The sequence below is a fragment of the Helicoverpa armigera genome, chromosome 11 (assembly GCF_030705265.1).
Source record: "Helicoverpa armigera isolate CAAS_96S chromosome 11, ASM3070526v1, whole genome shotgun sequence".
Classification (NCBI taxonomy): Eukaryota; Metazoa; Arthropoda; class Insecta; order Lepidoptera; family Noctuidae; genus Helicoverpa; species Helicoverpa armigera.
This window is the reverse complement of record NC_087130.1, coordinates 123424-267602: the sequence shown is the minus strand read 5'-3', so window position 1 is coordinate 267602 and position 144179 is coordinate 123424. Positions and strand designations below refer to the sequence as shown.

At 43.0% G+C, this 144179-nt stretch overlaps 6 protein-coding genes and 2 long non-coding RNA genes across 14 annotated transcripts; 3 read left to right on the top strand and 5 right to left on the bottom strand.

Annotated features, from left to right (window-relative positions):
- Positions 1-28408: 28408 nt before the first annotated feature.
- On the bottom strand, positions 28409-29423 carry LOC110375981 (uncharacterized). The gene is made up of 3 exons (XR_010276984.1): positions 29064-29423; positions 28812-28912; positions 28409-28681 (listed from the first exon to the last, which is right to left on the bottom strand). It is a non-coding gene; the product is annotated as an uncharacterized LOC110375981 (long non-coding RNA).
- A 39503-nt stretch (positions 29424-68926) lies between these two features.
- On the bottom strand, positions 68927-70881 carry LOC126056738 (uncharacterized). Its single transcript, XR_007512229.2, has 3 exons — positions 70779-70881; positions 69750-69800; positions 68927-69096 (listed from the first exon to the last, which is right to left on the bottom strand). It is a non-coding gene; the product is annotated as an uncharacterized LOC126056738 (long non-coding RNA).
- A 3732-nt stretch (positions 70882-74613) lies between these two features.
- LOC110375963 (cohesin subunit SA-1) lies at positions 74614-88037 on the bottom strand. Its single transcript, XM_049850602.2, has 14 exons — positions 87294-88037; positions 85423-85593; positions 84901-85105; positions 84165-84390; positions 83635-83758; positions 83367-83545; positions 82736-83228; positions 81998-82534; positions 81531-81870; positions 79159-79289; positions 78744-78914; positions 77952-78111; positions 77469-77657; positions 74614-75739 (listed from the first exon to the last, which is right to left on the bottom strand). Exons 1-14 carry the CDS (start codon positions 87777-87779, stop codon positions 75675-75677), a joined length of 3477 nt encoding a protein of 1158 aa, XP_049706559.2. The 5' UTR covers positions 87780-88037; the 3' UTR covers positions 74614-75674.
- Positions 88038-89371: 1334 nt separating this feature from the next.
- LOC110375988 (ras-related protein Rab-10) lies at positions 89372-93856 on the top strand. Of its 7 annotated transcripts, none has more exons than XR_007512226.2 (5): positions 89372-89603; positions 89793-89992; positions 91655-91744; positions 92486-92731; positions 92783-93856. XR_007512226.2 is itself a non-coding variant. In XM_049850616.2 (5 exons), exons 1-4 carry the CDS (start codon positions 89477-89479, stop codon positions 92678-92680), a joined length of 612 nt encoding a protein of 203 aa, XP_049706573.1. In that variant the 5' UTR covers positions 89372-89476; the 3' UTR covers positions 92681-92699; positions 92748-93856. The 7 variants fall into 7 exon arrangements, 5 of the variants coding, with proteins under 5 accessions (XP_049706573.1, XP_063893063.1, XP_063893062.1 ...); XR_010276968.1 differs by having other exon boundaries at positions 92764-93856; XM_049850616.2 differs by having other exon boundaries at positions 92486-92699; positions 92748-93856.
- Positions 93857-96903: 3047 nt separating this feature from the next.
- LOC110375989 (uncharacterized) lies at positions 96904-100362 on the top strand. The gene is made up of 3 exons (XM_021334305.3): positions 96904-97055; positions 98952-99226; positions 99349-100362. Exons 1-3 carry the CDS (start codon positions 96995-96997, stop codon positions 100228-100230), a joined length of 1218 nt encoding a protein of 405 aa, XP_021189980.3. The 5' UTR covers positions 96904-96994; the 3' UTR covers positions 100231-100362.
- Positions 100331-102595, bottom strand: LOC110375964 (proteasome subunit alpha type-6). Its single transcript, XM_021334275.3, has 5 exons — positions 102413-102595; positions 101888-102064; positions 100941-101096; positions 100591-100864; positions 100331-100452 (listed from the first exon to the last, which is right to left on the bottom strand). Exons 1-5 carry the CDS (start codon positions 102486-102488, stop codon positions 100395-100397), a joined length of 741 nt encoding a protein of 246 aa, XP_021189950.1. The 5' UTR covers positions 102489-102595; the 3' UTR covers positions 100331-100394.
- Positions 102596-104911: 2316 nt separating this feature from the next.
- LOC126056736 (uncharacterized) lies at positions 104912-124986 on the top strand. The gene is made up of 4 exons (XM_049850612.2): positions 104912-105268; positions 106548-106792; positions 121444-121540; positions 122105-124986. The coding sequence occupies exons 1-4, from the start codon at positions 105115-105117 to the stop codon at positions 122281-122283; spliced, it is 675 nt and encodes a 224-aa protein (XP_049706569.2). The 5' UTR covers positions 104912-105114; the 3' UTR covers positions 122284-124986.
- Positions 124987-126024: 1038 nt separating this feature from the next.
- Dachs (dachs) lies at positions 126025-143353 on the bottom strand. The gene is given in 13 exon segments (XM_049850603.2): positions 126025-126486; positions 126489-126663; positions 126730-126802; positions 126804-127210; positions 127505-127706; positions 127782-128648; positions 129191-129390; positions 129460-129632; positions 129796-129961; positions 130138-130283; positions 130508-130649; positions 130651-130754; positions 143158-143353. Coding segments are annotated over 13 exon segments (3066 nt in total). The 5' UTR covers positions 143249-143353; the 3' UTR covers positions 126025-126166.
- Between the last annotated feature and the right edge of the window lie 826 nt (positions 143354-144179).

Below are 144179 nucleotides of genomic sequence, written 5' to 3'. Positions count from 1 at the left end.
TGCCGGAGGCTCTATATGGGGGTCGTGCGGGCGATGGCGCTCTACGCCGCGCCAGTGTGGGCGAACACCCTGACGGCCCGCAATCTTGCAGTGCTGCGAAGACCTCAGCGAGCGATGGCCATCAGGGTCATAAGGGGATACCGTACGATCTCCTTTGAAGCGGCATGCCTCCTAGCCGGATCCCCACCATGGGACCTAGACGGGAAAGTCCTCGCGTCACTCTATACATGGCGCGAGGAAGCAGTGCAGCGGGGTGAGTGCCTCGTGCCTCGACAAGTTGAGGCGCGCAGGGCAGAGCTCCGCCAGGTGTTGATGGTGGAATGGGAGCAGCGACTTGCGCGACCCACGGCAGGGCACGCCGTTGTCGCGGCAATCAGGCCCGTTATGAAGGAGTGGCTGGAGAGAAGCCACGGCGCCCTCAGCTTCCGCCTGACACAGGTTCTTACCGGATATGGGTGTTTCGGAAAGTTCCTGTGTCGCATAGGCCGGGAGCCGACGCCCGAATGCCACCACTGTGGGATCTGCAGCGAGGACTCGGCGCTGCACACGTTGGTGGAATGCCCAGCATGGGTAACGCAGCGCCGTAACCTAGCGGCAGCGGTAGATGCTGCGGGAAGTCTTTCGCTGCCGGCTGTCGTGTCCTGCATGGTCGGCAGCGAAGAAGGGTGGAACGCCGTCGCCTCCTTTTGTGAGGATGTGATGGTTTTAAAGGAGGCGGCGGAAAGGGAGAGAGAAACTGCTTCCTCTCTCCCCGCCCGCAGCAGACGTGGTGGGCGTCGCAGGGTGGCTGATCTCCGGCCACCATAGGGCGCGGCCTGCGGGCGACAGACTAGGGGCGTCTGTCGTCCGATCAGAAACAGGCCTCGAGACGGTGGCGTTGTGTTGCGCGCGCCTCTCTTAGTAGAGTTTGCTGTGGCCGCTGGGTGACGGCTACAGAGGTTGACGGGGCCCGCCTTTGAACATCTGGCGGGCCAAATACCTGTCGGGGGTGCGGAAGAATGCTTTGGCGATACCCGTGCCCTCGACAATAGGTAATAGAAGGCAACACTGGGTGGGTTTTTAGCCGGTAAGAGTCCGGCACACCCCCTCCACCGACCCCACCTGGGGTCGGTGGAGGGAAGTCCATGAGGATTTTCCCCGAAAAAAAACTAGGTACCTGCGTACCTATAGTTTTTTACTAACTGTCGCTTTATAAAAAACTGTTAGTCATTTGGTGTGACCTCAAGGTTTTTGTGCAAAGTTCATGACCAATACGTAATGATTACGTGGCTTTACCTGAGGATTATACAATCTTGTGTAATTTCATTAACTTTCCTGAATTTCTAAACGCAATTTTCTTGCAGTTTACAAGACGGTTGTTAAGTGAAGTATGTTCAAAAACGTGAGGTTTATTAATTTTCTTGTTTTCATTGAAATATAGGAAATCTGATACAGGTAAAAAACTAGCAGTAATCAAACAATGTTCAGCAATAGAAAATTGTTGGGTTTCCCGTACACGCAGGTAACAGTTGTCTGCAATATTTTGTAACGTGGTGTAAGAAATGCGTGGATCAGTTTCCCGGCGGTATCACCGTGGGTCAGTGCGGCGACGCGGGAGGGGGGGGCAGGTCAGGGGCGCGGGTCACGCCGCGGCCTTCACAAGGGCAAGGCCGGCCGACGCGTCGTCGCTCACACCCACACACACGCACACCAGCAAGCGTTGCATCACCGTACTGTATGTATGGTGACAACGCGCTACGGTACAATAACTACGTTATCTAACACAACACCATATAGCTTGAAGCTTTAGAGGAAAACGATACAATTATAGCATGTCATGTTCTTCCTGATAGCAATAATGCAGCCGGTAAAGTTCGCCAACGCTTGGGGATCAACTTGAGAATTTCCCAAATTGATATTTTATGTTAACGAGTTATGTAACTGGTTAGGGTTAGGGGGAAACTCGCCTCTGGGCCGCGGCCCAGATTACACGGTATAATAACAGTCGGGAAAACTGGTCCGAATGTGCGGGCCAGATTACTATGTGAAAAAAGTGACGGAGGTAAGTCGACCCATTGGGACTTAATTTCATAAAATCCGATAGTTGTGAAATTTTTCACAGCTCAAAATCGTCAGGAGGCAAAAAGACTTAGATCTTTTTCATAATTTTCATCATAAAATATAATACTTTGTCTAGAATACTGGACTCCTAGTAGCTAACATAAACTTCGTTAAATAATGAAGTTCCTATAGATATTTGATACATAGTTTTTATTTTTCCTTTTTTTTTTAATATCTAGATTAGGTGGGATAAAGTTTTTGTTGCATATTTAGTTCCTATACCTATAATATATTTAATAATCGCAAAATTATCGAAAATATTGATGTCAATATATCCAATGTCAACATAAATGAGTGTTACAAAAATACTCTTGCTGCCGAAAGGGGGTTTGTTTTTTCTTGTAACACTCGAACAAAATTTTGATAAAAAGAAACAATGTTTCTATATTTACGTTTTACTTATAAATTGAGATCATTAATTAAGTATCTATAGAAGCTCCATTATTTAACGAAGTTTATATTACGTACTAGGAGTCCAGTATCTAGACAAAGTATTATATTTATGATGAAAATTATGAAAAAGATCCAAGTCTTTTTGCCTTCTGACGATTTTGAGCTGTGAAAAATTTCACAACTATCGGATTTTATGAAATTAAGTCCCAATGGGTCGACTTACCTCCGTCACTTTTTTCACATAGTAATCTGGCCCGCACATTCGGACCAGTTTTCCCGACTGTTATTATACCGTGTAATCTGGGCCGCGGCCCAGAGGCGAGTTTCCCCCTAACCCTTTTATTTTTCGACGGGTCTCAAAAGTTTTGGCTGAATAGCCACATTAGCTTAAGCTTCATATATAGTGAACCGATTTGAAAACAAGACGTCAAACATGGATACTCCTCAATGTTATACATTAAAAAGACTAAAACACTGAGAAAACTGTAAACAGAGAAAGATAAAAAATACTGTCAGGTACATCGATCCAAAACTCGCTTGTCAATCTCACCTGATGGTAAGTGACGATGCATTATGATTTATTCTAAAGATTCGCTTCAAATGAGAGTGAGGACAAAAAGCCTTCAGAAACTCGGAGGAATTCGTAATGAATGACACAGCATTGCTTTAACGTATCACCATGGCTACTATCTACTTAGCCACGAGCTCCTTTTATCAAATAAACTATATGGCAGGTGCTAAACAGTCATGGGGGTCCCCCCACAGCGTTGACTTCCACGTAGTGACCCCTGGGCAACGCCGCGCCTGACCACCGTAACGGAGTGGCAGGCCGGCGGCTAACGAACGCTGTGCGTCGAAACGATAAAGTCGGTAAAGGTTTCGAAACTGTCGGTGGCAATGCCACGTCTCCCGAGGGCCGCCTCCGGGCGCTGTCTCCCCAAAGGCCCTTCTCAGGGCCAACCCAAAGGCCCTTCTCAGGGCCAACCCAAAGGCCCTTCTCAGGGCCAACCCAAAGGCCCTTCTCAGGGCCAATCTCGAGATGCTTCGGCATCAGAGAGCAGCCGCGCACCATCCGCGGCTAGTCTCATGAGAGATAATGATCTCGTGTCGACCGACCTGTCCGACACGGAGTCAGAAATGAGTCGAACGAGCGGTGTCGCAACCCGCCAGTCGAGGAAGAGGGCCTTCCTCAAGCGGGGCTCCGGAGGCTCCTCGGACGCAGCCGAGAAGCCCGCCAAGCGGGCGGTATTAGAAGCCGACGACCAGCCAAGCAGAACCAGCACCAACCACGGCGCCTCCAGTGTCCTCTACGCGGACCACTCCGTGGAGGAAATGGAGCGCATGGCTCTGGAGGATCAGATGGAGATCCTAGAGGTGGCCTCCAAGTCCTCAAATCTAAAGGGGACCTTCCAAAAGGCCCTGAAATGCCGGGCAGCGAACTTGCTCGGCATTATAAAGGAGTTGGCGCAGCGCACCACCTCCGATGAAACGCGGCGACTGCAGGCGAAAGTCGATCGCCTGCAGAAAGAGGTGACCGCGCTGCACGTGCGCGCTGCCGAGCCCACGACTCGGCCTGAGGGGACGTCGGAAGGTTCAGCAACGAGGTCCCCCTCCTCTAACCTTGAGGATATCATCCGCAAGGCGGTCATGGAGGAGAGGGCCTTCATCAGGGCCTGTTTTGCCGGCATAGAAGACCGGCTCCTGCCGGAGACGCGGCTACGCCCTCCACTCGCGGCGGATAAGGCGCCCGGACGAATGCCCATTGCACCGGGGCCCTCAACGGCTCCAGCCCAGTCGGAGCCCCAGGTGCTAAAGACCACCAAGGGCAAAGGAAAGGGCAAGAAGACCTCACCAGCTCCGACTACCCAGACGGTCCCTCCCGAACCAGTGAGGGAAGACCCTCTGCTGCCCTCCACCACCCCTTCCAACCAGCCTTGGATTAAGGTGGTAGCGAGGAAGCGGAAGGGGAAAAAGTCGGCCCCTGAGCCCCCTGCGGCCAAGCCTGCAGCCTCAGAGGACAAGAGGAGGAAGCTCGCTCCTCCTCCAAGAACCGAAGCCGTGGTAGTCACGTTGACTCCAGAGGCAGCGCAACGAGGGGAGACGTACGAGTCCGTACTGCGGCGGGCTCGTACAAACGTCGACCCTACGGAACTTGGGGCTGGCCGAGTCACGTGCCGGAAGACCCAAACGGGGGCTCGTATCTTCGAGTTCTCGGGGGCCCAACGCGGCACCAAGGCGGACCTCTTCGCGACAAAGCTCCGAGAGGCTGTCGCGGACACGGCCAAGGTTGTGAGGGCCGTCAAGTGTGTGGCTCTAGAGGTGACCGACCTTGACGACTCGGTCACGCAAGAGGAGGTGGTGGCAGCGGTTGCGGCGGCGGGGGGCTGCGCCATCGCATCTGTCAAGAGCCGAAGCATTAGACCTGGCCGCAGGGGAATGGGCACCGTGAGATTAGAGTGCCCGGTCGTAGCTGCGAAGGTGGTTCTGGCTAAGGGTCGCCTCCCGGTTGGGCTCAGCTCGGGTGGGGTCCGGGTACTTGAGGATGCGCCGATGCGCTGTTTCAAGTGCCTCGGCATCGGGCACACCCGGCCTCTCTGCCCGTCCACTGCCGAGCGATGCGAACTTTGCTTCCGCTGCGGAAAAGGGGGGCACAGGTTAGCCACCTGCGAGGCTGCCACCATGCATTGCGCAGTATGCGCTGCCAGTGGTCGTCCAGCCAACCACGTGATGACGGGCAGGGAATGCCGACCGCCACCAAAGAAGGGCAAATCGCAGGCGCCGGTGCGACCTGCCGCTGCCTCCGCCACTGAAGCTCCAGTTCCAGTGCCGGCCACCGAGGGAAGCGCGATGAACACCGACTAATGGCTGGGCATCGTAGACGTGTTCTTCAAGCGAACATCAACCACTGCAGAGCAGCCCAGAGCCTGCTGGTCCAAACCTTTGCGGAGTGGTTGGTGGACGTGGCGGTTGTCGCCGAGCCGTACTCTATCCCTGGCAACTGGCTGGGAGACGACAACGGCTCGGTTGCATTGGTGGCGCGATCTTCCACGGACTCCCCTCCCCTATCGCTCTTAGAGAGAGGACCGGGGTACGTCGCCGCCTCGTGGGGGGATATAGCCCTTATAGGTGTGTATTTCTCTCCAAACCGCCCTCTCACGGACTTCGAGAACTTTCTCGAGGTCCTCGCCAGGGTGGCACGCGGAGTGGTGCAGCACCGGGTGTTGGTCATGGGCGACTTCAACGCAAAATCTGTGTTATGGGGTAACCCAGCCACCAATGCCCGAGGACGAGAGGTGGAAACCTGGTCCATGTCGTCCGGTCTGTCCCTCCTGAATAGGGGAACAGTTCACACATGCGTGCGGCGGCAGGGGGGCTCCATCGTGGACCTCGCTTTTGCCTCCCCTTCTTTGGCGGCCTGTGTAGTGGACTGGCGGGTGGAGCTGGTGGAGACGCTGTCCGACCACCGATACGTGAGGTTCGATATTTCCACCCCGGGCTCCCAGGGGACCCAGGAGGGTCGGTCGCACTTCCCACGGTGGGCGCTCTCCCGCCTAGACCGGGAAGCCGCCGTGGAGGCGGCGTTCGTCCAGGACTGGCTGTCGCCTCCTGTAGCAGTCCGGGATGTGGACGCCACAGCGGTCCAGTTAAGAGTCTCCCTGACCGAGGTGTGCAACTCTAGCATGCCTCGGTCTCATCGTCCGCCTCCTAGGCGTGCCGTTTATTGGTGGTCGGAGGAGTTGGGGGATTTACGGGCCGCCTGTGTGGCAGCCAGACGGGCCTACACAAGAAGCCGGCGGCGGCACATTCGCGACCTCAACAACGAGGACCGCCTCTATGCAGTCTACATAGAGGCCAAGTCGACGCTGACGGCGCGAATGGGCACAGCCCAGGATCGCGCGAGGGCGGAAATGTTTGAGGGTCTGGACATTGATCCCTTTGGGAGGCCGTACAAGGCGGCATGCAACAAACTGCGCCCGTACGGTCCTCCAGTTGCCGAGACCCTCGAGCCGTCGTTGCTGGATGGGGTGGTCCAGTCCCTGTTTCCACGCAGGGACAACTTCACTCCACCAGATATGAGCGCCCCGCGGGGTGCAGCTCCGTCAGCCGAGGAAATCCCGCCGGTTACTGAGGACGAGGTGGAGAAGGCAGCTTTCTGCCTCAGGGGGAAAAAGACGGCCCCAGGTCCGGATGGCGTCCCCGCAAAGGTGGTGGCCATCGCCACATCGCAGATGGGAGAAAGGTTTCGGGACCTCTTCAGTGCGTGCCTGACGTGCGAGAGGTTCCCGAAGCTATGGAAGGAGGGCCAATTGTGTCTTCTTCGGAAGGAAGGGCGGCCGGTGGACTCCCCATCGGCATACCGACCCATCGTTTTACTGGATGAGGTCGGCAAAATGTTCGAGAGGATCCTCGCCGCCCGAATCAACAGACATCTGAGCACAATCGGCCCGGATCTAGCGGACGCTCAGTTTGGTTTTCGAGCTGAGCGTTCGACAGTTGACGCCCTGTCCCGACTAAAAGACCAGGTGAGGGAGGCGATGGATGCGGAGACGGACTGTTGGCTGTGTCATTCGACATAGCCAACGCCTTCAACTCCATTCCCCACTCCACCATATTGGAGGCCCTCCGCTTCCACGGGGTGCCTCCGTATTTGCGGGGACTTTTGACGGACTACCTGAGGGACCGCACAGTCCTCCTTGTGGACAAGACGGGCCAGCTCCGAAGTTACGGCGTCGAGTCCGGTGTCCCACAGGGTTCTGTTCTAGGGCCGCTCCTGTGGAACATTGGATTCGACTGGCTTTGCGGGCAACCTCCCCGTGGCACATCTGTCATTTGCTATGCAGACGACACCCTTCTGATTGCCCGGGGGAGAAATTTTGGAGAGGCGGCCAGCTTGGCCTCGGCGGGCGGTTCACTAGTGGTGGACAGAATCTCCCGCCTAGGGCTGACGGTGGCGCTGCAAAAGACCGAAGCCGTGTTCTTCCATGGGCCTCGGCAGCACCAACCGCCCGATGCTCATATACATGTGGAGGGTGTCCGCATTGGGGTACAGCCCCAGATGAAATATCTGGGCATAGTCCTCGATAGCAAGTGGCGTTTCAACGCACACTTCAGTGGCTTGTCGACGCGCTTGCTGAGGACCGCGGGCGCCCTCTCATGGCTCCTCCCGAACATCGGGAGGCCCGGCGACCATTGCCGGCGTCTATACGCCGGCATACTCAAGAGTATGGCCCTGTACGGGGCCCCAATCTGGGCAGACTCACTGTGTGGTCGGAGGAACGCCGCTGCCATCCGAAGGCCACAAAGGGCCATTGCACAGCGGGTGGCGAGGGCATACCGCACAGTGAGCTTCGCGGCGGCGTGCGTTCTGGCGGGTGCCCCTCCTTGGGAACTCGAAGCTTGGGTGCTCGCCAGAGTGTACGACTGGACGGCGGCGCAAAGGGCGCTAGACCGGCGCCCGGACCCGATCGAACGGGAAGAAGTGCGTGAGGAGGCGAGGGAAGCAATCACTCGACACTGGGCCGAGGACCTTGCCTCATCAACGTTCGGCCGCCGGACGCTGGATGCCATCGGGCCTGTCCTGGATGGATGGCTCGGTCGGCGGCATGGTTGCCTCTCGATGCATCTGGCGCAGGTGCTGTCCGGGCATGGCTGCTTTGGAGCGTACCTGCACCGAATTGGGAGGGAGGAGACCCCAAAGTGCCACCATTGTGAAGCCGAGGTAGATACGGCAGAGCACACACTGGAGGTGTGCCCATCGTGGGCTGAACCCCGCCGCACCCTGATGGCAGTGGTCGGGGATGACCTCTCGCTCCCCAGTGTGATTGGTGCCATGCTGGGAAGTGAGGAGGCATGGGACGCGGTAGCCTCCTTCTGTGAGGACGTCATGTCACAGAAGGAGGCGGCAGAGCGCTTGCGGGAGAACGACCCTCTCGCAGCACCGTTCCGCAGACGAAGAAGGGGTGGAAGACGGCGAACACAACGTCCGTCCCCATCCGCCCCGGGGGGTGATCAGCGGGCGACAGGCGCGGGGGTGCCACCGCCTGTATTACAAGGATCGCCCCTTGTGCTCCGGCCATCATAGGGACCCCTCCCCACTAGGGGGAGGAATGAGGGGCCTGCCGTAAGGCGGGCAATCGCCGGTGGGGGACTGGATGTCATAGATTCCCAGACCCCCTCCTCTCAGGCGAGGTCGGAGTGCCGCTGGGCCTTTTTAGTGGGTATACCGGGAACGTCGTTACCGGGGAGTCCCACATACCCCTCTCCCGTCCCCCGACGGGAAGGGCATGCGTAATAGCATTTTTTACCCAGCGACAACAAAAAAAAGGTGCTAAACAGTCATAATGTCTGTCAGTATGTTGGCGAGTGTCTGCGCCGTGTGTAATGTTGAAACAGATCACAATTCACAAAGCACACAAAACATACAGCATTGTGCTCTAAATATTATCGGCAATAAACATTGCTACACTAATATTTTATTGCTAATTCATTTCGCATACCGATACAAAGTCCTTACATAATGCGCAACTTCAATGGAATTTGCCCCTGAAACTTTCATGAATAAAGTGCTGAAAGCACTGAAGGAAACCTCTGTAGAACGCAGATAGAGTCAGTAGTAAAAGCTGAACCAAGAGAAACATACGGTCCTTATTTTTTTTTGGATTCGTACGTGATTATTATTTAAATAGGGTGAAATGTTGATCCAAATGAGACTCTACAATTTTTTTAAGATTTTGGGTTTAAACAACAAGTGGGTTTAAGTCGTTTTATTTCTAGTTCAGTGTGAGGTTTTTCTAAAACTTGAGGAGGTAGGTACAAAGTTCATTGCTAACGTACGCAGTTTTTTTATACCTCTCCTTTTTTGTGGGAACAGATTTTCCGTACTCATTTCCATATGACTTTTCCATCTTGATTTCATATCTATTAGACGGGAAGATTTGTGTGCGCTCGTATCTCAGTGACAGTCTGAGCTAGGTGGGCACACCGCGGGCCCCTGACAACAGCCCAGCGAGCGGTTCACACCGGGGCGCGCGTACTTTCCGATAATTTTCCGGTTGATCAGTGGTCTATTGTAAAAACTGTTGTTCTGTCGAGGTAATTAATTCAGAGACAATCGCCGATTTCAGGGGGTTTTCTCGCGTGGTGAGGCGCAGCGGGCCGTGTCTGACCCTTTGTTAGCGTCCACGGTTAAACCAACCTGGTTAACGACCATAGTACGCCCGATTACCGTGACTTTGTCTTTGTTGCTGAGCGTCCTCAATGTTTATATTTTTTCCATCGTCGTTACGATAATCAATTCTGCGAAGTTGGTGTCAATTTTCAGGTATAGTTACGCATTTTCTTGTAATTATAGTAAACGGGCGTAGTACGCAGTCATTTGTTTATTTGTAAGCTTTTCGCACAGATTTCCTACAGTATCTTCACCTGAACAAACATATCCTTGGTCACTAGTGGTAGTCACATGTAGTGGTGATAAGGCGATTATTTCAAGATTGCAAATTCATTCCAAAAATGTTCGCGAGTCCTTCATAATACATCTAACAGTTGGTTGTATAACTGAATATAATGGCGTGAAAAAGGTCTTTGTAAAGCCGAGACATACGATAATCACGTCTCACAATATTTTGGTAGTAACATGATTTGTAAATCTAGTTTATATTGACTAAAGACCACAACGTTGTGAGAAGTGTCGGTAGTACTTACTTGTGTAATGGGTGCGACACGACTCGGGAGGCACCGGGCGCTCGGTATGCATGTGTGTGTATGTTGTTATGTGTACATTATTATCGAGTGTTAAACACCATATAGGAAGATTTGCGGGTAATTCTCACAGCTTTGTTACTAATTTCGACGGACTCTTACAGTCTACAACGCTGTGTGTATAGCGATTAGCGATCAAATGATACTTTATTTGAATAGATATGTTTTCCTACTTATTATCGAATATTTCTAATATTAGACGTAAAAATAAAACAAAAAACCAATGGACATTAAAAAAACCATATGTAAATTAAATTGCGAGATTGTTCTGGAGCAAATCGCCTTGATTATAGTGTTGGTGAATACATGTTGCTGAATATCACAGTTTTCATGCCGCATCAGGGACCGGGAATTACTCATTTATCGACTATTTGATTGATATACACAAACTACACAGATTAATATAAGACCTTAAATACCCGATAAAGACCATATATAATGATTTACCAAATTTTTCCAATCAGAGATACCTCAACCCACAAAAAAGTCCCTGTTCAAACAGAATTGCCGAAAATTGATAAGTTATGCGTCCGCCGCCGCAAGGGGTTATAAATTAAAAGTTGAAAGCCGAGACACCCAATTTAAACAATGCCCAAAGAAATAATAAGTACCTAACGTTTTCCTTAAATTGCTATGCGGCAGTTCGTAGTATCCGTGGCGCGGGGTGCGTCTGCGCACGCTGAGGGTCTTCGAACCTTTTCTCGGAAGTTTTTCAGGGAGATTTAATGGCCTTCTGTCGGACGGCTTTTGGTGTCGCCGCCCTATTGTTGCTGAACTTTTTAAAGAATTTTGTGGACCTTCTACATCTTGCCTTGAAACGGAATAAAATACGACTCATATTTTTTCGTTGGTATGTAAAACGGATCTTTCGAATTACCTACATAGATAAACTTATAAATTCTTTAAATGTCCTGAAAGAAATTCGATAACAAGTGACCGGTTATCCAGGTACTTTTTAGTAAATGAAGCGAGTACGTTATACGTACTTAATGTTTATGAATGTCTAAGTATTTATTAGCTTTCCTGATAACTTATATCCGTAATATTTAGATAAGTGCAAATCGTCTGTCGTCAATATATTATCTCGGATTAGTAAAGCTTCAGTAAATTAATCACGCTGCTTAATATCACATTTGTTGTGATCGAACAAATGATGTAACATCGCAGTAATATTCCTCTACGTACTATTTAAAATCGACGTTACCATCCAACTGATATCGACTGATTAACTTTACTTTCTAGTTTGATAACTTTTATTATATTGTAAAGTCATTAAAACCTATGAGTAAGAACGAACCAGTATCTGTTTTGTTTATTGCCACTGTGAACAATAAGCATCACCTTTTACAATACTTCCAAACTGTCAGATAACTTTTATGGGCACATCCGCTATATTCTATCGTGTTCTGAAGCGTGTGGTCAGTGACTCGGTCTCCCACAGGCATGCGCGTGCACATTTCCCAGAAGGCGTGTCTAACGCACGCACAGTTAATGCACCCATTTTTTTGAAGCCATTTCCGATACGGAGAAATGTCCGGATTTAATGATTTTCCCCAAATGGTTATCTAGAAAGGCTTCGGACATAATTATCTGAAGGGTTGATTTATTTATCAGTTTCGCTGGAATTCAGTGCGTGAGTGATTGATGGCGGGATATTGAACTGAATTCCATCTACACTTCATCTCGTCTCGCAGGTCTGTCTGAAGCCTTAGTCACCTTTACACAACCTATCTGGGTGGTGCGTGATTCAGTGCTTATAGTGCCTAAGAAATGATATTAACCTATATTAATTAAGTAGATTAGTTTAAATCTCAGGTAGAAGGTCTAAACTAATGTCAAAAAAACTACCCAATACTCTACACGTCATTACAGTTGTAAAGGGCAAAATAAAGCGAAAATCCAAAGTCCACACACATGGCCAGAACTGCTCTCCATATTTGTATAAATAATAAAAGAAAATAAGAGTTCCTAGGTATTGCCTGCTATGAGTAATAATGTCGGACGTGCGAGACACATGTGCTGTGCTGAATTTCCCAAACAGTCATCCAATTGGGTAACCAGACGACCTTTCTTTGGTGAAAGTACCTAACTGCAGGTTTATACTTATAACTCATTCGTAACTAAGAAGATAGTCATACTTCTCGTGACATGTCGACATGGACCCGTCGCCCAGCAGCCAATGCAATCTCCCTATGTTAAGTATAAGCCCAGGTGCGCCAAACACGCACTAATTTGTGACTTTGCTGGGGAGTTTGTTCCACCACTTCTTCTTCCCAGCAACTAGACATAGGAAGTAGTGAAGGGCGGGCGTTTTGGGGCTGTCTTTTGTAAATTTGACCTTCAAAAAGTGCTGATTTTCAACCTATTTTGAATAAATGACTTTTTACCTTTTTATTTCTGTGGACTTAGGTCAATACAAAAAAATAACGTAGGTATGCTCCAGTAAAAACTTGACTTCATTGACTTTGCACCTGCTTCTGATCACGAGTGCTTGCTAATATATTCAGTAACATCTGAGCCTTCTGAAGGTCTAGAATGAACAAACTATGGACATTCCACATTAGGTACGAGGAGTTCTTTGGGATTCTCCCGAGTGTGGGAGATGACGCGTGTTGACAGACCAAATATTAGCTGCGGCACACAGGACACCTAACTTCCTTACCTAGAATTGACTGCAGTTTGTAGCTTGTCACGTGTTTAACTATAACTGTTAAAGAGATTTAGTACCAGTGTTCGCAGAAGAGATCATCATCCCAGCGTATTACGAGTTGTTACGATGATATTGGACAAACCAAATTGGCATGACAAAGTTTAAATAATAGTTTCGCATAAATTCATCAGTATTGTTCCCAAATACCAATTTGCAGTGATGTATGAGTACTGAAAACTCTTCTTATTGACACACAGGAACAAAGTATCTAAGTATAACTGTAAAAAACAATTAAAATTAAAGCAGTCACGATGACTGTTAAGTTCATTACATAGGTTTGTTTACTCGACACATCTGGTGCGATCCATAGTCACCTAGTCATGATGTACCTAGTGTCTACATGAGAGTTAGCTCATTCATCACTTTACATACCTTTACAGAAACGGAACAAACATTACATAGTAATTTTGATATAAAATTTCCTTTGAAATAGGGTACAAATAAATAATGTTAAATAAATAAAAGTTTGGCCCCATCTAACATATAGATATTATATTATTTTAACAAATGCAAACAGTTTTCATTGAAATTTTCCATTTTAGGTGTAACAAGAGGTGAATGAAATCACAAAACCCGCCACACACCTGTGATGTTTATTTTTCTTCTTAATTATTTTATTTCAAAGCATTAATATGAGAGCAAAGTGTACAATTTACAATATCTCATTCACAAAATCTGAACACCTGCGTGATTCGTGTTTTCCGAAACTTTTCGTTTTATCTTTTTCGTCTTTGCGTCATATTATATTTACTTATTTCGTGTACTTTGACCTGAATACCTAAATATTGTGGGTCGTGTACCTATATTTTTTTGCCAACATTCATTTTGTCTAGTGCATGCTGGTGAAACGTTATGCCTTTTTTTAACGCAGTCGTATTTTAAATAATAAATAAAATAAATTAGTTAATATAAGTTATTCGATGAGCAATTAATCATGAACATTTGCTTATGATTGATTTAACGTTTCGTGAAAGTGAATTCCATCGGGGACTCCGTCGCATCAGTCTTGCCGAATATAGTGAGTCAGCCCGTGACGTCACCGCTCGCTCCACTCGGGTTACATATCCTACACCGTTATACAGACCGAGAGACTGTGGTGGCCATTTCTCGGACAGTCTGCCTTTCATCGAGTTTACGCTTTATTAAAGAAACAAAATACATTCATTGTAATGCAAAAAATTAGGGCAACTACAAAAAAAAAAAACAACCTTTTTGGCAAAAAAATACGCAAACGCACGGGGTCCTTTTCCTGATGAAATGAGCCTTTCATTTTAACGCCACGACCCCATGCGAAATAGATCACAGCGCTGATTTTCAGCAACCGCCAACGTTGACGCTTTGACGTGTATGTACCGATCATGCTAATAGAAATAATAGATATATAATATACTTAAAACAAATTATAAATATTTAATGAAGCACAATTACAAAAGACTGCTACTTTTGCAATTATCAAAATATAATAAAATGTCGGTAATTAACCCGGCCAATGTTCCAATCAATCTGATCCCTACGACCAATTACTAAGAACCTGGATTTCCGGACTTTAGATAACGTGATAAAGGCGTTGTACTACAAGTGATTACTGCGAACTGGCCATATACAAGTCAGGAACATTATCTTGATTGATTAATATATGTGGGCACGTACGTCACTGTGTGCAATTGTTTTTCCCCTAGAACAACTGATACCGAAACGATTTTAGGAATTGCGTTACATTGATATTTGTATATAACCACGATCCTATAGTAATAGTGGTCATGGGCACCCTATTTTAAAGCTATAAGCGGGAATGCAATCTCGGGACGTACTTCCCCATGAGTCACAGGAGGCAATCCTGTCAGAGGCACGTATTTAGTGAATGAATAGGACGAAATTACTAGTGTATTCGGTGAAGTGGTCTCCGGTATACTCTAGTAATTTCGTGTTTAAAGTGGTTAGTGGGTGTGCGAGCGTGCATCCCGGTGACTCATAAAAGATTGGGAGAACATATGCCTCCTTTGATCGTCGAGTGCTCTATCTAAATGGCTTAGGTACTTTGCATAGTGTTGTATCATCTTTTCGCCGTATATGAGACTAGTCATACATTACATAGCGCTGCCTTTGTAATACCTAAAACAATATTACAACATAAAATAAAAGAGTTTTTTCATGAGTTAATTACAGTTATTTCCCAACGATTTCATCTTTATATTGCCAAGGTACTTTTTAAAACGTGGAATACTTAAGATCACTCTTGAGAAGATGAACAGATAATAACAGCGACTAAAATTGCCGAGATGTACAAGACCCAGTACAGATAGGTACAAAGCGAACAGCAGCCGTAGCCGACAACAGTACATAATTGCTCTAATTCAACTGTGAGAATATCGTTTAACCTCTCAATAATAAATTAAACAATTTCCCAGCTGGGTTTTCACCATCCAATTGTCAAATTTATCGCTCCAACCGCGTCGAATGCAGAATAACGGGTATGTGTGCCGTCTAGGCAAAGACAACACCGTTCATACAGCCGCTGTGTCTGCTAAGGTTCAATGCTTGATCACTTCACGCCACTTTGTCACTTAGGCTCGGAACTAGTTACATGGGATACTTTACTGAGAAAATAAATAGTTAGTTAATATTTAACTGCAGATAAAAATTACGAGAAATTAAAAAAAACCGGCCATATTCAGAAAATGAGCAAAACAATCACGTTTGTTGTATGGGAGCCCGCCAAAATATTTATTTCATTCTAGTTTTCAGTATTTGCTGTTATAGCAGCAACAGAAATACATCATCTGTGAAAATGTCAACTTTCTAACTATCACGGTTCATGAGATACAGCCTGGTGACAGACGGACAGATGGACAGAGGAGCGAAAACAATAGGGTCCCGTTTTACCCTAAAAATTAAATGAATTTTCTCTACAAAACAATGATGAAATTTTCTAAAGAGAAATGGTAGTGCGTGCCGCGTTGCGCGTGCGCTCTGCATCTTATTGTAAAGCCGGTCGTACATCATGGCCCTGCAGTACCTCACCACACCATGGTCACGGGCCCTATAGCACGTACTACGTGTTTGGAGGCTTAAGCCGAGGTTACTGTTACAAAATAATTTAAATTCCTTTATAGGAACGGCTACAGTTTGACTGAAGTCTGCGTTTTCAAAAATAAGAAAAAGACTAGTATATTCTTTATTTAGGTATTTATGTAGATGAAGCAAAAAATATGACCTGAAGAAATGAAATATATAATATAAGCGTTCATATGTCATATACACTTTACAATGTTATACAAGAGTAACACAATGGATAAGAACAGAAATTCACGACCGAAACTTAAACGTAACTTATAGGCAACGTAGTGTTCGCTGTCGTCAAAAAGCTGGTTTTCACAGCTTTAACGATAGGTTACTTAGGTCTAAGCTGAAGCATGTAAGCTAAATCTAGCGCTGAGATGAGACTCCCCCCTTAAGGGGCGATATAAGCTGCATTAATCGAATTCTTGAGTGATCATTACGTGCTGTGAACCGCATTGAACTGGTTGGGAGTAAAAAGGTGAAGAAATGTGTCGCCTGCGCAAGGGCACCGTGCGGCACGTCACGTAGGGCCACTGCGCATGCGTAGGGCCCGGAACAGATTATAGTAATGTGCCGCATAACTTACAGAGCTTAGAGATTAGAGAACTTTTAGAAATGCTTGATCAAGCTTATCGTGGACTTTGAGTGAAGCTATGTGGTTTGTGAGTGAAAAAGTCCAGATTCTAGAACAAATGAAGATATTTGTATCCGTAGCCTGATTGTATTATGTAAGATTGAGTCCTAAGTGTGCATATAAGATTCTAGAGGTCGGGTTTGCTAAGTGAACAGATAAAACAGGCCTGCGAATACTTATAATATAATACCTAAAATGTGAATGGACGAAGCTGGTATTAAATAACATCCACCTATCATCATATAAGCACGTGATATACCTAATCATACCTTCGCATAATAACGCACTTCAGATTAAATAATACTAATCAAATAAATACATAAGACTTCGCCTATTATGCCAGTAGGTATTCATTTTGATTAACTTATTAATAGTCGCCATTGCCATTGGTGGGAGCGCATTATTTAATCGCCGCGTTGACGTCACTAGCAATCATGCGAAATAGCCGAATAATTGACATAATCGGCTATTAACACCACAATGTCATTATTAACTAATTCGTAAATCACATGTTTGTTATTGTCTTTGGATGGCAATTTTTTAAGAATGAACTTTTTTCTGTTTCATTTAATTGGAAGTAACCTATGGCACTGCAATAAGATCATAACAGGTAAAATCAAGGACAATTAATGAGGTTGATTCAAATTACCCGCAGGTGGTCCATTGAGCAAGCGATGTGTACTTACCTGATGTGTCTCCTTGACAACCGTCTCTGTGCGCAGCCGCCGCACATACGTACCTAGCGCAGTGTTTACAAACACCGGCGTCGCTAGAGGTGGAGGACCTACAACCTGTTCTAGCACTAGCCGCACGACATTTTCTTTTTGTAGCGCGTGCACCGCCGCCGGTATGCGCAGGCCTTCCGGTGCGTCACGCTCCCACGACCTACACACACAACCTTCCACTGCACCATACATCGATGCATTCCAGTCCGTTACATAACACCTCTCGTGAGCACACCCCGCGGTGGACCTGCAACAACAGACAAATGCATTTGTGGCATGTCCGGACATGCAACCAGAGCCAAGTTGAACTCCGCACAAGATTATTGCGGAATGGGGTAACTTGCACTGCGTCCGTATATTAGCGATACATTGCTGACTTGAGAAGGGCTTCCACAAATGTGGGTAAATGGACAGAGCAATGGACATGACATGTCTACACTGTGTAGAAGTTGTTGTTGCTAAGTGAAGACGCGGTACAGGTGCGACCCACATCTGCAGAGGACTGTCATGTAAATGTGACCGCAGCGAGTGGGCGCGACTCGATAACCTCACGGTAATGCGAACTAACTGATTTTGTGGAAACAGTTGCGATGCTCGCGTGTGCCATACTAATCAGCAGTAAGGAGAAATTGTCCAAATTGTTTCCGCCAACGACATCTCTGATGTCATAAACGGTTACGGTTGTGATTCCTAAAAGTGCTTGATAAGTTGAGGAAGAACCAACATCAAAACGCGGGTTAGCAAAATATTCATAAAATGAAGCCTTTTTACCTCACCAAGACAAGTAAATGTAAAATTTTCAGTTTGCGAAATCGGAAAAGTTATCTACCAAAACGCATTCAGTCTAGACTTCGAAACACTAGTTCTTATAACACAATCGTTTTCGGTCTCCATTAGCACTGATTATAAAACCTCGTGTCGATTCCCCGTAGGACACACCTCTTTGTTACACCATTACGTTTGTGATAAACGCTGATAGCGTCCGTCTAGCGGCTGTCTGCGGCCTATCACGCCATTACTTCCGATAACACATTAACAGGAGTTTATAGCGCGGTGACGTCGCCATTATGTAACCACGAGCGCTCAATGTCACATTATTATGTATGTGTGCTGCTAGGTCAGGGACACTCATTATAAGCGACACACCCTCTTTAAGTGCCTTTATTACCTGTGTTACGAGTACACCAGCTGTCAAAATAAATAGCTGTAGTCGTAACGTAGAGATAGTCACCGCGTCTAGTGATGTTACTCAGACACGCGACGGTATGTCACCGTCTCGCACGCATAGTATACATCGATACGATGACGAATGCAGACTACATTGAATGAAAATAAGCTCGGACATGACAAATTAGATCAACTTGAACTTGATATTCAGAAATTATGTAGATGTGTGTAAATTGGCATCGGCACATCGTAAAGGAACAATGGGGTGTGTCACTCGGCGGCGGCTTTGCCTAGATCATGGTCGCAGATTTCGCAAAAACGCCGATGCGTCAAGCGCGGTGGGCGGCGCGTACGCAGGGCCGTCACGCACTTTTGACGTCGGAATGCGATGATTCGGCATTTTTTCTCAAGTGTATGTCATTTATGACGATTTGAGACTAAAGTACAGAGAGCAAGAACGGACTTTACTTTATTTAGACATCATTTTTTGCGGTCGCTGTGTCACCACGTACTATTTACGCAAATTGAATTTACCGTTTTCTCAAAAGCAAGTATTGACTTGATTAAACTTTTGATTTGCCTTTAAAAGACTATTGGAGGACTATTGTACTATGCTGTAAATAATACTATTCATGTCCAAGTTCACCGACAACGTCAGCGAACGACAAGAACGTCAGATTTCTTAAATCAACTGTTTACTTCTACTATTTACGTTTGCGTTTACGTATTCGGTAACTTAGGCCTTAAACTGTCAATTAATCTAGTGAGTATACATACCTATTAATCAAAAAATATTTTCAGTTAAATTCCCCATCAAGGTTTGCTGGAAACGTTATGAACAAAATAAAATTGAGCGCTTAGCGCTAGCCCTACAGTCGCGCATTGATGAAATATTCTCAGTCGCGTTACGTTACGGGAATGGAAATAGTCCAGGTGCAGACAGATCCGCGTTGACTCATAGTTCACCACCCGCGAGAGAGCTCGTGACACCCGGAGACTGCCCAGATACCGAGCACATACCGGGCACGTACTGGGCACTGGGCACGCCGGGCACTTCCGAATCCCCGACACTTGAGTCATGGGGGTCAAATGTGATACCGTGCGGTGACATGATTGGGTCACGTATCGAACACGTTGATGGAGTGACATCACGCCTCGGCTTCCACGAATGGTAGGCAGAGACAGAAGTGTTCTGGCGAAAATCATTACCTAAATCAAGGCCCATACAAAGGAGAATATATCGCAATTAGCCATTTAACTTTTCAGGATTGCAAACGTAGAATTTCAGAATGATGTTAGACCATCTCATAATCATACGTATGGCGTTTTGCAGCGACTCTCGACCTTTAGATGGACGAGCGCGAGCCAATCAACTGAAACGTTATAAACATACGTATCGGATATATGCATATTAAGATAATGGATTGTTTACCTAAGTTCTTGTCCAATTAACTATATTTCTATTTATGAATGAAAACTTTTTAGATAGCTTTTTTTGGTAAATACGCATTTGAATGAAAAAATATCAAAATTCCAGAAATGGTGACTTGTGTTTTCGTTATGGTGATTTGCACGTTCGTAGTCCTTTACGACATAATTGTTACCGATATTATGAAATTCATAAAAAAGCCTCAAATATTACAGGAATTGAAAAGAACAAACCTAATTATGATTCTACTCAGGTACAAATTAAATCAGCAACCAAACTCAGTCTGTAGGTTTTGTGAAAACCTCAGAAGTTTTCGCGTAACGGTACAAAGAGGAATCTTCAAGAGATCTCCTTTTATGGTAATGTAAACTGGCGATTATTCACTGAACATTTCTCGTAGCTGTGACGCGCGCCTCACGTCAGCTTCACCAGGATTTCCATCGCGGGGAATACTCGTACTACCGACATTCCTATGTGCATATACTCCGGAGCTACACCATCAGTTCACTGGAAGGTGATGCCCAGAGCTATCCCCACGTCATAAGGTCGGATGATGCCACTGGATGTAACCGCGGCGCGAACACGGATGCTTATTTACCTAGTCATCGTGAATCAAGCGCGACTCCATACATCGTGAGAACGACGCGCTAATCTTACAGTCTTGTGTTCAAAGCTCATTGAGTTATTTTTCAAATAATGAGTGATGAGCGCGTCGCCCTTGAAGTTTATTCCTGTTTACATGAGCTAATTAATCATTTGAACGCATTAGGTTGCGGCACAACTGATATTTCTGTGGACTGTTGTAAAATTATTGAAAATCTGGTTGTGTACCCAATGGAAACCCCTGAAATATATGAAAAAATATTAAATCTATAATTTTAACGTTACAGATCGTTTAAGACATCCTGAAAATATATTTATATTGTAATGTATGTGTTATGAAACGAGCTAGTCAAAGTAAACACTCTGCCATATGTCTGCGCAATACTGAATGATGATTGACTTTGTCATCATTCAAATATTTACAGTAGTTGTGTCAAAATAATTAAGCTGTTTAAGTATACATATACATGGACATATTTGACTTTTTATGATAGAAAATCGATTGCCTTCGTTTCAAAAAATTGTAGGAATTAATGCAAAGAGCGCGATGTGTCTCCGTCCTATATAATGGTCATGAAACATGTACCTAACCTTCATCGCTTCCTGAAAAATACTGACCTAAAGACATTTTACTATCTTTATTTAAAAGGACTGTTATGACGAAATCTGAATTATTAAAACATTTATGAAAAACGTGCACCATTTTTTTGCAAACATTTCTAATGCAAAAAGCTCAATTTTCTCATGATCACGAAAATGTTCGGATAATGTGCCTTTCATGGCAATTTCACAGTCACACAATATGTAAATGTCCTGTAGGGATATATCAGCAAGCTATTAGACTGCGGGTCATTGACTGTCACACAAAAAACTAATCGCTCACGTTAATAGCACGCAACTGATACTGCACCGTCATGTCGCAGGCAAACTCACACTTACACAACTAGACAAACTTACTAAGCCGCGGTGCAACCAGTTCGATACTGATATTGTGCGTTACGGTAACTATGGGACTTGTTTTAAAAGGTAAAAATATCAGTAATATATGTATTTAGGTAATAGTGATAAGCGATGTGAATTGCGAGTTCATGAACAGTTTAGTTGCGAAGTACATTGTGTTGTGTTGAACAATTAGGCAGGTTAGCGCCGGCGTCGCAGCCGTGCTGCGCGTGACTCCGCGTGGTGTGCAGCACTTCCCCATTCCTATGTCCAGTGCCCAACAGGGATGGAAGGCAGAGGATGAATGTACAGATATAATTAGATAAATAACATTGCATTGTATAACTTTCTCAGGAATAGCTAGAAACTATTGTAAATGGTTGTTCTCCACGAGACAGACTTTTTGCATACCGTGCAACTAGTTTGACGTTTTGAAATAGCTTTCCTATACAAATAATTTATCAAATAAATGTATCTTTATCTTTATGCCTATTAGAAAAAAAAAATACTTTGACTTTGATATTTCTGATTCTTTTGAACTTTTGCTGAAAAATGAGGCCCATATTGGCTGTTCTTAAAAACGACTAGGCGCCCTAAAATTTTGTCAACACAAAATTCTAAAACTACATATTCTGTACTGGTATTCGCATAGCTCGAGACACATTCTAAACACGTGGATACCATGTGAGTCACTCACTGCAATAAGTATTGCACCAATTACTCTTGTCATCAAAACATTAGATATTTTGGTAATTTTGAGCATACTGTTATTATTGGGCACCCGGCTCTCGGACTACATTACTGCTGAGTCATGTGATGCTAATTATTGCAAGTCATAGCAACTAAGCCGGTTACATTGTTTATTGTTTTAATCTCTTGTTTACCCTAAAATATGAAATTTAAATAAAATAAAGTTAATAATGAACGTTATAATAGTTCACCAATTTGGTTGTGTAGCGTAACACGCAGGTCTTGTTCTAAAAGCAAAATATAAATGTTTTGCAGCAGAGGAAATCCTTCATGATGTTGAAATTCAAGTTGTTGATAATATATGACATTTCGATACAAGTGTGGTTAGTGATTTATTGTGGTGAAGTTCCCTGTATAGCCTCATGACCAAAACCTATCGAGGCTGCGGGATTGTACCAAAGTGCTGTTACACAGAGGGTTCCAAAAGGAACAGGTGGAGGTAGTAAGTCTGACACTACCTACCTTCCAGAGCTCCGTCAATAAGCGCAATCCTAGAGAAGCCTTCTATCTAATAACCGGTAACGACTCCCAAATAAGCACCACAATAAACAGCCAAAAGCTACAATTGTCCGAATGCAGTTCTCGCTCCCTAATTTCGATGATCGAGGAGACTGGATGCGGCTACACTCATGAGGTCCTCAATGACAACTACACCTAAAATAGTACAACATTAAACATAAACTTAGCATTAAATAAACAACATCATCAGTGTATGTAATGGCCCATAATAATAGGCCTACAAACGAGTTAGTGCCGTCATCAGTCAACACGAAGCAGTGCCGTCACAGCACCGGCGTGACGGCACGGCTGCTGCCCGCCTGCGCCGTGACGTCGACAAAACGACGGCCAATTCGTTTCTCTAAATAACTCGTAAACAACGATCTATGACGACTCACTCAGCGGATGCTTAATGATGTTTTTTGCAATCCGGTAAAAATTAACTTCTTTGTGCGTTATTTTTAGCCGAGGGGGTTTCCAGAGTTTAATATTCAGCCCACGCAAGGAAACCGGACGAAAAAACTTAGGTGAAGGTCCCATAGTCGTAGACGTCAATCAGTCTCTTCAAAATACTATTTTTTACATCTCAAGCGTCAAGTTGATCTTGCGCATGACGCTCGACTAATCCCGTGGGAGGATAGGCATAGGTTAGTTCTCTAAGTGTTTACTACTAAGTGTAACTAAGAAATAAAAGGAAATCCAAAATTATAAATAAACTCAATTTGATTGACCTTGTCCCAACTATGTTTGGGTCGGCTTCTAGTCTAACCAGACACAGCTGATTTCCAGTGTTTTATAAGGAACCTAGGTAAGACCTAGGTAAGAGGTGGTTGTCAGACTGACTGATTGTTCAAAAATAACAGCCGGGACCTACAGTTTATAGTGCGAACGTCGACACGCTCATCGGTATCATACAAACTTAGAAATGTTTCAATGGCACTGTAGACTAGTTAGAAACTCTTTAGTTGTAAGTAAGGTTTTATTCATTACATTTTGTTATTGGCCGGACAATTTTAATGTGTTCCATGAAAAAGAATAGGATTAGTTTTTTTTTTTATATTGAAGTCGTCGTAAATTCGAAATTAAGTTTTTACATTTGAGCAAGCGAGTATCTCCCGGTCTGCTCCCACAGTACTTGCATGGACTGGTATCGAACTAACAGTCATACTTGAGACGTTGGTTCTTTATCCACTAGGCCATCACAGACTAAGACACGAATATAAACGCATTATAATTGACCATAAAATTAAAAGTAACGACGAACAAACATATGCCATCAAATTATTAATGGACGCATTTATAAGTGTAAGCACCAGTCAGCAACTAAGCTAATCAATCATATTAATTGTCTCAATCAACAAATTGTTGTGTCGTCAGGACGTCTTACCGATATGACGTCGTTGTCATACTTCTTATCGTCATGACGGCATCAAACAGGATAATATTGCTGACAGATTTTACCCACACGTCTTCGCCACCTTTTCATTGATGTTCTATAAATAGTTTCTCAACAACAATTTATCATTGTCATGCCAACATTAAAGTTATGTTTATTTTGCGCTATGATTGTATAGTTTATGGGAAATTGAGATGAGGACAAAGTATGGAAAAACTAATAATGAACTCAAAAGCCACACTACAAAACACAGTTGACAAAAGTATTGCGGTGTTGTTAAATTATTATTACTTACGTATTTACAATGATTTAGGTACTCCTTTTTTTCTTCTATGCCTACCTATTATACATCTTACCATCCGTTTATTCAAATACATAACTTGAACTAAAGAAACCAAGCGTCAAATGTCTAAAAATAATAACTAAAGTGAAGCGTATAAAAAAACCATAGCAAAAACTAAATAACCAAAAATGCGGCAACTCAAATTATGTAATTTAGAAGCCAAAGTAAATACCCTTACCCTGAGAACAAGTTAGTGACGCCACAAGTCATCAACATCGTCAAACAACATAATGTTGTGGCGTCATGACTTCTTGCTGTTATGACGTTGTTATCAAACTTTTTACTGTCCGTCGTGAACACGTTGACGCTGACAGTTTTTGCCTCCGACGTACTCAAAACCAGATAATCTTGTAATTTATTTCTATTTATAACTTGTAAATAACTGTCTATGACGCTTCAGAATATTAAAGCAATAATATATGTTAAATACGTCATAAAGTTACATTACATGTTTTTCATCGATTATGTTAAATAACTCAATGTCGAGGTTAAAGGTTGAACTGGACAAGTGTTATATCATGAGGAACTGGTTTAAAGAGATAACACTATACCACGGTTCCATAGTTTCTGTGAGACAATTATTGTACATCGCAATTATCTTGTTTTTGAATGTACGAAGGTCGAAGAGCACAGTTGGTGATTACAAAGTTTAAAAATAAATTTAATTGTATACAAAACACAAATTACATAATGAGCGGAGGTCCGACTGGGCTTTGCGTTTTAAATCTGTGATGGGCATTCGCACAAAGTGTGGATTTTTACAACTAAAGCAGCGAGTCTTCTTTCTAGTCAAGTCTGATTTGAACATGGAGAAACTTCTACCTTAACGACTGTACTTCTACTTTATTAACTGTACAGCCTACAACAGGGTATATATAGGTTCACAGTAAGCAGTGTTTTAATACTTACACCTCCTTTGTTGCTAATAGCTGAAAAGTTCATATATGAAATAGTCCGTCACAGGCACAAATATATTAAATAATTTGGACCCCTTGAATTTTATGGATCTTGTTTTTTTTTTTTAAAGTGTAACTGTGTTGTTTTTATGTTATTAAATTTTTCGGGTGTAGTTAGTCTTCGCTACTTACCAGTTTACTAATCATTATTTGTGAAACACAAATAATAAACTATTAATTGCAACAATAAAACGCTAAAGTCTTACCGTCAATAACACACGTGTCTCTTTCTATGTAAATTAATACTGCACTCCAACTGTAGACTAAATTACCACTGACGATTTTATATTTTCTCCGTTTATAAATACTAAATCTTAGGGAATCTAGGAAAAAATCTTGCTCGCAGCATCATGATGAATATTTGGCGAGCATTAATCATAGCGCGTGAGAAAAAACAATCGCAAGCGGCCATGACACTGAGTTCCGTCGACGTAATGGCGGGCACCATGTCATCACCAATGATAACATCGTCGATCGATCAGAGCAGTTCACAGTTCGGTGTCATCATGCTGATACCGATGTTCACCTGATTGAACGATTGAACCCGTTCATTGATTGTTATTGTTATTGATTCGGGTGTTATTGCCCGGCGCGTTGTAAATAATAACATTTGCTGAGTCGCCTGATGTAACTACTGTGAATGATGCCAGACATATTTACACTTGCACAGTGTTCTTACATTCAGCTAGCAGCTCTGTGAATTGGACAGATGGCCTTTATTGCCACCGAATGAACCTAAGTGCGAGTGCAATGACTGTCTATAAAATGCTATTATGCCTACTAACTGTTCACTTATAAAGTAAAACACCGTATGTAAAATAGGAATTCTTAGAAATAAATAAAATATAATCTCCATTGCTTCACTCAAATTAGGGACTCTTGTTAGGTAGATATCGACTCACACAATGTAATTCAAGCTTGACAAGAAATGAGCAGCACTCCACAGTCGGTTAACAACAAGCTTGTATGTATACAAACAATAAACATACAAACCGCAATTATAATACCGTGCCATAGTATAAATCAGCATTATGATATCCATATTTAGATTAGATTCTATAAATAAATAGAGGAACCGCAAGCAAGTGAGAGTGTATGTTTAGTAAACAAATGACGTGTCTATGTTTTTGTCGGGAAGTAACGCCCCACAGTTCCGATGTCGGTACAAAGTCCGATATTATGCATATCGACCGTGGTCGACTAAAGTCTAATCTATCTATTAGGCGAAATGTAGAATTTTGACCCACTTTTGCATTTTGGAAATTGACTGCGATCATCTTTTGCTTATTTTTTATTCTGTTGCTACGTGGAACGACGGCAATAAATTAAATATTCTAGAAGAATAGATAAGGAGTATTAAGATAACAAAAGGCAATTCTTTATGTTTAAATCCTAACAAGTAAAAATATATCCAAGATTTAAAGCTCAAATGAGGAAATACCTATACAGGCTATCTGATGTGCGTTTATTAAGGTGTTAGCTTTTCACAAGTTGACAGTTACGACTCTATCGTTCCCAGATTTACTATGCGGATCTATCTAACACAGCACAGGGTAGCAGGTGCCTGCTGAGTAATGCACATAAATGCTTGCACACCGACTCACGCGCATAATGTGACGTTTACGAACAAACCGACGACGTGCTGTCAATAGTGCTGTAATGTTTACCAATAGTAAATTTAAATGTGCTTTGCCATTGAAATACTAAGCTTGCCCTATAATCAGGTCGTGCTGACTGAGGGGATGTGTCACCTTTGAATCTATGCACAATGTCAGTCACAGCGCAGTCGCAGTTTTCATTTCCTCAGAAAACCACATCACTGATACCAGACTTATTGAGCATTCCTTAATTATAAACGACTAAACTACAGGAAGATGTTTGATATAGGAGTCATGGCTCATCAATATTTGTGTATTCCGGCTAAAGTAACCGTGATATCAGAGATCTGACGCGGAAACTGTAACCGCAACCCTGAGCAGACCGCGGCTCCGCCCACTCAACTATTATATCATTGCAAACCACATCCATCATGGCGCTAAGCAAACAATCATTCAGGTAAAGTCTAGTTGTCCTTCACAAAGTCGGTTTACATAATCCTATTTATAGTAAGTTTCATAAAAACCTACCTATGCATATTTATACTTTTTTATTGAAGTAGTAGACTTCGAGCTAAGCCACTCAAGGTGTCTAGTGCTGTATCGAAAATTAGAAGACTCGGTTTTTTCTTCAATCATCTCAGTATACTGAATTGATATCTGCTCATTAATGATCTAATAATGAGCCTATACTCTCGTGATTTAACGCTATGGATAACAATGATGTCCTATGAACCCGGGTTCGTCCTACGAACAAGTCATAATCCGCGTTAGTGACAAGCCGTCAGGGACCTTGAGAAGTTCGATGAACGGGCTTAAACCTGAAAACCGCGTGATTAACATTTGCACACATCACGATGGTATGCACAATATATAAGAACTTTTGGGATTACAGTCCTTCAGTACACTTTAGACGTCGAAGATGCCAGGGAGGATCGCAGCGGAAACAGCGTGTCTTCGGAAGTTTCTGACGCAATGGTTGCAGGTAAGTGATTTGCAACATAGTGCTGTTATGTTTCACTGTGTACCTACTTAAGGCAGTGGCGCCACGATCAGGCCACCTGTAGGGCGAGCTGGCCGGTCACGCGACACGAGCCGGCTGACTGCGCCCGACTGACGCAAAGATCGCAACACTTACATTACTCACATGATACGTTCATTAATGAATTGTTATAACATTCTGCCTATTTGCAATCAATCACTTTCATGAGTTCATGTATTGGTTCATGGAGTATAACTGTGGAGACAAAATGCTATACATACCTAAATAGAAACCCGATTTCTTCTCATGACTGATAATGATCACCAAAATTAAAAATTTTACGTTCGTACCTACTCTATTCTAATTAAGCCATGTCACCCCGTTCGCAATGCAACACAACATTCTAAAAATGGAAGCTAGAAGACGTCTACACCTGGCTGGTCTATTATTTGGAGTTGTAACTACTCAAAAACCGCGGTACCTGTATGAGAAACTGACTTGGAGGCAAGATTCCTCTAAAACCCACATCCGAACTGGAACAAATCCACTCTCCATTCCTCAACACAGAACTGCGGCCTTTAGAGGGAGTTTCAGGTATGCTGCGACTCACTGTTGGAATAACCTGCCACCACCAATGCGAGGCCTGAAAACAAAAAGAAATTTTTCAGTACACATGAAAAAATATCTATTAAATATGCAGAACAATACCACCTAAATATTTCTTACTGTGTTGTTATAACTTATAAATAAGTATAAATTAATAGTTTATAAACCTTTATGGTCGCGGCCTTCAAGCAAAGGTTGCAGGCATTCAGCAGATATTGTCCATCGTGGCATCTTTCCCCTCGTGCTTGGCCATACACATCGTAATATGCTGAAAATAAAATGCACAGTTACCTTCTACACACAACTCTTACTACACTCACAGATCACACACATTATAATTCTTTAAACTCAATCAACATAAACACAACAGACACACCACAATTAAAGTATTACATAGCCAATAATCAAGATACACTTACAGAGTTTCAGTAAATTTTTTCAGCAAAATGGTGGGACGGACGCCATCATGTCGCTAAAGGATGTGCTGAAAATCAGCGCTGTGGCACCAATTTCATGTGGTTGAGGTCGCAGCATATGCTGAGCACGTTCTTTTTTTTGCGCACGCACCATAACATTTGTTTTATATGATAGGAATTTGTGAAATTGTATTAATTAAAAATTTTTTTTTTTTTCTTCTTAATGTTTATCGTTATCAATGTGATAGTGACTTTTACAGGTATGGTCCACAGATAATAAAAATCTATGAGATAGGATAGAGAGCGACGCTGTGGACCATAGATTAAAACTGTTATTTAGTATTAAGTTTTTTAATGTTATTTCTGTTTATCTTGTAATAATTTTCCTTGTCTTGTTTTTGTGTGTATACGTGTGCGTCTGTGCAAAAATTAAATTATTTTTCTCTCTTTCTTTCTTATTCTTGAGAAGGAAAATCTTGTGGAGGAAAAATACATAGTTTATTTCTGTAAAATTGTGTTTATTACATATCCAAAAATAACCATTTAACAACTTTTTGTGATGTGGTCCATGGTCATTATTAGTTAATCTCAAAACTGGTTTGAAGCCTTTTTATTATTAATAGATACATAATTACTCGGATGATCAAAAATATTTTTTTTTTAAATCACACAATACATATTAATTTAAGGGCCAAGTCCAGGAAATAACTCGACCTTTTGATCAAAACTAAATAAAATATTCTTCAAGCGAACTTTTTTTCCTAATTCTTTTTTTGCGGTGTTTGTTTACATCGTTGAAAAACACATTATAATCAATTATAGTGCTGCTATTTTTAAACAACAACATATACACTCAGCGGCACGGAATCTGGCCCAAGCACATTTGAGCCGTATAACCATTATTTGAATGAAAAATCTGAATTTTTATTTTAAAATTGTTTAATTTACTCATTTTCCAAAAGAAAATGACTAACAAACAACAGAATTGTGTGGATTTTCATTAAGTTTCATTGAGTTAGAAAACAAAGTCCTTTACCGCAATAATCACCATAAACTTATTAAATTCAACATTTTTAACAAAACAGAAAGTTATCGAATTTTAATAATGGGTGTTTCTTCCTCTTGATCTGATGACTGCCTGCATACGATCTGGCATGCTCTGGATGATGTTTTTATCTCCACCTGAGAGATCTCCTCTCAGGCAGCTACCAGCGCTGTTTTCAGTTCACTGAGAGTCTGTGGTGGGTTACGACTTGCTTGGACCTGTTTTTAGGGTTCCGTAGCCAAAATGGCAAAAACGGAACCCTTATAGTTTCGTCATGTCCGTCTGTCCGTCTGTCCGTCTGTCCGTCTGTCACAGCCGATTTACTCGGAAACTATAAGTACTACAGTGATGAAATTTGATGGGAATATGTGTTGTATGAACCGCTACAAAAATATGACACTAAATAGTAAAAAAAAGAATTGGGGGTGGGGCCCCCCATACATGTAACTGAGGGATGAAATTTTTTTTTTCGATGTACATACCCGTGTGGGGTATCAATGGAAAGGTCTTTTAAAATGATATAAAGTTTTCTAAAAAACATTTTTCTTAAAGTGAACGGTTTTTGAGATATCAGCTCTCAAAGTCGTAAAAAGTATGTCCCCCCCCCTCTATTTTTATAACTACGGGGTATAAAATTCTAAAAAAAATAGAGGTGATGCATGCTAATTAACTCTTTCAACGATTTTTGGTTTGATCAAAGTATCTCTTATAGTTTTTGAGATAGGTTGATTTAACTGTAATTTACGGAACCCTTCGTGCACGAGTCCGACTCGCACTTGGCCGGTTTTTTTAAGCATGTTCCAGACATGTTTTACAGGATTCATGGCTGGGTTTCTTGCAGGCCAGTCCAATTTTTGAATACCGACCTCGAACAAGTAATCGGTTACGCAAAGAGCTGCGTGAGGTCGAGCATTGTCCTGCATTATACGAAATTCTTCACTTCCTATGAATCCCTGACAGGATAAAACATGATTTTGAAGGATCTCTTCAATATACCGCACTGTTGTCAGACGACTTTCGACAACCAATAATTCAGTACGGGCTTCTGAACTTATGCCTCGCCAAACCAAGATGGACCCACCATGAAAACCGACTGTTTGCTTGGTAGTGGTGGGAAGAAACCATTCTCCGCGCTTTCTCCATTCACATTCATGGCCGTCTGGAGCTCTTAAGACGACTCCGCATTCATCGGTCCATAAAATTTTACTCCATTGGTCATGCGTCTAATTTGCATGTTCTCTAGCAAACCTAAGTCTGGCTATGCGATAGTGCGGGAGAAGTTCCGGGCCTCGAGTTGGTCTTCGAGCACGCAGATCCCGTTCCTCCATCCTTCTTCTTAATGTGCGCTTACGGACGTTGACTTCTCTTGCTGTTTGCAAAGGCTGGCGTATCTCTAACGCAGTGAGAAACCGATTTTTCATTATTGCACGTACGAAAAATCGGCCGTCGTGCGCCGACGATCACCTTACACGCCCACTTTCTGGTCTTCTTGTGTAAAGGTCAGTCTGGTCATACATTTTCTATGCATATCTTTAACTTGTACGCTTTGCACTTAAAGTTTCAACCATCTTCCGCCGTGTACGCCCTTGACGTCTTAGCAACACTACTTGAGCAACTTGAGCTGCAGTAAGGGTAATTTTCAGATCAAATTGTGAAAAAAAGAGAAACATAAACGATCACAATCATAATTTTTTTTTTGGAACGTGCTTAGTACTTCGGCAATTTCTATCTGAATTTAAACTTAACTTTCTGCTTTGTGTTCCAACAATGGAATCTGTTTGTAGTGTTACAAAAGTTAAACAGAAACACATTTTTCTGTATTTTAATTAACAATTACGAAAGGACTGACAATATGTCATATGAAATTAGAATTTACAACAGCTATCTGGGCTGATATCTACTTGTATTTGTTTGGGCCAAATTCCGTGCCGCTGAGTGTATATACAAGAAATAAACCAGTTTATTGCAACAAACGTTAGGTCGCAAAAAATGGCCTCTGATGCGCTTCTGTTAGAATTATGCAATGCATGGCAAAAAATACTGCATCGCAAAAAAATACCTAGGTATGAAGCTAAGAGGTACCTACGTCGTGTATCGTGTCATATCGCTCATTCATTCGCAGCACTCCACGTAGGCAGTGGGCATGTTCCTAGGCGCTATTTGATAATCTTACTTTGTTTACAAACTATATTGGACCTGTAAGAACTCTCAGATAACACTGTACCCGCCCAGTCTACTATCATCTACGCACGTAATTATTAATTAATGTAAATAAAATGCTGTGACTTTGTAACAGTACTGCTCCATTTATTTTTGCATTGTGTGCTACTCAATTATGAGCCTTTTTGTACCAAGAGAAGACTTCTAAGGGTTTGTTCAAACATCTTGGCACGCTGTTATTTTCCATCAGTTTGAGAAACTGAACAGTACACTCTTCATTCAAAGATTGCCCTTTTCTTTCACAATTTTGGAAACTTCCCATAAATATTGATTTTCCTCGTCAGATGAGTTGACGAAGTAAAACCATGGCAGTGGAGAGCACAACACAGCGTGACTCACTGCTGTGACAGTGTGACACGTGTGCTGCTACAGTTAGTGGCCAGCGCTTATGTCCAGTTAAGATAATGACGCCGTGATATCATCGACAAAATAATGTCGTCGAGCTACATTGTACCAGCGAGCGAAGTTCGCTCACTCGCAGATGACGAGCTCCTCCGACCATTAACAACTGTTTCACTTGCTCTCATTACTGCACTTGCGACATTGCAATAGAATGCAGTAAGATTCCTTTCCTGTGAATACTATTATCTTAACAACATTGCAGTAATTTCGTGTATTTTCTGGAAAACAATCTCTCTCAGCTGACGTTGAAGGGTGTGTTTATAGAATGAGTTTAGCGCCCCATTGTTTGTTAACGATTGTAAATTCCATAAAAGTAACAAAGTATTTGCGTTAACGACTATCTTCCTTTTGTTTGTGTATTACACCGTGCGACTGTGCGTCACTTACCCACAAATAGATTGATTGTTTTAAAGTTATTTTTGTGTTTCCTAAAATCATCTAATAACCAGTGTGTTCAGTGAGTCACTAGTTACACAACAGAACTGGTACTCATTAACTAATAAGCGAGTGAGCCGTACAGCTGCGTGGACCGCGTGTCAGGTGTTGTGTCACATCGCGGGACGCCACACAAAGTCTACGTTTTTGCTCCACAATCTCGCAATGTTGGATGATGTGTGCGTTTCACGTTATCTCGAGTAATCGATACTGAGCTCATCGCGATCTTTTTATCTCCCATCATTATTGTAGCTTAATAAAAACTTACCTTCCAATTTAACATTTCTGAGTCACAATTTAAGACATCTTGTGGTGATTTTACAATTATCATTTTATGTTATGAGGTTCACATTATTATATGGCATGACCAATATTCATTGTACCGCTCTTATGCGCAATGGTGTAATACCATTAAGACGACAGTATTATGTTTACTTCCTCTTAATAATTCTCTCACTAAATCTCTCTTTGTAATTGATTTGCCCTAATCCTAACCTAAGGCCAGAAAAAGTTCACTGTTAATATTTATAAGTGTAACTGATGTGACTGAAGATGTTCACTACAAACCTTGTTGGCATCGTACCACCGGGTAGCGCAGACGCAGCCGGTGGCGCATGCGCTTGAGCGTCGGCGCGGCGCGGGCGCCAGGCAGTCTGCGCGCGCCGCCACGCGCCTGCAATTAGTCTGCGCTCACGCACGCGACACTCGGTGACAAGTGCAGTACTCGGGCTGCAAGCACGTCACCACTCACGTCATGGTGACATTGATTGTGGACCAAATATCTACTTATGTAAGAGTAGTTTATGTGTCAGATCAAAGTAGAAACAATACAATCAAGTATATGAAAATGTGTGAATACATAATTATTAAATAGGCATATTTAGGCACCTAACAACCCCTGAATTACTATTAAGAGAAGATGACGAAGATATCATTCCGATAATATAGGAACTATACTTTATTACCTTTAAATAAAATAAGGACAAGGCTAAAAGCATAATGCATTTAATGTGCATTTAATTCTAGGTTTAATGTAATTGAACAAAATATCCGAGAAATACCGCAATAGAATATAAACTATTTGTTTACAAAGTAATGTGCAAGTCCTTCCTCGAGCGCTTCCATTCATGACACTTGAGGAAAATCAACTCAAGTGAAACAATATGAGGTAAGTGATGTATATTATGTTAGTAGTATTACGGTAACGGTAACTACGCCGCGTCATCTATGTCAATGTTTCGCGGCTCAGGTTGCACAATATTTATCAACTAGTTATTTCTTTTTCATAACCTCTCAAGTGATGATTAATGCTCTATTTGTACTGAAAATATTGTATCCGTATTGTTTTAATATCTAATTAGAACAACCCACATAGTGTTGTACGGCCCACAGGTGAGTTGTTAAATATTGTGCAACTGAATGAAACCTGCGCTAGATGACTGAAGTTTATCGATTCATTAAAATAGGTATCTATGTAATCTGGGTATTGTGTTACATTATCACAATGTAGATATTTCCACTTAGGTCAGACATTGAAATAATCAAGCAACAGAGATACCATTTTAGTTTTTATGTACTAATCATGGTTATCTGATAAAATGCTCATTATTGCCTACTTATTTATTATTCATTGAGCTCGGTACACTAATTAACGTATGACGCCACACTTCTTTCACGGTCTATTGACAATTAGAGATCCGCGAATTGGTTGAAGGTGATCAAATGGAAAGGGGATGTGAAAACAATTCAATCTTGTTGAAACGTGCCCATGATTGATCCATGCTAGCTCTTCTTGGTCTTAATATACAAGAGAGGTGAACTTGACATATATTAACCAGTACATCAACGTATTTAATTTAATGTGATTAGGTACGACACACCCGATATGTACTTATGTAGTCTAGTCACCTTATGTTCTTCTACGATAAGCACATTCGTTGCAGATCTCGTTCGGACTACAGGATGCTAGAGTGATTTTCGGCAGTGTTGGTGTAAAGATCTAGGATAGCTGTGGAGTGTGGGTGACCCAAAATTGTCCTTATTCAATTAATTGAAGTTAGAGTTAGAGAATATTAATATCAGTCAAGATTTGTTATTTTCAGGGCTCCATACAAGAATCCCAAAGGATCCTAAGACTGTTTTTTTTCTGTACTCCCATGCAATGAAGTTGATTTTTTTTGCTCGTTTCATAAATATTGGTACGTTCATACACCAGTACGACTCGCAATTGGTCAATTTTTTAACGAACATATTATTTTTATTGTTCTCCTGCACCCATATATTCATACGAATACTACACTGGTAGACTGGTAAAACCCACGTGACTGTAGTTTTTTCGAGTAATAACTAGCCAAGGAATTGAGTCAGTGTGTTGCGCCTTGAATCGTAAGTAAAACCTGATCTACTTGTCAACACGCACTACGTCAAAATGTATCGGAGTAGGAAGGAACGTGCCGCCGTCATCCGGAGAAATACCCGCATTATTCACCGTTCGAAGAAAACTGCTTATGTCAAATAATATTGTATGATGCAAATGTGAGATAGCAGTGCGACCTCAGCTCGTGCAGTGTGAGACCGTCACCTGTTTATATTCACTTTCACTTTCTTTGACACACTTCTACTGAATCCTCTGGCAATGGCCTCCTATCATTTGCATTCTAAAACTGCGCATGGTCTCTCAAAAATATAAACGGATTTGGTCGTGAATTATTATTCCTAAAAATTAACTAATTAATTATTATTTAAAACAATGTAAAGTAATTAAGTATGTATTTTCGCCAGTTTTTGATATTTTTGTGTTTGGACAACATCAGTTGATTGACCAAGTAGCATCGGGCAGCGTGTAACTCGTGTAAGTATAGTTGCGACGAGCTCTACTTCAATTCTCAAGTGTATCGAACATTGACCTCTAACCGATTGTTGCGATTCGATTCCCACATTTCGATTCATTCATACAAGTAACTCGATATCCAGTTATGCTAATAAGACGATTATTTATGAAATTATCCTATGGCGAACGTGATAGATATTGTGTGAGCAGGTGAACAACGCAAATAAGTTTCTCGGAATTGTTTGATATGTTTAAGGTCGCGGTGATCTTTAAATTGGGAAAAGCAGACGACGCAGCGTTGACTCAAAACTGTAGTCATCTGTTTAAACCGTTAGCTGTTATGCAAATAACGTGAGACCACCCTCGTTGTACTTAGGTTCATAGTCATAGGTTTTTGCTGTTACTCATATTATATATAATAACCAAAAAATAAGTGACTGCAAACATGTTTATAAAAAAAACCATCGTATCCAAAAGTAGTTCCGTAGGTTTTCTGTGCAACCACGTTCCAAGAGTCCTTCGTATTTCGAAATCACGTTAAATTGGTGGTAACATCTCTGGAAGTAGTTACGGGTAGTCAAAAGTCAGAAAGTCCGCCAAAAGAAGGTTACCAAAGTTAAAAAGGTAACTTCTATGGGTAGAGGAGGTCAGATAGGCAGTCGCTCCTTGTAAAACTAGTACTCCTCTGCATCCGGTTAGACTGGAAGCCGTCCGTGAACTAATGAGATTCTAGTGGACAGGGGGAGCTTTTTAAAATAATTTAGTAAAAAATACAATAATTTTTCTTTTAATATCAAGAACGTTCCTATCAATTAGTTTGTTGGTTTTTGGACAACTCTATCAAGATTTCCGTTCATGGGAACGTAGGAAGGAAAAAAGGAGGCATGTAGCATTATTTAAGTTTTATTTTACCTATTACGTGTTTATCACGTCACAGTCATTATATGATGTATCATATTAAACAGTAACAGCATACCGTCGATATGATTCACTAAAAAATCTTTGGATCATAATAATTTTCCTTCACTGTTCATCGTCTTTTTTTTAATGTGACCGTTTGAGAAACCCTGCCAGTCAAGTTTTTTCTAAGATCAATTCTGAGTATCATAATGTAAAAATGTTTAATGACCTCGCTTTTTCATTTTTCCTTCCTATTATGTGAGCGGCTTAGGCCTGAGTTCAACCACAACATAAACGTCCACTTTTCTTAAAACAACTATTTAATTTACTTGAACGTAAAAAAGTCATTGAAATATTTGTTTGAAGAAAATTGAAATATACGTAGTATGTGTACGCTAGAGCTTCTGCTGGTGTTTGACGCGTTCAGTGCTTAACGCGACACCGCCGACTATTACCTGACTTCAAAGCTTTCTCGATGTGAACTAAGAAGATAATTTGATACTTCGTATTCGACACAAACAAAACATGGCCACCAGTCATAATTTGAATAAGTAAGCCAATACGAACTATTACACTTAACTAGTCTCAGGTTATTCCTGTATAACGATGTAGGTAATTGATGAAGATTACAAAGATATTTGAGTTAAGTGTAACTAGTCAAATTCTTGTTATTAATGATCTCACGCCATTTACTTACAGTTAATTAAAATCCCCTGGTAGTACTATAATGCAGTTCGTAAGAATACTCTGTCATCTGTTAGCGAGTATAAAACATATAATGATGCATCGCTCGGTGTTTACTAATGCAATCGGTAAGGCGTCACTCTGCATACAATACATTACCTAAGCAGCTTAACTAAATGTAGTCATGTTTTATAAAAATTGGTCGTAGTGGCATTGTCATGCGGCGCGCGTGGAGGCTCGGCTTCCTGATGAAATACCGCGTGATGTCAGTACGCCACGCTACATACATCGCAAAAGGCCCTCTGCGTACACCCGGCTGTATCCACCTCCAGCAGACGGAGAAATAAGAACACATGCGCCTCGATGCGCGTAAATGTAGGCCACTATCATTGTACGCGAGATCCGCTCCATTCAACTCATCACAAGTGTCTCTGAGTAACATTACCTAATGGGTCTTCTGCGTGGTGTCCGGCGTGGGCGGTGCGTACGTGCGCTGGCCGGCGCAGGCGCAGCGCCCAAATTGACATTACCCATAGCAGAGCAATAACCCACGCGCATGGGACAGCTTAGATTAATGGGACACGATTGTCGCGTGTCATGAATGTTTGACGATTGTCATCACCAACTTGTAGTGACGTTAATGATTCCATCCGGTCCCATTTTGTTTGTGAACTACGCATTGAAGTTTCGACATTCCTTGATCGAAAGGCGGCGCGCGGTTCGGAAGCTTCGTGCAGTACCTATGAGATGCTCCCCGATCCGAGTGCGTATCACCATATCACATGTATTTTTTTGAGCCCATCAATACTTACACAGACTAACAAGCTACAGACGAATCTGAGCGTGGGAATAGACTCAATGATTTTCCTTCTGCATTGCTGAGGGAGAGCCCCGGCGCGGGCGCGGCCGACACGCAGCCCGCGGCCGCCGTGACGTCAAACAGCATCGCCACACGTCATCAACACACCGCTGACGGACTCCACCACTACTTATTTATTTATCTGAAGACGAGAAATACATTAACTGGATCACAGTCGCCGCGTGTCTTCAACACTGTTTATATTAACGCACGTTGCATATTAATACAACATGTACCTACAACAATAATACACCAGTTCTGACTACGTCTTGTTTACACCACTTACGATAATTATATTCATACAGTCTCGTCACAGCATCCGACTGCAATCAACTGATCTATAAATAAAACATAATTAAGCATTCACACGTCACTTGTTACTGTACAACATGTTGCAGACTATCTTCGATCCAGTAGTCCTACGTGTGAAAAACCCCCGAAGGTCAAGGTTTCTTATGTCGTCTCAATGCAGACAATAATACATCCGAAGAGTGTATGAACCACTGTATTACACTGCAGTTAAACTTAACAGTTGCTTAATTTAATGAGTTCAACAATGTTGACATTTGCTAAAACTAACCCAGAAGGTTTTTTAAAATGTCATTGACATTAATAACTCAGATATTTTAATAGACATTAAGATTAGAATTTTAGATCAAAACTCAAAAATGAGTCAAAATCCAGTAATTTGCAAAATCCGTTTAACAGTAAACTAACCAGTCTAACTAGCCCGCCTACATTCTAACTAGATACGCCGACCTACCTAGCAGCGGTATCGCTTTCCTTTCCACATGTACGTCAAGCAACTCCTGAGGAATTTGGATAAGTAACAACATCCCGTGCGTCAATGAGACAACGTGTCCTTATTAGACAAACCACAAATTATAGAATAGTTATCTCGTACGTAAGTGTGCAGGCTCGGCAATCACAGATTGAAGCGGCTCGCGTCACTGCACAGTTATCCTGTTAATCTGATGCAAATGTCCGGCGACACGCCGTCACGTGACGGACGCTCACTTGAGCCTCGGCAGTTGAAGAGCACTTGACCCACAGCCGACACCGACCTCACGTTACTCGTTACTCCTCAGAGACAAATGAATATGCCTCGCAGTAACAACAATAACACGCATTAGATATGCGAAACAGGGATTAATTGCCTATCAGGACATCTAACCTTGGCAAGATACAAAATGTACAAGGTGTCTTAGTGATTAGATATTAACAAGTACGATGATACTTAATGTTTACCATTGAGAATATTTTATCAATACAAGGCAGTTGATTGATATTCACATACTAAGTTATGGCTCTAAGCGTTGTACTGATTTACGCTATCATTGTACCCAAGAAAGAGAAAAGGTTAGAGACTTTTTTAGAAACACATCAGTGATATATACATAGGTAGTAAAATATGCCACAACAACAAAAACTTTGTTATCCACTTTTCTTATTATAGCTCATTGAGTGCTAATCAAGGCAATGCAAATATCTAACATTATAACACCTCGGTAACTAGACAAACGTTAATTATCGTGTTTAGCGCACGCAGTGGCTGATCAATCAGTTCGGTCGATCGTTTTGATCCAAGTCGTCAGGACGAGTTCGGCATTCAAATAATGTCTGCACATCGTGTGATCGTGCTCGCTTGTGGTTATCATTGGTAATATATGTTCGTCTAAAATCAGCACTTATCAACCGCAGCGTGCATTCATGGCACATTAATCAAGCATGCAGGCTGCGCCCGCACTTCACGCAACGAATTCAAAGTCAAGAACACACTGACTACGTGACACGGGACGATTACTCACCAAGTCCAAAACCCACAAAAAATAGCTTCCCTTATTGAATACCTCATTAACCATTTTGGGAATTATTTCACAACATTCCGGGATGTTGCCCTTCCATCCCTAATCTTCCACAAAAAACTTAATGAAGCGGTACAGCAAAGCTTTCTCCGCCCATTGAGTCGCGATGCACACTCCGCTCTGTTTTTTTGTTGCACCTTTTGTTTCCCAGAAGTATTCCTGAGCCGTGAGTAATGTGCAGGCGCAGGTCGGCACACGTCGCCCGCTGCCGGTCGATGCCCCCTCGGACCATAGGGTTTGTAAATTAATTCCTGAACTAAATGCGAGATTCCTGTCCTCGAGCTAGTAACATGAACCACATTTAATTGATTGTAATGTGTAGGCATCAGATCAGTGAGTCAACTCGATGTTTCGCAGAATATTAATGACATTCACATGGCACGCGCCAGCCTCTTAGAGCACCCGCACACTACAAACTTTTAGTCGGCCGATAGTTTGTATAAATGGTACTTATATTACAAAGATCAAGTATTTCGCCGATTTCATAGCGACTGAAAACTTTGCCTAGAATCAAAATTTTCTTTTAAAAAATTACCAACCATCAGGTCAACTGTCGGTCGACTGTTTAGTCTGTAGTATGAGGTAAGTCTTATGGTAATGAGCACTAGACTTGACTAGACGCCAGGAGGCAAGGTTTGCGTCAATCGTGACGCTCAGATGCTGCAACCGGTTACTTGGTATTCATCTTAATACAAAAGGATCTCAAGGAGCTGCAAAAGAAACTTAATAGCCTCAAAACCTTTAAAACCTTATCGCGAACAAACCGTAATGAATTCATATGAGTCACGTGCTACCGAGAAGCGAGATGAATGAACAAAAGTTGAATGGTTTTATGATGGCAGGCAGTTTAGCACCTCGTTGTTTGTGTCCATTCACAGCAGGACGCGCCGGCTCGTAAACCCCACACCAACGCTAATGCTCGCGAACAATGCTTCCTCACTTACTGCCTTATCTATTGTTTATACCTTATTATCGTTTATCAGGATTTGTTTAACCACTTTGCAAAATGTTGCGACATACTAAAATCGATGCGATTATGTGACTCCTCAACATGTTGCTTATCATCGGATAACACTCGATACTATCTCCGCCGAGGCTTATGCGATAAGCTCTCAATGTTTTATTACATTCATCATTTTTTTTTCACTTCCTATGTCGCAACATTTTATTGTTAACCTTGTGTGAAATGATGTTGGTTTCCAAAGCTTCAGTGTTCAGTGTGTTGCCAGACACGCAGCTACTTGTTGGTTATTGTTCTTTTACGGTTACTGCGGTATTTATTATCTGTGCTTTCATTCACTGAGATACAAAGCAAGCCGAGACCTTTCCCGAAAACTTTTTTTGCAGAGGTGCCGGATATTGGTCCGTAAAGTGTATTATTTGTTGAGACGGATGTCTACCGCAGCTTCTCAGTAGCGCTGTGCAGCGGCTCTCCACCAGTGTGAAGCACTAGGCGCCGGCGCTTGCCGACAACGACTCTGCTTTTTTTATTTTACTGTTTTTGATGTGCGCTCACCGATTCCCGTAACTGGCAGGTCTGCGTCAAACCGACCGACCACCGCACAAATATCTTAACATAGTTCCTTGGAGTCTTCTTCTGTTTGTTCCGCTCATCAATGAGATTGTTTGCAGCTATTTATTTTTCTTTTATGTGTCCGTCAGTTTTTCAATCGGCTATGTAAGTGTGAACAGAATGGAATGCCGCTTTCAAGATAACTTGTCCCTTGTCACGTCAGTTGCCATGACTATAAGATATTCCATTATTAGTAACTGTTAATGAATAGCGATGTATTATTAAAAACGCAAAATTCTCGTACCATTCTGTGTGTTTACTGTTGCTATTTGATCCGTAGTAGCGCGTTAGGTGGAACAGTCAATATTGACAAACGTTTGGCCAGAAACTATCCTTTATTTATAAAAGCTGAATGTGCACAACATTATGATATGTAATTAACGAGGTAATTACGTAGATCGCCTTGTGCCGCTGGGGCCGGCCAATGTTTGCGCAGGAGTTATCGCGGCCGAGCGACACCGCACCGTCTGACTAGCACGCCACTGCTAACTAGCTACGAAAATTACCAATTTGTGAACTTGCAAATATACTAGCTAAAAAACAATACAGTAAAAGAACACTTTTAACTTTAAAGCTTCATCTAAAGCGTAAGGTCCAATTTGAAACTCATAATATATTATCTTTAAAATTCGTATCTAAAGTAAACTCGAATTATAATATAAACGGCAAGGCGAAAAAAAACTAATTTATCAGCGTGATTAAAATAATATTAACAACTTTTATAATATTTAGTTTCACATAACAGTTTGAGCACACTTCAAGTTCCGCAACTTCACTCACTATTAGCACTATTCCTATATTTTCACGTAGAAGTATACAATTTCCGTGAGCAAGCACTGAACACACACGTTACTCCGTCGCTTAGATTAGTCGCGGAATCTAGGTTTTTCAGTCGAGCGTACACGCGTCCACAGGCGGTGAATAAGGAATACAATGACTTAGTTCGATTAAGCTTTAATCAAGACGTAATTAGATTGATAGGCTGTATTGATAAAGCTATGAAGGTGTGACGCTTTCAACATAAGTCGCTTTCTGGTGCAATGAGTGCCATGTGGGGAGATACCGCGTCGGGACACTTGCAGCCGCGCGCGCTTGTGTGCGTGCGGTATCGGACACGCGCGTGTGTGTTATCGTGCACTTTGGACCGCTTTATCAGCAGGAGCTATCAGTGACTCACATCGCCTAGATCGCTAATCAGATGGTTATCTGCTTCCTATGTTTATCCGGTACTTATGTGTGACTGTACTTGTAAATATTTCTTTTATAATATCTTTATTGTGATAACACATTGATTATAATCAATTGTGTCCGCTTGACGGATTATTATTTAATGAAATTGCTGAGCCATATAATTCGAGGATAATTACACCGGATATGACTTGAATAAAGTTGTTTAATGCCTACTTACTTATTTACTGACGAATACTGACGATGCAAACAATATTGTGAAGCTTGCTGACGTAGATTTCAATAAATAGCGACGGGAACTGGGTTATTTATATTTTCAGTTTACTGAATGCATCACACGTGTGAGAAGGATGCGGATTTGCTACAGTAACAGTTTGTTTGCACCAAATAATGATGTTTACATAAGAGCGGCGCGGGCGCATGTGGAGGCGGCCCAGTGCGACGTGACGTCGCCGGGACGTCACCGCGCACGCGCTTTGCGTCACGCGGGCGGCGGCGGGCGCGCTCTCATCGCGCCGCCCTGCAGCATCGCTTGCGTCAATCCCGGCGCTGCGGCTCCGGCGCTGCGGCCGCCGTGATGCCGGCGCGGCTCTTCAAACGCACGTCGCGCGTCACGTGCGTGCCAGCATGTTGTAGTTTACACGAGGGGCTCCGCAACGTGTGAGAACCTTACACTACCGTGTATTCTTCAATAAGGATTTGCGTCGGTGAAGAACCGCCCAAGTTTAGGTTCCACGATCATTTAGCTCATCTACGTCCATACTGAATATGTGTTACAGTTGGGATAATAAACAACCGGACTCAGTAGCAATTTCTTATGGTAATGTTTGTCGCAAGCACTTAGAGCTCCGGTAGCGACAGACGAGGAGAGTACCGTTAGCGCGCTGTGACCGGCGCTTGCGCAACCCGCACGCGTCACACGCACGGGTCACTTGTGACGCCAAGCATTTCATAACTCCTTAACACTGCAATTGCTTTCGGTACTATCGGATCCGTCTTACTGGGATGGAGGAAAAGGTGACATTCATTTAAGAGCAATTAAAAAAAAATTAAGAATTTCATCACTTGAAATTGAGTTGCCTGCCGCACAAATCAAGTGTGTTATAAAAACCTCACTTTACTGATCATTCATCGAATGTTTCATCATCTCGCTTTGACTTAATAAGTTGCTGTGAAGTGAAGGTACAGTTATTTTGCCTTTGCATTTCATAATTTCTCAGAAAATTTCATGTTTCAATTTAGACCCATCGCAGGTATTTTAATATTGCACCAAATGCGGTGCGTACTTTCCAGAGGGTCGTAACCTTGTATTGGGTACTACTACACTCAGAAGTAAACACCACACCATAAACACAAACTCTGAGGATCCAATTAATTGAATGATAAGGAACATAATCTGATGCATTAAGTAACTGGCAAGGTCCGCAAGTCCGCGCGGATGTGTGACAGCGGGTCAAGGCCGCGGAGAAAGAGGCCGCCAGTGAAAGTGCTTCCGTGACGCATGCGCAGTGCGGGCCGGCGCGCGCGCTGCTCATCCGCCATCGCTGTTACATGATCTTTCTCCGGCTCCTGGACTTGAGAGGTCGCCTGTCAACTGGAACAATCGCGTCTAATTACTTCACATCGCCAGAGTTCCGCGAGACACTATTTTTGCCTCAATTGGTGCTGAGAAGTTTTTAATCACCTTTGAGATTTTTCTTTTGCGGTTTTGCATATTTTTTTCCTGTTTAATCAACACAGTTTATAACCAGCCAGTCAGTTTACATTTGACATCCTAATTAGCTTAATCCTTATTTATACTATAAACCCAAAAGTTTATTCTTGATTGTATACTTATTTATACATAACGATGTCATGGCAACTAAACGATTTAGTTTAGATGACATTACAATGTTTTTTTATCGGAGGGAATCACAGGTACATTAATGAATATTTTCTCTATGAATCGTTTAGTCTATCCTAGTGCTACATGAGCTCACATCACATTTCATAATATAAGGTACACTCAATAACGGTATGTTAATGTTTTCGTGAGCAGGCTCCTCGCGAGTCGCCGGCTTGTTAATCTCATAAACAGATAATTATCCAAAGCACCGTTTCGAAGCTGACACGTGTAAGTAAGATTAGTGGTTTCATAAATAAATGCGACTTTCTCTGGGACAATAGTAACCGCAAGCTATGAAGCGGGTCGACGTATAAATACTGAGCAGTTCTAACATATTCCAATCATAACGGACTTGTGGTCGATTCATTATATGTTTATAAAACTTTATAAACACCCAAACTACCTACGAGACAGTAGGTACGTTCTGCGGCATCAATATTCGTCTAAGAGGACCCGCACACTGCAGTCTAAACAAACAGTCAACCGACAGTGGACACGATGATTGTTTATTTTTTAAGAAAATCTCGATTACATACAGATTTAAGTCATTCTGATACCGGTTAGATACCTGATCTTTGTACCTAATACCTATGTATATTGTAATATACATAAGTATAAACAAACTATCGGCCGACAAAAAGTTTGTAGTGTACGGGTTTTCTACAATTTCCAATAGTCACATCAAGAATCCAAAATATTCGCCAGTTTTCCCGGAAACCTAAATAAAGGCTTGTATGTTGAGGTCCAGTCATATTAAGGGTACCGTTATATGAGGTCACACATCTCGACGCCAGATGACTTTTCCTTATGACACATCTCTCGGATCAGGAGGTATCACCCACATAATATTTCGAGAATGACTTAATCATTACTAGAATCCGTAGTTCGGTAACAGATACAAGCCTGGCACGTGACGTCAATGGAAACGATATCCTACAACTGTCGGTACGTCTGTGTGTGTGACTGCTTTCCTTGTGATTAAGTATCTTAGCCAGCTCCGCAAGTCGGTCTCAGCTGTGTCCCGTAGGAACTACTTCGCTTTACCCTACAACCTTCGTTATAAAATTGAAAGAATTTTCAAACAGTCGTTTCCAAAAAAAATCTTCATAATCATAATATTATAGGTACCCAATGATATTATATATATAATGTACCTATCTATAATTACTTCTAGCAACAGTATAAAGATGTGAAACTCCTTGATTGCTACTATAAAGTAGTTTACTATGAGTGTTCCGGAGAGGGAGCTGCATGACTACTAGGCACATCAACATACAACGTGTAATACAATTCCTTCCAATTGATAACAGATTGAATTTAGAAGCGAAGTGATCAATGATGATGAAGGATCATGATTACATTTCTTAAAAAGTAGCTTTTGCTCAGATGTAGGGCAATTAATAGACTGACGATTTTTTAAAATCTGACCTAATCTCACACTATATTAGGTATGCCAGATAGTTAATCATACCACCCAGTCACTTATTTCCGTTATATTCATATTTTCCACATCCGGGAAGATATATATTTTTCAATGATAGTACGAGTAATTATAGGAAGTTATTAATTGATTAGCTGGTGGTCTAGACGTGTGGCCTGCGCACGCGCCGCGCTGCGGTCGCGCTATCACTCTAACCGCAAAATGTTAATTATCGCTTACTTTCGTTAAATACGGCCGGGTCGGGGTCGCGGGACACACGGGAAAGAGAAATTGTTTCTACAAATATTTTTTCGAATATTAGTTTCTTGATTGATATAAGTAAAGATTGAGGCGAGGCCCCGCTTTTGCTATAGGTACCTAATGCCAGTCTTTTTTCTATTTCTTTTGACTAAATTGCAGGTAGAAAGTATTTGCATGAAAAACTTATGAATAATTATAATATCCGGCTTATTTACTGCGCCATACAACGGAACATGTTCATACATGAGAGAGGGAGGGTACGCTGCAACTTGTTTTTGGTGAATTTTTCATCATCATCAGTCAGTTGCTTCCTAAATAACCTTCGCAAGTCATATCTATCTGTAAACTTCGCTAGAATCTGAGACCCTATCAGTAAACTTGTGCTCGAGTATACAAATCGTAAAGAGAAAATAAAATGTTTAATTAGGATCTAGATCCGGTATTAGTCTTAAGTATTCGAAAAAGTGGTTATTGTGTCGAATAGACAATTAGAGACAGAAAGCCACAAGCAGGTGCGGGAAGAAGCGAGGCGCGCTCGTCAGCTTAGCACAGTTTCCCACTTCATTTCATTAACAAGTCAGCCGCAAACCACAACTTGACATCAACGGCAGTTTGTTGTTCAGCTTAAATTGTAAGCTTTAAGGCTTAAAGCAACTGTTTGTCGCGGGACAAGTTGACCTGCAGCTCGGTCACACTGCCGAAAAACATATGTTGCAGTTGGTGAAAATCGCTTTAGGGTAGGTTTATTAATATTTTTATAGTAGTAGTGAGCCTTAAGTCGCTTACCTCTTCTTTACATCGCATGAGTGTAGTGAGTGACCTAGGTAGGTGTATAGGGGCTTCAAAAGGTTTTAGAACAACATGACAGAAAGGCACTAAAAGCTCTGAAGAAGATCATCAACTTACACATTAGAATATAAATAACATAAATGCATGTTATAACAGTCAACAGCAATGACTGCCAGAATAAATTATAAGTTTCTAAACTCGATAAACGACATTTTCATCGATGTAGAACAAATTGTTTTATTCAGTTTTCGCATATATGTAGTAGTTTTGAAGTGCGGCGGGTTATCCCCACATATTCCTCTCGCGAGTGAAGAGGCGGCGGTGTCTGCCGTGCCACCCGCGCCGTGGCACCGCTACGTACGTCACCACTCCGTGGCGTCACGACTAACAATCGCTCACCATCATTACAATCAAACACTACTTTCAAAGACGTCGAAAGCAGCGCGTAACCTTAAAAAAACCACAAGTTTTTGCTCGAAGTCTAATGATGAGAGATTTACTTGATATCCTCAATAATTAGAGGTAAATCCCGACGATTAGAGGCACTCGTGCAGCGGCCGGCGCGCACGCAGCATGTCAGCGTGTTTCCCGGCGGCGCGAGCGGGAGCGACGCGTGGCCGGCGCTGCAGGTCAATGTTACGCGTAAGTATTAAGGCATGTGTGCGATTACCACCATTCACTCACCAACTTTAATTTGATTCCTAAAACGTTTAAAATGCAAACAAATGTAATATTTATAAATCTTTGAAAGATTTGCATCGTCGAAATTCATGTAGGTAGAAAACATATTTGATAAACCGACTTAGCAGTAGCCTTGTTATCTTGCATTGACTGTAACATATCGCAGGAGCTCGGGGATTCACTCGCACTGTTTGTCTCATAACATTTATTTAGTAAATAATCAAGGAGCTGTATTTGAAAGAACTGACCTACGAACTTAGTTTTAATAAATACACAATTACCTACACTATTTATCTAAAAATGCAAACAACATTGTGCTAATATTATAATAAGCATCTGTTATAATAATAAATGAAATATATTTAAAGTTCGCTGCAACAAACCGGTTAGCTATTTAAATGTAAATATTATTCAAACAATTACGCAAATGGTTGGCACGGCTAGTGGTCGCGTATAGAGCCAGCTCGTAAAACAATATGCAATACAGTGGCGCGCGACATATCTGCGGGCACGGCATGCGCCGGCGCCGGCGCGGGGAACCCCGGCCGCACCGCGCCGCACCGCACCGCGCCGCGTCGCGCTCGCGTATGTCACGGCCGCGGCAAGGTCGTGGATGTTGCGACCTCCTTACGTGACGCTAATGTATTCACGCTATATACAAACTAAGCTCTTTTACTTAGGTATGTCAAAAATCTATTGCCCACTACTTTAACAAAAAACAGTTTTTTCATAAAAACAACTACAAAAACCTTACTGTTTTCAGCATCAAAATGCAAACACATTCTTATGTGTTATACTTAGACGCTCAATGTGCATTAAGTAGGTATTTAAAACAATAAATATATAATTCAAGTACTGTTCACTTTTCTAAAATACTGATGAATATTGTTTACAGGCCTGAAAAACTTTATTTACTGTAAAAAAGTTGGCAACCCTATGTCCAATCACGGCGGAGCGGCGTTAGTAGCTAGCCAATAGATAAAAAAGCGTAGCATTTTCGTAGCACGCGTAGCATTCCCAAATTACTCCGAGTTCACTATCACTTGCTACGCGTTACATTTCCTTTAGTAAGTAGCAATTGTTACAGTATCGTTATAGCAGTCATATGGTTAATGCATATCGTAGCAATTTATGACGTTAAATCACGTTACCAACTATTATTCAATTTCCTTAACTGAAGAATGCCGATGTGTTATCATTGGAAAAATATTCGTCAAAAAACTGGGTTATAAATACTCTTTAGATTCACATGGTATGACGAATCGGCTAATCAACAAAAAATTAATGATTGCAACACATTTCTTCGCTTTGGAGTGGAAGCATGTGGGGTGAGTCAGCGCGAGTTGTGTAACTCGCGGAGGCACGCGCCTGCCCCCCCTCCCCCAGGGCGTCGCCACGAGCGCGGCTGTGACGTGGCAGTGTTTACTCGCGACGTCACCACGACACGCGGGACCACCACCTACTGCAACTGTCACCTCCTACACTTACAATATTGCTGGCAAGCAGATACGCTTACAAATTCGTACACTATTTGTGCACCTGATACGTTCAATGAGAAATGGCAAATTTTGTATGCATCATTATTTGCATGAATGGAAGTTCTGGGCAAACAAGAAGTTCTGAGAATGTATTCGCATTACTGAGCTGTAGGTAGGTTGCGGGTTTTTACTGAAAGCGTGCGGAGGCTGTGTTACTAATACGCCTGGCACGCGTCTGAATCACCGCGTAACGGTCCAGTGCGGCCCTCAAGGCTGCGCAGGCGCACTCACGCGGTGCAGCGATTTCATTAATCAATCGATCTCCATAAGTACGTTATTTTCAACAAATATCTGTTAGCTAATGTATCTTAATACCTAAATAGTGGGTGTTAGATAGTTGATAGGAATGATAGGCGATACGTATATCAGCGGTTACTTACCTACCGCCAATATAGACTCTGCATTGTTTATTGCATTGTTTAGCCGTGTAGCGACGGCTTAAGAATACACATGTCGCTACCCCTTCTTCCAGTGGGTGTCGTAGAAGTCGACTAATGGAGTAAAAAATGCACCGAACACCGTGCGAGAGAAGGAAAACTCGAAAAAAAAAACCCTCTATCAACCCGTCTGGCCAGCGTGATAGCAGTAGGCTAAATTCCTCTATGTGCAGAACCATAAAGCCACGGCCCCTAGTTCCCGGCAGTCCCGTTATTCCCGGTCACGGTGGCGACCGTGGTTACGGCGGGACAGGGGGTGCGAAGAATCTCCGGGTTACGGGAGGCCACCAAACTAAACTGACTCTGGCGACGTACAACGGCCGCACGCTACGGCTTGACTCGCATCTGGCGCAACTCGAGGTGGAACTTGGGAAGATTAGGTGGCACATATTAGGGTTATGTGAAGTTCGAAGAGAGGGGGAGGACACCATAACCCTCGAATCAGGTCACCTAATGTACTTCCGAGAGGGAGACCAACAATCCCAAGGTGGCGTTGGGTTTCTGGTTAATAAGTCCCTAGCTGATAACGTGGTGGAGGTGTCTAGTGTGTCGAACAGGGTAGCGTACCTTATCATAAAGCTCACCGACAGGTATAGCCTCAAGGTAGTGCAAGTGTACGCACCGACCTCGACACATTCAGACGATGAAGTGGAGGATATGTTTGATGATATATCAAGGGCCCTCCACTTCACTACAAAGACCCATTACACCGTTGTCATGGGGGACTTTAACGCTAAAGTGGGAGTACAGATTTGCGGCGAATCGGCAGTAGGATCCCATGGATTTGGAAGCAGGAATCATAGGGGGCAAATGCTCGTCAACTTCCTAGAACGCGAGGGGCTCTTTTTGATGAACTCCTTTTTCAAAAAGCAGCCCCAAAGGAAGTGGACGTGGCAAAGCCCCGATACTATGACTAAAAATGAGATTGACTTCATCATGACGAACAAGAAGCACATATTCAGAGACGTCTCCGTGATCAATAGGTTTAATACCGGGAGTGATCACCGACTTGTCCGAGGCTCTCTGAATATCAACTTCAAGGCTGAACGTTTCCGTCTGATGAAGGCCAGGCTCCGACCAACACTGCTCCAAACCATGACAGGATCTGAAACGTTCCAGTCAAATTTGGAGAACCGATTTGCCGCCGTGGAAACCACAACAGACGTTAACCAGAACCACGAATATGTGGTTCGGATCCTCAGGAGGAAGGTTCGAGATTCTGTAACATGCAGCGTAAGGGCAAGAAATCAAAGCTTTCGGAAGAGACATTAGGGCTTATGAAGAAACGACGTGAAAACCCGCCTGTCACTTCGTCAGCTCAGCGGGCTCTAAACCAAGAGATCAACAAGCACGTACGACGCGACCTCCGGTGCTCCAATACTCTGGACATTGAAAGAGCAATTGAGCTGAATCGGGGTCAAAGGTGTTCGTACAATCTCTTGGAAGAAGCCACTTGACGAAGCTGACCACAACAAGTGGAGAAGTCGTTTCTTCGGTGCCGGCAGTCCTTTCGGAAGTGGAAAATTTCTATGGCCGGTTATACGCATCGCATGCATCTCGACCTGATCCCGGAAATGAGGATTCTAGAGCCACATTAACACGCCATTTCACCGAAGACCTGGCAGAAGTCAGCAGTGGCGAAATCGAGATCGCTCTGAGACAGCTCAAAATGGAAAAGCCCTGGCGAGGATGGCATTACAACAGAGCTTTTAAAAGCAGGAGGCAAGCCCGTACTGGGGAGCTCCAGAAGCTTTTAATGCCGTCCTCTTTGAAGGGAGAACTCCAGAGGCGTGGAGTAGGAGTGTTGTCGTCCTGTTCTTCAAAAGGGAGACAAAACCCAGTTGAAGAACTATCGACCCATTTCCTCCTAAGCCACGTATATAAGCTGTTCTCAAGAGTGATCACGAACCGACTTGCGCGAAGACTCGACGAATTCCAACCACCGGAGCAGGCTGGGTTTCGGAGCGGATACGGCACCATAGACCACATCCACACAGTGCGGCAGATTATACAGAAGACCGAAGAGTATAATCAGCCCCTGTGTCTAGCATTTGTGGACTATGAGAAGGCCTTTGACTCGGTTGAAATCTGGTCTGTTCTGGAGTCCCTGCAGCGTTGTCAAGTAGATTGGCGATACATCCAAGTGATGAGATGTCTCTACGAAGCCGCTACAATGTCCGTCCAAGTACAGAATCAGCAAACAAGGCCCATACCGTTGCATCGAGGAGTGAGACAAGGGGATGTTATTTCCCGAAACTGTTCACTAATGCAATGGAGGATATGTTCAAGACGCTGAACTGGAAAGGACGCGGCATCAACATCAATGGCGAACACATCTCTCACTTGAGATTTGCTGACGATATCGTCATCATGGCGGAAACGCTGCAGGACCTACAACAGATGCTGAACGACTTGGCTGAATCTTCTCTACGCATCGGCCTACGGATGAACTTGGACAAAACCAAGGTCATGTTCAATGAACATGTTCTACCGGAACCGATTGCGATACACGGCGCCGTTCTCGAAGTTGTTCGGAAATATGTATACCTCGGGCAGACATTGCAGTTAGGTAGAAACAACTTTGAGGACGAGGTGAATAGGAGAATTCAGTTGGGTTGGGCTGCATTTGGGAAGCTACGTCGAGTCCTAACATCGTCGATCCCACAGTGCCTAAAGACAAAAGTCTTCAATCAGTGCGTCCTACCTGTCATGACCTACGGAGCCGAAACGTGGACACTGACGGTACGGCTGGTCCACAAGTTTAAAGTCGCTCAGCGGGCTATGGAAAGAGCTATGCTCGGCGTTTCTCTGAGGGATCGCATCAGAAATGAGGTAATCCGTCAGAGAACCAAGGTCATCGACATAGCCTACCGAATCAGCAAGCTGAAGTGGCAGTGGGCTGGCCATATTAGCCGAAGAACCGATAACCGTTGGGGTAAACGAGTTCTAGAGTGGAGACCACGCCTCGGCAAACGTAGTGTAGGACGTCCTCAGGCACGGTGGAGTGATGACTTGCGCAAGACGGCTGGCAGGAGCTGGATGCGAGAAGCCGAAAATAGATCTCAGTGGCGTGCACTTGGAGAGGCCTATGTCCAGCAGTGGACTGCGATAGGCTGATGATGATGATGATGATGATGATTGTTTAACACGTGATCTTAGTTATGTTTGTGTAGTTACCTACAGAGCCTCGCTAGCGTGCTCCTTGGCACTACGGCTACATTCAAGTCGATTCAATCGAATAGTTCTTCTTCTTTCAGCTGATCATAAGTGTCAAAAGATGTTAGAGTGGCGAGGAACTCGTTTTGGTTGTAGGTGACAGTGAAGACTTGTTGAACAAAAAACCTTTTTTGATATTTCATTACCTTAATTGATAGATTCATTAATATATTTTGATATTCAATACTTTTTGCACTTTTTATACCTACTTGAATTATCTTTTTCCCTCGTGAATTTCCCCAAGATAAGCGCGATTCAACGAACAAACAAGCAAACGAACTGTTCAACTTTAAAAGCATTTGATAAATGTCGATAAGACGATACAGTGAGTAATCGCTTGATGAATTATTTGTGCAAATTGACGAACCTTGAAACAAACAGACAGATAAGTGAGATATCTCGGTATCTGCATATTTGAATAATCACGCTTGTATCTAATCTGCGGACAGTAGAGGACGGCGCTCGCATATCCGATACATTATCTATGATAAAGATGTTCAGCCCAGATACACACTTGTTTACTTCATATCTGTAGATATTACTTCAGTGTCTTTCCTTAATGATAACGATTTCACGCCTCATTAGTTTAAGTGGAAACAGGTACAGTGTATGTGTGCGCTTGTGTGTGTCACCTATCGAATTCAGTTACTAGCTGATCAAATAATAATAATGTTTATCTTCTGATTGTATATAATAAAAATGAAATAAAATATAATACTTCAGTATGGACACCATTTATTGTAAAAAATAAACACAAATATACATAGGTACAATTATTTCCATGCGTTAGTCACACGTTAACAGTGAAAATGTAAAATTTATGGAAAACTTCAGCATGCGGGCTGCGGTATACTTAATTCTCGTAAAAGTTACACATGAATTTCACAAACATATTGTTGTAGGTACTAGGGAATTACTGATACACATTGATGTACATTTCCATACGATACTCATGAAGCGGTGGATACAACTTGGAACAAACAAACATTCAGTCATGAGCCCTTAGTTCTCGACACCGAGACATGGCGTACATATCCTACACAGAACAAATACATTAGGTTACTTGAGTTACTGTAATACATGGTAGATATACAAATAACAGTACAGATATTGCCGCAGCAAACAATTTTATAAGTCACATAAAATTAAACATAAGAGCATTCATAACTAAAATGTCTTAAATTAGTAATTAACAAATAACTAAATCACAAAGCAGTTGAATTCTTAAGCTATTTAGAAGCTTACTCGGAGTCGATTGGCATAACGATTCTATAATATTATGTAATTCTCTTAGTATTTTTTCTATTGTTGGATTTAGTAAATAAAAATAATAATGAAAATAAAGCAGCTATTTATTTCTGAAATATACTTATCATAATATTTAATTAAATAGGTGTTATCCACAGTACCTATAATGTATAAATAATTATCCTGTTAATACGAGCGGTTTCAAACATAAGCGAACGATTTATTGATGCAAAGAATGTAAGCGTGAGCTTTGAGTTGTCAGCTTCCGACCCCGAGCGGGAATTTTACTGAAGATGTACGTTAATGGGGAATACTGAACTCAAAAACAAATGGGAAACACTAGACAGTGGGAAGACATTCACCCGCAGCGTGAGCTAGAGCGCGGCGTGTGGCCGCCGCCGCCGCGTCGTGTTTACAAACAGGAAAATGACATCTTTTGTTATTCGCACCTAAATTATGTAAACTCAAAATATTGGTTACGTAGGTTATGATAATACACCGCGACCAGCACATCACGGTTTTACCAAAACTGTTTAGGAAAATCCACATGCATTTAGTAGGCAAAATGAGACGAAAGTCACATAGCAGTGATCAATTAGACATTGTTCCAGCATTTCAGATGTATATCAACATCGTGTCAAGTCGCACAACCCGTCGCCGAAAATAAAGAAAATCATAACATGCTAATGATCGATGAAAATTAAAGAAACTTTCATGAACTTTTAAAAATTCATCAATTATTTAAAACCACTTCAGTTGGTAAAAACTACCGGAAGAAATACACATTTTACATTTTTTGTGTAAAGTTTGTTCACAGGAAAGGCACCTCAACACATATTTTTTTGGAGTTGAAGATAAAGTAGCACCAACAGTGTCAATCACTTTATGTACCTGTAAGTGGGAAACAGTCGCAGCTTCAAGGCAGAGCTAATCCGTCGCATTAAGAGTAATGATGGTGCCGCTAATGACGGCGCGAGTAAGTCCCGCACTTACCTGAGTGATAACAAGCGGCGACACGTTACACGTTATTATACTTGATAAAATAAAATAAAAACAACTTTTAATCGTCGCCGTTTTTAATTTTGTCAAAATTCATTGATATTACCCGATACATTGCCTGCTCACATATGAAATATTTAGTCAAGTTTCGAGAATTTTGTAACTACAATTGATGAAGTCGTCGAGTGATCAGATAAACATAGGACCAAGATGTCCTCAGAAACCTTTCCATTGAAAATAATGTCTCTTGTTTTGTTGCTTTTATAATTGCGGAGCCTTTTGATATTTTGTCTTAATGATCCTGGTTTCGAGGTTTGCTGATTAGTATATTGTTTGGTTATGTTATCATATAGCACATCTGCCTATCCAAAAACTTGTGAAACAAGCCACCAGGGATATTAGTTGTCACAAACTCGGATAACATATGTCTACTCGGTAATGAGTGCGAGAGTTGTCAAGTGCAGGCACGTGCGGCGCGAGCGCAGCGGGCACGCCGCACGCGCGCGGTCATTACACGCGGGGGTTTTACCTATTCTATTATTACATTACTCGCCGCGACACCTATTAGCCAGTGTTTCCTAGCATTATGTGCTATAATTGTAATGGCCCATTATAACGGTGAGTTACATAAATAATCTACCTTGATTTAGTTTTAATTAACCTCTCAACAACATCGCATGTGGTTAACAAGTTACAATCTTCAGATGATCACGAAACCTTTTCTCAGGTTTAAGTGAACATTTTTGAAAATCATACTCTTGCAAATAAGGGATGGATAAGACTAGGTAGTATATGTTATGAGGAGACTAGCTAGTGGCGCAGCAAGTGTCGGGACACTCGTGAGCTGCGTGACAAGCAGTGACACGACAACACACCGGCGGCCGCCGCAAGCTGACCGCACGCGCTGACGTCGTCGCGCTCAATCCAAGAAAATTATTTTCAATATATTTCATAATTACTGGAAACGTGCATTTTATTTAAAATATTCCGTTCATTCCACTATTCCCAAACAGAAATTCAAATTATTAGAAATTTATGACAAATAATTACTGACACGTTTTACAAAATAACAGCGTTCTGAGAATAGTTACCTAAAGTTCGAAAGGTTTAATTCCATTTATTTTATATAATGACGTGTGTAACGAACTGCACACTGAGTATTTCCATTCAACTATAGGACATTAGTCCGCGCAATCACAATAACACCGAAGCGGGAAAACAATTAGTATAAATAATTAAATAATTGACTTCGATAAGTTTACAGGAAACTGTGGAGTAAGACATTTCATTCATGTGAACTGGCAAACTTTCCGGACTGACGTGGGGTTGAGCACGTGGGAAGTCACAGGCGCACTCACTCGGCAGTGCGTCACGGGGGCGGGGGTACGCGGCCCGAGCTCAGCTTGAAAACAATATTTGACTAGACAAGCCTTAGTATTTTCATAACATGCCTCCGCGAGAAAAAATAAATGAGTACCTCCACATGTAGGTACTTCAAACGAAATGCCGTTTACAAGATCTAATTTTCCAGTCCCACTGTAACCGTGTCGTAGCATTACTTTACTACGGATTTGATCAGTTTAACGATTTGCGGCAGCCCTGCGCCGGCCGTAGCGGCTCGTAGCAGCGCTACGAAGTGGGCTGCTACGCGCTCTACCACTAAGCAAACTTTCTCCCAATAGTTTTAACTTTGGCTGAGACTCGTTATAAGAAATATTGTAAAATTGAATTAAAAACAAAACTTGTGAAATTCGACTATCCTATTATTACATTTATTTTTTACTGCTTGTTGTTTGATTATACGTATTTAGAATTACACTTATTGGTCACCGATTAGTGCACGAGCAAACTATAAAATACAATCATTGTATTTACTTCCAGGAGTCAACGTCAACAGCTGATACACTCAGGTGCACTGACCTCGTACACGTCAAAATGTATTGCAAGAGAGCGAGCGACATAGCGGCGTCTCGCTCCTCGCACTCACTCTAACACTCACTTGGGTAAAGGCGACGCGTGGAAACTGCTTCTTATTACCACGCAACTTGTTTATCGTAGATTTTGGCAGTTTATCAGTTAAACCTTTACATAACTACTTACTACACGATATCACTACAGCTATACTTTAACTTCGTGTTATCACTGCGGAAAGTCGCATATCTATAACATTTGATATGATGAGTGATCGTTCGTTGTGCAATGATAAAGAAATTATAACGACTTGAATAATGAGTTGTTTATCCTGAGGCCGTTACTGTGCATCCGCAATCCATCGATATGCAGCGGAACAGAGATAGCTTATCGCAAACAAACAAGTGCGTGACTCGCCGCCACGCCGCGCTCCCGGAGGCGGCGCGTGTTGGTAAACAACGCTCTCGCTGCGCATCATGCACGCTGATCATCACTTGTACACACCTACACCTACTGACAGTTTATTCAACCTAAGTTTCATTTAAACATCTTACAAAATTGTCAGTAATATCCTATTACTTAAACGCATAGAGAAATCATCGATGGATGCTTGTCCCTCACCCGACATCACTTAAACCGAGTTACTGACCTAGTTCGTCAAATGTGAACCGCACTGCGGGCCACGATCCACACTTGCTAACACATTCGTAACGAAGGGAATTGTTCAATAGAAAAGCCTTTTTTGGAGTGATTTCTCACATAGGTACTTCCTATTTCTTAATGTTATAAATTACTTATTCTTTATAAAGAATATTTTGTAAACATCACTACTTTTGCCACGGGGTATCAAGACAAAAACTGATACGAAATCGTTACGATTACCGTTAACTACACTGAGCCATAAGACTATCAATGATCCTGCCGACTCCTAGACTGTCAGTAATAGAACATAATGTATGTCACGGTGCCCGACGACGCTCAGGTCACGGTTACAGTGTGACAACTTATACAAACTATTACAATTATCATGAGTGCAGTCGATAGATAGGACATGAGTGCAATGTTTAGTCACTACCATACCAATGAGTAGTCTACTGAGTAGGTCAATGACCACAGATTATATGCCAACAGGACTCCGCCCTGCGCGGTATCTTACATAACTTACGTGGATTAACATTACACAAACTATTGGTTACCCGCCGACCAATGGAGGAATTATATATGTACATGAAAAGTGCGACCAATCGCGCGCGCACCCCGCGAGCTCACCGCGAGCTCACTACAGTCGCACTCCGCAGCGGTAGCCCTGCACTGCTCGGCGGGCAACACTTCACTAAAATATATGAGTATCGTGTTACTGTTGCTCTTATACAAATAAATGAATAATATTATGTAAATAATACACACATACTGTTTCATTACACACAGTCCAATTAAGCAAAACTCCAAAAGAAGAGATGTCCCTTAACATAAAACACAACGAGCAGTCCTTAACACGTCACAACAGTCCAAACTTGTAGCAGTTCATAAGATATATCACTTCACAAGACACTGGACGCGCCGCGAGCACTGCACACGACACGCGCGGAGCGGCGGTGGCGGCGGCGCGGCGCGCACTGCACGCTCGAACGGTCCGAACGCCGGCGGCGCTCTGAGCGGCCGCGCCCGCCGCAATCGCGACGGCGGCCCGCCCGCCGACAGAGAGGGTACAAGGGATATAAGTAGACGTCTTAATACCACACCTACTATTCGCAAGTCTGCCTTTGCCAGAGCGCACGCTAACGTTAACACTTGAATCACCAGCTCACACTTTAAACATGTCTTACGATAGACTCTTACTGATAGTGGCGGTGCTGATCGTAGCGCTAGCATACACACTCGCCAGGCCACAAGAGTTCGTACTCTCCGACGTAGCCAACAAAACCATGTGCCCCATCGAGGTGGAGATCAACGAAAACGTGGACCGGATACCGCGGCGCATCAAGTTCCTCAAGTGCGCGGCGCGGCCCAACAAGCTGTGCAGCGAGCATCACATCTCGCACGGCTGCTGCAAGCAGCACCACCACGCCTTCGTCACGGAGTGCGTCGAGATCTACGACTGGGTGCAGGTCACCTTCAAGGGCTCGGACGCGCCCAAGGCCATCAAGGTGCCGGTGGGCTGCACCTGCCTCATCGAGGAGACCACGGTGGCGGGCGAGGTGCCGTGAGCGCGAGAGCCGGCCCGCGCCGCAGCGGGCACCCCCAGTTCCTATGCATTCCACTCCATTCCAATAAGTTAGACCGCGAGTGCAGCTAGCTCGAGCCACGAGCCACAAGCCATGGACAGATGCTCGCACGTTATTTATTATTTATTGATGGTTGTGAACCGGCCAGCCGAGAGCCCTCTGTTGCCGCTAGTGTTACAAGTTTAGATATAAGTATTTAATGTTGACAAGTCTGTGACTTCCTAGTGTTAATTGTTTTGTAATTGTGAAGTTTTACAAGTCATGCGCAGGCGCAGCTATGTAAACTGAATGTTCGAGCAGGTCTCGGAAAATTGTTAAATAAAAATGTTTTTTACCAAATGGTGATTTACTTTGTTCATCTTCCTGGGCCATCAACAATTAAGTGAGTATACCACATATACCATATACACATCAAATGTAGTCATTCAAGTGCTTATTATTTCATTCAGACTTAGATTTTAGAAACAAATTCTCAATTCAAACTTATGATTTCTAAAAATTATCACAAGTATCATAGAATTAATATATACTTACATGCTTACACGTGAAAGTAAAAGGTAAATAACATCATTAGATGATACAAAAGTTTAAAACGGAGATCCCGCACTTACGAATTATATTATAATAATATTACATACGAACATATTTTTACTACTTAATATAATCTGAATGGAAATACTGATTTAAGCTTGCTTGAGGAAGGAAAACAGAAAACAGTTTAGTAGGAAGTAAAGTTAGTTAAGATTTCGAACACCCAAAATGTTGAGTCAGAATACACAATATTATATCATTTTCTAATTTAGAAAAAATATTAAAATAGATAAGTTTTAATTCTTACACTTTCAAGTTATAGAATAAACCTGAAATAAGTTCTACCTTAACATTACAGGAGCGACATTTAGGCCTCGATTTTGAAAACAAGCATCAGAGGTTAACAAAACTATTTTTGTTTTACTTTATAAGCAACATTTGGCCAAACGGCTCTTCTTAAAATATATTAGGTACTAAATTAACATTTTATCAATAAAAAAAAAAATATTTATCTTGCTTGAAAGATATATTTTAATCCTTTTCGCGTGTACAGGCGACGCAGTTAACAGTTGTCACGTAGAAATTAAGAATCAGATTCTAGAATTCACTACAACATACCTAATGATAAAGTACAATGTAAATCTTGCAAATAAAAGTCGAGTCAATCATATTTAGTACTTTCAGTAATAAACGTAAGAAAGCAGTCATTGACTTTACAACGCCAAGTCATTCATAACGTTTAGATGCAAGAATTCTGATTTGTTTTTTCATGATTTGCAAACTTGTGCGGTTCTTATGGATATAATGTATTTCCATATGTACAGCTTTTTAACAGTTTTGTGATAATAATTAGATAATTATGTACACTCAATAAATACATACAACCTTCATTTTCACATTCAAGTAAAACTAAGTTGCTTAATACTTTGCTGCACCTGAAACTGAATAATTAGCGATAAATTCAATGAATAGTATTTTGTTGTAGTAGATGAAAGCTTTAACAAAACGGTTTTGTAGAAAGGAGATTGAGGAGTAGTCGTCAGGTGAGCGGCGCCTATGAGTAAGTGCGCGGTGATTCACGGCGCGCGGCCTGCCGGCGCTACGGCCGCCCCGCACGAACCTGTGCCACTCACCTGGACATTACTGTATTACAGTATCAGGCACTCAACATTTCTAGCCAAGCTTACAACAAAACCTTCAAGCAATTATAGTTTTCACTAAATCTTTTTCCCACACAAAGCACAAAGCAAATTATTTTAAGGCCTTACTTTTACAGATTGATTTACAATAAAATATTGTAATTTGTTTATTTTTACAATTCTTATAAGAGTCTGGAAAATTATAAGTCTAATAATTCCATTCAAAATTCTTTTGGAAATCAACATCTTATGAGTAATTAGAATTCGCCTGAAAAAAACAACGAGCAATCACATTCTGAGGCAAAGAACTATATTTATTTGGAGAGTAGAGCAACATGTATTGTGTCGCCAGAAGATATGCCACGCAAGAATCAGGCTTACTTATACAATGAAGAATAGCAATAACAAAACTTCTAACACGAGCCTGATTACAACTTATTAGGCTATTATTTATATAAAATTTAATTTATTTTAAAAAGCAGATACACATTTTACTAATGTGTACTCAAATCGTCGGGACCTACTTAAAGATGATAAAATGTTTCTGTTTCATAGAAATAATAAAAAAGTCCCGGTAACGCTTCAAAAAAGCTAAACAAGTTTACCAATTGCCAGCGTATCTAAGTTTTTGTTACATATACGATATATAGCTAGTAGAAGCTTGAGCTCAAATTCATCATGCCGTTTAGGCTCTCTAAGTCTCTATACAGGGTTGCCCATCCATAGGCGTCCATTAGAAAAATTTAGAAGCTTTATGCTATGGGGTATCCGAATCACCCCCATGTATGTTCAGCGATTTTGGGGGTGATTCGGATACCCCATAGCATAGAGCTTCTAATTTTTTCTTTTGAACGCCTATGGATGGGCCCCCCTGTATAAATACATACTCACTAATACATACAAACATATACTCGAAAAACATCTCGTTAAAAAGAAAAATATCTCTATAGGGGGTTGGAAAATTACATCGTCATACTTTCATAACTTTACACATGGATTTAGTAATATCAATCTTTTTTTTTCAAATAAAAAGACTATGTCCAAAAATGGGTCTCTTAAAGCACTGTAAAAGTGTCTTTTAAAGCACTACACTGAAACATGCTATTAAACTTGGTGGCAGTGGCGGCCCTAGGGGTGTGCGAACTGTGCCTTCGCACAGGGCCTCGCGCTACAACCCACACTAATATAAAAAAATATAATAAAAAAATATATATCTGGTCCAAGAAGGTCTTTATTTCTAATTCATTCTGCATTTACTTTTTGAGTCCTCAATTTAACAAAAAGTTGGAACACCAAAGTAACATAAACAACTGGCTCTCGGTCCCGTCATGGATTCTTTTTATTTGTGCTTAATTCGGAATTTAATTTGAGAGTCTTTAAACAAACAATTTAAAAAATTCGCGCTCGCTGTGCTCGCGGCTGTACACTTGATAGTACCTTTCCTTCTAACTTGATTAGAGTACTTTTATGTCCCAAAACTCAAAAATTTTCGCGCTCGCTACGCTCGCGACTTCACCTTGCACTGTTGTTTGTTATACAACTTTATGTGCTTTAGTGACCCAAAGCTTTACTTTCCACTTCTTTTATTTTTTTCATGCTTTTTTAAGCCGAACCTAGACGGTAGCGCCGCTTTTAAGTCCTTTTATTAACAAGAAAATAACTCCTAGTTTCCGTATGAACTTATTATTTACGACGTTCGAACTACTCAAGTCACAATCTTTCAATATATAGGGGGCGCTTGGCTCATGATTGCACCCGGACGCTACATGAGCTAGAGACGGCTCTGAATCAGTTATACCAAGAGCTGAATATTATCTCGGTGCTGAAATATATATTAGAAAATAATTTAACTGAAATTTATCACACTACCGAAATAGTCTTGAGAATTCGAATAATAAAATAATAATATCGGAAAAGCAATTTTTCGAGGCTTAAAATCATTGAAACATGTTTAGGGAATTCGATGACACAAAATCGACTTTCAGCCCTTGCTATTCTTTCGATTGAAAATGACGTTGCTCATTCATTTGATTATTCTACTTAAGTTACAGCCTTACTTATAAAAATCAACAAATCATCTTCTAATATTGTTTTAACTAATTACTACTTAAAGCCTTAAGTAGCGATTGAATTATTTTGACCTATAAACGTTTCTTAAGCATGTCTTAAGTAATGAACAGATAATGACATAAAAACATACTAATTTCTCAACACTACCGGAATGTTGGTAGCTTAAAAAAATATTTGTCATCAAAACGTTGTGTAATGGCAACAATGGCATCCGTAAAATATAAAATTAAAAATTTGAGCTGTCAATAAACCGGAAATGAAAAATCAGCTGATAAAGATCCAGCCATTTTGCTAATTAGCGGGTTAAACAAGGGTGTGAGGCTACTTAATTTGACAGCTCATTTAAGACATTGCTAAGAAAATGATTTAGTTCGGCCACGTTTATGAGTAAGATTTTTTCTTAAACACCCCTTAAGTATAACTTATTATTTAATTCACGTTTATAAGTAAGACTGTTTAGTCTTAAGAAAAGTCGCAAGCATCAGATCATTTTAATATTTGTTAATTTTGTGATTCTTTAAATATAATCATCCTCTGAGCCTTTTCCCAATCATGTTGGGGTCGGCTTCCAGTCTAACCGGATTCAGCTGAGTACCAGTGCTTTACAAGAAGCGACTGCCCTATCTGACCTCCTCAACCCAGTTACCCGGGCAACCCGATACCCCTTGGTTAGACAAGTGTCAGACTTACTGGCTTCTGACTGCCCGTAACGACTGCCAAGGATGATTGATGATTCTTTAAATATAAACTGTAGTAAAAATAAAATTTTATTAATTTGTTTAACTGGAGCATTTCTCCTCAAACATGACGTTTAGCTAAATCAAAACACCAGCCTACTCTCGCAACACATACTTTTCACGTAGGACAAAGGGCCTCGCATAGACCTGCCGCACGTAGCCTCGCAATGGCTAGGGCCGCCGCTGCTTGGCGGACTGTATAAAATGATATAATGAGAAATAGGACTGTTACAATATTAACAATAGAAAAATGTAGATAAAAATTCTAGTATTAAACACTTTTATTTAAATTGAAATCGCGTGAAACCAGAACGCCTTAACGTCCTGAGGCGAAGTAGCACATTCCGAGGGGAATTACTCACTACACAACTATTCAAATCCTCGTAAACATAAAAAAAGAAATGGGACATAAGTAATAGGTACCTACCTAAGTAACAAGGTTCGCAAATCTTAAGGAAATTACTGGTAGTTGTCCGTAATCAACGGTTTGTTCGTTAGGTTCCATTATCCTGTTGTATACAAACAGTCTGGCGAAGTAACCTCTGGATTGATCTACTGATATTTTTTCAGTGATTACCCAATTAGAGGCGCGTTGCTAGGCACCCCCTGCCGCCGCCGGAGACCGGCCGACTCGCTCGTCATTTGTTGGAGCTCGAACTGTTTGACAGAGCAGCAGCAGTGCTGTGCTACGGTAAGTGACAATGCAGCCGCCAGCAACGACAAACGTTATACACAGTAGTAGCACAATAGTCGTCGGCCTGCGGCAAAGCAAACATATGTAGGAGATATCTGCGGACGGACGGAAACCTTAAAAACATCAAGCGTATAGAAACAAAGCTGGGCACTATATTTATAAAAAATATAATTTCATTTTGTGAACATTTTCATAAAGAAATTTAGGTACCTATATTGTTATGTAATAAATAGGTCATTAGATAACACAATACAATTTACCGGGAGGAAAAATAACCTAATCATGAATAGTACGAAAGGCTTGTTTCATGCAACAGGCAATAGGCATGGCATAAGGTCATGTAACTGATAAACTGTTGCCGACTGAGAGACGCGTGACGTTTGCGTTCGATGCCTATTGCCTATATCCTCGATATCCTCGATATCCGAATTTAGCTTAATTACGTAAATGGGTTTTTAACGGATTTTTTTTACCTAGCTATTGTTTTAACAACGCGATAAAGGAAACTCGATAACTAAATGGTAACAGTGGTTGGCAACACATGGCGAAATTAATGATGTTTACCAATAGCTGATACCTACTGAAGCGATATGTCGGACATGTACAGACTAGTCGCTGTCTAAGACCACCAAGCTGGACTACCAGGTCCAGAGTGAGAAAGCGTCGGAAATGGCAGCACCAGTGCACTTTCAAATTTTTAAAATTAATTATTTACTTTCAATTTCCGAAAAAGTTAAAATAAGGTAAGGTTTTCATCCTTTAAAACTTCACATTCCTTTTATTTGTACAAGGAGGTAATTGGTCAAAGGCAACGCTATGATGGCTACCACTTGAGACTAGATATAAAATGTATTGTAGGTACTTACAGCTAGTCAATTTACGTTACAGGAACACTTCTTTACCCCTCCAACTAAACAAAATAGTAATGCAGTCCAGACTACCGGTCACGGCGCCTCTCAAGGTGACCAGTCAGCTGCGCAGGACATATCATTATACATAGTGCGGAAGGTTTTCTTCGGACACTGGCACTCAAAAGGGGCCCAGAAGGAACAAAGATGGGATATACCTTGACAGTAGAGATACCTTGGCATAAGGCAGCCTGAACATGCTTAGAGGTAAGTAGGTATCTTTTAATTGTAGCCTAACATTACCTAATTCAGACATTAAATGGTAAGCATGTATTTGAGGAAAATGATAGAATAATGGGCATGTGTGAGTTCGCTACGTGAATGCTGATGTCACAAGCGCACTGGCTCAGGGACTATATAACAGCGATCGAAAATCTACATTCTGTACAATTTCACGAGCTATCGACGTGCGCACACGCATCAGTTACCGCATTCAACATGTCGTGCAAAGTGTACATCGTGCTGGCGATCGTGGCGCTGACTACAGCGGCGGTGCTGGCCAGACCTGGCGGCATGGAGCTCCCGATGGCGATCGACCAGACTATATGTAAAACAAAAGTGGTGTACGATAAAAACTCCATGAGAATTCCAAGAGTCATCAAGGAAATCAAGTGTCAAGATGAACCATACGTGATGTGCCCCAAGAACAACAGTGAGGTTCCTTGCTGCGGCGCGTTGCTGGTGCCCAACGGGCCGCAGTTCTCGTGCACCCAGATGTTCGACTACATCACGGTGCAGTACACGAACAAGCCGAAGCCCGCCACCATCAGCGTGGCCGTGGGCTGCTCGTGCATCCAGCAGGCCACCACCAACGCCGGCGATATATCCTAAACCCCGTTACTGCCCACTCTAACTTAACTAGTTTAATACTCATGTTCCTTACCTAGCTATTATCTAGATATTATCCAACTAGTGCTAGTAATTTATTATTTGTTGAATGTTTGATGTGTTCAGTGTGAACTTATTATTGCGTTGTATGTAATTTCAGGCATTTGTTATTTGTTGTTTGCCTTATGAATACTCTCAAACGTCCAGTGGTCGGGGGATAGATCTAAAGCGCTTATTTACTTAGTACTTACGTAGATAATAAACAAGACAAATATTTTATCGCATTTTATGGCTTCTTGAGAAGTCTTTCGGGTTAGAAGTATAGATAATAAAGTTTGTTTTCCAGCTAGAGTTTATGTTTAACATAAACACTCAGGTTGTTGAATATTATATTGTACGTAATAAAAAACTAACTTAAGTGAAATGTGGTATTTTTTTTTCTACAAAATTTACTTCGAATGCTAGTACCTATCTATCCTACCTCAATAAGACCTTCATTTAACCTATTACAAAGGTTATCATTACCTCTAAGAAGCGTCTACTCGAACGGTGTAGTGTGGTTGAGTTTTATATTATATACTAGATGATCCCGCGAACTTCGTATCGTTTAAACCTTCCCTAGACCTCAACAAACATTTTAAAACTAAAATAATCCAAATCGGTCCAGCCATTCTGGAGTTTTAGTGAGACTAACGAACAGCAATTCATTTTTATATATAAGACTTGCTGATCCCGCGAACTTCGTATCGTTTAAACCTTCCCTAGGTCTCTCTACAACCATTTTAAAACCAAAATAATCCAAATCGGTCTAGCCATTCCGGAGTTTTAGTGAGACTAACGAACAGCAATTCATTTTTATATATAAGAAGATTAGGTATCACCTTTTGTCATAGGGATATTATGATTCGCATTGTGGATTTTCTCTAATATGGTGCATATTGGAGAAATAGTATTAGAGTCCGAATAAGCATGGTTATTCCTATGATAATCTTATTGGATATTAGTTTTAGACCCAACAGAGCCAGCTTAGCTTGGTTTCAAGTAGCTGCTACTTTCATAATTTTGGAGGTCTAAAATTATATTTTTGTACACACATAAAATATCCTACTATTTACGTTTAACTTGTAGGTGTAAAATACGTATCTACTTTATCTAAGTTTAGTGTAGTTTTTCAATAATAAAACTCTTAAAACAAATAGAAACAACTTCGCCTAAGAGCTGAAATAACAAATGTGGTAACTTCAAGGCAGGCCCTGTGGCGGAGGGCGGAGCCTGCGCCCGCGCCGCCTCACGTGCGGCCTGCCTAGAATTTCACTGGACAATAAGCGGCGTACAACATTTTCTTATTGGCAATTTGCAATGCAACTGCAACTATTTTAATAAAGGTTGTATAATCTGATCTGAATAACCAACAAAACCAGTGTTTCCTTTGAGAGTGCTCTTATAAAACGCAGATAAACATTTAGGTACGAGCATTTTCTATTGCAAAATCGCAAAATCCTACAATCAGCTGACTGAGAGATTACCTGCATTCGGTTCGGTGTAATGTATGAAGTGCTCAAGAGTAAAGCAGCTATTACTATGTCATCTGAGATCATCATGGATTTTTTAAGTATTGCAAAAAAGAGGTACCTAAGTAATATAATCATGCTATCCTATTTTTAATTATATTTTTTGTTTATTAAGTAGATACCAAAGGTGCGTGCTCTTGCATTGCAGATATGATTATAATATAAGAAAATAATACAAGATTTGCATAACCATTTTACATAGGAGCATCCAAAAATCCAAAAATGTGGTGTTAAGCATCCTGGCACGGACAGAGCCTGACAAATGATACCAACGTTCACGCATACGGCCTCAGTGGCCTTAACGCTTTCACATCACCAAGTGAGAGGAAAAAAGCAGTAATCAGTTTGACGTCAGCATTTTGATCAAGCCACACCATTTTCCTTGAATAGTTATTTAATGGAAGTCTTGGAAAATGCATACGTGATTATAGACATTTTGGACACGAGTCTGCCTGTCATGACGTAATTCATTGCAATTTACCAGTCTTCAGATTATGACGTCAGTTGAGATAGCTCTACATTTAAAAGGAAACAGTATCAACTGTGGAAAAATCATGTACACGCATGACAGTCGTCCCACAGGATAACTAAATATATATGTGGTTTAGTGTAGATATTCGGAATTAACCGCAATGACTTCACAAGCTTATATAACAGCAATTAATTAACTGAATATAATAGATTGGTTGCCAGGTTAACTCGCAACATCGGATAACTGTTGTCCTTGAAGTACATAACACTGTAGCTATTTGCGTGGAATATAAAATAAATCCAAAATAAGATCAAGGAATATATAATGCAAAATTCCATGTGAACACATTTTATATTAGTAATAAAAAAAACTAAAAGGCATTATAAAAAGTAAGTAATAAGAATGAATGTAAAGTGCGGTAACGTTGGCGGTGCACGTAACGCGCGGCGCCTACGACGAGCCGCTGCCGCTGCTCCTGCGCAGAACGTGCACTATTACTACATGTTACTTACGTGTTTTTATTTATTATTATTAATTTTTACTTTAGTTAACTGTACTTTTAAGCTTTTATTTGTATTTATTTTAAATTTAATTTTAAAGTGCTACAACTTATGTTAGTGATTATTGCTCAATCCTTCTCTGTGTGAGAGGAGGCCTGTGCCCAGCAGTGGGACGATAAAAAGGCTGTTACAATTACAATACAATACAACTTATGTAATTGGCTTATACATAAAGCTTAGGTAAGTCGAATCCCTACTAATATTGTAAATGCGAAAGTAACTCTGTCTGTCTGTCTGTTACGCTTTCACGTCTAAAGTGTCTAAACCACTGAACTGATTTTAATAAAATTTGGTACAGAGATAGAGTTGGCCTTGAGAAAGAACATAGGATCTTTATCCCGGACTTTTGAAGAATTCTCTTGGAAGTGCGATATAACCGAACTGTACGCGGGCAAAACCGCGGGCGGAAGCTAGTAAATAAATAAATGATATCTACAGCATACACGAACCGTGTCTTCATTCCGAATGCCATCAATGCCATGTAATACAATAAATATACTTTTGTATAGTAAATGACTTGTAGTGTGGTAGTGGCTAGCGTGTGTCGTAGTTAGTGCTCGTCACTTACTTGGGATGTTGATGCACCAGCGCCTGCACCAGCACGCCGCGCCTGCGCGACCTGCGTCGGGACATAGGCGCATTACTAAATATTACATTTTGTTATCAATCTATTTGTCGAATTATTTTAAAAACCTAATAAACTGTTTAGCTAAAAATTATTCAGAAATTGATTTGAAAAACGAAAAAGTAAAAAAGAAGTTAAATTAGTCTATGAGTGTAGATAGCAATTTTATTACTACATTATTTTTTAAAGATACAAATTAATAAATCTAATGCGAAACGTAATGAATTAACAGTGACAGTTGCGCCTGAATGATATGCTAATATATATCGGGTATGTCGTACCTAATCACATTAAATCCTATCATATATACTTTATGATATTATATAAAAAAAATTACTAATCCATTCAGTGGTTTGGCCACTGGAGTTATTTTTCGTTTTCATAATTTACAACATCATGTTTTTATATTGTATATTATATGTGTAAAGCAGAGATAAAGTTAGGGGTATCGAATGTTTTGATCACTTGACAGCAGTAGTTGTTTGTAATGACTGATTCTTATATGGTGTTCTTATTCTCGCACATTTTTATTTTATTTATTTTGTTTGAAAAATTTATTATTAGTTTTTGCGTATTTTATTTTTTCTTTTGTGCTAATCAACATAGTGCCAGTACATTAAAGTATTTAATTTGATGTGATTAGGTACGACACATCCGATATAAGAAAAACATAATTGTTTCACACAATTCATCTAGTTGACATTGAATATCCTTGGCAGTAGTTATGGGTAGTCAGAAGCCAGTAAGTTTGAAAGTATTCTAACCAAGAGGTATTGGGATGTCCAGGTAACCGGTTTGAGAAGGTCAGATGGGCAGTCGTTCCTTGTGAAACACTGGTACTCGGCTGCATTCGATTAGACTGGAAGCCGAGCTCAATATAGTTGTGAGAGAGGCTTGGAAGGTGAAGATGATGATAACCGCTCGATACGACGTCGTAAAACCTAGTAAGATAAGCAGAGAAAACAGCGTTACCTGGGCGTAGTGTCGGAGGTGTCGGTGTTGAGGGAGTGCGTCGAGCCCGCCGCGGGGGTGCTGCCCGCCGCGCCCGGGGACGGCGTGGCGGGCGGCGCGGGGGAGTGCGGCGCGGGGGCGGAGGTGCGCGCGCGCTTGGGCGGCGCGCGGCTGCAACACCGACATTAGTATTAATCTGTTCTTTGACCGACACACCGACCACCGACACACTGCCCACACGCTGAAATCCAGCGTGTGGGCAGTGTTGAGGACTTGCTTCCACAATTCCAACCCGACAAGTATCTCAATAGGTATTGTTCACAATTCATTATTTCACTAACTATTCATTCATTGAGCTAGCTCATATTGTTTTCATGTTATTTGACATTAACTATATGAAAAAGCAAACCTTTACTTTTGCGGACGCGCATATGTTTGCCACATCCATCTGTAATATTTTTTCCTACTTTTGTATTATACTGACAATAAATGGTTTATGTCTCTCCTACTTGTGGATTGGAACTGTCTTATCTCCACAACCCACATTAGTACTTATAGGTACTTATCTATACTAATATTATAGAGAGGAAAACTTTGTTTGTTTGGTTGTAATGAATAGGCTCAAAAACTACTGGACCGTTTTTTAAAATTCTTTCACCATTCGAAAGCTACATTATCCACGAGTAACATAGGCTATATTTTATCCCGGTACGGCCAGTAGTTACCACGGGACGCGGGTGAAACCGCGGGAAAACGGCTTGTCCCACATATAATTAATCAAAATTTCGCTATCAGACAAACAACGTGCCAGACAGTATTCGATCAATCGAGAGATTTTGCATGGACCAGGGACCCGATTCTCCTTAGTTAATAATATCAAAATTGAATAGAAATCGCAATAGCAGTTTTAACGTTATCAGGCATTCTGCTACTAATAAAAATCCAACCGTATTCCAATGACATTCGATTGATTTGCGATTTGGTCTACCATTTGACTTATACGATAATTTGCTCTACAATCATATTTCAATTGTAAATCATTAGCAGATATAGTTATCGGCACGGATATTGAGTTCTCGGCAGAAGAATGGGGATCGCTTTGCGCACTGTACACATAAGGCAATAAACCAATAAATTGCTTCTGCGCAGGTGAAAGTCAGGGCTCAATATCCCTGCCGATGATTATAATATGATTCATTATTAAAATGATAAAAACGTTTATTTAAAAGAAAAAATAGCGGAATGCCACAAACGCTTCAATCGTAATTGAGTCGTGATTGGATCTCAGTCGATGTGAATCGTATTTTGTTAAAGTAAGTAATAGCAAAATTGTGCCCCTGATGTAGGTAGGTATTCCTTTTTATCACATCATACTAACAGCCGCACATTCCTTACATACAGTTCGTGCTACGTCAGCATCGTCCTCCTGCCCTTATCCCAATTTCATTTGGGGTCAGCATGTTTTCTCCTTCCATCCTCTTCTATCTGCCGTTATCTCACAAGTAACACTCTTTCTTACCATATCTACTTTCACACTATCCATCCATCGTTTCTTTGGTCGTCCTCTTTCACTATACCCGTCCACGTTCATGCTCATCACCTTCCTCACAACGTGTGTCCATTTCGACCGCGCGGCCACCTCATAATTTTTGATGAAACTTTGCCAGGAATTAGTAGTAATTTGTTACTTTTCACTCCTCTTTTCCTGAATTTGTTACAAAAAAAACCAAGCCGCTATGACAAAGAACAGTTGGCCGCTAGAACCGCCACTTGCCGTAGTCATCGCCCGTGATTACTCAGAAACTATACAATGCAGATAGACGAATGATACATCAAAAGAAAGGTCTTAATTTGTTAAATTTGTTACAAAATAAAAAGGTCAAAACGTAGATATACAAAAGTTATGCAATGTTAAGTTTTCAGGTTATGAGTAGGTAAGTATATCACCGTAGGCACCAAATTAATAGAGGCTAATGTGTATAGAAAATTAGTCTTTAATTTGTTACAGCGAAAAAGACCAAAATACTAGAAAGCAGGTTCAATAATATGTTAGAGTCGATTTTAGTTGGCCGCGCGGACAATATGCCTACAATTTCGTTTTCTCGTTATTAAAAGTAGGGTTTAGCTTAATTAAAGTACTAGTCGATGGGTAACGTAACCTAGTTTGAATAAATATAGCGAATTTAACTGCAGCATTCGTATTTTAGGAGATATTTACAAAAACACAGTGGTATGAAACTGTATGAGAGTAGGGTGTCCATGCATTTTCACATATTCGAAATTTTCGTTATTCACGTCTTATTTTTTTAGGGAGAGTGCATACTTTATAAAAATCAAAGTCACAAATAGATTAAAATTTCTTTATTTACAATCAACACAAAGGCAAACAAATCAAGTAATAAAAGACAACCAGATAAATATAAAATCTTCATAAACTAACATAATATTTATAAATTCTCACAGAATGTAGACATATTTTCTTAGAGGTACTTATTTCAATTTTAAAAGAATTGTCGTCGTAACAAAAATATTTATTGTTATTTAAAAAATGACATTTATAGTGGCCTATTTTTGTGCCTGGTATAAATTCTATAGTACCAACTAAGAAATAATAATTATCCTTAATGCTAATAATAATCGGCAATTCAGTGAGTAAAACTGAGTCTGCAGCTCCGTTTAAATCAAATGTTATGATCTCGCCTAGCTTAAGTTCACCTTTCAACTCTGTGTCACATTTTTGACACATTGTGTTAACACAAAGGCAAACAATTGATTTGTTTGCCTTTGTGTTGATTGTGAATAAAGAAATTTTAATCTATTTGTGACTTTGATTTTTATAAAGTAGGTATGCACTCTCCCTAAAAAAATAAGACGTGAATAACGAAAATTTCGAATATGTGAAAATGCATGGACACCCTACTCTCATACAGTTTCATACCACTGTGTTTTTGTAAATATCTCCTAAAATACGAATGCTGCAGTTAAATTCGCTATATTTATTCAAACTAGGTTACGTTACCCATCGACTAGTACTTTAATTAAGCTAAACCCTACTTTTAATAACGAGAAAAACGAAATTGTATTTTAGGCATATTGCCGTCCGCGCGGCCAACTAAAATCGACTCTAACATATTATTGAACCTGCTTTCTAGTATTTTTTGGTCTTTTTTCGCTGTAACAAATTAAAGACTAATTTTCTATACACATTAGCCTCTATTAATTTGGTGCCTACGGTAATATACTTACCTACTCATAACCTGAAAACTTAACATTGCATAACTTTTTTTATATCTACGTTTTGACCTTTTTTATTTTTGTAACAAATTTAACAAATTAAGACCTTTCTTTTGATGTATCATTCGTCTATCTGCATTGTATAGTTTCTGAGTAATCACGGGCGATGACTACGGCAAGTGGCGGTTCTAGCGGCCAACTGTTCTTTGTCATAGCGGCTTGGTTTTTTTTGTAACAAATTCAGGAAAAGAGGAGTGAAAAGTAACAAATTACTACTAATTCCTGGCAAAGTTTCATCAAAAATTATGAGGTGGCCGCGCGGTCGAAATGGACACCACAACGTGACTTTCATTCCTGCGCATCACACGCTCAGTTCGTGCTACGTAACTTTATGAAGTACTTTTGCGAATACTAGCTGCAAGTTACTTGCTGGCTAACTCAGGAATAGCAAAGTTACGAGACCACGAGGCACATACAGCCGCGTCCAGTACAACAGCTGCGCGGTATGCGCTGTGACCACTCAGCTCAGGCCGGCGTTCAACTGCCCACAGATACTTGTCTTTTTATACATGGCGAACATTGATGTGTGGTAAATGTGTATTAGTGTAATAAAACATATCGATATATTATAAACATCATTTATTATAAAAATATATCTTATACTAACTACAATATTGTACTAACATAATCTAACATTACATTATTGCGCAGTGTACACACTCAGCTCTGTTTAAGATTCCTAACGATATATTGTTACACACACAAGTCAGTCTGTTGCACAGTCGACTGTAGAGCAATGCCGGCCGCACACGATCCTTCCTATCGACTCGATTCGGCAGTAAGGATCGTTTGTGACTTAATACTTAGTGAGGTGTAGACTGCGCTGTCTAACTACATAGTTACGATCTACGCGTACATACGCTACATAACACCCTCGTCCTCGCGGACACTCATATCCTACAACTATAAGGCCCAACTTCATAACAACAGTGACAACGTCTTACAATACCTTTCATATAATAATTAAATATTTATAATACATAATTCATTAACAAATCTACTTCAAGTACCAGATAAATGTTTAAGTATTCATAGAAGCTCAATCTGTACTAGGGTAGTAGGGTTGTTTATTTTGTTTGATAGCATATTCAGATGCTACTTTAAAAAGTTTTGAGAGTAAAGTACTTTTAGTGGTCTGATCAAAAATAATCTTAGTTTGCTGTTGTTGTAATTGGACTTCGAATTACATTACTTTTTAATATACATATAATCAGAAAGGCATGCTTCTATGTCATTTATTTAAAATGTCAAACACAAGCCCCCGAATATGCTATCAATGTTCACAATACGAAGGTTTATATAATAATATAGCGTTATAAAATAAAATAATTTATATTTGATTTCATGGTGTTCAATAGATATGTTAAAATAAATAAAAATAAATATATAAGTATTGGTAGTTATAGTACGTCAGACGCAACTTGACAAGTCGAAAATAAAATGTTTGGTCGTGTCATAAAAAATGGGAACAAGAATGTTTATAGCGCGGTCTTTTGATTGATCTCAGACTCGTCAAGAAAAAAGTCGTGAAACTATATAGCCTGACGAACTCATACGCGCCGCCCGCGTCGCGTGAGGCGTCACGTGCGGCGCGTGACGCGGTGCTGCTGCACACAGTGCGCCTCACCCGGCCTGCTCGGCGTCAGACTCCGCGTTGTCGTCGCCGTCCTCCTCGTCGTTCTGGCCGCCTGCAAGCACAACATCACGACATTGTACTATGCGCCCATATATTGACAGCTACATTGTATGTTCATATATATTATGTGATGTCTTCCTAGCCGATTTGTCGGCTTCGGCGGCTGTTCTCATGTAAAGAGATTAGCCAACTGCGCAGGACATAACTGCAGTGCACAAGCATTTGTCGAGCAGTCTAACTTGACTCTTTAGAATTTATTTATTATGTGTAAAAGGTTTACAAACCAATTACATTAACATAGAAATGGAAAAGAAATAGAAAAAAATAACATTAGTAATGCTCAATCCTTCTACGTGTGAGAGGAGACCTGTGCCTACCAGTGGGACGACATAAAGGCTGTAACAGTAACAGATGTAAAAGAAAACACGTAAAACTTAATAAAATATTAATAAACAAAACAAAAGGTAAATAGGTATACAATTTAAATTAGACGATACATGTTAAAGTATTTGTTCGCTAGAAGCTGAAACATAAACACATTATTATTTTATAATCATCAGCAAATAAATGACAGTTCGGTTCACCTCCCATGAGGTCGTTGAGCACAGCCAGAACACGCGGAACTGGTGCTGAGCCGCGGGCCACTGTGCGGCAAGTAGACGGTGTTTCCGACCTCGGAGGTACAGTCGGCAAAACGGATACGTATGCAGGCCACACACACAAACATACAGTGTTAAGCCATGTATTCACTGAGAAGCAATTGTTCATAAACACTGTTTCAGAAACAGTATGAGTTTCCGAAACATTGTTGCTGTAAATTTCTACGTGATGTTTCAGAAACTGTGTATCTGAAACATTGTTTCCCAGTGAATACATGGCTTTAGTGTGCGTAAAGCAAAACGTGTTTTACTTCGCCTATTCATAATATCAGTGCCGCTTCACAAACACATTCAACGGTCAACGACTGTGTGACCATTTCAACCCCTTTCGCGAAGCTAGATCCGCTCTTTTTGTGTGGCCTGCATACCTATCCGTTTTGCCGACTGTCCTTATTAGGGACGTAAATGCAGATCAGGGGCATCTGTTATCCCTTTACATATTTTAAGCATGATCCCCAGCTAGTCACAGGCTCTTCTAGTTTGCAACATATTAAATCCTAGATGTCCAACAAGAAATTTGATTGGATATAAATATGGCTAATATCCAAATCGAATAAAGGAACCGCAAAAATGCCTTTTGGACCTTCTCAAGTAAAAGTACATATTTGGCCTCATATGGGTTTCAAACACAAGAGCTCGCCTCTAATTTGCTTCTGACAAGCGTATAGTGTATAAGAGCCGCATGACATGTGCGTTTTTTAAATCTCGTACGTTTCTTAGAACGAACTCCAGTCGCCTGAACGAGTCTTTAGCAACGGTAGAAATATGCTTATGGAATGTTAGCTTCCGATTAAATACGACACCCAAGTTTCACGGTGGTCGATATTATAAGTGTCATTTATTTTATATTTGAAGTCTATTGGGTGTTGCATGCAACCGAAAGTCATGACATAGCATTGGTTTTGGTGGGATTCAATGTCATCTTCACAATCTGATATGAAGCTCACACTAGCGTATGATTTGAGGTTATCTCCTTAGAGGATGCCTGGGAAAAGATGGCAGCAAAGTCTTATTACTAAAGTCCTGTTTTGCCTTTCGGTGTGGCTCGTGGCCCACGCGGCGCCGGGCTGCGCCGGGCTGCGCCGGGCGGCAGGCTCGCAGTAAGAGTGTTGCAGTACGTACGCGGTCTGCGCGCGTAGTGCTTGCGCGCGGGCGGCGGGCGGTCGTCGGGCGCGTCCGTCAGCAGAGAGCCGCGGTAGGCGAGCAGCGGCGCCCAGTCGTCGCCCCACGCGGCGCCGGGCGGCAGGCGGGAGTCGGCGAAGCGCAGCACGGCGCGCTTGTCCTGCCGCAGCAGCTTGTTGGAGAACTCGCCTGCGACACGCGTCTGCGTCAGTATACTCTCCTCCGGCATATACGCACGACAACATTTTATGTACTAACTTTTTTTCGTAATTCCATGCATATTGTATACTAGATAAATTGAGAATAGACTATAGGGTGATTTGATTAAAAATAGATCACAAAATACACTTTAAAACATTTCGAAATTGAAGCAACGTGAACAACGTCGATAAGACTATAACGTATCTATTTTAGTCTCGTACCACATATTTTGATCTGTTATATAATAGATTGTAAATGTATAAATATGTAAGGTGAACTGACCGAGCGCCTCGAGGAACAGCAGGTTGGGCGGCGCGGGCCCGCCGGCGGGCGGCGCGTCGAGCGCGGCGAAGGCGATGCCGGCGCGGTGCAGCGCCGTCAGCGCCTCGCGGTTCTTCACGGCGTCCAGCCCGAACATCACGGAGAAGCGCTTCGCCAGCTCCTGCACACACACTCGCTCAGCCTGCTGGCGCTAGTGGCCGCCCGGCTCCGGCGACCGATCGGAAGCCGCCATTCAAAAGCAATGTCAAACATTGAGGAAAGATATTAGGAAAATCATGGAGTCGGTAACATGAAACCGTTTTCAAAATACTATATGTACATCATTTACAATAGCGAAAATTCGCTGTTTCAAAAGTGTGTTCTTTAAATAGTTTACGTATGTATAATTGTAAACGTATATGCAAGTTTATTTCTTAAACAGAACATTTTCCCACTATTGAATGAATGCATTTTGATTAAAAATTTATTTGTATTATCGAAAACGGCTCAACGGCTCAACGCTCGGAATCCATTCTTTTTGACTGTAAACATTCGTCAAAACTGTAACTCAAAAACCTATCTATACTAATATTATAAAGCTGAAGAGTTTGTTTGTTTGTTTGTTTGAATGGGCTAATCTCAGGAACTACTGGTCCGATTTGAAAATTTATTTCAGTGTTAGGTAGCTCATTTACCGAGGAAGGCTATAGGCTACTTTTTATCCCGGTACGGGAAGTAGTTCCCACGGGATGCGGGTGAAACCGCTGGCAGAAGCTGGTATAATATAAGAATAATGGAGTAGTAAGGCGGCACCTTGAGCTCGAGCATCTCGGGCAGCTGGCGGCTGGGCGCGGGGTGCTTGAGCAGCATGTCGTGGAACAGCGCCTGCATGGCCAGCTCCATGGTCAGCGCGCAGTTCAGCTTGTTGATCTCGCGCGCCTTGCTCAGCGTGGCCTTGATGATGTCGCCGTAGTCGTTGTAGCACTGCGACCACCCCGTCACGTCAGTACACACAACGATCATACTATGTACAGCATTCATTATAATAAGTGGTTGATCGTTAACATTATTCGGGAGAAGTTTAATAAAATGTGCCCCAGGGTACAGTACTAAGAACGAGTCCTGTCCGGGGTTTCGATCGATCTGTATGACACAGAATAACTATTTAATCACTTCAAATTGAAAGTAGCTTTGTAGCATTGGACGCCATGCAGCACATGACTGTTACCTTGATGTAATGTTTGAAGACGTCGGCGGCGCGGCGGATGGGCACGACGTTGTACACGATGAGCTTGCAGTAGGCGGCCAGGAAGTTGCGCCGCTTGTGCAGCTCCTCGATGCGTCTCTCGTCTTGTCCGTCTGCAACACCCGCTCTGTATCGCCTCTGCCTCACATCTACTCATGCTTCAGTGTCTACCTTACTCCTATTACGTATTGCATTGCACATTATTTGATAGTAGACACTAAAACATGATAGAACTAAACCTCAAGTTGACACCAACAACTTATTTCAAGTTAAAGAACTTATAATGTGACAACATAACACAGCTCGAGATATCCGCGTTCACTATGAACCATGCAGGCACTACGCGCTACAAATTATAGGAAATTAAAAATAAGCTCCATGAAACGGTTCAGTTCTCTTCACAATTAGTTGCACAAGTCCCACAGTCCACTGTTTAGTACAAGCTCATCTTTTCTTGTTAATTCTTGGTACTTGTCATAACGTTGTATTGCATTGCTATAAAATTAATAAATCATAAGGAATGCAAAATAATAGTACACCGCACGAAACATGCTCAAACCAGACTATACTCGTCAAGTGTGTTAATGAAGGTAGTTGTAACGCAGTTCGACACCGGCGGCGAGTGCGGCACCGCGGCGCCGCGCGGCTGCGCGGAGCGTCCGCGTGCTCGGCGCCGGTGCCGGACTGCGAGAAGGAAGCGGGCGCGACAATTTTCCCTTAGTAATGTTAAGTGATAGACACAGCGAGTGCACGAAACGCATGCGACGTCCGCCCGTCGCGTCGAGACAAAAATATGCATTATTGTACCGCGCGGCGACTCCGGCCGACGGCCCGGCGCCGGCCGGCTCGCGCATTACTAAGGTAAAATCCGCCGGCGGTGTGTCAGCTAGTGCGAACGAGTGCGAGCAACTGGCTTACCGGCGTCGGACAGACGGACGGACGGGCCGGCGGACCGCGACACATGCAACACAATACACCACACCGTTATCGCATCGCCCTCCCGCCTCACCGTCGCTTCTCACTACCGACTCGTCGACGTTACGTTAATAATGCATATTTTTTCTCTCCATCCCGAACTGTACCGATGACGGCACGGTGCAACCGACTTTTACATATAATATGTGCTGCGGACCACGTGGTAATGAGCTTCGAATTGCTATAGCCACTCAATACAAATAGTGGCTTCATATATAAGGAATATTTAAATGATTTATTATTTAATGTTTGCAATAAATAGCATTTGTTCATTTACAACACTTTCGAAATGCACCACACCGCTACCGTACAAGTGAATTCATTCACAATCCCAACTGTGTGCCCCGAGCGACTAGCGCAGGCGACACCGGCGCCGTGCGGGTCGCTGTACCTACTCGCTGCCTACAAAGTTTTAACACAATATCTGCTATAGGTACATAGCATCCCATTAGAATAACATCTCCAACTGTGACCGCACAACGTTACCCGTAAATAATAGTCAGTTCCAACAGAATTTAATAAAAGAGAAGCAAGTCACTGAAGTCAACAATAATGTTTTAATGTGGATTGTTTATGTACTATCGTCATATTTAATCATATATTTAATCATCGTCATATTAGTCAATTATTGACCCACCATAGGCTTTTCACCTGGCATTCAGATAAAATAACGAACTTGGAAATGTAATCGCGTCTTTTTCAAAATGTATAAGTGAGTAAATACTCGCGGTAATTCACTCATAATCGTCAGGCGACTATGCTCATACTCACGTAGTTTTTAAAGCCTGACTAATAGTTAGAAATTACACTTATACACACAAACATACTTTTACATTGTTTCGAATAAATAAGCCATTTGTTCTATAAACATTATTTAAAACTGCATTATGTCATACGAAGTTTGCTTAAAATTGTAAAGGTTAGCGCCGTAAAGGGAATATCTTTGTCGTTTAGACCTTTTCTAATGATTTATAGACAAAATGGGTCATAGCTGATAGTACATTAACCAATTGTGTTTTTATTTAATTCTATTGGAAATTATAAAACAAAACGAGATGTGATGAACATGTGTTTTGTTAGTTGTCAATTTTGCTTTTAATTTAGTGAATGGCATTCACAAGATAATTGTAGGATGTACGTTACCAGAACTAAAATAATTATAATCGATGTGTTTGATTCAAAATTCGATAATTACGCCATTTGTTTTACTTAGTAAATGGAGTGGATTCCATAGTAAATGGTACAGCTGTCATCAAATAGTTGAAGTCAGCCGTCGGCTGTAACACCCGTGTGCATATTTTGTTGGTATAGTTCGGTCGTCGCGTCGTCACTAGCGGTAAGTGGCGGTGGTGATAATGGTACAGGAAGTGAGGACTGACCGTAGTTGTGGTGCACGAAGACGAACTCCTGTATGAAGGCGTTGAGCATGTCCAGCAGGTCGGGGTCGGGCTGCAGCACGAGCTGGCGCATGTCGGGGTCGGCGGGGTGGTGCAGCGCCAGCTGGTCGGCGAACAGGATGAGCAGGTCGCACAGCGAGGTGTAGGCCTCCTCCTGCAGCGCGGGCGTGGCGCCGCGCCGCACGATGTGCGTGCAGTGCGCCACGTAGCCGCGCAGGCGGCCGCGCAGCTCGGCGGCCGCGCCCGCACTGGCGCGGCTCTCCACGCCGTGCAGCCCCCACACCACGGCGTAGAAGCACGCGCGCACCACGTACACCAGCGCCTGCCCAAGCCCGGGGTCATTCGATATTACAACGATGCGATATTGTGGGCTACAGATTACAACATTGAAATCTAACATTTCCGTTGGCCTATCTGCGGCGGCCCCATATAATAGAATGAGTAGTTACCTGCGGAGGCATCTGCGACTCGTTCTCCTTGACGCACTTGGGCAGGTCCTCGAAGAGCGAGTCCCAGATGTTGGTGTCGTTGAGGTTGTGGCACATGTACATGATGGACACCTTGCGCAGCGAGTTGATGACGTTGAAGAGCTCGTCGGCGTCGGGCGTCTCGCCGCCCTCGAGCAGGCTGCGGTAGTCGTCGATGGCCTCCTTGTAGCGGTTGACGCACATGTCGGTGATGGTGGCGCGGGCCACGTTGCAGCGCGTGTACACGCCGCACTGCTCGCTGCACAGCAGCTCCAGCGTCCGGCCACACGTCTCCAGCACCTCGCTCTCCGTCTGCACCGACACGATGTCGCGCAGCTTGTTGAGCAGCAGCGTGAGGTTGCCCTCCTGGCGCTGCGTCGTGTACAGCTCCAGGTCGAAGTACTGCGGGATGGACACCAGGTTGGTCAGCTTCTCGGGGTCGGCGCCGAACTTGTCCAGCAGCGCCGGCAACGTCACGATGAAGTGCGCCGTCATCTTGCTGCGGTCGTCGCTCACCACCTGCGCCCAGTATCACTCTTACTTTACCTTATTTACTGTATCACTTACGGTTTTATTCTAACATCAGTGTGATTATTGCATTTAAAATTTGATGTTGATTTGAAAAATGTATGTAAGAATTGAAATGTACAATATTACAGAATTAGGTAGATTCAGTGAGATGTGTGCACAGAGCTGACGCTACGCTAGCCTGGGCGGTACCTTGGCCTGTTCCTTGGAGAGCATGTGGTGGTGCTTGCGCGAGGCGCCGCGGCCGACGGGCGGCTCGCCGGTGCTGGCCTGGCGGACGCAGCACACCATGAGCTCGATGAGCGAGGACTCCTGGCGGTTGTCCAGCGCCTCCTCGCCCGGGCCCGCCTCCTCCAGCAGCAGGTCCGTCATGCACTCCCAGTCCTTCATCATGGGGTTGGACTCGATGAGCGAGTCCACCAGGTAGGCGCCGTGCTCGTGCAGCTCGGACTCGATGAAGAACTGCACGAGGTCGCGGATGAGCGGCGTGTTGGGCAGGCGCTGCTTGCCGCGGCGCGAGCGGGCCGGGGGTGGCGGCACGGCGCCGGGCGGCTCGTCGTTGCGGAACAGCCGCACGTTGAGGAACTCGCCGGCCGCGGCCGCCACGGCGCGGCACGACGAGTACACCAGCTCGTACACGTTCTCGCAGTCCTTGTCCGTCAGCACGTCGGGGTGCATGCGGCATCTGACCGACACGACTACGTTTATTCTCCGGTTTCGATATCGTTAGATTAGAACGCGAATATTAGACCATTAAGTAAGATTAACATACCAAATAAAATAGTACGATAATAACGAAATAAATGCAAGCGGCAGCACTCACTTCAGGATGGCGATGACGAGTTTGACGGCATGCACGGCGACCTCGGTCTCCTTGTCGAGCGTCATGGACACGATGCGGTCCTTGAACTTGGAGGTGAAGAGCTCCAGCTTGCCCTTGAGCTCCTCGCACTCGTACAGCGGCTGCAGCGCCTGCAGGCAGCGCAGCCGCACCTCGCCCACCTGACACGTCACCCGATGCATCACGACATAGATAGTGTTTACATCAAGCGATTTAATCATGTCTACTTCAAATGCTTTCTGATACATACCTTGTCATGCAGTGTCCAGCCAATATATTTGAGATACAAGTCGTCCAGGAAGTGCGCCGGGAACTTCTCCATCCATATGCCTATCTCTGCCATTGTGATAGCTCTAATGTCAGGCAGTGTATCCCTGCAAATGAAAATATGTAAATTATGTGTTGGGAACAAGTAACCGAGAAATGTAATTATGACAAAGCTTTCTATATAATATTTTTTACCCCAAAACACAGGTTTCAAATTAAACCTACCTCAGGTGGTCCCTATATAAGATTAAGAATATAACTTTCTAGCTTGATTATGTATTCGTCTTATAAGATTAAGTTAATCTTAAGATGGTTTAGTATTAAGCCCTTTTAAATATTAGTAACTGAGCCATTTGTTCCTATTAATTGTGATCATGTTGTTAAATAATTTTTTATTTATTTATTATTTAATATTTATATCTTAAAGGTTTAAGTCCAATAAAAAGTTATAGTTATCAAGCACGAACTATAGAATGCATATGGAGGCAGCAAGAGTATGTGGGGTGGGCGGACCTGTATCGGTGCACGAAGACGGACTTGAACATGTAGGAGAGCATGTTCTTGATCTCCTCCATGTTCTCCTCGAGCTCCTGGCGCTTGGCGACGAGCACCTCGAGGCGCTCGTTGGCTCGCTTGTCGCGCGCCTTCAGCCGCTCCGCCTCGTACTGGCGCAGGCAGTTGTCGCAGTTCACGCTCGTCAGCAGCGCCACGTCCACCAGCGCCGTCATCAGCTTCATCACTGCCGACACACGTGCTGCTTCACTCTACTTGTTAATACAGCTTTTCATCTATGCTAGACATCTATTTTCTTCACATTACAAAAGTGAGCAGTGGCTTTACATGTTTGCCTGTTCTTCAATCACAATTTAAAGATGGAACAAATAATAGAACTTGGCAGTAATTTAGCTTTTACATCAGAATAACATCTGGGTTACTTTTTACTTTTTAGGGACCCTATTGTTTTAGCCCCTCTGTCCGTCCTTCTGTCACCGGGCTGTATCTCATGAACCGTTATAGTTAAGAGAGTTTAAATTTTCACAGATGATGTATTTCTGTTGCGACAGTCTTATGCATGCTTGGTTAATCCTTTTGCAACTAGTAACATTTTGAGTCCTTAAAACCAATAGGATGGCAGTAACAAAATTATGTACTCCTTTTGACCTGGCATACCACTGTAAGTCATGCTGAATAAAGTTGTCAATAATAATATGTATTGGATAAATTGTTAAAAAGGATATGATATATTTACCAGCCAGAGTGGCAGTGTGCCTGAAGGCTCTGACTTGTGAGTCGGAGAGGCCGGTGAGCAGGGAGATGATGTTGTCCATGAGGTACTGGTCGTAGATGATGGAGTATTGGCACATCTTCACCAGGGTCTGAATGAACTCACAGAAGTTGGAGCGGAACTTCTTCCAAGTCTGCCCACTCATTATGAGAGGATATTCTCCACTTTCCTGTTCAAGCAATTTGAGTTGATATAAATAAATAAATAATAATGTCGGGACCTCAGGTTCGGCAGTCCGGCATGGTGACCATTGCGCCATCGAGGTTGTCAATATGTTATTAAAAATTTCATGCTGAAAGCAAATTTGTACAGGGCTACATTTTATTCCTAAATGTACTTCATAAGGCACATGTTATCAAAGATATAAACATAAAACTTTGCCTTTAAATAATATATTTTTTAAATACATAGATAGTTAGGTAGACCTATTGAAAATGTTGATTTTTAGTAAAGTACCAAACCAAATGAGGTACACTAGTATATTACCTCATCAAATTCCTGAGTCATTTTCTTGATGATAAGTGTGTGGTCCATCTGAGCCATGTCAGGCGTGACCTTCCCCCGGCAGCCCGAGGCATTGATGAAGAACTGCATTAGTTGCACCAGAGCCGCCTCTCTATTGGTCTTGTACTCCTCTATCCACATGTCTACCACTTGCTGCAGGTCATTACGAATGCATATATAATGTAAATACTCTAAACAATAATATAATAGTGTCCAATAAAAATGTCAAATTTCCTGAATCTTTAACTTCTGAGTTCTTAAGACAGTTCAATTCTGTTGTTTTTGTTTCTGTATAAATCAGTAGTTCTTAACCAGTGGAGGCATTCCAAGAAGTCCACGAAGCTTTGCTTCGCGACATTGCTATCCATCTTAAGTGTATATCCATCATACTTGTCCAATAGAAAAAAATGTATGTATGGGCTACATTTTACGTAATTTTGGTTCTGAGTTTTAAAAAATAATTAAAATTTCCTGCTCGCTTCGCTCGCGTACTCAGAAGCTGTATGCCCTTGTATTGCATTTGTCAACAAACAAAAAGTTAAGTATGTTTGGGCTACATTTTACATCTGTACAAGTCTGAAAAAAATTTCACGCTAGCTTTTTGTAAACATCCTTGGCAGTCGTTACGGGTAGTCAGAAGCCAGTAAGTCTGACACCCGTCTAACCAAGGGGTATCGGGTTGCCCGGGTAACTGGGTTGAGGAGGTCAGATAGGCAGTCGCTCCTTGTAAAGCACTGGTACTCAGCTGAATCCGGTTACACTGGAAGCCGACCCCAACATGATTGGGAAAAGGCTCGGAGGATGATGATGAGCTTTTTGTAAATGCTAAACATTGCATTTGTAATTGAAAGATTTAGTCAGAGCTAAAACTATGTTTTTTTACCTAGTGGTCCCCCCCTTGTTAAAGCTATAAATACATCCGTAGGTTTTCAACGCTTCTGATTGTTAAAAACAAGCACAGAAATCTGTTGAATGCCACTGCTGACATGCGTTTAGTTTTGAGAAGTACTGAACCAAGAATCTTAAATTAGAAGAATTAAAATGTAGCTTTTCGTTTTTTCATCATCCTCCGAGCCTTTTCCCAACTATGTTGGGGTCGGCTTCCAGTTTATGTAGCTTTTAGTTTTTTGCTATATAATAAAGAAATGAGTTCTAATTATAAAGTGTGCTTGTATTCTTTATCATATAACCCTCAATTTAGGAAAACCAATGGGGTGGTCCATGGCAAGACAAACTCATGTAAAATGGTCCCTCATGACTAAAAGGTTAAGAACCACTGGTATAAACCAACAATTGGAAAAGAACTTGTTCAACCAGATACAGGAGGCAGTGGTGCGTATGCTGTAGTGTGCTCTCCTTATGTACTACCTCAATTACAGCTACAGCTTTTTTTATCGTCTTATTGCTGGGCACAGGCCTCCTCTCACACAGAGAAGGATTGAGCGTTAATCACAACACTTGCTCAATGCGATTTCAGATTTTGTTATCCAGGTTTCCTTGAGATGTTTTCCTTCAACTAACTCAATGTACTCCCTTATATACTTCCTTATTGAATATGTCATATAGTACTACTATATGTATACTCCCTTATGTGCTTCCTTATTAACTAATCTATGTACTCCCCTATATACTTCCTTATTTAATACCTCATATAGTTTTCGTTTCAGACGTTTCATAGGTGCCTGCAAAGGCCTATGTGAAATAAAAAGATTTTGATTTTTGATTTTATACTGCTGTGGGTTTTTATCAGAATCAATTTTCACAAATATCAATGGCTTGTGTCACAATCAATGGGGGTATCCCCCAAGGCTTAACTTACACTGATCCATTCTTAAACATTTAATTGAACTTACATTGATAGCAGTTTTGTTGAATCTTAGTATGTTGTAAAGGCTGTTCTCATCATCACCAGGAAGCAATACTGGTGGGGGTGAGTACGCGGGCGGTGGCGCGGTGCCGCGGCCCCGGCCCCGACCGCGCCCGCCTCGGCCTCGGCGGCGCAGCGGCGGCGGAGGTGGAGACTCGGCCAGACGCCCCACGAACCCCCCGTCTCCTCTCCGGCCGCGACTGCGTGTCACCCGCTTAGTGGGCGTGGGCGACGGAGATCTGGTCTCCTCTTCTTCATGATGGGATTCTTCAGCCTCTTCCCGAGGTGCTTCAGCTGCTGTGGAATTAGCTACTGCGCCAACATTGAAACCTGAATAGTTTACATTGGGAGTCTCAGGTTCGTGCACAGACTGACCACCGTAATCAGTCATGGGAGTCGCTGGAGTCATGGGATTCACGTACTCCGGAGGAGGGTCGTCCATCCGGATACGTTTCCCGCCACGACGATGCATTATTGTTGATAAATATCGAGGTTTATCACAAAATTCTCACAGTTTACATTAGGTTACATCTTTGGATTGTATATAAAAACTATATAGACGGATATTGATTTTCCAGTAAATTCAAGTCCACAAATCCTGAATAAAAATGTGTATTGATTGAATGAAAGCAAAGGAAACGCAACGAGAACCGAAAAACTGCGAACTACTGCGAAGTGCGAACAAGAGACAGAAACAGCCAGCCAGCGAGCGGCGACGCACAGACTACTCAGAGATGCGCGACGCGCCGAACCGTATAACCACAGATTAGTGATTACGTATATGGGTGCCATTTTCAAGAAACGAAGTTTGAGGTGTTCCCTAAGCGATGAATTAATCAAAATGCAACGCATTGCTTCTTGAACATAGATATCCGATATAAATGTTTTTAAGCTGTTAGTCCTCCATACTACTTAAATAAATAAAGAGCAAAAAAAATCTACAGTAACAGTTTAACGGCATTTCTATCCTATATAATATAAGGAGAGAATAAGAGTCGGGTATTTGGCTTCTCGCATACCTGCGTCTGGATCTACCTACGTCTGGGTAATTCGTGCTGCTCTCCTTATCCTCACACCTCACACATGTAAGGTTGTAAGGTTGTCAACAGCCTCGTACACTACGACCTATCGTGCAACCGAAATGCAAGCCGCATACCAGTCCACGACATGCGAACAACAACGACGTGATCCGCTGCGCTCTTGTTTCCGTCGCCATACCAAGATAGATGCCAATGACATTCAATTGGTTTGCGATTGCTCTAGGGCGTAGTTTGCTCTACACTCATATTGCAATCTATACTAATATTATAAAGCTGAAGAGTTTGTTTGTTTGTTTGTTTGAACGTGCTAATCTCAGGAACTACTGGTCCGATTTGAAAATTTCTTTCAGTGTTAGATAGCCCATTTATCGAGGAAGGTCTACTTTTTATCCCGGTATGGGAAGTAGTTCCCACGGGATGCGGGTGAAACCGCTAGCAGAAGCTATCGTAAATAATTTGCAGTCAATATGATTAATTATTGAATCACAGAAACATTATTGAAAAGAAAAAAATGCGCAGTGTCAGAAACGCTTCAATAATAATTGAGTCGTGATTGGATCTCAGTCGGATGTGAATCGTATGTCGCCTAAGTAAAATTAGTAGAATCGCGCCCCAGACAGTATGTCACTATTTCCGTGAAAAATAGGCAGGACTTTACCGTGGGACTCCTGCACCATCCCATCTTCCTAGAACTGTATGTTCTACTGGCTCCACAGCTTCATAAGCAGAGGACCCTAAACGGCGCAAATAGCCTTATCGGGAACTATATGTTTCAGCTGTTTAGGGTTGAAACTTTCGTGCCGTGGGGACCGAGTGCTCACATTCTTACTAAGGAAAATTCTAAGCACCTTGTTGACGCTTTTCGTGACGCACAAGTATCACAGATTTTTGAATAACTTAATGTAGCTCATAAATACAAAACGGTATGCACATGTGGGAACGCCATGCAAAGTCTGAAACCACCTTTATCCGTACAAAGTAAATGTTGCTAGGCACGAAAACTTTTAGTGACATCATTAATTATTGATAAGGCAATTCTCATAAACTAGTGTCACGTCCTAAGGTCGGGTCGAATGATTTTGGATTAATTTCTAGTTTTTCCATTTCTTGTACTGTAAAATATACCAAAATGGCTAAGAAAACTTACGACTTGTTGTTCAAATTACTCCTTATTGGTGACTCTGGTGTAGGGAAAACATGTATATTGTTCAGATTTTCGGACAACCACTTCACGACGACGTTTATATCTACAATCGGTATGAGCCACCTTTGTATTTTTATATTTCAGCGTAGTACCTCCCTTGCCTTGAAAAAAGCTGTATATTTTTACAACACGCTTACGTTATGTTTCTTGTGAAATAACGAACTATACTCATGTTCAAAATAAAATAGGTTTATAATTAGTGTTCCAGACCGTAACTAACATTGCTTTTGTAAAATTAAAGGAATCGACTTTAAAATAAAGACTGTGGAGCTGCGCGGTAAGAAGATAAAGCTTCAGATATGGGACACAGCGGGTCAGGAGAGATTCCACACCATCACCACGTCGTACTACCGCGGCGCGATGGGCATCATGCTGGTGTACGACATCACCAACGAGAAAACATTTGACGACATTGTCAAGTGGCTACGGAATATAGACGAGGTGAGCGCTGCTCTATCATATACACTATGGGTAAAGGGATTCTTATTTATTTTAGTATCATCATCAGGGTTCAAGTTTTCGTTGTGCTGTGTGTCCCATTCATGTCAATTAGTTCAATAGCTCATAAAACCTGTGATTAGGAAATAGGATGTAGTTTTACAATCTACATCTATTTATATTAGACTATTAGAATAATATTAGACAACAGCAGTGTTGTCTTTCAGCATTGTTGCTGGTTTGCAGTAGCAAAATAAAATTAAAAAGGCTTATGTTTAACTGATCACCAGATATAGTAACAAATAGCAGACAAAAATTGTAAATGATCACCAAAATGAAACTCGCATTTTAATGTAAAACTATCACCAAAGTTTTAACACTTTGCTATCCTATTTAAGTGAAATTACTCCAAAATAAATCATGTGTAAGCCAAAAATAGTAAATGATCACCAAAATTATACCACCATTTTAAAGTAAGATTATAACCAAATATTTAAGCAAAATGAGTCTAAATAAATCATTGTTATCCCAAAAGTAGTAAATGATCACCAAAAGTAGTAAATGGTCATCAAAATTATACCAGCGTTTTAATATAAAATGAATCATAAATCAAAGTTTTTACATCTTGTATCCTGTTTAAGTAAACTGACTCCAAAAAAATAAGTTCGGCCTGATACAATAAGAGTTATAACATTATGGGGACCCTCTTCCTGCACTAGGGTGGACAATTGTCTATTGCATGCCTCTAAACAGTGCGATAAGAGCGTGTTTTCGAGGGAGTGTATTGAGAAACACATTCTTCTTCTTCTTTCTCCTGCCCTGTTCCCAATTTTACTTGGGGTCGGCGCAATATGTCATTTTCTTCCATTTTCCCCTGTCACTCGTCATACTGACACTCATGCATGCATTGCAAGCCGGACACATAACTTAATATGGCATCATAAGACTTTATTTGGTAATAAGCCTACATTTTATGGCAATCACAGTGACTTATTTAGGCAAAAATAATACATTAATTTGGTCGTCAAGAGTTGGTGATCATTTACTAAATTTGGTGGTCGAATACAATTTAAAGTGAAGTCGTTACTAAAATAGCTGGTACTATTACATTTTTAGACTTTATTTTTCTGGTGTTCAGTAGATATTTCTGGTTACAAAACTTAGGGTATCAAAGCATTTTATGGTGGTCATTATATTTGTTCCCAATTAAAAATACTAAACACACCTACTACACATACCTACCACTACTACTACTACCTACCAAGGTACTAGACATAGCTGTCTGAGAACAAAATGGTCAGCGTTTCTAACTGTACCTTGTCAATGAACTAGTTTCCCAAACAATAAATAAGCAGTTTTAAAGGCAAAATTGACACCATATAATTTTTGTCATCTCTTTTTTAGATAAATTGGACGTTTGAGTATTGAGCAACACCTATACTCACAATTATCTGTTACACCTTCTCATTAACTTATTTAGCATTTTTTCGACATCCCAGACATATCAGGATTTTGAAACTACGTAAAAAAAACTTATTACATTACATACCAAATACAAATAAATATAATGTTAACAACATATTGAGTATGCTTAATGTGTTGTGCATTTAGTGCATGGTTCACATTGAGGAGCAACAGTCAACCAATGCGTGTATTCTGTTGCAGCATGCCAACGAAGATGTGGAGAAGATGATCCTTGGCAACAAGTGCGACATGGAGGAGAAGCGAGTGGTCAGCAAGGAGCGAGGGGAGGCGGTCAGTACACCAAATACTTTACTATAAAACAACTCTTGGTTATGTCTTAGTTGCTAGCTGTGGAAACAACAATCAAGCACTTAAACTGTTGATAGTTAATGTAATTCATTTACATTAGATATATACTATTATACCAATATCCTTGTATTTTATAACTGAGTTTCCTGAATATAATAATATGAATAATGTCACTTAACACAACACATTATTTACAATACAATGTGTTATGTCTCTCATTGTTATATCTTTCTATTCTTGATGGTCTTAGAAAGCTGATTTAACTATATCTTCCTGAGGACCTTCTGCTTTTTTAGAAACACAGTTTTGAAATTAGAATGACTATTTGTATTTGTAGTTTGAGAATCAAAGAATTATTCTGTTTATGTTTGTGATGATCTAAACGAGTAGTGTCACATCAACAGCAGCTCTTGATGATTGTTTAGCAGCTGGATACACCGACTCGTTAGCGCTCGGTGAAAACCGCCATTAATTAGATACGCGCCCGCCCGGCTGTATCGGCGGGCATCGAGCGCCTCGAGCCCGTGACTCACGCGCAGATAACACTCATCGACTATTCCAAATATGTATTTACTGCAGTGTTGATGTTAAAATGAACAAAACTGCCCTTTGTGCCTTATATAAGTTGTTTTTTTAATATACAATCATTGAAATTAAAATTGTTCTGTGTCCGTTTGTGGCGTATGGCATTATTATTGTACCGTGTACGGGTGGTGTGTGCAGATAGCGCGCGAGCACGGCATTCGCTTCATGGAGACGTCGGCGAAGGCGAACATCAACATCGACCGCGCGTTCTCGGAGCTGGCGGAGGCCATCCTGGACAAGACGTCGGGGCGCGAGGCCGACGCCGACCACGCGCGCATCGCCGTCGAGCGCCGGCCGTCGCGCGCGCCGCCCGCCCGCGCCTGCTGCTCCTAGGCCGCGCTGCTGCTCCTAGGCCGCGCTGCTGCCAGGCCGCGCTGCTGCCAGGCCGCGCTGCGCCCAGGCCGCGCTGCGCCCAGGCCGCGCTGCTGCTGCCAGCCCGCGCCGCCCGCTCCGGGGCCGCGAACGCGCTGCACACTTTACACTGCTTGTCCTAAAGAATGAGCTCACTTACTGTACATAGCACTTGTTCATCATTTAGCTTTTCAAATTCTTCGTCATCGTAATCATAGCTCCGGTCGTTTCTTTTTTTATAAAACATGTATTCGAGTTTCAGATAGTATAGTCGCCCATGATATGTCTAGTCGCTAGTCGGGTGCAACTGAAGAAGCTGGTTCCGAACAATGGACGTTACGAATCTATAGTATTTGGTCTGAAGTAATGTCTCATGTTTAATTTAATTATTCCTCGCTTAGGAGTGTCTTTTTATACTTAAATGTTTAGAGTGTAAATGGTATAGTAATTAAAGTTAAGCCACAAACATTCAGCCGCATCTCATATCGTAATGGTTGAATGATAGGGAATTTAAATAATTCCCGATAACAGCAACGCACACCAACAGAACGCTTTTCATACACATTATAAATGCCAATGTATTGCACCAGTTGTCGAAGCGACGAACAAGGCAACGCAAAGCGACACTGTTAAACTTCTACATATTTTGTATTTAGTGTGGGCTCGTCGCCAATGTGTCGTAGCTGAGCAGGCGGAGGAGCTTCACCGAGCGCTGGTGCCTCGCGCCGGCAACTGGCGCTCTACAGTTCGTTAGCAATAGTTCAGACAGTGAAGTTTTTCATAGCATGTAGATGAACTAACTCATAAAGTTTATGTATATGTAATGTTCATGTTTGTCGCCGACATCGGGATGTGCAAGCATTCTGCCGGCAGACTGTTGCTTACTGCACTAGTGCGGCAGTGGCTGCGTCTGCTGCACACATGCCGGAGCCCGAGGGTGCGCCAGACAATTTTGCTAAAACATTAGCGTTCTAGCAGAATTGTACTACGGTTATAGTTAATTATTTAAGTAATTATACTCTATGGTTATGTACGTTGATGAAATAAAAAAAAAAAACTATTTTATCGTACGGTGTATGTGTCTCGTCGGTTTTTACCTGCTTTTATAAATAAACATCGGCATTGTATATTATGTTTATATTAAATTACTTATCATAACTTGTGGTCTTTTATTTACTGTCATAAAATACAAAAGTTTCAAGTTATGCACTTGGCCTACACCTGCGTAAATCCTTGACAAAGCTCACTTCTTTGTTTGCATAAGTAAGGGTCGATTAATGCTACATACTACAAACTAAACAAATTCAACCTTAACTCCACGGCGTAACGCACACTTTACTTCGGAGATTTTAAAAAGAAGCGCGCGTCGGAATTCGCGCGTCTGCGCGCGAACTACACAAATTGGTGTGCGCGCATTCCCGTGTATTCACGCGCCCACTAGCGAACCAACGCGTCAACTGGCAAGTGATTCCATAGCTCTGGGGCCCGATTCTCCTAATTTTACTTGAGCAACATACGATTCACGTTAGACTGCGACTGCGATCCAATCCCGACTCGATTACGATTGAAACGTATGTGGCATTCTGCTATTTTTTCTTGGAATGAATTATTTTGTCTGCATATATTTACGTTTGCAAAATGATTGTACAGCAAACTACCGTATAGACCAAAATCACCAAAATAGCAGACCAATCGAATGTCGTTGGAATAGTGTGCGTTCGCGCAGCGGAATGTTGTTGAATTTAAAGATTTTAATTATGCAGATAATTAGTGTATGACGTCCTATAATTGTGTATGGTAAATAAAAATTTGTGTATGCAGCCATTGTGGAGAAATTCACCAAAAACAGATTCCGCTGGGCGAACGTTGGCGAACGTTGTCCTGGCGGAACTTTTTTTAATCCATAGACTTTAGAAGAAAAGAGATGTGTCCAAAAATTAGTGTGTATTTGTGTATAATTGATTATGTTTGAATGAAATCAGTGCATGCGTAAACTTCGGAGAAATTCAAGTTTCCGCTACGCGAACGTTTGGCCATTAGCTAGTTTTCATATAAAGCGCTTACATAGAGAACTGTAGATTTTTACATACGTTGTTTTGAATTTGTTTATATTTGTTTAAAAAACAGATTTAGAAAAAGTTGTAGGGTTTAAAAGATAAAAATATAAACTTAAAATACACTTATCACTTATTAAAAATATTTTTTAATAATAATGCCATATCTACGATAAAAATAAATCTTCAATTAACAAGTACTTCTCTATTTAAATATCCGTGTACAAAAATATTTTTATTATTATTACTTACATAAATTACTTGACAACGTGATTAAAAATAACGTTAATAAACGTTACGTATTTTAACTAAAATGTCGTAGATAGGGGCATTATTATTAAAACAATATTTTTCATTCAAGATATGCAATTGTTTTATTTTTTCCTAACGCTTGTGTACGCAACTGTACCATATTAATAAATATACTAACCTTCCAAGTTAAGAACGTTGCTTAGACATATGGCACGGCCGCTTTTTTGTAGCTATCCGAACTTGGTCGGATTGTGTAGGGTTTCGATGCTCCGTAAATATTATAATTGTCTTTCTTTAATTACTGAATTTAATGACATGAAATTTTGCAAGTGAATAGTAGAACGATTAAACTAATTATTGGCATACATTTTATCATGCAATTCCTTTAGAACGTCGTGATATTCGACTGCTTTGTAAACAGTGATCTGTTCATGGTAAAATATCCTATAACTTTTTAATTACTAACGGAACATCATTGATACTTGGCAACATGTTGGAGACACTTACAAGGTTTGTGTAAACGTGAAAATCTAGACCCCAAACTGGATACTTTAAGAACTAAGACCTAATAAGTGTATTTTACGTTTATATTTTTATCTTTTAAACCCTACGACTTTTTCTAAATCTGTTTTTTAAACAAATATAAACAAATTCAAAACAACGTATGTAAAAATCTACAGCTCTCTATGTAAGCGCTTTATATGAAAACTAGCTAATGGCCAAACGTTCGCGTAGCGGAAACTTGAATTTCTCCGAAGTTTATGCATGCACTGATTTCATTCATACATAATCAATTATACACAAATACACACTAATTTTCGGACACATCTCTTTTCTTCTAAAGTTTATGGATTAAAAAAAGTTCCGCCAGGACAACGTTCGCCAACGTTCGCCCAGCGGAATCTGTTTTTGGTGAATTTCTCCACAATGGCTGCATACACAAATTTTTATTTACCATACACAATTATAGGACGTCTTACACTAATTATCTGCATAATTAAAATCTTTTAATTCAACAACATTCCGCTGCGCGAACGCACACGTTGGAATACGATTGGTCTTATATTAGTAGCAGAATGCCCGATATGGTTAAAACTGCTATTGCGATTCGATTTTGACAATATTAACTTTACTTACTTACTTATATTATTGACTTTCAAATCGGCCTTAGGTTAATAATGTCAAAATCGAATAGAAATTGAATCGCAATCTGATCGCAATAGCAGTTTTAACCATATCGGGCATTCTGCTACTAATATAAGACCAATCGTATTCCAACGACATTCGATTGGTTTGCGATTGGTCTGCTATTTTGGTGATCTTGGTCTATATGGTAGTTTGCTGTACAATCATTTTGCAAACGTAAATCATATGCAGACAAAATAATTCATTATTGAATGACAGAAAAGGATAAAAACGTTTATTTCAAGGAAAAAATAGCGGAATGCCACATACGCTTCAATCGTAATCGAGTCGAGATTGAATCTCAGTCGAATCGAGTCGAACGTCAATCGAAGGGCGCTTAAGTAAAATTAGGAGAATCGGGCCCCTGCTGTTGATGCCCATTACTACAAGTAAGGCGCGCGTATTCCGGCGAATACGCGCGCATTCGTGCGGTTTCGCTTTAGTTGTAAACAATTTGACGCTTCGATGCGCTTCGACTCTGCGCTAGTATAAATCGACCTTAAAACTATTCTTGAGCCTTTATTTAATTCTGTTATGGTGAAAACCCGTAGCTAATTACATCTTATGGCAAAGTCGTTTTATTACTCTTAGAATTTATTATTATAACTAATTGAAAATGGATACTCCATTGTGAACAGATGAAGTTGCACAAAGAGTTTATTATTTTTACAGCAATTCTAATTCGGGCCCTTAAAAGAATACAAATGTATTTAAAGAGAGTAGTTGACTGGTCAAACAATGAAGCAATCAGCCGCGGTTATCGGCCGGGGTCGCGCGATAGCCGCGGCTGCCCTCACTCGCCGCCATGCCGCCCCTGCAGCTTCTCTTGTTTGTGCTCTGCTTCAAACAGGCTCTATTCACTGACCGTAAGTACATACATGTTCACTAAACAATCTTAATTATTATACTATTACATTAAACAAAGTAAACATGTAGGTAGGTACCTAATTTATTTAACTCGGATGCTGTTGACAATAATGGTCAATGTTCTTCTTCTACTTGACCTCATTGTATCGACCTTAGTATCGATCTTTAAGTTCATAATAATATTTGAAAAACGTGAAGCGCAGCATATTATTTTAATAACACAAGGGAACAAAATAAGACTTTTTTTTGTTGCATGAAATTTTATGACTTTTGTTTACTAATTCGAGGTCGCTGATTTCAAATCTACCCACATTTTTTTTCTAACAGCTTTAGTTTTTGAGATACAGCTATTGACCGTATTTTCGAACTAGTTACACTTAAATTTCATAAAACAGAGCATTTTATTTAAAAAGTATATAATTTTCACTATTTCTATGTTGCAAAATACTTATGAAAATGATACTAACTATTTCTGTAATATTTGTGGTGAATATACATTTAAAGATTGTAGACTAAGCGTGTCGGAGTTCTTGAAACGGGTGTACTTTGAGTTCTTTGGATTTTCTTTGGACACCTGCGACAGGTACCTACTGGGTGTCAAAAATGGTATGTAAAACATACGTCGAGTCTTTAAGGTTATGGAAAAATAATAAAATACCCCATTTCAAGTAACAAACACCGATGATCTGGCGAGAACCCTCGAATCATTAGGTAGTTTTTCTGCGTGGTTGATATGAACGGTATTAACAAAAAAAAACGGTCCAAATGGATTTACCCTAACTTGTAATCTATTACTTTATCTTAATAAATGTGCTACCACCTTTGCACATCAAACTTTGGCTCATGAAACAATTTGTAAAAGCTCTGAACAAAAATGCTCAATACATATCTAAAAAGTCCCATTATTTGAGTATAGAGAAACTAATAGCCGGAATTTCTGATGGTCCACAAATAAGGTGATTGATGAAAGATGAGAAGTTTCATAATTACATGACCGATATCGAAAAAAATGCCTGAAACGAATTCGTTTGGATTGCACAAAATTTTATATCAAACAAAAAGGACGAAAGCTTGTTCAAAGCACTTTAAACAGATGTTGTCGCATTTCCAACAGCTTGGTTGTGATATTAGCATCAAGGTATACCTCCTCCTTAGCTATTTTGACCATTTCCCTGAAAATCTATGTGATCTCAGTGAAGAACAAGGTGAACGGTTCCATCAAGATATTCGGACTATGGAAAAGCGGTCCCAGGGTCATTGAAATGCCAACATGATGGCGAAATACTGTTGCAGCATTAAAGACAGCCCTAGTGAACCCAATCAAGCTAGAAAATCTTATAAAAGAAAGTTTTTTGATGCTTAATTGTTGTTCTTCTGCTGTTTTTTGTTAATAAAATTGTGAAAATTACGTTTTGTTGATATCTCAAAAACTAAAGCTGATACAGAAATTCTGACTTCAGATCTTAAATTAGCAGCCCAAAAATATACAATACTAGTCGTAATATTTTATACAACCAAAATCTTGTTCCCTTGTGTAATCTGTGCTGCAATCTGGGTAGGTATAAATAATTGAGAATTATATGCCCTTTCATATTTTTGCATGCTGAATATGAGGCGAGATATGAAGAAACATAATTGTATTTTAAGACCTTGTATAATTGAAACCATATTTCAAGCAAATAAATTCTATTCTATTCCGATGGCAAAAATCCGTGCAGGATTAACTAGCATCACTTTATGATGTTAGGTAGGATTGATTAACTACTTTATTGCATGATGATTTTAGGTACTCATGCCTATCCACAGAGGGTAAGTGTTAACATCGTAAGGTACTCTGAGGTGTTAGCCTAGTCTTTGGGTCAGTAGTTGTAAAAGTGTGCGATTGCAATCGTCAGCGGAATGCGTGATCGAGCTGCAGTGCGCGGAGTGCGTGCCGGAGCACATGCCGCAGGTGACGTCGCCCCGCGCGGCGGCCGGCGCCGTGCGCGTGCCGCCCGGCGCCGAGCTGGCGCTGTCCTGCGCGCCCGGCGCCTTCCTCGCCTACCCGCTGCGGCGCCAGCTCGCCGCGCGCTGCGAGGCGGGCCGCTACCGCGTGCTGCACGACGCCGCGCTGCGACACATCCTCGACCTCGGCTGCCAGGAGAGCATCTTTGAGGACGTGCTGCATCAGGTGATACGCGACCACTTCATTATATTCATAGCTAGCTCCGCATTCTTGTTCATGATGATTTTCTTTCAGAATGTTACAATCCGTCCTCTTTTGAAGCAATATTCCGCAATTCGTGTTTGAAGGTTGACCACTGCGGAAACCTGCAGGGGCGAGCGTACCTGATGCGGCAGGCGAGCCCCGCGGCGGCGCAGCACCTGGCCGAGCTGTGCTTCGACGCGGACCGCGGCGTGGCGACGCGCCTGCACATGAGCACCGCGGCGCTGGCCACGCGGCCGCACAGCGACTCGGCCGCGCCGCTCAGCCTGCTCGGCAACTTCAACCACATGTTCGACGCCAGCACGCGCCACGCCGCCGAGCGCCTGTACTCGGACGACGAGCGCCTCACGCGGCGCCTGCACGAGCTGCTCAAACACGACCACTTCTCCTTCGCCGAGCAGCGCCTCACCTCCGCGCAGCTGCTGAGCGGCCGCTACTTCGAGGAGCCGTACGCGCGCGCCGCGGACTTCGTGTCCAACCGCGTGGCCGTGTGGCGCAGCGTGGCGGCCGGCAACCTGCGCCACCTGCAGCGCGACGTGGCGCGGCTGCTGCGGCGCGGCGCGGCGCGGGCGCTGCACGTGCACGCGGGCACGCGCGGCGTGCTGGCGCTGCGCGCGGGCGCGGGCCGGGCGCCGCTGCTGCTGCGCGCCGGCCGCTTCCCCGTGCCGCGCTACGTGTGGACCGTGGTGCACGACGCGCGAGCCCGCAGGGCGGTGGCGCTGGTGCTGCTCAACGACCCGTTCGTGGCCGTGAGCGAGATCCGCGACGCGGTGTTCTGCGAGAGCGCATGCGGCCGGCTGGCGTGGCTGCAGGAGCTGCTCCGGAACCGCAACTACGAGGCGCCGCTGTACGGGCTCGTGTTCTGCTGCAGCCTGCAAGAGTTCAGCGCCGCCGTCAGCGAGCTGCCCGCAGACCTCGTGCGCGTGCCGCCCGGGGATGACGGCTTGCTCACTGACTTGTTGGATTAGTTTATTGTTGCAAAAATGCACTTATCACTAGACAGCTAAAGTCAATAATACTATAGCTACACAATATTTCCTGACATAGATTGTAAGAAAAACCAGAACAGTCGTTTATTAAATACTTTATTTAAAAAATTATTTAGAGATTTTAAATGTTAACAAAAACGCCTTCAATCCTTCTCGGCAATCGCGGTGAGGTGTCTGTCGATCTCGTTTTCAGCTAACACTCTGAAAATAAACAAAATATTCTGTAATTTTCATCAGGAGGCAATACATTTTCACTATATGAAAATCTAACCAAACCGAACAGATTAAAAGCTGATTATGGAATATAATGAGTGGTAAATAGTTGAGCTACAATGATACCTGAACTGTGGGTCATCCTTAGTGACGAGGCCGACCTCGATCTCGGAGGACTTGAAGTCGACGGAGAGCACCTGCGACAGGCAGGAGATGGCGAGCTGCACCACGTCGTCGGCGCTCAGGTCGGAGCGCTTCTTCAGCTTCTTCTCCAGGTAGGCGTTGGCGTCGGTGGCCTTGGCGCCCGCCGCCACCGCCTTGTACGAGCAGTAGTAGCCCGACGGGTCCGTCTTGTACACGCACGGGCCGCTCTCCTCGTCGAACGCCACCAGCATCATGCCTGCAACGCCAACAGGTGCTTACAACGCCGCCCACCACAACACAACAAGCCTACTGTTTTGGCAATAAGTACTCACTGCAGCCGAGCGGTCGCATCTCAGCATTCTGCGTGTAGACCTGCGAGATGTCTGCGATGCGGCGGCACAGGATGTGCACGGGGATCTCGGTGCCGTACTTGTACTGCCAGTTGGCGGCCTCGTAGCGCGCCCGCTGCACCTGCGACCGGCTGTCCGCTGCTCAAACAACCAACAAGCATGTCATTCAAATAAAGCCCTTCCAGTGAGAATTCGATACAACTTTGCCAATACATATTTTCCAGTCCTAAGTCAGTTTTGGGAAATTTTCAAATCTCTCCTGCTGTGAGTGCAACTGAGACCCATTATGATGCTACTTAAACCCTTCCTTTATATGCCAGTGTCAGGGTAACTCTAGCGAATAATCCCAGTGTACACTTCCCTTTGTATAATATACACATACCACATGAGATATGTATAAATAGGGCTTTATCTAGCTAGCAGCAAGTCTGCTAGTCACTTGCCTTCAATGTGCAGCTGGAACTTGTCACATAAAACAACATTTATTTTTGCCAAGCACAACAATCCCACTTTTAATTACTCCATTCATAAATACATTAATCCATAAACATTAAGGTAGATGTTACAATGAGGTGTATGAAATTCAATCATAAAATGTTAACATCACATTGATAGTGAATTCAAGGCGTTTGTGGTGCGAGTGCCAACATGTTTCCTGCACCTCGCGTTGGACGAGAACTTCTGGCCACAGGACGTGGTGTTCCATCGCTTCCGTGGACAAGTGCCACAGGATCGCACAGTGACATAGTGCATAAGTGAAGTGCCACTAACATAGTTTTAAGTTTTTATTTACTAACAATTTTGTATAACATATGTATGCTAGTTTTAAGGTATTTATCTATGGGCCTTTGATGCCTGATAATAAAGATGATTTGATTTGATTTGATAAATGGATACTTTTGCCTATTCAGTGTCGAATGATAACCTACCAATCATGCCTGTCATGACGGCACCGATGCGTTTGGTAAGTGGGAACAGATGTGTCACTGAGGCGGGATCGAGAAGGCGGTCAGGCACCTTGCGCTGCGCAGCCACCACTGCCGCGTCCGCGCCACGCAGCGCCACCGACGTCAGCCCACCCTGGTTGATCGCCTTCAACGCATACTCTGGAAATTATTAAATTGTGAACTTCACAAATAGTTGTATAAGTTTTTGTTGTGTTTTCCAGGCACAAGAAAGATAGTGTCAGTGCACGGTAAAGGGTGAGTAAAAGGCTCAGGGCTTAGGTCAGTGGGTCGTCTTAGAATTTTCAGTGTTTCCATGACTCGGTGTTAAGTTGAAAACAATATTGTATTTGGTATGCCGGTATTTTATTTTAAAATTATTTTCATTGTGAACACTATCAACAAGCAAAATCAGTGAAAACTAAACCAATGATGCAGCTTAAACAATGTAGTTATTAACATTCTTGGTTACCGCTCCTTGCAAGTCATTCCGTTAAAAGTACAACTTACCGACTTGGTACAGTCTGCCCTCAGGAGAAAAGATAGTAATATGACGGTCAAATCCTGCGCTACTTTCTCGTGCCATTGTTTATGAATTTATGTTAGAAAAATAACAGAACTGTTTTGTCCACGAAAATACTACACTTCCTTTGATCAATGACAGCCGCTCCAATTATTATCATAGACAACAAACTTGAAATTTCAATTGTCATCACACAGACAAATAACGAAGCTATAATAAAATAAAATGGTTTGTCGATGGATGCAAAGAAGGAGACATGGGAGGCATGGGAGAGACCACTGACCTCTATATCTATACTATACTGACCTATATATCATTATGTCATATGCTGACGACACAGCTCTTGTGTTCTCAGGCAAATCTATAGATGAGGTTTATGAACTTGCCCAAAATGGTTTTAATATAGTGTCTAATTGGCTTCACAATAACCTACTGACATTAAATTCAGATAAAACCAAGTACATTTTATTTACTATAAGAAATACTAACAATACGAACACTAACCTACACATTTATGCACACAATTGTCATATGAGTACGTCCGCTGACACAGCATGCGCTTGCCCTACATTAGTAAAAACTGACCATATAAAATATCTAGGTGTCACGATTGACGCCCAGCTTAACTTCCGGAAACATATTGACTCATTATGCACTCGAGTTCGTAAATTGATATTTGTTTTTAAAAACTTGCGTAACATAGCAGACTTCACTTTAATTCGGCAGGTGTATATGGCCTTATGTCAGTCTATTCTTGCCTACTGTATTAGCTCCTGGGGTGGCGCCCCTAAAACTATCCTCTTGCCCTTGGAACGTGCCCAAAGAGCAATCCTGAAGGTCGCAAGCTTTCGTCCATTCAGATTCCCCACCCACCAGCTTTACAGGGAATGCAAAGTGCTAACAGTACGCCAGCTATTTATTTTGAATGTAGTACTACTCCAGCATGTAGAACTTGGTTTCAAGCCTGTACCTTCTGGCAAAAGAAGAAAGGATTTAGTTTGCACTAACTCTCGGACTAAACATGCTTTCACTAACAGGTTTTATTTATTTCTAGGGCCTTATTTGTATAACAAACTTAACAGATTGCTAAATGTTTATACTGTTAATTTAAATAAGTGTAATATAGTACTAACAGAATATTTACAGTCCCTCAATTACTCAGACACGGAAAAATTGTTAGAAGTGTTAACATAAATTGCTTATCTTAGTAAATTATGTATAATTAGAATAGTGTTATAATTAAGGAAACTTTGCCCTTGCTTAGTCTAATAATTAAATAATTATGTAATATTATTGTTGTTAAAATGATATCCGACAATGCGTCTGAGCCTTGATAGCCTGAAACACAGGTTTAAATAAACCTAGTTCGGGTGGTCCCGATGTTTAGAATTAGAACTGTTTTTAGTTTTATTATTGCCTGTATGTAGATATTAGCCTAGATTAACTTAGTTTATCCGAATGTTATTATTAAGACAGTTTGTTTTACCTCAACATCTGAGACATTTTAATTACTAATTCATGTGATTTATGTTTTTTAAATAAATTTTTATTTTTATTTTATTTATTTATTTATACACGGGACCGGCTGTTCCGTACGTTTGACAGAAATTTTTTGTGCCCATTTGAAGCGCCAATATCGTCTAAGCGAGTGTCCACAGAACTAATTTTGACGTATAATTTCAAATGGCTGTGAGAGAAGTGTTTGTTCATTGGTTCACTGTAAAATAATTTTAGTACCACGGACACTCGCTACGTCTAACAGCGCCAAAATGGCGATTATCAAACGGGCACAAAAGCACGTTGACAACAGCCTGTCCAGTGTATAATATAGAGGTCAGTGGGAGAGACAGAGTAGAGAGTAATCAGAAACATCCATAGACGTATTAGCCCGGACGCACGCATTCGGTTTCAATTAGCATTAGCAGACACGTCCATTCGGAACAGGGCTACCTTGATCTCCGTATGTGTGCGGCGCGCGGTGGCCGAAGCAAATAGTTCGCGAGCGCTACGTATGACGTCATTACTTTTTTTTTACGTTCTGACTACCCGAACGCTCGGAGAAAATTTCAAACCGAATGTCAGGTTCTTTCCATCCGGAAAAAGTAAGAACGTGTGCGCTCTTGTGAACATTTTGTACGAAAAAAGAGCATTTCGATTTCCGAATCTGAATTCCTGATCAGGAAACCGAATCCGGAAACCGAATGTATGCGCCCAGGCTTATAGTAAATATCAAACCGTATTTATTTACAAAAAAAATGAAGCTGAAATCAACTTTATACCATGACTGCGGTAGGGTGTCCATAGCTGGTGCCAAATAGTTTACAGTTTTTTATGGTAGTTAATAGCGAACTATCGTGTAGAGTTACGAAACCACCTCCACTCCAAAATTCTTGGCAGCCACCAACATACCTTTGCTTCCTAACTAGCACTGTATTAAGTATAAGTTAAGTAAATAGTCTATGCCTTTGCTGATGACTCTATTCTCTTTGATTGTCTATGATTAGTTGTTGTCAGTGGGGCGAGCGTGGAGGTCGTGTGATTTGAATTTCATTTCGATTTATTTTCTGCAAGCCCATTTCCTAAAAGTTGTTATTTTTTAAATAAACCGATAAAACCTAGTTTGCATATTTAAATTTAATAATTAGCTATATCGTTGTCATTTAATAATCGCCACTTTTTTACCGTCAATATGCAAGAGACCGTTACAAACGCTAACGAAAGAAAATCCTTGTTTTCTTCGTTTTTGGAGGTTCTGGAGATTCGAGAGAAACAGGCTCAAGCAGACAGGCAGCTGCAGGAAGAAAAGTATCTGAGAAGGACCCAGAGAATCTATGATTTTCACGGTAAATGGCTTGCGCCAATTATCATTTATCTTGAGTAATACAACTGCTTGTTTTGAATGTTAATCGCCTATTTTATATTGCATAGTATAATTACAAATCAGGTTTATAAGTTCCTATAAACATGTTTTATACATTGAAGCTCATAACATGTTAATAGCAGCTATATAAAAAAAGTAAGTCAAAACGTTATCTAATTACTAATTTAAGTATCAGATGCTTTAATAATAGTTTTATCAAAAGGAGTTTTCAATTTCATTAAAAGCAACATTGTGAAGCCAAAAAACATTGTGGACATTTCCTATAGAGTTGTAATAAAGCCCAAATATTGTAGTGAGCTTTTGTTAAGTCAGATTTAATTGTTGTTAATGCTGTAGCTGTTGGTGCTGCTATACATCCTACTTCCTACTACTATTATAAATATGAGTTTGTGAGAATGTATAGATGTATGTTTGTTATTCTTTCATCCAAAAACGGCTGGACAGATTTGGTTGAAATTTTTGTATATAGATAGGTGATACCCTGGATTAAAACATAGGCTAATTGTTATGAACACACCAGGCGGGTGAAGCCGCAAGCAGAAGTGTATAAATAAATTCAAACGGCTTATAATGAAATGTTACAGTCTGTGAGGTGACTACCTTCTGAACTTTAATAGGGCTTTGAGCATTACATTCTGAATAAAAAAATATTTGTGATACAGGTAAACATTTCAGGAAAAATAAATGAGGATTAACATTTTAGCTTGCCATCTCCATTGCAATGATTTTATGTACTTTGATTATTTCATATTAATCTCCTCTTTCATTAAAGTTTTATGGAGTTGTTTTTTAATAGCAGTACTATTTGTTGTAAGAGAAGAGTATGAAAGTGACCTTTTTTATTTTCCTCTCTCAACTTATGCAACTGCTGCATCCAACCATTATCAAGTAAATTCTGTTCAAAAGTAATTATTTGGTACAGTAACCAATTAGATTAACAGTATTTCATATTTTTGAGAAAACTCTATAATAAGGTACATATACCTTAATTTTATTTAATTAATTTAATATTTGATAACTGTTATTCTATAACAATAATAATCTGCATGAAATAAATGATTCATAGTGTTATTTTTGAGATGAATGATTAAACATGATTTTACTTAAATTGAAACATTACTTAAATAGTATATTTAGGCAAAAAAACATGTATTTACCGAAAAGTCAGGTGGTGATGGTAACAGTATAGTAGGTATCTAGAGTGGTGTGGGTCAGGTAGCATGAGAGCGTGCGTGTTGCAGAGCGGCAGCGGCGCGAGGCGGCGGAGCTGCGGCGCTGCCTGGACTACGTGTCGCAGCACGCGCACGTGCTGGAGAGCGTGCTGCGCGGCGCCGGCGCGGCCGACGCGCCGCTCAGCGCCTGCCTGCTGCGCCAGGCCGCCGCGCTGCAGCGCTGCATGGCGCAGTGCGTCGCCAACGCCAGCCGCATCCGACACCTGCTCGCCGCCACGCACCAGCCGCAGATGGACACCATGCTCGCCAAAATGGTAAGTATTCAACCCATAGCTCGTTCATTCATTACTCATCACAAACTGAACAATCATAATAATAGTAATGGCGTCCGAGCCGATTGTTGCCGATGGCGGCTGTTCTCATATCAGGAGAGTAGCCAGCTACGCAGGTCATGTTATAGTGCACGAGCACCTGCCCGGATAGGAGAACTCTCTATTTCTTCACTCTCACTCTCTCTAGCCCGATGAGAAGGCAATCCAACGCGACCGGAGAGAGATCAGCGGTAGGACCGATATTAATGTGGTCTCTGATGCACAGGTGTATCTATCACCACCTTCCAGACTTCGGGCTGCTTTTTAGGGTTCCGTACCCAGAGGGTAAACCGGGACCCTATTGTTTTCGCTCCTCTGTCCGTCCGTCCGTCCGTCTGTCACCAAGCACGTACCCAGATTTTTTTGTCGGGGGGGGTCCAGGTCCAGGCAAATGATTAAGGTATCGCGTAAATGGATACTTAAAATTAAAAGAAAATTGTTTCCACAAATTATTTAATGCATATCTCGGTAATATAAGACAATATTATAACGTTAAATTTAAACGTCTTGGTCTTAAGGACATTTGGTGTAAAACGTCGTCTACTGAAAGAATCTGAGTTGAATGGGCTGACATCAATACCAATATTTGGCACTGTACTTACTACTGAGGGATTTATTTTATGGGTTGCATCTATTTTCGGGAGGGGTCCGGACCCCTCGGACCCCCCCCCCCCTGGGTACGTCCTTGTCTGTCACCAGGCTGTATTTCATGAACCGTGATATTTAGAGAGTTTAAATTTTCACAGATGATGTATTTCTGTTGCCCCTATAACAACAAATACTGAAAACTAGAATAAAATAAATATTTTGGGGGGCTCCCATAAAACAAACGTGATTGTTTTGCTCATTTTCTAAACAATGGTACGGAACCCTTCACGCGATTCCGACTCGCACTTTTCCGTTTTTTTTTTTTAAGTTTCTTAAACCCACAACGCAATTTCGGACCGACCCGGGAATCAATGACCACTAGCCCAACGCAGTACATACCTATATGTATATCCTGTGCAGCTGACTGATCTCCTTATGTGAGAACAGCTGCCGTGGCTGACCATTATCATTATTTGTTTTGATTCAGGGCTACTTCCCACTGCCAGGTTATTAACTATTTGATATTTAATGTAAAAAGAGTGAGATGAAACCGTAATAATAACGTGGTAAATTTTGCACCACATGTGATTTCACCAAAAAAACCTTATGAGATACAAAAAACTTTTTTTGTGTTATGGTATTCCAAGTTACATAATATTTACACAAGAGGTTTGCCTGGTTCTCGAGGAATAATTACAATGCACAAGCACACTTTGAATCGTAGTTGCTGGTATTTTTTTTTAGATATATCTTAACAGTAGCGATCATAAAGAGAGCACACACTTCACGTTTGAAGCAATTGGCACAAGCGGCTCGAACATGTAAATATTTACTTATCAGAACATTTCACAATTCCATCCTCGGCTAATATAATGGACGTGGTGAGGTCTGATCAATTGTGCAACAGCTCTCTTATCATTCGTAGGTGAGTTGTTTACAGCGAGTTATTTGTGTGTTGTATAGGTATATCGGTGCAGCTTCTTCCAGTGCGCTTTGCTGCAATCTTTAGCAAACACCTCGCGCGTGCCGCACACCGCGGTGCCGCACGACGTGTGCTCACGTCATTACACGGACTGGTTGTGTGCTTATATCATCGCCGTCGGGTTAACGAAGCTCTGCGGTATGACGCTATCGTGTTGCGTTGTCGCTGCGTGCAGCCTGTGCTATGCCAGTTTACGATAAACACACAATGACATCTTTTTATACAGGTCATAACATGTGGAAGTCTCATTTCCTTCTTTCCATTTTACATTAATAACTACAAAGTTACGTTATACTATTCAGATGCCCCCTGTGTATAAACGAGTTGTGTATAAACGTGAGCCACAGTTGGTCTTCGCAACGCTGATGTTTATCGTTGTGCCACAATTATTCCTACATAATAATATGTCCAGAACCAAACGAGGTGTAAACTCGTCAAGTCCGCATGACGCCTCTTAATCCTAATGATCTGTTTAGAGAGTAGGTCAATCACTTGCGATAGCGTCGATATCTCACCGACATCTATTCGCTGTTTGGTGCGATAAGATACGACATGTAGGTCATGCGTGTGAATTAGACAAAATTTTGAATATCAGCACCGCGTCGTGTGGTAACGAGCCTGTCGGCTCCGCGTGTGACGCGCATTGTGTCCGAGGTGTTGACTGCGACCTGGTTCTCATGCCCGCGATTGTTCCGCTGAATCCTTCGACACGTGCAACACGGCACTGAAGCAACCAGTAACAACGCTGCTGATGTCGCTGCAAATATGTATATTACACGATGATGAGGACTGGTCAAGTCAACGAATCAATATCTCTAGGCAGTCGGCAGTCGTAGACATTGAACCATTGGCATTTGCAGTATCCGGCGTTTTAGGGGCTGTCTTTTGTAGATTTGACGTTCAAAAAGTGCTGATTTTCAGCCTACTTTGAATGACTTTTGATTTTTTTTTTTATCACAAATAAAAGTTTCCAAGAAGAAACTAGCATGTAATTCTGTAAAAATGAACGCGATATAACCGGTCTCTACGCGGGCGAAGCCACGGGCTGAACCTAGTACCACAATATTCGGCATATAAGTTGTTACTAAGGGCGAGCGCGGCGGGCTGCGGCGGCGGCTCTCATCTCATGAAATATTCAGGGCGCCATAGACGGCGTTACGGATCCGCCCGAAGCTGGCAGCTACTGCTCTACCACGTGAACCACTGTGCGTCTTGTTATTTATAACATAATTACTGTTATTTTAACGTCAGTTTTTGTGAATAGTATTCACCTCGCAATTCGTGAGGGTACTTACATACACCAAATTGTTTCCGCGTCTACCAAGGACCGACAAGATTTAATTCACAGAAAACGCGTAATTGTGTGTACACGCCCTACATACATTTGTTACACTACATACATTGTTTACACTCGATTAAGCATTCCATTTTTCGATATAAATGAATTTCTTCAATTTATATTTGAACTACACTCTTCCCGGGTGTTGCAAAAGCTCAACATGAAGTCGGATCATCGTTAAATTAAGTTGATCACGGACAATAAATTGTATTACATAAGAAATTGTCAACGTCAAATTATATGATTGGATGCAATTGCATCCGTTCCTATTTCAGTCATTTCGTGATGTGATAATATTTCGTTTTCCGCAGATCACTCGCGCCCAGACAAAAAAAATCCATCTAGGTTTTAAGCTATACGACTGAATTGCTGAAGGAATTCAGTAAGATAGCTTTACAGGAATTCATTTGAATAGCCGACTTGAGAGTCATCGTACCTCGCCCTAATTTCAAAACTTGCAATTCGATATCCTAATAAAAGGCTACTTATTAAACGCACAGCGCAAGCGCATAAAAATTACATAATAGCCTTCGTCAAAAATGGAAATCGTAAATGGACTATCCATTTACGATTTCCATATTTCTAACACTGAAAATCAGGCCAGAAGCTCCTTCAAGCACCTTCGATATGTTTGCTTTTGACTTACAGAACAACCATATTTTACTGGACTGTGCGACACAAGGGAGAGCACATATTTATAGCGACTTGCGATACTATATGCTCGTCAGTCATTGCGTGCTGCTAACAAGAGCATGAGCCGCTCAACTCTTACGATGATTAATATCTATCGTCATATAGATGGAGTCGTAGATTTTATTATCTTTTGTAGCAAATATTTGAGTGTTAGTGCAAGAGTGCGCCGTGCGATTGACACCAGTCGACCCAACACAGCTATTGTCTCATGCTACTTTTTATACCGTCTCATGATTTGTTATTGCCTAAGTATACGTATTTTGCGGTTCACTGTTTCAACCAACTTCCCAAAAGGAGGTTCTGTATTTAACCGAAGGTCAATATTAAGTTTTTGTCAGAATGTTTTCATTTGTATCGTACTCGTTTAACGCCTGTGACGACTTTTATTGGAACGAAGTTCAGAAATAGGGATAAGGATTGCTTGAGCGTAGCGAGTGATTCTAGGGGAAAATCCAGGATGAGTTGAAGGATTTAAAGGCACGAGGTGCAAAAAACTTTGCTCTCGTGTGCGTGGAATTTTTCACTTCAGCAGTTAGAACAAATTCCCGCCAAACATAGTTTGTTTTTGTTTGAGCTACTGAAGTGAAAAATCAATTCCTATTGGGATTCTTTGTTATGTACCCAGTTACTACATCATAATAGTGTTGTTTGTTAATTCCTGACGCTTACGCTGTGACTACGTCTTGTAAGTTGCGCTGGATACTGACAATAAGATTCGATGAACTGTATTGTGATTACACAACATGACGCGATGTTGTTGTACTTATACCCAGTCACATAAAGTGGCGATGAGGTTCACGAACTCTGAAATAAATAAAATTTATTAAAAGGCTTTTTTAAAATAAAATATTTTAGTAGTAGCCGGAGGACAGCGTGTTGCGTGTTTCTACTGCGACCCGCTGGTTCTCCTGAGAGTATCGAGCATTCCTTATTAACATAGAGTTATTGAATTGGAAACGCTCACAAATCACGACTCACGCAGACTGAAGTACTTGGCTACGTGGTGAACTGCGTGAGATATGGTTATGAGGAACTTAATAACTTCAAGTGCAAAGAACAAGGTGTTGCGTGTGCTGAGGTCGAATCGCTCAACTTTATAATGACATGAACGACCTTAAGGCCTAGCGCATACCGCTGGAAGCGCGTCGGGGCGCATTTGAAGACAACAGTTTAATATAAACCTTAACCACATTCCTTGACATGCGGTCTATCTACAAAAGATGCGCGCGCATGCTCTTCGATGCTCTCGCGCGCTTCCAGCGGTGTGCGCTGGGCCTATCGCGGCATGTTACAAGAGAGCTTTCGATACTCGTAGGAGACGTTTGCTAATTTACGTAAATCTACATATGTACATGTAAAATCAATAGCCAAATCTGTAGGATCCAAACTCGTTGTATTAAGAAACTAGCTTCTGCCAGCGGTTTCAAACACATCCCGTGGGAACTACTTCCCGTACCGGGATAAAAAGTAGCCTATAGCCTTCCTCGATAAATGTTCTATCTAACACTGAAAGAAATTTTCAAATCGGACCAGTATGTTCCTGAGATTAGCGCGTTCAAACAAACTCTTCAGCTCTTCAGCTTTATAATATTAGTATAGATATGTGTACGTATAAGTCATATGTATATTTATTAAGATTCATCATGAAAGAAACCAGATCTTTCTAAGATGCAATTCAGTTAAACAAAGTGAACATTTGAATGGGCTTGACGATCGTGTACTAGAACTGAATATATATGAAATAGATTACTTCAGTACCAGTACGGTGATTGTTTATCGTAGCTATGTGTATAGCAGCGTGCTCACCTGAAGAACGCTAAAGCCCCATCGTTGCCGTACTCGCCACCGCCACTTAAAGGGCTTCAGCTCCCCCTGGGAACCTATACATTGATGTTGCGGTCACATGACACCAATAATCGCTAATGAGCTCAACTGCTTGCCCTGGATCCAGCGCGGCTTCCCGTTCTACCAAATGTAAGCATAAACAAGAAGCACAAGCTACAGAAAGATGTAGGCGGTGATCTCATTTGCCCCTTTGTCGTCGACTAGGCTATCCGTCCGTATGTACAACACTAGTATTGAGCACAAGAGCCAGCGAGAACCATGATTGCTGAAATCGCTCAGATATGGTACTAGACCTCTCGAAGAGTCGACACGTTCTATAATAAAATATCAATGAGGTGTGTCTGCTTGTCGATAATTAAATTTGTGTCAGTGTCGGGTGCCATATAATAAGGTCGTACAGTTTGTCGACCTGGTTGCGGTGGCCGGCGGACGACGACCCTCATTACGCTATATGGCTGATTACCTTTGTTCCAGAGCGGCCACGATCAGGGTCAATTCAGCACATTCTCCGGCACGTTGACTCAGCTGCCGCAGATTGTACTCTTACACTTGATTAACTAACCGGAATAAATTATACTCCGGAATTGTTTCAAGTGCACCTCAATTTTTATATCACTGGAGGTGCGTAATACGCTTAATAAAATAAAATGAACTCAGATGAGAATGATGTGGGATTATAAGGAAATATGAAGGCCTCTCGATGTTGCGCAACTTTGATCAGTGCGTGCTTCCTCCCTGGTGACCCTTTCGCCAGTGAAGCACGACACGCACGTGTCGCCCGCGTCACGGCCGCGGGCTTGTTGGCTTCCACTATAAACTTCGGTTATTTTGTAAAAACACCCAAAGCAGGTACACATTTCGACTAGATAAACAGTTAGGCGATAGAAATGATTCATCGGTAGCTGCTTTTCTGGGTATTTTTACTTAGCAACCGCTCAGGATCTCTATTGGAATCAAATTCGGTCGGTTCTAAAGTCATAGAATGTGCTGTGTTTGTCACTCAAAGTTTTATTTTTCACTAGTGACCCGCTATACTTACTAACATATAAACCTTCCTCTTTAATCCCTCTATCTATTAAAAAATCGGTTGCGTAGTTTTGAAGTTTTAAGTGTGCAAAGGGACACGGGGACAGAAAAATCGACTTTACATATTTTATACTATGTAGTGATAAAACTCTGTACGTTTTTTGTGTGTTTGAACATTTTAGTCAGCAAGTTAAACGCAACAATTTAAACTAGCCAAGTGCTATTTAAAAGCTCGAAATTGAAAGAGTCAAGTAAGGTACCGTATTATATCACGTCTTTGCATATCATCGTAGCTGCGGATGCTCTTTGAAGTTAGTGCAGCCATCGTCGGAGGCGATAGTTCGATGGGATTTCGCGTTGATGGGCGACATTGAGCGGCGATGCGGCATCAGTGACCCGCGATGAAATCACACGGCCCGCCAATTACCGCGCGTTATCCAATTGAGCGCGCGCTTCACAATTATGACCTTAATGCGTTAATGCCACCTCCTGCACACCTTGGACGCTCGGGGTCGCCCGGCAACACCTCGTATCATGTGCTGGCTGGTGCCAGCGAAGGATTCCGCCGTGCTCCTTGCCTCTTATCTCCTGAATCTAGAATCATAAATATATTGCGAACTAATAACGTAAGCTACTAATTAAATCCAACATATTATGTTCACAAGTACACATCATTCCATTCGGGACCTTCGGGAAACTTCTTTCTAAGCTTATTAAATCGATAAGCGAGCTGACTATCCCGTTATACTTGTTGTAATTTTTAATAAACTTGTAACATCAAATAGATTTACTGATCGTGTGCTTAGAGCTGCGGGATTGTTCGAAAGAGTTGCCGTTCACCGCGGCCCTGGTACGTAAAGGGCTCAAGAAGGTACATTGTGTTTTATTCAATAAGAGTCTGGTTATATTTTATATTTTTTGCACACTTATTTGCAAGCGACCGCGTACCTTTCCTCGCAGAAGTCGTGTCACGGTCTGCGGCGCGGCGCGTCTTGTAACATTACATTTTCCGCACGGACGCAGCTCGCTTACCGGTAATCTAATACACGTACACACTAATGACGAGTTGTTATCTGTTTGAAAGGTGAAAGTTACCAAAAAAGTCCTCAATTCTAGACATATCTATCATTTGATATCATTTAGATATCACAGACGTTCTAATGTAAACATATTGGTTTCATAGGTCAAAATTCTTAAATATCAGGCATGGTCGAGTGACGTGAAGTCGCGATTAAATCGAGAATAATGAAAGTCTCCATAGTGTCCGGACATTGTAAGCTACCAGGGCGAGTAGATACTCTGCTGGGATTCTTAGCACCTCGTCACTCCCTTGACCGCTGTCGTAGCCAAGATTAACCGAGCCGCCGCGCCGGGGACTAGAGGCCGTTTTGTGGTTTTCATTACGGGACAGTTGTCCATACTCACCGCGCTGGTGCTGCGTGTTGGTGAGCGCAGCGTAGAAAGGGATGTAATTTCCCACTTATTCTTGTGTGGTGGTTATAATGCCATCAGTCGGTCGCCAGAGCCTTGTCCGTTTTTAGTAGGGAGGTGAGGTCGGCAATGGGGCAGTATTATGTTTGTTTGCCTCCTTACACCCTTTGCAGTTGAGGAGAAGGGGTGTTGGGGGATACCAGTGCCCCTAGTGCTGTGTACTATGTATTTGAATAATCGTAGCTGTGGGTGAATCGTACCGAAATATCTCAAAATGCTCAAAAATAGCCCTCGATGAACAACTTACAGAACGAGGTGCAGCACAAGTGCTGATTGCGACGTTGTAAATTACCGTACTCTGGATTATCACGAACAAATATTTGTCTGATTTAATGTCGCCTAAATCATTTAGGTTCACAGATATGTACGACCACCTTCCTATGTAAATTTTTATATGATTTAGATCTAGTAAGTGTTAAAACGGCACTGGTAATCATTAAGTGCTAGAGGATCCTTTCGGGACCATCAAGAAAGTTTAAGTACAGTGCGATGGACGTCTGCTACCGGCTAGTTGAGCACCTAGTCAACATCAAAGAGATAATAAAGACCCAGCTGTAGGTACAGGGCGTGTGAATAGCTAATGTTCACTGAACGGTAGGTGTGCCATACATACGATGTCATCGCCTCATCACAATAGAATCTAAAATAACGGGAAAAAGTGTAACAATAAAACAATCGCTCGCTTCGATCTACACAATGATAATAATCTAGTACTTATATAGGGATTTGCATCCAAATAGAAATTCACTTTCTAATGAGTGCGGTGGCATTGTACGCGGATTACGGTAATGATAGAGAAAGTGGTGGCGCGCAGGACGCGGCTCGAGCTCACGCGCGCCTTTATTCTCAGCAGGGCTATAAATGAAAATAAAGAGGCAAACGAAAATGTCGAACTAAAATGACAAACGTGATAACGAAACATGTGTTTCCATTTGGACCCACTTCTGTATTTGCAATAGTAAGCCATTGATGTACAATATCAATGTAGTGAGCTAACAAATCATATGAGTTGACGTCAGAGGCGGTCATCAAATATCGAGTCTCGCCTCACCTCTGGGGCTCGTATCAGCTATCAGCTATTGATAATGTCACCATGTTATTAATTTTGTTTACACTAATATTGTGATTGTTGTCTGGTCTCAATTCATTCAAGAGATTAAAGTACAATACTTAATAATGATAAAGTTGTTTATCTAAGTATATTTAGTATTTTACTTGTTGGATTTCCGTCCTATGGGGCTATTTAAAAGGAAAAGGGAGTTCACCTGTGCTTGCGTAAATGTGGTCCTACGCAGCTGGCTGATTTCCTTATACATCTATAAAAACTAGGCGCCTGGCGCGGCGTCCAGCGCTCTCGCATCCTTCAGCTTTCTCGAGAGTGCCGGCGACCCACATACGAACCCGACTGGTAGATACGACCGGCTCCGCCGCCTACAAATCTCAACAATTTATTGACTATCATAAATAATGGCCTTATAGGCCCTAACTTAGGGCCTTTCCACAAGCATACGGTTGCCGAATAAACGGCACGGTTCCGTGACGTGCTAGACCTTTCACTTGCACACGGTTTACGCCGTGGTCGCCCCGTGGCCGGCAGCGGCGAGAAGCGATGGCACAGAGGGGCCCTAGCATTATTGAGGATTGCATTACATAGAACATTTGGCACATATGTATTTTGTAACAGGTGCGAGGCGTGACGAAAAAATAATGATTCTAATTAGTCCGTCTTTTATATTACCAAAAAATATTGACGCGTATTTTTAGGGTTCCGTACCCAAAGGGTAAAATGGGACCCTATTGTTTTCGCTCCTCTGTCCGTCCGTCCGTCTGTCACCAGGCTGTATCTCATGAACCGTGATAGTTAGAGAGTTGAAATTTTCACAGATCATGTATTTCTGTTGCCGCTATAACAATAATTACTGAAAACTAAAATAAGTAATTTGGGGGGCTCCCATACAACAAACGTGATTTTTTTGCTCGATATCGATAACGGAAACAGGTACATAGTTGCTTGAAATATTCACAGAATATGGAATGTATTATAAATTATGGAACGTTTTATAAATAATGGTACGGAACCCTTCGGGCGCGAGTCCGACTCGCACTTGGTCGGTTTTTTGTATTTTATTTTAACGAAACATAAAATTCGCTAAGATATAAGGAATTAAAGGTAGGGATTGGGACGTAACACATAATTAAAATGTGTCAATTTTTTTGGGCTGTTAAAAAGTCAGACTACTGAATTACATGTTTTAATTCGTTATGCCTATTACAGTTTTCTTGGCTTTAAGCGAGCGTTCGTGTTAAGGGTGAGTATAGACTACAACATACTCTCGAGCATTTCCGTGTAATGTAACATTCTAGCGAATGGTACAATACAGGCAAAAGCTCAGTCTCCAAAGCATTTCCATGTCATGTAAGGTGGATTTACATGAAAAGAACATGGAGCTAGAGCTAGAACAAGAGCATTCTTTCGTGGTCTTTTAGTGTAAACAAAAACTCGTAGTCAGCGTTTACATCAAACGAACAAAGAGCTAGAGCTAGAACAAGAGCATTCTTTCGCTAGAACACAAGAACGCTTTGAAAAGACAGCTCAGGGGCGCGAGCACGTTCGAACACGCAAGAACGCTCTAAGTAACTGTTCGCGCGCTCTAGCGGCGTTTACATCAAGCGAGCGAGCATTCTTAGAATATTCCATAGAAACTTTGCGAACGCACTCAGAACAACGAAAGAATGCTCTACGCCTGTTTACACTAAAATAATTTGACATAGTGGGGATAGAATGAGCATTCGCTCGTCTCATGTAAATCCACCTTAACGTTCGTGCGAATGCTCGGCGTTATGTTACGGGTAAATGCTCACAGTGAGCGAGTCTTTCGTCCCTCTCCTTCCGCGTCACCCCGCAACCGCGCATCGCCCGCACTTGACTCGACGAAATGTTACAGCAATACGCTCGACGAAATGTTACACCAATATGCTCGTTGGTTTGTAACAAACAGGCGAGCGTGCTCGATGTTTTGTTCGTAAAAGGATGATACACTAGCTAGAACATCTCATAGAGCGGCTCGTTGTTCTGTTGCAAGTAGGGCTGCCATCTCGAATTTCGCCAAACCCGGACAAACATTTAAAAAACCAGGACATTTGGCGTAAATCGCATTTTTCCCCCGAACCTCATTTGTAATCCCTTTACTATTAACATATACTTAAATTCAATGAGGTGCTTCCTTACATGAAAAGTGTCCGGGTTTTCCCCGGACACTTCTTGAAACCCCGCCCGGACGGCCCCCGGACGGCCTCCAAACGAGGACAAATCCGGGGAAACCCGGACGGATGGCAGCCCTAGTTGCAAGTAAATGTTGTAGTGTAGTCTATACTCACCCTGGGTTCATTTTCAAACTCAGCTATCACCTTTCAGATATTGTAGGTGCTTATAACAGTAGTTATGGATTTCTTTGTAGGGGTGATTATCCTATTTATATCCTACTAATATTATAAATGTGAAAGTTTGTAAGCTGTATAAACAGATGGCTGGATGGCTGGACGATTTGGTTGAAATTTGGTATGGAGATAGGTGATCAACACACCACGCGGGCGAAGCTGCAAGCAAAAGCTTGTCTATTATGTAGTAACTGAGTAATCGCGGTTCCGTTTTTCGACCGTGTCAATGTGAAATCGTCTATGCAAGTCAGTCAATACTTAAAAGACGGGCGTCGCGTCGAAACCGTGTTTACAGTGGTCAAGTGGTCAGTGCCGTGACTGTATACATGTGAAAAGGGCATTACGGTGCCTACCCTTTCATTTATTGATCGGCGGCGTCTCGTGAAGGTTATCTGCATGTTAAGTTCCAATACGTAGTTACAGTACCAGCCATTTCAGCCCAGTGTGTCTCCGAACTCTTTTTTGTGAACTGTAACATATGTCCGTCCGTATATACCTGCGTGAGTCCTCCACCATCCATCATCATCCTCCGAGCCCATTTCCCAATCATGTTGGGGTCGGCTTCCAGTCTAACCGGATTCAGCTGGGTACCAGTGCTTTACAAGAAGCGACTGCCTATCTGATGATGCGTGAGTCCTCCACCCCTGCCTAATAAATGCTAATAATGCTGTAATACTTAGAATTGGTTTCTGGCGTCACTCGCGTTTTGACCCGCGCAACGTTCAATGACAACAAAAAGTGTTGCACGAATTTTACAAGTTATGGATGTTACCGAAATATGACGCGAGCCTGCAGGCTGTAAAGAAGCTGGCTTAATTACTCCTCACTTACGGTGATTACTGTTCGGCTCGTATTCGGCACATACCTAATTAAATCACTAGAGGGGTTGACCTCTGAATAAACTAAGGATAATTAATAATTAGCCTTTATGTGATTCATCCTGCAGGCTATTAAATCAACGATATTGCAGGTCAGGGTCCTCTATGAAGTCCCCAAGCAGGTGAGGCGCGGATGCTCATGTCCAGACAGGCCGACTGGAGAGCGGAGTGGAGCTTCTGCGAGAGGCGCGCGAGGCGGCGCGGTGCAGCGACCGCGCGCCCGACCCTGACCGTCACGTCAGCTCTATTTATACGCGGTGCACATCGGTCGCTAGGCGCCCCACTTACCTCACTACATCGCCACATCTAGCCTACTAGGAACTTACACCGCACGTCCCACCACACAATAGTGTTTATGTTTACACCGAACCCTATCAAAAGACGACTACATTTGATAGGTATTTAAAAAAAAAAACTTCCAGAAACAGTTAATCGGCACAGAATAGGTACATTAAGAAAACCTAGGCCATAGCATTGGTAATATGACGCTTTACGTTCCCTGCGCACGTGTGTTGGGGTACGGCACGTAACAACGCTATTCACGTGGGGACTCGCGGCGCGGCGGTCTTCGTGTAATCGGTTTCGTGTAAGTACAAGGCAATGTTTATTCGCTGGCTGAGATATCCTTGTACTTGGAGATTATCCAATCACACAAGATACGGCTTGGTGAAGTGCCTTCTGTACGACCCGATATCTCCTTTCACGAATGGCTGCGCAGTTGCACTGAATTCCGAATGAATTTAACTTGTCGGGTAATTTTTCGTATAAGGCACCAGCGTTGACACAAGGGGGGATGTGACTCGGCGGAACAGGCTGTAGGTACTGTCTACCGGCTCTAAATTCTCCTCCTTGGTTGATGACGATATTTATGTTTACTTCACGACTTACGTTTCACCGGTACGTTGTTATAACTCTACTGCTACATCACATGATTTCGATATTACATCTTCATATTATTTAAGTGAGCGCGATTGTTATACGCCCGAGTACCGACAGTCTTTAATAAACATATAAACAATTCTAAAATTAGGGCTACGTGATTAAGTTGTATTTTAATAAACGCATCGAAAAAGTTACCTGGATAAAATATAGGTAGCCTATGTTACTCTGGAAGAGTGTAGCTTTCTAAGAGTGAAATAATTTTTCATTCTTCGGTTCAGTAGTTTTGGAGCCTTTAGGATATACCTAAACAAACAAAAATTGTTTCCTCTTTATTATATTAGTTTAGAAGTATAGATATCTGAACTGCTGTGTTCTTGCGATCCAAGCTGTGCCTGGAGGAGTTATGCCCAATTCGTCATTTTTGTGATTTGGCATCCATAAAAAACGTGTCTCAGTTTGTCATTCGATAAAATATTTTATTTTGCTTAGTCTCAATTCGTCATCCGTACTTTATTTTGTAAAAAGTACTGTTAACAAAAAAAGCTTTACAATATTGTAATACTTTTTTTATTATTTATGATGGTTATGTTTTTTCCGAATATGGCAAACCGTTTTAATAAAATCGCGATTTCAACGGCGTCACACAACGCACGGCCAAAACCAAAATACCAGGACGCATAAATCAGATGAAATATACCAATCAACGAGTGTCCATGGAACTTCCCACTAGGACCGCATAACGTACAGGAGTATAGCAGTCAAGAGTGTCAGGATTTAACATTTTATATACGAATTGTAGATAAACATACCAATTTACACCATGTCGATGAATTGTATTTTATGTATCAACCAATTTTTTGAAAAGAAGACTAACTGAAAAGTTCTGTTTATCCGAACAAGGTCCATTTAAAAAAAAAAACTGGAGTATGTGCAACACAACTGCTGAATATATTATAATTATTTTTGTTAATTAAATTTTATATTTATTTTCTTGTTTGTGAATGTTTTTATGTAGGTATACAATCTCTTTGCTAGTTATGGGCTCCTGGTACTTTTGTTACCGGTACAAAAAGTATCGAGTCACATTTTCGGGTTTATAAAATGCCCATGTTGTCTTCACCTGTGTTTTAAAGTAAATTTTATTATATTTATGTGAGAGCTATTAAAACCTTTACCTACATCGAAGTTTTACATTTATTTCTTCTTACACTTTAATTTTATTTCTGACGGTACTCTGATACGTGAAATTTTATGCGGGTGACGAAACGAAACTCAAAATTATAATTATTTATTTTGCTCGAATGACCAATTGGGATTTGGTGTATGGAAAAAATAGTTGGTGACCAATCGGTAGTAATGACAAATTGGGTATAACTCCGTGGAGCACACAGTCGCGATGAGTGTCGTGGCTGAATGCGTCGCTTGTGTGCAGGAGGCGGAGCTGAGCACGTGGACGGCGTTCCTGCAGCGCGCCGTGGACGCCACCTACAACACCGAGGTCGTCATCGACAACCTGCACAACATCATCGGTGAGCACAACCACGTCCACTCACCCTCCTCTATGCATAGATCGAACACGCGCTTTGAACTTTGCATTATGCCGCTTGTACGACCAATGAAAATGTTAAGTGTCGCGAGCCCTTTGTCTAAATCACAAAATGGCATTGGCGCGCGACACGACACCACCCGTAAAACATTTATGAGAGAGACAAACGAGGCCCGCCGAGGTGTTGCCATGCCGCATGCCGGCGCGTGGGGGTTTATTGCTCTGCTAAGGTCCGCGTTTCCCGTGACATAAGTTCGTGATTTTATCTGCCACCATACGGGTTTCATTTATTGATGATATAATGTACATTATACATCGCATCATGCACCTATTTTTAGATTGCTGTATATGAGTCTGACGTTGTATCGTTCGTATCTGCTTCACTAAATAATGCAATTAGCATATTTAATAGCCAACGATTAATTCTTGGACGCTAACAGTGTGTTCACTTATGGCGGCACATAAAATGGATCGTGTCTCGGAGTCTCCTCGATAGGTGTATTATCGGCGCAGCGAGTGTTAACATATTGCGACGTGTGTTGTGCAGCCGAGCAGCGGCGCTGCGTGCGCGAGGTGTCGTCCAGCAGCGTGTTCACGTCGCTGACGGGCGCGGGCGCGGGCGCGGGCGCGGCGGGCGAGCAGGGCGGCGAGGCGGGCGGCGCGTGGTCGCCGCTGGACCGGCGCGCGCCGTCGCTGGCGAGCAGCACGCCCATCGCGCGCGACTAGCGCCGGCGCCGCGCCTGCTGCTTGTCTGCCCGCCGCCGCCCTCTACCTGTGTTCACGTCTATACCATGGTGCAGCATGCTGACTTAACAGAACGACCTGATGTTGATATCGTTTAGTTTAAACAAGTTCTCGAGAACATTGCCTACTGCTGCGCCCTCGACGGCGCTGCCTGGCTAGTGAGGTGCGGGCGACGTCACGTCTATTCTTTTTGTATCGTTCAGTAGTTTATCAGCTAGGAGCAAGCAGCATTTGTGTTGTCAGTTTGGTCACACGAGGGACCCGGGTCGCAGAGGGCGCCGGTGTGTGCTGTGCTGTCGCTATCGTTCGATATAAATAGCGATAGCTCAGGCGACTATTGACGTGACGTCGATGCCGACCTTGCCGGATTCTAAATGATATTTTATGTTTTCGTAATGCATATAGGAAGTGCGCCAAACCGCCGCCACTCGACTCCTGCTGTAATATTTACAGCGAGAGGATCAGCGGCGTGGTAGTGTGCCCACTTGAAGCTCGAAATAAACGATTGCTTGTGAAGTAAGCGAGCGATAAGCCGTGACTCGAGTAGTTTATGTAATGAAACGTAAGAGTACAAATACCGCCATGTGTTGCCCGCAGCACTGCCTTATAGTGTGTGTTCAATTCGCGTCACTGCCCAATCTATCTAACATTATCTGCGCTCACGTTTGTTAACGTTACATTATAACTTTGTAATCGTATTCGCTTTTAAAGTTTTCGATAGTTGGTGATGTTTCGAAATCATTATTATAACTATAGTACTACTACAAAAGTGTTGTGTATAGGAGTTGGCAGTCGTGTCAGTGCTGCGACAGAGCAGCCCGCTCCACTATATGCTTGTCGTAGACCGCGCTTATATCCCTTGTACTCTTCAGTCGAAATATATTTTTCATTATTCGCTATTAGATAAAGGCCGAGTGAGTTCCGCCCTGGTGACGGTGGTATAGTTTCGATGGTGCTGTACTGGTACTGTACTCGTGGGTTGCCTTCTCTGCGCCGCACGCTGCCACACTCCTACTTGTAGGGTTTTGGATACTTTTTACCTAAGTCTAGATAGTAATATTCATAGACAACACTTAGGGCTGCCATCAACTTCCTCGCCGAAATAGACTATTGACGATGCGTCCATCAATCCGAATGGAGTGAACGTCTTCCAAAATCTTTTCGTTAATGTCATAAACGTATTCCGATCAAATGGACGTCTACCAGCTTTGTACTTACAAACGAATTGATCTCCATGTATCCAATCCAAAGGGCCTGGGGTATACATTTTATAGAGTACTATTTTCGAACTGTAATTGAGCCCAGTGCGCGTACGTCCAAATGAAAGTAAGTCAATGTGCCTGAAAACTGAAGCACGACCATAGGGACGTATTCCGTTAAGAAGCGTTCCAAGCAGACGTGTCGTCAATGGCAGGCTTTATACCCGGGTTTTACATTATCCAGCTTATTGAATATCCCAGATGTCCTCTACAGTGGAACAAGCCCGGTCTGATGGCAGCTCCAAGTGTACTCTATGTAGTGTTAGTGTTCGCTAATATAGATCTGATAGCACATGTCGACACACTGGCTGTCATCAGCAGATTTTGTGCTTCAAATGTGCTTCTAAATTAATATTTTTCTATTCCTTCACACAGACAGGCGATTTAATCGCATATAACGAGGATTAAAAATCCTCGTTAATTTATCCACTATTTCGAGTACTTTATTTTTGTAAGATCCTGCATTATCGCAACGGTACTATAATCTCAACGTACATGCGTGTGTTGTAGTGAGTAGGAGCGTGTCGGCCGGGGCTGCTGGCGCGGCTCATCTCTCGTTGTCGAGTGAGGCGCCTGTCTGTTTACACAGTATTGTTTGGATGTCAATGTATTACCAAATAAGAATGTATTCATTACGTAGGTATATAAAAGTTATTGTAACAAGAATGTGGCCAAATTTTTCTTAGTGTGGAGTGTACACGCTCGTCGGTCGTGTGCTTTGTCAAGCTTTACACTAATAATTTACATATAATGTAAATATCATTATTTGCCAACACCGAAGGTCATGTATTTTTATAAAAACGTTATGCTACATGAAATGATAGTTGAAGACTAGTTTTAATAAACAGATTATTGTAAATAGTATACATAATTAGTTCGTGCTCAGGCCCACGGCCGGCTTTGTGATATCACAACGAAGCATATACTTAATGTTAACATGAACTTGATCACTGAAGGGACCTTATCGTACTTGTTGTCAAACATCGTGTTGCTGTCGTTGTTTATACATGTTTATGCATTTATTGTGATCGTATCGCGCATTATTCAATACATATTACTCTTTTATTCAATTATATTAATATATTGTTATTAAATTAACGTAAAGAGAGAATTAGTGTTCGTGTTGACACCTAGTTGTAATAAAATTACTGTTGCTAATGAAATATGATGACGTCATGTTTGTCTGCTGTACTATATACAAGTTTCTTAAATGTTTTATCTTTATAAATTCTTATTAATGTTAAGAGGTTGTTGAGCAGACTGGAACGCCAAGCCTAGTACATGATGATGAGTGCAATGATGATACCGTACCGCCGCCGTGCCGCATGCTCTCTGCACCGGCACTCACATTCCACAACTTCACTTCGTATTTTGTGTATATTGTTCATGTAAATTAATAAACTGATTATTATTTGTAAATATATAATTTTATTTGTACCTTTTACACATCGACATTATACATTTGATTAAAACTCACAATAATTAATACGTTACAATAAGAACATAATTATATTCATTAATCAGACTCTGGTTGGCAAGGTAGCGCTTCGCCGTGCGCCGCGTGTCCCGGCAACTGTCTGTCCCTCCCGCCCGAGCTACAGGCGGCAACTGTCTGTCCCTCCCGCCCGAGCTACAGGCGGCAACTGTCTGTCCCTCCCGCCCGAGCTACAGCCGGCAACTGTCTGTCCCTCCCGCCCGAGCTACAGCCGGCAACTGTCTGTCCCTCCCGCCCGAGCTACAGCCGGCAACTGTCTGTCCCTCCCGCCCGAGCTACAGCCGGCAACTGTCTGTCCCTCCCGCCCGAGCTACAGCCGCTGTCTGTCCCTGCCCGAGCTACAGCCGGCAACTGTCTGTCCCTCCCGCCCGAGCTACAGCCGCCGGCCCGAGCTGCCGGTGTCTGTCCCGCCCGAGCTACAGCCGGCAACTGTCTGTCCCTCCCGCCCGAGCTACAACCGGCAACTGTCTGTCCCTCCCGCCCGAGCTACAGCCGGCAACTGTCTGTCCCTCCCGCCCGAGCTACAGCCGGCAACTGTCTGTCCCTCCCGCCCGAGCTACAGCCGGCAACTGTCTGTCCCTCCCGCCCGAGCTACAGCCGGCAACTGTCTGTCCCTCCCGCCCGAGCTACAGCCGGCAACTGTCTGTCCCTCCCGCCCGAGCTACAGCCGGCTAGCGATAGCTCACTGACGGATACCACTCGTGTATACTATGCAGGTAGAGATGTAGGTAACTATTCAAGCTGTGCGCCGCCGGACGACACACACGTTACATCTATGTTGTTATTTAACGTGGCGAACGACTTTTATCCGAGAGTTAAAAGTTTCCCAGTGTTTAGTTGATCATTAGTTGCCCAGCGTTACTATGGCACAGAACTTGTACGTTTTTGATAAATGTTAGGACGAAATGAGTTTTAGTGACCATTTAAACTGCATTATTAAAAAAATTTAATGATCGCCCCGTACATATATAGGTACTAATACTGTGGGATCGGTCGGAAAATTTGCCGTCACTAGCATCCTTACCTACATCTATAATCATACAAGCGAACGTCTCCGTAAGACGAAACGGCGACCATAAATACTTAAGACTAGTATATACAGTGTGCGGGGTCAGGCGAGCGCGTCGGGCGGCGCGGGCGCGGGCGGCGGCGGCGGGCGGGCCCGCGCCGGCGCCAGCACGGCGTGCGGCACGCTGAGCGTGCGGCCCGCCGCCTGCACCGCCACGTGCCCGCGCCGCGCCGCGCCCAGCACCAGCACCGCCTCGCCCGCGCGCAGCCGCGCCGCGCCCGCGCCCCAGTCCGCGCCCACCACGCGCTGCTGCGGGTAGCCCAGCTTCACGCCGCCCGCCACGGTGTACGCGCGCGACGGCGGCAGCGGCGGCGGCCGCTCCAGGTCCAGCCCGAACAGCGAGCACGTGCGCTTCACCAGCGCGGGTCGCCCGCCTCGCCCGGCTCCGGCGGCGGCGTGCCGGCGATGGGCGCGGGCCGCGGCCGCGCGGGCGCCAGCGCGGGCTGCGCGGCGCGGCTGGCCCGCGCGCGGTGCCGCCGCCACGCCGCCTGGATGCACTCGGCGGCCTGGCGCCGCGCTCGCCGCATGCGCTCCAGCACCTGCGGACGTCGGCGACGGTGAGTAGGAGGCCACGCGGGCGGGCCGGGCGCGCGGGCGGCACTGACCTGGCGCATGCCCTCGCTGAGGAACACGTGGCGCTTGCCGAGCGCCCAGCGCACGGCGGCGGGCGAGGCGGGCGGGCGGCGCGGCGGCGGCCTGCACGGCGCGCAGCACGGCGGCGCAGGCGGCGCCCGACTCGCGCTCGGCGCCGCGCCGCCACAGCGCGCGGTAGCGGCCGCTGAAGGCGCGGAAGCGCATGCGGTGCGGGTAGCCGCTGGCCATGAGCTGCGCGGTCTCGAGGATCTGCAGCGCGCGCACCTGGCGGGCGACGGTGGGCCGCTCGAACAGCATGGGCGTCTCGGTGCTGTTGGCGCGCAGGCAGCGCACGAAGTGGGGCCGCGCGTGCACCAGCGTGCGCAGCAGGTTGTCGAGGCGCGTGTGGAAGTCCTGCGTCAGCGTGCTGGCCGCCGCCGCGTCCAGCGCCGCCGCCACCGTGGGCGACGCGCGGAACTGCCCGCCCGTCGGCCCGCCCTGCGCCGCCAGAGCCTGACCGCAAGATAATAACTCTTGACATCGAATCATTCTTAGGAAAATACAACTGTCAGGAATTTGTACCTAATACAAGCTTATTTATATGATTTAAAAAGGACGAGACACTGCTCCGTCTTATTCGAGCCTCGTTTCCTTCTCAAAGTGAGGAGTCGTTGTATTCCGTGCAACGTCACGAGTTAGACCGATAGAGTTGAGACTTGTTTATTCTTGCAAAGGAGAAATGACCTCGATAAGATTGATTGCTGCTATTTTATGGGAGTAACGGCTGATTGAATATTCAATAACAACCTTAAGTTCGGCACCAAATAGATGTGTTGCGAAACCAAACTCGCAGGTTCTGCTGTCGAAGGCTGCGAGCAGGTCGTCGGGCACGGCGTCGCGGTTGGCCTCGAGGAAGTCTGCGGCGTCGTACGACACCTCGCCCGCGTAGTGCCGCACCGCGAACCGACGCGGGTGCGGCGGCCGCGCCTCCGCCAGTCTAGGGTGCCCTCTAAAACAATAAACATGCTTTAAAAGCGCATTCGTAATAAATCGAGGTAAGGAAGCGGGCCGGGTCGAGGCGTACCTGTGCGCGGCCTTGATCCTGGCGACGTACTGGTCGGGCGAGCCCCGCGCCGCGCACTCGGCGTCCAGCGCCGCCAGCAGGCCGCCGCGCAGCGACGACACCAGGTCGATGCACGGCACGTTGTCCACGTAGTCCACCTCCAGCGCGCAGGCCACGCCCTCCTCGCGGCACGACTCCGCCGACGACTTGAACACGTGCGTGTTGTAGAAGTGCTGCATCGTCTCCGCGCACAGGTTGGCGCACAGCTGCTCCAGCCGGCTCGGCGCCGCGTCCTCGAACCCGAACATGTCCAGGATGCCCACGAAGCCGTCCGTGGCGTGGCGCACGGCGTCGTTGAGCGCCGCCATGGAGCGGGCGCCGGCCCGGCCGCGGCCGCCGCCGCTGCCGCCCGCCGACGACGCGCGCCGCGACGCCGCGTCCTGGTGCACCGACTCGTTGGAGTCCGACGACAGCGTGCCCAGCGTCGAGCCCAGCCGCTTGAGCGAGTTGGCGCGCCGCACGATGGTGGCCACGGTGCGGCAGTACAGCGCCTTGGCCAGCGCGTCGCGCGCGGCGGCGGCGGCGGGCGCCGTGGCGGGCGCCCGCGCCGGCCGCCCGCGGGCCGCGCGCGACACCAGCCCGCGCAGCAGCGCCGGCGCCGCCACGCCCAGCAGCGCCGCGGCCGCCGCCAGCTCCGCCTCGCTGGCGGGCTCGGCCGCGCCGTCGCCGCCCTCCGCGAACTGCACGTTGCCCAGCAGCAGCACGGCCGCCAGCACGCGCACCACGTCCAGGAACGGAATGCCGAGGATGACGAGACATGTCTTCCACGCGTGGAACCGCGCAGCGTCCTCCGGTTCCGGCCGTCGGTGTTGCGCCGACGCGAGGTACCTATCCGATCGATCGAGTCAACATTTTTCAAAATTTTTTTATAGCTAAAATATAATTAAGAGCTCAGCTCTTGTCGGTGCAGCTCCTTCCATTTACACCTATCTAGCGCCAACTCCTGAACTTCCTTATGCGTCACAACCTTCACCTATTCTTTAATTTGCTTGATGTAGCTATACCTTGGACGACCCCTTCCTCTCTTTCTTTCGATCTTCCCTTCCACGATGTTTTTGATAAAATCGTCGTGACGTATAAGGTGTCCCATCATTCCAATCCAGGTTAAATTTCCAGGTGTCCCATCATATAGCAAAAATATATTTGTGATGATTTAATTTTGTCTGTATACGTGCGTATATGCGCTGCCATAGTGGCCAGATTAATTTCACCGACTACATAAATGTCCGTTTTACTTTTATGTACAGTTGTTTTACTTTGAAAATTTCATGTGAAAATTCAGAGTAAACAGCTGTTGGTTTAATTAAAGAGTGTATGTAGTTCACTGAGAACTTCAACTTCAGTAGAAAGCAATAGTCCTAGTGAGGCACCTGAGGTCCTGCGGCGAGTAGCCCTCCAGGTGCAGCTGCGCGCGCTCGTCGGGCGTGAGCCCCGCCAGCAGCTGGTAGAAGATGTGGTAGTTGCGCTCGGCGGGCGGCGGCCGCACCACGCGCGTCTGGTCCAGGAAGTAGCAGTGGATCTTGGTGCGGTACAGCGCGCCGTCCGTCACCTGCACCTCGATGAAGTGGCCCTGCGGACAGACGCGCGTGAGGCGGGGCGGGCGGGGCGGGTGGGGCTGGGGCGGTGGGGCGGCGCTTACGATGCGGCTGGAGTGCGTGTTGGCGGGCGTGGCGGCGGTGCCGAGCGCGCGCAGCACGGTGAAGGCGGCGGCGAGGTGCTTGAAGGCGTCGGTCTCGGGCCCGCCGCCCGCCACGTCGAACAGCCGCCGCAGCAGCACCATGGACGCGTACGTCTTGCCCGACCCCGACACGCCTGTAACGTCATTCGTTTACCTTAGTTGCGTACTGTCCTATTGCTGACTTTTGATTATTCGTTACAACTTTTTGTATATTTCTATATGTAACACATAAAAGAAGATATATAAATTGAACGAGTCTACATCTAGGTTGAAATCCTTTGTGAAAGCGATGTGAACCTGAGAGGATGATGGCCTGTGGGTAGCCGGTGTCGGCTTGGTGTCGCACGGCGTCCTGCACGAGCCGCGCCAGCTCGGGGCGCTGCGCCCGCGCCGCCCGCAGCGTGAGCGCGTTGCACGCGTCCGTGTAGGGGTTCACTGCCACCAGGATCGGCCCGATCATCGTCTGCAACACGCGCACCACACCTCGTACACTTCGTCGATGCCAGGCATCGCTCGCTCTTTGCTCGCATTATGCACATCATGTCGCGACTGTCTTGCCTGTGTATGTCACATGCTCGGCAGACCGACATAGCATCCTAACTAGTGAAGGCAGCCGGCAATGCTGCGGGCGTGACTCACGTAGAACTTGTTGTGGTAGAAGCGAGCCTGCAGCGCGCGCACCACGGCGTCCTCGGTGAGCGGCCCGCGCAGGTGGATGAGGTCCTCCACGTCCGCGCCCGCCGCGCCCGCGCCGCCCGCCGGCTTCGGCTGCGGCCAGCGGCTCTCTGTCGACAAACAACCGGACATCAGCAGACACTCGTGCATGCTCTCCCCGCACTCTCAAGTGGCCCATATGCGAGATCCCTGTTCGGAGTTTTGCCAGCGGACCACGCCCATCAAATGTTTTGCTGTCTGATTTTCAGTTTTGCATGTAAAGCAAAGGCATGTCCAATAGTAATGAGTATACAAGAGTAGATAAGGCAGTGACAATGTAGCAGCACACGCGCACCTGGCGGCGGCGGCAGCGGGTGGTGCGGCGGCGCGGGCGGCTGCGCCACGGGCGGCGGCAGCAGGTGCGGCGCGCGCGGCACGGCGGGCTGCGCGCCGGGCCCGCGCCCGGCCCCGCCGGCCCGCGGCCGCGCCGGGCCCCGCGCCGCCCGCGCCCACCAGCAGGTGGTTGCGCAGGGACACCAGGTCCGAGCTCAGGCACAGCAGGCGCCGCTGCAGGTGCACGGCCTCGTTGGACGACGACGCGTCTGCAACACAAACACCGCCTCACTATGTGCCTCCCATACCGCGCCCCGAGAGAACTTCCCGCAGCTGAATAAAATAACCCCTGAAAATGCACTCGCTAATAACGTGGCATTTTGCTTTATTTTTTGTAAAGATTGATAATGTCGATCACCTAATATAAGTACAACATTCAAATGTACAGTTTTCAAATTTTCAAAAGTAAACAGATTGCGTGTCGTAATATTTTACTTCTTGAATTCACTAAATTAATCATATCTTTTGATAGAGTGAATCGATTTCGATGAAACAAAAACTAAGTATTACCTCAAGTTACGTAGAATTTTTGTATATATACAGGGTTATAGGTAACACACTAACAACCTCTCAGGACCATATCACTAATATCATAAACTAAAACTTTTGTTCTACGACTTTTAATAATTCTCAGATTTTAGTTCATCAAAATTTTCACACAAAAATTTAAATATTTCAAGTGTACGATCTAAAATTTACGAAGTCTATGGGAAGCAAAAGAAAGCGCTAGTTAGGTAAACAGTAGTATAAAAGACAGCGGAGGGGAGCGGGGCGCGGGCGGCGGCGGGGGAGCGTTTGAACTTGACCTATTTACGAGCGGCCGTCAGTCGTTTTTATGTCGCGTCATACGTGTCTATGTAGCGAAATTCGGTTGTGGGAACGTAATTATCTTTACAGTATGGCGTATCGATATTCAAATGTCGAGTATACGGAAATGGTGCGAATGCTTGCTAGGTGTGATGACAATGTTTCGGAAGCCTGTCGCCAATACGCCATACGATTCCCAAACATCCCTACACCTCGCTGAGTAACAATGCTAGCCGCCACACAGCGGTTACGAGATTACGGGCAATTCCGGCATGCCGTCAGGGATAGTGGTCGTCCACCGAGGCACACAGTACGTGAAGAAGACGATATTTTTTTTATTTGACTTGTTACCAATTCAAAAGTATGACTAGGTACGAGAATAGTGCGCGGGAGGCGTGGGTAGGTAAAGATCTTGCATTCATTCTAAAGTGCAAACCCTCTACATACACCAAACGAATTCATTGTAATGTGTGATAATCTCGCTCGACTCGTCCACACACTCTAAGGTCGACTAATCGCTCGATTGGTCTCGATCGGGCCATTAGTTGGTGAAGAAATGGTGGGGGGTAGCAAAATAGAGTTGAAATTTGTTAGATAGAACAATGAAATCTAGTAGGTTTGTTTTTGGCAAATGTATTATGTTTTATAGAAAGTCATAGAACAAAAGTTGTAGTTTATGATGTTAGTAATACAGTCCTGAGAGGTTGTAAAGCCATGTATTCACTGAGAAACAATTGTTTATAAACACTGTTTCAGAAACAAAATCTACGTGTTTCTGAAACAAATAATTTTGTTTTTATAACCAATAATTTAATTTAAAAATTAATTTAATTGATTAATATATTAATTTAACAGATAATTGTATAATTCCATTAGCTTTAATTAAAGAACCATATTTTGCATACCCGTAATACGGGTGAAATATGTTTTGTACACTACAACTTACATAATTGTTAACACCTTATGTAAAACCATATTTCAAGCAAAATAAATGATTTATGATTATGATTAAAAAAAGGAGCTGCCGTGTGAAGCATTACTCAATCATCGAGATCCTAAAGGTTTAGGTTTTATAGAGAAGGATGCAGGCTGGTGGAGATGGAATGATACAAAGCACCCTGAAAGAACACTTTAGAGAATGGTGATGTTTCATTATTTTTTATTAATTCTGTTATTATGAGTGCCGGCTTATTCACAAAACAGAGTGAAAACGATCGGACTCCCTTTTTAATAAAGAGATATGTCTTTTACGATAATTAAAAATAATCATAATTATAATCAGTGAACAAAGTGACCATATAATGTAGTAGGATCGCAAGCGGCGTGCCGAGGAGCGGGGGCACGGGGGGCCCTTTCACTGCACTCCTCGCAGCTCCCAGCAGAGCTCAGCGCAGCGACGCAAGCGCAGCACCCCGCCCGTCCGCGCTATCCTCCATGTTCACTGTTCACGTTTCAATATGATTGTCCCTCAAGTTAGTGAAGTATGCAGATAGCCACACGACAGCAATTCAATTGCGTGCTACGGTTTTCCATATTTTATGTCTTTTTAATAATATGTTTGTGTATGTGATCATGATATAATCACCCAGAGGTTGAACAACAAACCTGTAACATGCTTCATGTTCAGTTTGTTATAGCTGTAATTGACGCGGGTACATTCAACAAATGTATACAATGGCGCCATAGCACTAACGCTAAAGTGAGCGTGTCATATCCACGCGAACGGCGCGGTGAAGCAGCTCAGTGTGACCGCTGAGCGCCCGAGCCGGCCCGGGCGGTGACGCGCCGACAACCGGAAAAACGCCACAAAAATGAATCAACTTTCAACCTGTCAAACCGGAAAACAAGCAACACTTTGTAGTAGGCGTGCTGCCTGCTGGCGTGACGCACACCTTACATGATACCAAATATCATGATGAACATAATATCTAGTGCTACTGTTCGTCTAAGCGAAAATGTCGCGCCCCACTACCGCATTGTAAGTGCGCCGTGCATCGTTAACGCGGTACTGGTGAGATAAGCTATACATGTCATTTGGTGCAGTATTCGCTTTTGTCATTCACGACGCCGCGCCTACTTTTTTAACCGACTTCCCAAAAAGGAGGAGGTTCTCAATTCGGCCGGTATGTTTTTTTTTTTTTATTCTATGTATGTACATCGATTACGCCGAGGTTTATTGACCGATTTACGTGATTCTTTTTTTGTTCGACGCGGAATAGCTGCCAGATGGTCCCATAGTCATCAGATCAGGATCTGATGATGGGAACCCTGAGAAATCGAGAGCAACCTTCGAAAGTTGTAGGCAAACATAGGGTAAAAAGTTGACACTCAGATGTATGCCTGAAAGCACTATTCAACAGTGAAGGTTTGAAGCTGACCTGATGATGAAGACCAGAAAAGGTCGAGGGCTCTCGACAACTGAATATGTAAAATACCTCGTATTTGGGCTTAATATATTTGTATTGATGAGGACTTTCTACTTATATGGATAGTGACAGCTATTTGTATCTCTGAAAAGCTGTACCTAAATAAAAAAACTTTTATACAAAAAAATTAAACCGACTTCCCAAAACACTAAAAAGCCAAAAAATAACTAATTTTAGGTGCATCGGCCTAGAAGTCGGTGGCAAAATTAACTTAGGCACATCCTTGATTAGACACCGACTTCTAGGCCGATGCACCTAAAATTTGTTATTTTTCGGCTTTTTAGTGTTTTGGGAAGTCGATTTTGATAGACCTTAAGTGTCCAATTTGAAGTTTTTTATATGCAGCATCTGGATTGTAAACAAGATCAATTTGTAGTTTTTGCGAACTTAGATTTGTATTATTACAAAAGAGAAATCTGTAGATAAATCCGCAGCTGTCGCCCAGTAGCTCGGCCGTATGACCGTGTCATTACTGCATAGCGCTGCGCAAAAACCGCAGCGCGCACGGCGCATGCGCGGCGCTCCACAGTTTCACTTTGAGCAGCGCGCGCCGGAATGTGCGACGTGGCTCGTGCTCAGCGCCTCGTGCTACGCTGAGCTGCACAGTCGGTCACTCATCATTGACAGACGGCAATAAATTCACTATACGTACAATTAACACGTATAACATACAATTGCTTGCTGGTGTTGATCACCTTAGATTAGTACATAACAGAAGCCTAATGCTGCTATATGTAGAGGTATGTAGTCAGCACAGGCAGCCGCAGCGAGAGTGCGCTCCGCCGACCGCAAAAACACTCGCGTTAGCACGCGCTACCTGCGACCGACCCAGGGCTGACAGAATGAAGCTCTGCACTGCCTTTCATGTTCTAACAGAGCCTTTACTATTGGAACTATTTTTTTCATCGAAGCTAAGAAAAATTACTACTATAAGATAGTTAACATTTTCATATAAAGCAAGTAAATCGAAAGAACAAAGCGTACTATTACTGCGATCGGTAACCCTAGCCGGCCATAAGCGTGGCATGTGGAGGCTTGCGCAGGAATGTCGCCGTGACACGCGCGGCGAGCGGCGCGTGGGACTCGGCTCCGCCACAGCCACGCGACGCCAATGAAAGTACTTTGACAAAGGAATCCTAACAACCGTGCGCCACTGACTCACCAACCAGTTTGCGGATCAAAAATCTTTATTCTCGAGAGAAATCTGTTATGCTGAAGCAATTTATAAACGGTTATGAAACACCACAGCAGAATGATTCTCTTGCGGCGCAGATGCAGTCACATACAATATATATGTTCATATACAAGGTGTAACGTTAAATGCGCCAATACCTCGGGGTAAGGACAGATGAGCCGAGATGTCCTAACGCAGGTAGGTCAGGCGCAGCCTCTTGGGTACGCTCCCAGTGGCCAGCGCTCAGATTATTTCTATTCTATTGTCGTGTGATTATTATTTTTATTCAATTTATTTATTTATTTTAGATAATTAATTTTTATATACCTTATTAAAATAATGTACATATTAATTTGGGAAAAAGTTAAAAACAAAGCGCTCCTACCTCTAACTTTTGAACTACATAGGAAAAATAACTTGATTGGCCGTACGGCTTTTGTTTTTACAAAATAATTACTGAAGTAAGTTTGTAATTTAACCGCATATTTTTTGCATATTACTTACTCTGCATATTTTATTATCCTGGGGCCTGATTCTCCTAATTTTACTTAAGCAACATTCGATTGTTCGCACAGCTCCGTCCTGTGTGGCAATCTCGGAAGCTGACCAGGAGATTTAAGCTCAAAATATTCCAGTCCAATGTCAAAACCGTATTGCTGTACGGATGCGAAACGTGGAAGGCCACAAAAGACATCTCGCGTAAGCTCCAGGTCTTCGTCAATCGCTGCCTTCGTCGTATTCTCGGTATATACTGGCCCGAGAAAATCTCCAACATAGAACTGTGGGAACGCTGCGGGGAGACACCGATCGACAAGCAGATCAAACGCCGCAAGTGGAACTGGATCGGCCACACGCTCCGAAGGGACCCCGATCACATCCCGAGGCAAGCCCTAGACTGGAATCCCCAAGGGAAGCGGAAAAGTGGCCGCCCTAAACAATCCTGGCGGCGGACGATCATTGCAGAGGCGGCGACTATGGGCAGAACGTGGAGCGAAATAAAGCGCGAAGCTCAAGACCGAACGCGATGGCGGAGCGCGCAAGTCAAGTAGGTCAACATTCGATTCACATTTGATTGCGATCCAATCCCGACTCGATTACGATTGAAGCGTATGTGGCATTCCGCTATTTTTTCTTTGAAATAAACGTTTTTATCCTTTTCTGTCATTCAATAATAAATCATTTTGTCTGCAAATGATTTACGATTGCAATATGATTGTACAGCAAACTACCGTATAGACAAAAATCACCAAAATAGCAAACCAATCGCAAACCAATCGAAGTCGAAAATGGTCATTTTAATCTTATAGATAATTAGTTGTGCGGCTGCGCACATTTTTAAATTTGTTGCGCTTGTAGTTTTTTAATTATTTCACAAAAACATTTCCTGCTGGCGTAACGTTACCCCAGCCAGACCTTTTTCTTTCTGATGGGAATATTTAAATAAATACCTATTACTTATAAAATTAGTTGTCTAGCTAGATAAAGTAAATGTTGTGCCATATTTTGTATTTGTTCTTTCTTCGGTTGCGAAGTTATTCGAGATTTTGCTGGGGTAACGTTTTAATTTAATTTAAATTTTAATTATTCATTTATTTCAAGTAACATAGACTCATATACAAAAAATCCATTTACACAGTCACATTTTAAACATTCACAAATTACACAATACACCTAATTCAACATTTAAACACAAAATATTAAATTACATTATTAGTTTAAATTAAATTATTAGACGTCAAAAAACACAGTTACTAGGTACTGATTGCTCTGCTGCAAACCTCCACTGCAAGCCACACGCGGCGGTCAGACCATGGCCTAACTCGTCACATGCCGCCCACAACAGTGATTTACAACAGAGCAATCGAGTCTATCAGCAAGCGTGGCCAGCATGCTGTTAGCGCTCCCCCGCACCCGCCTCACCAACGATGTGCTTCTCTTGCGCATAACTGTGTGGAAGCAATCCACACGAGCAACCGCAAACATACTCGATGCGCTACAGTAGCGTGGAAGCCCCAACAGCATCCTAAACGCGTTATTGAACTGAACACGAAGGGCACTGTACGATTTTTGCGTGTAGTCGGTCCACAGTCCGCAGGCGTACAGCGTGGTACAGTATGCTCTGAAAAGAGTTATCTTAACCTCCGCTGAGCACCGAGCAAACCTACGGATCACCATGTTCGCTCTGACCGACAGCGGCCTTCGCTCCCGTTCTATGTCTGCATCGTCTTTCAGAGTAGATGTTACCAAATGGCCTAAATATTTAAACTGGCTCACTATCAATAAAGACGAGCCATTGAGTCTAATAGTCTTAGTTTTGTTTTTTAAGTTTTCGGTTTTGCTAGATCTTTGAAATGGTTCGGATTCTTATCAAATTTTGTACATGACTTCCTAGGAATTAGTTTAAATTTGTTCGGCAATAATAAAACCAAAATAATGCATATCTTAAAGGTTATTTCATTAAATGGAAAAACGTTTCAATTGGTTCCAGCACCCTCAATAAGAAGTCTAAAGACTTACTTTAAACGTTATTTTAAAGCTTGTAACTGCCTTCAAATGTCTATGAAGTTTCATAAGTATCCTGTAAGTATTTAACAAGTTATGATGATATTCAGTTTTTCACGAGCACGGTCTTGATGCGCGCGGTGTTATTTGGCCACAGGATTGGAAATATGAACTGAATGTTATCTCAATAATTAGTTATATAGATCAGGTGTATGTCAGTAAAATTTCAGCTCAGTACATTGGATAATTAATGAGATAATACGATTAGTCGAAGATACGAGAAGTCATTAGGAAATGAATGACAGTGGTAACCCGACCAAGTTTAGGTGGTTACGAAAACGCAGAACATTATACTATCTTTTGAAATGTTTAGTATAATACACCTTACAATTTCGGTACGGTGAGTTGAATATTCGGCGCAGGCGCAAAGTATTACGCGCGCGTACACATACAAACAATCATCGGCTTTACATGGACCTAGAAGCAATCCGCGGTATTTCTCTGTCGGCATTCTCTAATATGAAGTATCAATCTAATAAGAATGCTATGTAATAGAGTGACAGTGAGTGCATAGCTCGTCGCGGACAAAAACAGGGCTGCGTGCGCGTGCGCCTCCCGCCGGCGATAGTAGCACCGGACGCGTGCACAGGTGTAGCGCGCACGCACACACGCGCACGTCGCGGCAGTAACGGCACCGCACGTGACGCGGCACCGCGGCTGCCAGGACTGAGAGCTGCACAGCGCCACGCGGGACTTCGTGCTGACTGCTTACCTCACTAGTCTCTATTGTGATCTATGTTGCAAATGACATAAATACTTGGAAACTTTTTGAATAATAAAAACGAATCGGTTATTTAATATTATCGTCCAAGTGCTAGTCAGGCTTGCCGAGTTTTTTACAAAGATACATACGTACATTATGTAGACTGATATGATGATTATGAAGGGAAAGCTGATGAGGTATATAACTACTGTGCTTTAAGATTTTCAATATTGTAAATTGACTCTTTATAAGCGGCCACTTAAGTGACTCCCTTTGGACTTGATGTGATTATTGTAACAGCTGAACATGTGAGAGGTGAGCGCGCATCGACATGCACAGCGCTGGTGGGTCGCGTGAGTAACGACCTCATTGTAATTGCGAGTCAAACTCTTCACAGTTAGCATTCAGCAGCAGCGAGCACGCCGCGCGCCCGGCGCCGCGCCCGGTGCGCGCCCGGTGCGGGCCGCTCGGTGCCGACGCGATGTTGCTTGTTACTGTGTCGCGAACAGACACGTTTTTTTGTTTATGTGGCTACATTTTGCAGCTCAAACTGTTATTTTAGAATGTTGACTGTTGGCTCTTAAGGTGCAACATTGTTGTCCTTACAAAATCAGATGACTTATTTAAGTTTGACCATCGATGAAGGCATGGATTCTCGACCGTTCGTGGAATAGACTCGGCGGTCGGTGAGTATTCCCTCCTCACGTCAAACTCGGTAACTGACCTTCCTATCTTGAAATGATACATACGGTGTTAAGTTTATGCATCATACAATGTGAAACTATTGTGTTTGCTTATATTTGATAGATAATGTTTTGTGTGTTAACATAAAAAATACGTGCCCAATATTTTTTGACAATCTAAAATCCATTATCCAAAACGTGATATATATTTTCTAATCTTGAAGCAAATACTTTGTTTTATTTATTTTTATAATCTATTTCTACAATGTACACACTATACATATATACAAACTTAAACTACTTATCTTTATACAAAACTAAAAATAAAATACTATATACAAAATATATATAAACATAAAATATAAAAGAGCATCGATCAGGCGTCGAAGTATTCCTCCGCATCACTGTCCTCCGGAAACGTGCCCAGAAGACTGGCTGCATTGCCACGTTGAATGGCAATGCTAATTCTTTGTCCGAAGAATAAGCCAGCCCTCTGGTCACGCGAAGCGTCGACAAGCCTTTTCGCGATGTCCTTATAAAGTAACCGCGAACTCGGGCCCCATGGTCCGAGCGTTTCGACCCCAAACGGCTCAAAAGTATAGTTCCCAATAAGGTTACTATACTTGCGCCGCGCCGCTTGGTGGTCTCTGCAGAAGCAGCAGTGCGGCTGCAGCATGACCTGCCGTGCAGGGAAGATGCGATGGCGCCAGGGTGTCGACGCACGTTGCATCCCACACCAAGGGCCTACCCAACTTCCATGGCAACAACGTCATACCATCTGGCCTCTTTCCATCGTCACGTACCAGTCCATTAGGCTCTAACACGGCTGGCACGCCGGCGGTGGAAAGAGCACGACGGATAATGTCGTTAATGCTGGCATGCCGTGCAATACGACCAGCACTTCTGCAGCACGACAGACCGTGGTGCCCGAGGCTGTCGACGGCTTCACCGCAATGGCAGCGATGCGGAGCAACACAGGGAGCGCCTAACCGTAAGCATGTAGCGATGCGGAACGTTGTGTCATCCAGCATAGTGCCTATGCTAGATGACGGGATCGCCTGTAACCAGAGGCCCGACTCCCACTCTCCCACAGCCAACAAACGGGCACGCTTAGCAGCACTATTACACGTATTTAATAGATTATTCCGTATAGTGCTACAGAGCGGCCCGTCCCATTGTCTCTGAGAGCAGCGGTTGCCGGGCAAATCCGTATTGGGAGTAGCCATTTTCCAGGCATCCAGCGCATCGGTCAAACACGGTACTTCATTCAACATCAACCAGTGCAGAAGACGACAATATCTTTCTGGTTAATGTATCAGTACCGTGAACCGAGGAGAGGAATGCCGGTAAACTAACACTTGAAATTTTGCGGAAAACTAAATAGAAGCATTATTCTTTAGCCCTGTCGTCACGTCTATTGAACTAGGACAACTGTTTCTCGTTTATTCTTATATCAGCTATGACATTTTTTAATAATGTTCTACTGGGGTCAAGTATCTCATTTCCCAAAGTATATACGAAAACAGCAAGAACCCATGTCCCAGAATGTATATAAATTAAAATGGAAGCTATCAGGTACAGCAAAGAACTCTTCCGCAAGATGGGTTCTCTCGTCTGTGAGAGCTAGGCTAGGTAGCACCTGTCCTACATACTCACACGTTACTGAAGTCTGTCAGTGGAGTTGCGGCGGCTCCGCTGTGAGCTGTCACACACTGAGTGTTCCTAAGTGGCATCTCTAGCTACTTCACGTACCCGAAGGGCTCCGCGCACTGCCAAGCGCCCCCGCTACCGTCTAACTAACGGTTTGATTCAAAGCTTACGTGTATTTAACCGACTTCCCAAGAAGGAGGAGGTTCCCAATGCGGATTTTTTGTATTCTTTTTTGTTTTTATAATGATTGTTCACGTATTTGACCATCCTTTAATCGCCAATTTAAACAATTCGTTATTTGTTTGAAACTGTCATTGCACCCACTGTCATCAGGTCCAGGATCTGATGATGGCCCTGAGAAATCGACAGGAATTCTCTAAAATTGTAGGCATGCATAGGTTAAAAACTTGTCACTTAGATGTTGTCTAACACTACAACAGTGAAGGTGTAGAGCAGCCTGACTGTGGACTCGAGGGGAAGTGGAGGGAACTCAGCGACGGTATGTTTTACCTCGTGTTCGGTAACTAACTAGTTTTTAATCTAAACTAAACGTTTGGTGTCGGTTTCAAGGGGCAAGGGGACATTCACGTCCCCGCATTCCACGCACCCACGTGGACCATGGGAGTGTCCTCAACGATCTTGCCAAACTTCAGTAACATTCGTTGAATAGTTAGTAAGTAGTTAGTTTATTTTAAAATAATTGGTGATTAAGACAAAGACGTGAATTCTCCAGAATGACATTCCGACGACGTTTCTATTACGAAAATCGTTACATTAAGAAGCACATGAATTATAGAAGGTGAAATCTAAATATTATTTCGATAATAATAATAAGGCGCTAGCTATCCAGAAACTTTACCGATTACCAACAAACTCAGAGACATTAGAGACAACCAAACTGCGCAGTTTTAACGACGTCAAAATTCATCAAATGCCCCCTCCCGCGGTGAGCGAGTGTCAGACTCTTAGGGCCTTACTACAAAAACTTTAAACCCTGTTTTACACTTGTCTAATAAAATTTTGGCTGCAAAATGAACCTTATGTCAACGTCATAATTTGACATTTTTTTAGACAAGGCATAAACTGACGTTTAAAACTTTTTGTGGTAAGACGGTTAGGCACTGACTAAAAACCGTCGTGTTCCGTCGTAGGCCTTTTATGTATCTCTTTCGAACGATCCCGGCGCAGTACTGGGACCCGATTCTCCTAAGTTAATAATATCAACATTGAATAGAAATTGAATTGCAATAGCAGTTTTAATCTTAGCGGGCATTCTGCTACTAATAAAAGACCAATCGTATTCCAACAACATTCGATTGGTTTGTGATTGGTCTGCCATTTTGGTGATTTTGGTCTATACGGTAGTTTGCTCTACGAGCATATTACAATGATTCATTATTAAACGACAGAAAACGTTGAATGCCTCATACGCTTCAACTGTAATGTGTCGTCGTGATTAGATCTCAGTCGGATGTGAATCGTATGTCGCTTAAGTAAAATTAGTAGAATCGTGGCCCTGTTTGGACGGAGTTGTGTTAAACACGTCGGATTTGAATGAAACCGTCGGAAGTCTCGCGGGGCGCTGCAGCAGCGTCCGCCCGGGCGAGCCGCGCGCCGGTGCCGGCCGTACATTGTACAGCTTTGTTACAGGCGGACCTCAAGTTATCATTTCTCTATATATCGCATATGCAATATTTATGAATGAGTCTGGCATGTAATGTGATTTGTGATCGTTTATACGAAGTGACATTGCTCTTTATTCGTCGTTACTGTTTGCAGTTTCTGACTGGGAGCCTGATGGAGCGTTGTAGTTGCACAATGTTTAACGCATTGAATGTCCCCTGCGCCGGGCACTCCGCCGATAGACTATCTCAGGCTATTCTCTCATCATTGACATTACAACCGTGCGATTATGAGTTAGCTTCACATGTCAGTTGCTTATAGTAAAAAAAACATCAACAATAGGATGTGACAAGAGGAAAAATTAAGGTAAACTTGACTTTTAAGAAAATTCGAAATAGACCATGCGGCATCGGTGAATGCCTACAAAAGATATTTATCCTCAGTTCGGCAATACGACCTGCGCTAATGCCTCGTTGAATTGGAATCACAACTAGCGGCCCCACACAATACTTACTCCAGATATTAAAACATCCACTAAAAATGAAGTAAAGGTTTCAATAGAGTCAAAGCTATCGCGTTAGGGATGTCGAGAAAAGCCTTCAGGGGTGCGGAGAGGGTGTGGTGTGGTGCGGGGCGGGGCGGGGTGGGGGTGTGCACAGTGGAGCGATAACAATGCGCAGGTAGCGGCGCCCTGCACCGCCTGCCATTACGTGACCCTTTGTGCCTGCATCGCCGCAGACACAGCACACAGCTTCGCGTCAAGTGATAACATCGAGCGCACCGCGCGTCGGCTCTCTAACACCTCCAAACCAATTCGACACATTCACCGACAGACACTCGCACACACACACAGACGCACGCACACTAACTCGCACTCGGAGCTTTCGAGCGCCGAACACGACACAAAAAGTAATAATCATCACAGTCCCGAGGCGCGCGCGGGCGCAGCGTGCGGGGCGGGGCGGGGGGGGGGGACGCGCTCACCTTGCAGCTTCTTCTCCGTCTCCCAGAACCGCTGCAGCTCAGTGAAGTACTTGTCGAGAATGAACACCTTGGAGAGGCCGAGCGTGGCCATGGCGGGCGGCGCGCTCGCATCACACTCCGCGGCCGCGCCGCTCCTAGCGCAAAACGGCGACCACTCGCGCTCGCGTACACCCGCGTACTGCCGCGCCCGCCGGCCGCCCCCCGCGCCCCACCCGCCCCGCACTCCGCGCCCCACCCGCGCCCCGCACTCCGCGCCCTGCAGGCACGAGCGACACCTACTTTTGAACTAGAAATGTTAGTTTCTGAGCATTCGGCAACCGACCTCGATAATGTTTTGCAGAAAGCTCTGAAATGTACTCCAACATATTGACACGCGCCTAAGGTCACAGCGACACCTGAAACATGATAGCATTGTGCAGCACGCGTGCATCAACATGATCGACGAGAACATATCCTACAGCGGATATATTATATGTACCTGAGGTATGTACCAAAAGTTCATTTCGTGCATTAAACGGGCACGCCGGCATGGAGGCTGCAGGTGTGTGCGGGGCGGGGGCGGGGGATATAGATAGAGCGGGGCGGGGGGCGAAGGAACTGGTTTGTTTATTTGTGCGCCGAAAGCTATGCGCCCGCGCCGCCCGCCCGGCCGTCCCCGCGCCCGCCCCGCTCTAACTGTGCATTTGCTTACTGTGTGGTGCCCCTCGAACCAGCGCAACCTGAGGGAGCACTGGGCCGCTAGCTCCTCACACAATACTTAACGAGCAAGATGACAGTATACCGCTTCAACGCATATACACGTAAAGCTACGTGTATGGATCGCAGGCTGCACCACCAGCGCGCGCAGCGCGTTGATGTCTAATGTGGGGCGCGAGCCGCCGCCGCGAGCCCGCACAAGCGAAGCATTGTGCAGCACTCGACAATGTCTACTGCATGAGCCGAGGCTGCAGGCGTCGAGGACAGGCGCGTGAGCCGCACTCCTCGTGCGTTATATAAAATCAATCACACAATATAAAAATATG

Excerpts from the sequence above, each read along its gene's own strand:
- LOC110375963 (XM_049850602.2), bottom strand. The coding sequence starts at position 87,779 with ATGCATCGTCGTGGCGGGAAACGTATCCGGATGGACGACCCTCCTCCG. Across the intron at positions 83,759-84,164 it reads GTCTTCGTGCACCGATACAG|GGATACACTGCCTGACATTA; the intron begins GTCCGCCCACCC and ends TTTCATTTGCAG. Across the intron at positions 82,535-82,735 it reads TCTCCAAGGAACAGGCCAAG|GTGGTGAGCGACGACCGCAG; the intron begins GTACCGCCCAGG and ends TACTGGGCGCAG.
- LOC110375988 (XM_049850616.2), top strand. The coding sequence starts at position 89,477 with ATGGCTAAGAAAACTTACGACTTGTTGTTCAAATTACTCCTTATTGGT. Across the intron at positions 89,604-89,792 it reads GACGTTTATATCTACAATCG|GAATCGACTTTAAAATAAAG; the intron begins GTATGAGCCACC and ends GTAAAATTAAAG. Across the intron at positions 91,745-92,485 it reads GCAAGGAGCGAGGGGAGGCG|ATAGCGCGCGAGCACGGCAT; the intron begins GTCAGTACACCA and ends TGGTGTGTGCAG.
- LOC110375989 (XM_021334305.3), top strand. The coding sequence starts at position 96,995 with ATGCCGCCCCTGCAGCTTCTCTTGTTTGTGCTCTGCTTCAAACAGGCT. Across the intron at positions 97,056-98,951 it reads ACAGGCTCTATTCACTGACC|CGGAATGCGTGATCGAGCTG; the intron begins GTAAGTACATAC and ends TGCAATCGTCAG. Across the intron at positions 99,227-99,348 it reads TTGAGGACGTGCTGCATCAG|GTTGACCACTGCGGAAACCT; the intron begins GTGATACGCGAC and ends TCGTGTTTGAAG.
- LOC110375964 (XM_021334275.3), bottom strand. The coding sequence starts at position 102,488 with ATGGCACGAGAAAGTAGCGCAGGATTTGACCGTCATATTACTATCTTT. Across the intron at positions 101,097-101,887 it reads CGTCATGACAGGCATGATTG|CGGACAGCCGGTCGCAGGTG; the intron begins GTAGGTTATCAT and ends TTGTTTGAGCAG. Across the intron at positions 100,453-100,590 it reads AAGGATGACCCACAGTTCAG|AGTGTTAGCTGAAAACGAGA; the intron begins GTATCATTGTAG and ends GTTTATTTTCAG.
- LOC126056736 (XM_049850612.2), top strand. The coding sequence starts at position 105,115 with ATGCAAGAGACCGTTACAAACGCTAACGAAAGAAAATCCTTGTTTTCT. Across the intron at positions 105,269-106,547 it reads GAGAATCTATGATTTTCACG|AGCGGCAGCGGCGCGAGGCG; the intron begins GTAAATGGCTTG and ends TGCGTGTTGCAG. Across the intron at positions 121,541-122,104 it reads CAACCTGCACAACATCATCG|CCGAGCAGCGGCGCTGCGTG; the intron begins GTGAGCACAACC and ends TGTGTTGTGCAG.